This window comes from Genypterus blacodes, unplaced genomic scaffold (genome assembly GCF_046128005.1).
Source record: "Genypterus blacodes isolate CSIRO-AG114 ecotype Tasmania unplaced genomic scaffold, CSIRO-AGI_Gbla_v1 ptg000070l_1, whole genome shotgun sequence".
Lineage (NCBI taxonomy): Eukaryota > Metazoa > Chordata > Actinopteri > Ophidiiformes > Ophidiidae > Genypterus > Genypterus blacodes.
This window is the reverse complement of record NW_027466880.1, coordinates 364,400-465,693: the sequence shown is the minus strand read 5'-3', so window position 1 is coordinate 465,693 and position 101,294 is coordinate 364,400. Positions and strand designations below refer to the sequence as shown.

The 101,294-nt window shown below is 42.9% G+C and overlaps 6 protein-coding genes across 35 annotated transcripts; 2 read left to right on the top strand and 4 right to left on the bottom strand.

Moving 5' to 3' along the window:
• The first annotated feature begins 10,731 nt into the window (after window positions 1–10,731).
• Window positions 10,732–40,257, top strand: LOC143005277 (retinoic acid receptor gamma-B-like). Of its 5 annotated transcripts, none has more exons than XM_076156578.1 (10): window positions 10,732–10,955; window positions 17,993–18,160; window positions 20,096–20,503; window positions 34,239–34,387; window positions 34,957–35,098; window positions 35,230–35,393; window positions 35,552–35,728; window positions 35,931–36,135; window positions 36,628–36,786; window positions 36,928–40,257. In XM_076156578.1, exons 2-10 carry the CDS (start codon window positions 18,136–18,138, stop codon window positions 37,242–37,244), a joined length of 1,746 nt encoding a protein of 581 aa, XP_076012693.1. In that variant the 5' UTR covers window positions 10,732–10,955; window positions 17,993–18,135; the 3' UTR covers window positions 37,245–40,257. The 5 variants fall into 5 exon arrangements, with proteins under 5 accessions (XP_076012693.1, XP_076012694.1, XP_076012697.1 ...); XM_076156579.1 differs by lacking the exon at window positions 10,732–10,955 and adding an exon at window positions 11,179–11,329; XM_076156582.1 differs by lacking the exons at window positions 10,732–10,955; window positions 17,993–18,160; window positions 20,096–20,503 and adding an exon at window positions 21,078–21,094.
• A 1,018-nt stretch (window positions 40,258–41,275) lies between these two features.
• Window positions 41,276–46,739, bottom strand: LOC143005276 (calcium-binding and coiled-coil domain-containing protein 1-like). 2 transcript variants are annotated; one of them, XM_076156576.1, is made up of 14 exons: window positions 46,578–46,739; window positions 45,573–45,721; window positions 45,368–45,470; window positions 45,051–45,253; window positions 44,729–44,941; window positions 44,497–44,645; window positions 44,330–44,399; window positions 43,946–44,200; window positions 43,739–43,864; window positions 43,249–43,344; window positions 42,873–42,936; window positions 42,614–42,783; window positions 41,993–42,075; window positions 41,276–41,830 (listed from the first exon to the last, which is right to left on the bottom strand). In XM_076156576.1, exons 1-14 carry the CDS (start codon window positions 46,624–46,626, stop codon window positions 41,803–41,805), a joined length of 1,758 nt encoding a protein of 585 aa, XP_076012691.1. In that variant the 5' UTR covers window positions 46,627–46,739; the 3' UTR covers window positions 41,276–41,802. The 2 variants fall into 2 exon arrangements, with proteins under 2 accessions (XP_076012691.1, XP_076012692.1); XM_076156577.1 differs by lacking the exon at window positions 43,739–43,864 and having other exon boundaries at window positions 46,578–46,738.
• A 1,127-nt stretch (window positions 46,740–47,866) lies between these two features.
• On the bottom strand, window positions 47,867–50,161 carry LOC143005156 (single-strand selective monofunctional uracil DNA glycosylase-like). Its single transcript, XM_076156371.1, has 2 exons — window positions 49,568–50,161; window positions 47,867–49,200 (listed from the first exon to the last, which is right to left on the bottom strand). The coding sequence occupies exons 1-2, from the start codon at window positions 49,880–49,882 to the stop codon at window positions 48,670–48,672; spliced, it is 846 nt and encodes a 281-aa protein (XP_076012486.1). The 5' UTR covers window positions 49,883–50,161; the 3' UTR covers window positions 47,867–48,669.
• Window positions 50,162–50,437: 276 nt separating this feature from the next.
• Window positions 50,438–72,078, bottom strand: znf740a (zinc finger protein 740a). 24 transcript variants are annotated; one of them, XM_076156706.1, is made up of 21 exons: window positions 71,767–72,078; window positions 69,268–69,436; window positions 68,887–69,069; window positions 68,131–68,277; window positions 67,334–67,445; window positions 66,988–67,071; window positions 65,009–65,092; window positions 63,775–63,858; window positions 63,191–63,274; window positions 62,800–62,883; window positions 62,375–62,458; window positions 61,631–61,714; window positions 58,626–58,709; window positions 58,121–58,303; window positions 57,669–57,845; window positions 57,215–57,298; window positions 56,546–56,629; window positions 56,080–56,163; window positions 54,896–54,979; window positions 54,338–54,456; window positions 50,438–53,928 (listed from the first exon to the last, which is right to left on the bottom strand). In XM_076156706.1, exons 2-21 carry the CDS (start codon window positions 69,310–69,312, stop codon window positions 53,755–53,757), a joined length of 2,148 nt encoding a protein of 715 aa, XP_076012821.1. In that variant the 5' UTR covers window positions 69,313–69,436; window positions 71,767–72,078; the 3' UTR covers window positions 50,438–53,754. The 24 variants fall into 24 exon arrangements, with proteins under 24 accessions (XP_076012821.1, XP_076012820.1, XP_076012828.1 ...); XM_076156705.1 differs by lacking the exon at window positions 71,767–72,078 and adding an exon at window positions 71,424–71,580; XM_076156713.1 differs by lacking the exon at window positions 71,767–72,078 and adding an exon at window positions 71,424–71,580 and having other exon boundaries at window positions 57,762–57,845.
• A 1,700-nt stretch (window positions 72,079–73,778) lies between these two features.
• LOC143005278 (LIM domain and actin-binding protein 1-like) lies at window positions 73,779–87,038 on the top strand. Of its 2 annotated transcripts, XM_076156583.1 has the most exons (10): window positions 73,779–73,886; window positions 77,101–77,248; window positions 77,821–77,866; window positions 81,481–81,834; window positions 84,390–84,444; window positions 84,650–84,738; window positions 85,160–85,238; window positions 85,332–85,363; window positions 85,477–85,610; window positions 85,775–87,038. In XM_076156583.1, the coding sequence occupies exons 2-10, from the start codon at window positions 77,124–77,126 to the stop codon at window positions 86,823–86,825; spliced, it is 1,965 nt and encodes a 654-aa protein (XP_076012698.1). In that variant the 5' UTR covers window positions 73,779–73,886; window positions 77,101–77,123; the 3' UTR covers window positions 86,826–87,038. The 2 variants fall into 2 exon arrangements, with proteins under 2 accessions (XP_076012698.1, XP_076012699.1); XM_076156584.1 differs by lacking the exons at window positions 73,779–73,886; window positions 77,101–77,248; window positions 77,821–77,866 and adding an exon at window positions 80,264–80,427.
• Window positions 87,039–88,785: 1,747 nt separating this feature from the next.
• LOC143005334 (SPRY domain-containing protein 3-like) lies at window positions 88,786–100,552 on the bottom strand. Its single transcript, XM_076156697.1, has 11 exons — window positions 100,402–100,552; window positions 98,414–98,558; window positions 98,233–98,308; window positions 96,467–96,591; window positions 95,976–96,111; window positions 95,704–95,892; window positions 93,743–93,892; window positions 92,287–92,344; window positions 91,372–91,491; window positions 91,157–91,281; window positions 88,786–91,058 (listed from the first exon to the last, which is right to left on the bottom strand). Exons 2-11 carry the CDS (start codon window positions 98,539–98,541, stop codon window positions 90,924–90,926), a joined length of 1,242 nt encoding a protein of 413 aa, XP_076012812.1. The 5' UTR covers window positions 98,542–98,558; window positions 100,402–100,552; the 3' UTR covers window positions 88,786–90,923.
• Window positions 100,553–101,294: the final 742 nt, after the last annotated feature.

The following is a 101,294-nucleotide window of genomic DNA, read 5'->3' as shown; positions in this document are numbered from 1 at the left end:
TACAATGTTTTATTAAGTTTATTTTTACGTATAGCATTTTTTGTGTGGAAAGAATACAAAACTAGCAAGTTCTGAACATGTACGTCAGAGATCACAACCATACATTTTTAAAACTGGACATTCAAAAGTAGTTACAGTGAAAATAAATCTAAAGAAAACTTACCTGTCAGCTTGCTTTTAAAATAAATAAATCAATTTCAGTTATCTTCTCTCTTCCTCTCTACCTCTGACTCTCTCCTGTATGTTGTAATAATAAATAAATAAAGAACAAAAACAAAGATAATTTTGTTGTTTCTGTCCATTTTTAGCATTTTGAGTTAGGTTAGATTTCTTGATTTTAATAGTATTTAAGCTTTATTTTTGATTAATATTCTAAATTATTAAGATATTGATTTTGATTTGGTTGGAGGCTCTGAATTAAATTTTCATTATATCAATAATATACATTTTGTTTTGGTCTTTTCTATGACTTTCCTATCTTAATCTTCTTGTGTGGGTGCCATTTTCTCTCAAACCAAACTGGAAAGGTAACCCAATATGTCACAAGTGGTAAATTATCTTAACACCGCTCCAGCGCAGTATACATTAGAGTCTAAGTACGCACGAGCGCATGTGCACGTGCCCTTCCCTGTTCACTGCATGAACCGTGCGCATGCGCGAAGGTCGACGCCCCATGTTGGCAAACAGATATGATTTACCGAGTGAGTGTCTGTCTGAATATAGACGATCTTTGTCCCAGAGAGCTGGCACGTGTGGAAGGGGCGGCACTCACCGTGACTTCCCCCCACCCCCGTCTCCTCGTCACGTTTCCTTTCTGTTCAGAGGCTGTGTTCTGAAAGCCCAAATACTGACAAGGACGCAGTGAATGTAGGTCAGAAGCTGCATGTGTAAACATGAGCATCACGAAAACAGACAACTGTGCCCAAATGTAGTCTCAAGTATCTAAAAATGTTCAATGTTCTGCCAGACATAGAGGGGGCTGAATTTAGGTCACGTCGCTCACCCGTGGGGGTAGATTAGAATTTATTTATTCACACTGTTTCTCTTTTCTTTATACGTGAGGTGAATGAAAACCACACTGCAGCCTTCTAAACTGCAGGGAAGTAGGGTATGAGGTCGTTCATTCTACAAACCACTGCAATGCTCGTGTCCAAGTTATCTGTTCATAGAAATGACCACCATGGGCTCAATTCAGATTAAACGTGTTCTGTACAAGACAAGCCACCATTTAGCTGCTCTGCAATGTATAATCTACCCCCATTAGGGAAGATTTAAGGTTTAAGTCTCTATGGTGCACATGCATGTAGGACAGGATTGTATAGTATCAGTGTCATTCTTCATTAAGATACCACAGGCAATAATTAATATGTTTAACATTCCCTTTAAAACATATATCTTTTAAATGATCATATACCAATTAAATTGATGTTGAATTTAAAAAATAAAATAAAAATAAAACTCCACTAATGTACAATTTGACTGGTGTTACCTGGAATACCATAAACAATAGATTTCTATAGAATGATATAAACCATAGTTATGTGTTTTTGCAAATTAAATGTACATTTAGATGTTTATTTTTTATTCAATCTGAATGTATGTGCACTTTTGCCACTCAGAAGTTATCTATAAAATGAATGAAATTATAAACTTTCACTATCAATGTCTTTCCTAACCAGGAAAATTAAGAAAAATAACACTTTACATTAGCCACAACAAACAACTTGTGTATCTGATGGTACTGATTTACAACGTCAGTTTCAATTGACTATTCTAGTCAGACTCAGCTGTATTTGTCCTCAGCTCTGTTTTGACATTCATGTTAATCTTTTCATACAAAGTCCAAATGTCTGCTGTGAAAATAGGTCAGTTCATCCCTGTGATCCTGCTTTTGTCAGACTGGATCCAGATGCTCACAGCAAATTCTAACCATTTTGTGGTGATAACATTTTTTTGTGCTATCTTGGTTGTGCTTTGTTATCTCTGAGTGTTTTTGAGTTTACCACACAGTAGATTGCAAGTCTGTGAAAATGTGCAATATCCACGTGTACTCTAGTTTACTATTACATTTTAAAGAAAAACAACAACGACACACACTTTAATCTATTCAAGTAGGTCTTTTGAGTGTAAAGTAAACCAATATCATGCTTTGTAACTTGATTAAATTGTTCCTTTGAAATGCAGATGAATGTATGAATCAATGTAGGTTCATGGAAGACATGGATCATGGATCGAATTCAGCAAAACCCTGTGCCCTTAATAACACATCATTACTTTATTATAAGGTATAATAAGATGTAATAACTATTTTACCATAACTACTTTAATGAAAATGATTTGAGGATAAAAATCTAATGAGAACTTAAAATCATACACAAATATCTATTCTACTCTATAAAATAAACATTTTAATTAGTCTGCCTGAAACCATGCTATCCCATTAATTTGAAACAAAATAGAAAGTATAGTATACATGATTAACACAACATTGATTGACATATGTTTATATAGATAGATAGATAGATAGATAGATAGATAGATAGATAGATAGATAGATAGATAGATAGATAGATAGATAGATAGATAGATAGATAGATAGACTGGGAAATTGTTGACATTGTAAATCATCTACATATTTACATCAGAGTTGGGTGAGGTAAAGCAATTTCAACTATTCTATCCTATGCTTTTCATTTAAATGGCACATTTCATAAGACTGATTCTTGTGGCTTTCGCTTTTACTCCCCCCTTCTTACCCTCTCACGCCACATACTCTACTTGTGATTGTTAAGTCAACAGTGCCCCCCTGTGGATGACAGTAGCTACAGCGCTGCCGCCATTGTGCCCAACTTAGAATCAGGTCATTTGAGGACATTTGAGAGCGCTGTTGCTAATATTGCTAAAGCTAACACTGCATTAAAGCTTCTGTTGTCAATGTGTGTCAGAGAGATTCGCCGTTGGTGTGTGTTTAAGATAAGATCATTCGCTCTGGAAATGTTATACAATTAATCCTGCATTTCCGACAGTCCATCTCTGTGTAAAACTATGTTGTGTGTTTAAACGTGTGTGTTACACACGTGTGTGTGCGTGCGTGTATGTTGTGTGTGTTGTGTGTGTGTCTGTGTCAGGATGTGGGGGTGGGGAGATGTTGTTCATTTCCATCGTTCCATGGAAGTCGATGGAAGAACTCACTGCCCCTCCCCGTGTCCCTCTCACATCTGTGGTCATCAGAACAGACAATAAGATGCAGGCCTCCGTTTTGTCCACAAAGTGGCGCCACAGTACAAGAAAAGGGTTTATGGCGTGAGGGTTTTATATTTTCCTGCAGATATTTTTGGTTGTTTCCATAAGTCTCCATAAGGATTGAATTAAATGGTATATAAACCTCTGCTGTCATGACACTTCTGCATAGGTGTGCTTGTGTGTGTGTGTGTGTGTGTGTGTTTGTGTGAGCGTGCGTGCGTGCGCGCGCGCGCGCGTGCATATGTGTGTGCGCGCGTGTGTGTGCGCGTGTGTATGTATGTATGTGTGTGTGTGTATCAGTGGAAATGCAACGCTGACTAAATTAGATATACAGGACATTAACGGTGATGCTCTAATTAGACTTCTAGGCAAGCCCATAAAAATACTTGCACACAAGCCACCACACAGTGTGACCTACTCTGTGTGTATGCAGGCACGTATGTGTGTGTATGTGTGTGTGTATTTGCTCGAGAGGAGGCCCGGGGTATGAGGTTTGTCAGAACATGCTGTAACAAGGCAGCCTCATACGGTGATTTACACACAAGCACTACAGTTTGTAACACTGCACAAACGTCTTGGTAACACAGGCACCTGCAAAACAAATAACAAGGATGCTGTGAGGCATTCAGTGTGTGTGTGTGTCTGTGTGTGTGTCTGTGTTCTACCCCTGTTATCCCTGTTCAACCTCCCCATGTATTACATTGACATTCATACTATGACTAAAGCATGAGTTAAGTATTATTTTTACCCTCTATGAACAGTGAGGACAGCCCTATTTTTGCAACAATGCAGCAAATTTGTATTGTTGTCAAAATATAACAAAGTTGCTGCCACGCCCATTTATTCATAGTCCCTTTTATATGTTTTAAAGCAGCACTACGTCATTGCTGGAGCCCTCTAGCATTGTGTTATTGTCACAATCCCAACAACTGCGCTTTCACACAAGTAAAATAAAACACTTGAGTTGTAAGATTTTAAGTTATAGGCACAGAAGATGTTATTTACTAGTGGAGTAAGTTTTACTGACCTTTACCAAGTGGGCATGAAATAGATGTGTTGAAGTGTTGGAAAGAGAGAATTTGTGGAAAGTTAGAAAGTTAAATGCCACTGTGTGTGTGTGTGTGTTTGTGTGCAAGAGAGCGTATTATTTTTTAGTTTTATGTTAAATATTCATCTAATATTTCATGGTTCTTATAGGCACGAGTCTGAAGCACGGCAATTCTTTGTGTATGAATACATTTGGTGATTGATAAGTTATGAGCTCAGCATAGAAGGCTCAAACTCACGGGTGTTATTTTCTCCTCCCAAAACGACACCTTTCACCATGATGCTGAAGTCATTTCTTTCACAGAAGTTCGTGCCAAGCAGTCCGATCAATCCTTCGCCGCTGATATGTTGTCATCACCAGATGTAAAAACAGCCAAAGCCCTTCTCACTTCTTTAGGAAGTGGTGAAAGTCCCAATCATGGGGAGCAGCCGTGGTTACCACTGACGTGTGTGCAGGTGCACTGTTTATCCGTCCTGTAGAACTTCCCTCTGATGAATGCAGTTACTGTGCAGCACCCATTGCTCACGTCCTTATGTGTAAAGCTCAGAACTTATCAATCAACACACATATACTGTACACATTTTTACATGAGATCGGGTTATATCTGACATAATAGTGCAGCTATAATATTAGTATCTTGGATTTCATTATATCAGTAAATGTGTGATCTACCTTCAGAGAGGCGCTGGACCAAGCAGATATATAATCTATACAGGTATGTGATGTCATCAAACACAAACAGTATGGATAAAGTGTTGTATTTTATTTCATAAGCTGTCTCAGGGGTAATTTAAGGGGGATGTAGGGAACGTTTAGCTTGTTACAATAAAATGGAAACACATCAACCAACAGCTATAATAGCCAGTAAAGCTTGTACCGCTGGTCCTATTATGGTCTATGGCTCATCGGGGTCCACTAAGCAATATTCAGAAACCACATTGGTCGCCTATAAAACACAAACAAAGCCAATTTAGTACACAAGTGGCAGTAACAAGCTATCAGTGATACATGTGTTTGCCCCCCAGAGGGCATTTACATCCTCAGACAGGCAGGCAGGCAGGCAGGCAGGCAGGCAGACACTGCAGCAGGCCGTCCAGATTTGTTGGGATCTGTTGACAGGCGGAGGACTTGCGAAGAGGTGCCAGATTATCCTGAGGGGCACAACTCCTCCTCCTCCTCCTGTATCCCAGCAGTGTAATGTATTTACAGTACCTTTGTTTGAGGGCAGGAAGGGGATAGAGGGTGAATTTGGTAAGCGAACAGATTAGATTGAAACAAATGGATATTTAAATGTAACTGAAAATGCAAACAACTGCTGTGTATCATTTCATATTTACTGTGCAGTTTTAAGCAACTGAACAGTGGTTCTCAAACATTGCTTCGTGTAATACAGGCAGTACTTGAACCCTCCGCCCCGCCCCCCTGGTGGTACGATGCTTGACCTCCCTAGAGAAGCAAAACAATAGAAATCATGGGAATTCTATAAATTGGATACCATGAGGACAGATGACCCCTGAGTTTATTTTCCCCTCTTAACTGTGGTTGTTTGGTGTTTTGCGATTTTTCACATATTTTGTCTTTGAATTTTTTTCATGTTTTGCTTTTATGTGGTCATGGTGAAGTAAACAGTCTCAGAGGAGCTGTAAAAGCAGGCATATTTGGGGTGAATCATACTCCCCGTCCACCTCATCCGGTGCTAAAAACAAACCCACCCCATCCAACAAAGTTGTGTCCTGAATCCTACACAGCCTATAGGGTAACAGCTCCAAATGATTCATAGTCATTAGAGCAAAGACAGAGATCCACGCTCTGTCCTCTCTGCTGAGATGTTTTCTCCATCTTTTCACCTTCTCCAATCACCTCCATACCTTCATTCTCCCTTAACCAATCATCTCATTTCCCCAGTGCCGCATCTTCCAATCACCCGCTGTCCTCCAGGCAGTAACACTTATCCATATCTTCTGTAATGAGACAATCATTTCCACATGTGGATCAAACTCTTTTCAACCACTCAACCCCTAACTCGCCCTCCTATCCGCCCACTGTCTCCTTTTTCCTCCCTCTGTTTTTCTTATTTCCCTGTCTCACACTCTACTACCCTCTCTGTGCCCCTTTTCGCTTTTCTCTCTCCCCCCCACCCCTCTTTCCCCTCACGTTCTGATTGAATTACCATAAGTGCAGGTCTTGGCCAAAATATGCCAGCTTGTTCTGATTAAAACTGTCCTTGTTGTACCAGAGACTTTTTTCTCTCCAAATGGCTGCGAGGAGTTTGTGTGTTTGGCAGGGTGGGGTAGTTAGGGTGGGGTTTGGATTTGGTTGAGGTTTGGGAGTGTGGAAGGGGGGGGGGGAGATTTGGGCACACAGATTTGTCTCGAAAAGTAAAATGCGGCCAGCAGGCGATATTGTGTGGCGAAAGATAAGGAATGGAAGCCAGGGAGCACGCGCAGGGGACGGAGTGCGATGGACGCCGGTGGAGTTGGGGAGGCGGAATGAGACAGTAATGGCCGTTGACAGAGTTGGGTTCACAACAGGTTCATGGTGACATCATGGTTGAATTTTGGGGAACATTTATATAGGAAAACTATTCACCTCTCATTGGATGCATATGTACCCCCCTTTCCCCCCCTCCCTCTTTTTTTTCTCAACCTCTTCCTTTCTTTTGCCTCTTGCCCACAAAAACAACTCCAACATATTCAGGTTTGTTTTGGAACTGAAATATTGATGTGTAGTTTTCCACTTTTCCTCGCTCTTGTTAGCTGTGTGGTTGAGTTTGTGTTGGATCGCTCCGTTTTTTTTTTTAACCTGAAGTTCGACTGAAAGGGCTCCTTCATCTCACAACATGCGTGTTAAACTTTATAATCCCCATTCTGACAAATGCATCCCAGCGTGTCACTCCTTCCCTCTCGCCCTCTCTGACTCCCTCTCTCTCCCTCTCTGCCTCTCTCCCTTCTCTTCCTCTTTCCTCCTCCCCTTCCTCTCTTTATGCCTCAAGTCTAGCCAACCCTCATCTACTGGTACAGTACAGTATGTTCTTTGTATGTAGGCATGTTTAGCAGTTTGAGAGACAGGAAAGACACAAAGAAACCTTAGGACCTGAAGCGTGTTTATGATGTATGTATGTGTGGGTGTGATTATATTTGTGTGCACGTTGCTGGAAGAAAATTAACAGCAGGGAGTAGTGGTGTATTACTGTAATGGCTCTTTGTATCTGGTGTGTATGTGTGTATTTTGGTTTGTGGGTATTGCTTGCCTCATACAAGTGTAACTTTTCTTCTTCGCCTCTCTTCATGTTTGCTTGTATGTTTGTAAGTGTGTGTGTGTGTGTATGTGAGCTTGTCATGCATGCCTGTCATCCTCTGCATGCCTGTGTGTGCACCACAGGGCTTCACATGACATCAATCTGAGAGCAGTGGGATAGTGATCTCATTACCAACAGCCTGTTGCTGATTAAAACCTGCCGTCTGCACCCTCCTCCTCCTCCTCCTCCCCCTCCTTCAGCCTTTCTTTTCTTCTCTCTCTCTTCTCCACTCTTTTTCCTTGCCCCCCCCCCACCCCTCTCTCCCTCTTTCCTCCTCCACCCCACCCAGCCTCCTCTTCCTCCTCCCCTTAACTCTGGAGTCGCACCATTCTGCGGTTTCTCCAATGCTCGCTTCCAAAAAGGGCCCCATCTCAAGCTCGGCACAAAGTTATAAGCTCCCCTCTTTTTTCCTCCTCAGTTTTTCCACTTTCATTTCTTGCTTCTTCCTTCTTCCCTGTTAGTCGCAGTTTGTTTTTACCAGCAGCAGACACTCTTATAATCTACCTCATCTTATCTTTTCTACTTTTCCTCATTGTTTGTCAATCAAAATCAGTTTAATTTGTCACATTTACATGCATATCGGTACTGTAAGTAAGAGCAAGAATACAACATTACTGCCCCATAGAGTCAAAAGTAAGAAATGCACAAATGCTGCTTTCAGACTGGTCCAGACGTCCATAAATACGCTCCCCTGCTCTTTGCACATTTCACTGACACTGAAACACAAACAGTAATAACCTTCCACCTCCCTCACTGAGCCTGTTTGGCAGTGACACAGTGGTTACAGCAGCGGGCCTGTGGTGGGGAGATGCTGGCTGCTTTTATATTTGTGCCTATAAAGTGATCACAGATTTTGACAATGATTTACTGTTTTGCCATTGGGGGAAACGCCATTGCAGCATCAGTGCCCCATTGAGCAGCCGCAGAGACAGAATTTACCCACAAGCAGTTACAATCTTAAACAATAAAGTGCATATGATAATAATAATAATAATCACATGCTCATTCTTATGACTCATGCCCGCCCCCTGTTTGTTTGCATGTTTTTATTGTTTCAATGTCTGTATATATTGTGATTTTATTAATCTCTTGTGTTCTTGTGTCTGGTTTTATTATTGTGAATTTGTGTTCTGCTGTGAGAAACCAGGCCACCTGTCCTTCATTACCCTGTGTTTTAAAGTGCCTATGACAGCTAACTAACTAAGTAACTAACTCACTAAGTAACTAATATATGTACTGTATATATTTTCAGCTCTTACATGCACAAAATATATTCTACTATCACTATAACACATCACTTTACAGGACTACTTATTCATTCATGTATGTAGTCCTCATTTATTTAATTTAATTTAATTTAATTTAATTTAATTTAATTTAATTTAATTTAATTTAATTTCATTTTATTTCATTTTATTTTATTTTATTTTATTTTATTTTATTTTATTTTATTTTATTTTATTTTATTTTATTTTATTTTATTTTATTTTATTTTATGGCAGAGCGTGTGTGTCACCCAGGAGCAGACCAGTGTGAAGCAGTGCAGGCTTCATGTGTATAATAACATTTGCCTCCACAATGGAAACCATTTGGAACAGTGGTTTGGAAAGCTGAAATATATGGAAATATATATATTTATATAGACATAGAACCAGGCCAGAGATTATTCAGGATATGAAATGCGGGTGTGTTCCAAAAACTGCACAGTCTGTCTGGCTTTTATATGGAATATCAACATAGACTAACAATACTTTCAAGACATTTAATGCCTATTTTCATCAGTTTAGAGGCATTGTTGTGTATATGTTTACATGTTTGGCCTAGTCACACCTAAGAGAGTGGCTGTGTCTTAATAAACTCAAAAACCTGTGCAAAGCGGTGAGATAGTGCTGTTCCTTTGTTTGGCTCAGATGGCGACCTGCACTGTGTGCATTGAGTTCTTAGTGGATACTCGTCACTGTGGCCAGACAGTAGTAGACATTGTATCTCAATCTCTGACAGGTAGAGGCAGGTAGCACCTGGCCCTAAGGGGCCAATGAGTCAGGTCTGATCGCACCACAGATTGAATATATCGCCAATAAATGTTTCCTTACCGCAAAAACCTGTGGGCTGATTTGCTTAGGAAAATCCTGTAGGAGGAAAAGAGTCTGCTTAAACTGATTTAAAGGCATAGAAACTACCAAGAGAATGGCTCTTTGTAAGTCGCAGGCTAGGCAAGATGGAAAATAGCTCAAGTTTGTGTTACAGAGGTTTAATAAAGTCATCTAGCATATATATCAGCAGGCTCTTTGTATGACTTCCAGAGTGGAAGTATAGAATAGAATGACACCCACAGTTATTTTAGATGCATGAGTGAGATGGGAGTATGTGTGTCATTATCACGAGCTGCAGCGTGTTGTCACTGAATCTCACTGATCAGTTCATGGAGTCATGTTTCCATCATTCTGAGGCATACTATTTCTTTACCATTGTGGTTGTTTCATTACAATAGAGCACTGAGTGGCCCTCGATTGGCCCCAGGCCCCTGGACTCCCACACTGGCTGGCTGCAGTCAGAACATTTAGGCATTGTAAACACAGAGCAAAGAGCCAAGAGCTGATACTGATATCCCCAAAGGTGTGCAGCCCTCCGCAGCATGTGAGTTTGTGTATGTCTGCGAGTTAATGACTGTTTCATTAGTGTGGGGGTGTGTACATGCATGCATGCACAGCGCCAGTGTTTAGTGTGGGCCTTTTCCCGAAGTGGCCAGCAAAAGAGTGAAATGCATTTAGACACTCAAACAAACAATTGCAGAGTTAAAACGCAACAAAAGAGAGTTGATTGACAAGCGCAGAGGTAAAAGGGGGGGAGAACGGGAGACAAAGAAAGCCAGAGAGAGAGAGAGAGAGAGAGAGGGAAAGAGAGAAAAAGAGAGAGAAAGAGAGAGAGAGAGAGAGAGGGGTGGGGGGAGGGTGGGGGTGGGCAGCAAGTTGAAACCTAAGCTCTCTGGACCCTATTTTCCCTTCCTTCGGGCATTCTGTGGATGGTGAAAAATGTGCTGTATATTTGAAGTGTTGGATCACGTGACAGAGGCAGGGTTTGTGAATCAAAGTACACGATGATTTCAGAAGGAGAGTGAGAGGGTGCACGTTAGAGAGAGAGAGAGAGAGGCAGAGAGAGAGAGGGAGAGAGAGAGGGAGAGAGAGAGAGAGAGACGGAAAAAAGGAGAGGGAGGTGGATTGCAACAGGCTGTGCTGTATCGTCGCTGTGTGAGGCACTTCTTGACTGACAAACAGAACTACTGCGCTTCTTCTCAGCTCATCTCTCTCACTCACACGCTCACTCTCAGCGCTCTTCGGGCTACGCACTGAACCCATCCTGGCTCTGGTAGGTTTTGGATTTTCAGTCCCTTTTATAAGTGCCTGTCTGGATCTAGTTTTCTACCTTTCTTACTAACTTTTTTGGGGGTTGGTGTGTGAGAAAGGGAAAATACACAAGGAGACATGTCAGAGCATGAGTGAGATGTGTGAGTGTGTGTGTGTGTGTAGTAGTGTGTGTGTGTGTGTGTGTGTGTGTGTGTGTGTGTGTTCCTGTGAGTGTGTTTAGAAGAATGGGACGGCATGAGTGGAGAGATTGAGTTTCCTGAGGACAGCTTTAATTGAGAACAGAGATTTCCAGAGAGGGAGAAAGAACAACAGAAAGAGCTAAAGGAGGGGAATGAAAGCTGATCGACTCTTGCATGTGCTCCGGAGCTGCTCCATGTGAGTAGATGAATGCTTACATGTGTGTATGTCTGTGTGTCTGTGTGTGTGTGTGTGTGTGTGTGTCTGTGTGTGTGTGTGTGTGTGTTTGCCTCTTTGATGGATGTCTGTCTCTGTTTGTTCCTGCCTTCATATAAACCTGAGGCACAGTTGCTGAAAGGTTGTGAGCAGCACCGAGATACAGTGAGCAGGAATGTATAAGGAACATTTTCAAAGCAAAACAGTTGCGGACATTATAATATAATAATATTATATTTTTGTTGCATGTATCAGGCATTTTACAGGTGAGTTCAGTAAGAAACAATTGTATTTTCCAGTAGCAGACGGGGAGGTTGCCTCAGCCTGCAGGCTCTCTGCAGGCCAACAGGCGGGCTGTCAGTGTTGATGGATAGCTTCATCAGCCGCACAAATGGCTAAGTAGGTCTGGTATACCTGAGTGTGTGTGCACACACACAGCCACTTGTCCTCCCGCACGCTTATGTAAACAGGTTACCACCATACAATTGCATAAGAGAGATGGAAACATTGAAATAAGGCTGCTGTGGTTATTAGGGGGAGAATCATCGCTGTTGCCTCTTGACGTTGTGTTAGTGTGTGTGTGTATGTTTGTGGTGCGTTTATGAAGGGACACACTGCCAGATTGATGATTCGTCATGAAGATGCTATTTGTCTGCTAAGTGTTTCTGCGGCGTTAATCCGAGCTGTCTGCGTCCTTCCACTCACACCATCCTGCTGACCGCTCGCACCGTGCCTTTCTATACTCTGCACGGCCGCTCCATGCCCTGCCAGTGACAAATCTACTCCAGATTAATTTTCCTAATGTCTGATTGGAACGTTCGTCATCACATTCTGGAGCGACATTAGTGCTAAGGAGGGAGACGTGGAAGAGCGGGACATAAACATCTGGGTGTAAACAATGCATACTGCATCAGAAATCCCACTCTGGAAAACAATGATGGACTCACAACATCTAAATATAGCTTCTCTTCTCTTCTCTTCTCTTCTCTTCTCTTCTCTTCTCTTCTCTTCTCTTCTCTTCTCTTCTCTTCTCTTCTCTTCTCTTCTCTTCTCTTCTCTTCTCTTCTCTTCTCTTCTCTTCTTCTCTCTTCTCTCTTCTCTTCTTCTCTTCTTCTCTTCTCCTCTCCTCTATAGTGGATGTCTGTAGAACGTCAGTCACTCCTATTCTGCTTCATTTTCTCACTCTTTCGTTTCTCTCTCAGCTTATGGACCTTAACTCTGTGAATGAATTTCTTGCGAGTTTCTTCTTTGGTTTCATCATTCCTAGGCTTTTGTGTTGGATGTAACTCCTTTAACCACATTGCAATCTCATCTTTGTTCTCCACACTTTGTAAGAATGACAGCCCCTAAGGCAGAGAAGGCTGTCTGGCTCCTCTCTCTATCTCTTTCTCTCTCTCCCTCTCTCTCGGTCCCTCTCGCATCTTTCTTTTCTCCTTTATTTCATCAACATTACAGAAATCGTCGTCACCTTCGTTCCTCATATGTGTCGGCTGAGTTAAATTTCGTACGGAGCTGTTGTCTCGGTAGCTCGCTTTCATTGGAAACTTGAGACGTCCATAAACAAAGTACAACATTTGCTGCTTGTTTTCGCGAGTGGCATAATTACAGATGCAGTTATTTACAAGTGTTTTGGTGAGAACCCTGTGCTGGCTGTGGTTTGGATTGTCATGCTCGTTTCATTCGGGAAATTTGTAACAAAGTCAGTTGTTACGATCACTGTTGCATTCACTGCACTTTCTCAAAATTCAAGTCTGAAAGTGTTTCAGTGTGTCTGAAAAAGCTCCTCAGTGTTTTTAATCATGGCCTAAGGCTCCTCTTCAGCACAAGCTACAAGTCCTTTAAACACACTTAAATCCTCTCTGTAAAGAAAGAGCGGAACAGAGATTCTCTGTGTGTGTGTCTGTGTGTCTATGCGGGTGTGAGTGTGTGTGTGTGTGTGTGTGTGTGTGTGTGTGTGTGTGTGTGTGTGTGCCCTGGCAGGACTTTAGACTCACTTTTCACTTTAATACTAAATGAAAAGCTGTCTACCAAATGCCTCAATTAGGCCTGACCCATGACCAGGCTCCTGGGCCTGGAGCGACAGGGGCCGACCCCAGCTTTGACCTGCAGACCCTCAGCAGCCCACAGGGTGACTCCACATAATGACAACATTGTGTGTTTTATTAAACAACACTTTCATCAACATCATCCCCATTAGCAACATTCACACTGTCTCATTGCTTTTACACTGAGTAGCTTAAATGACTGAACTCCAGGAAACACAGTCCAGTGCCATTTACCTGCATAGACCAATAACACGTACGGTATGTGTCAAAGAGCGTAACGCTGTACACGTCTTCAATCAATACTAGACTGAGCTCCCCAGACAGACAAGGAAAAAGTTAAAATAAATCAAGTTAGAAAAAAATAAAGCCGAAAGTTGAGTATGGCCGGTTTGTAGAAGGAATCACATCAGAAACATCAGCGGAAAAGATGGGAGTAAATAGCTGGATATGTAACTGGATCATATTATGACCAATAATAGTGTAGTACGGCGGTTCTCAACATGTGGTGGGTGTACCACAAGTGGGACTTGGAGCTCCTTCTACAGCCAGACTCTGGAAATTTCTGTAGAAAAGCAAATGAAATGAAATCTATGAACATTCTATTATTGTGGCTATGGGCTTCAAGAAATCAGTTTAAAATTGAATTATTAGTGTTCTCTTTAAATCAAGAATTACATGTTTATGTTGAAAATGGTCCAACTTTTCTTACAGATCGGATGAGGTTTTCTTAGATTTTTCTTAGATTTTGGCAGCAAAAAGGCTAAACACAAGCATTTAAGGATTATGGTTGTCAAGCGGGGATGCTTGCTTTTGACCAATCAGCAATGTCCGGGAGCTAAAAACAAAACAAAGGAAAGTTCCTGAGTTCCCGAAAAAGTACCCGTGTTGTGAAAAGCGCTCATATTTCTACCCACACACACACACACACTGAGCCTAAACATAGTAAGGAAAATCTGATCCTGTTTACAGGAAAGCAGCTATTTTAACAAGTTTAATGCCTAGTGATCATTCTCAAAGATGTTTCTGAATTATAACTCTTGGGAAATGGATATCCAAATATTTATTTAGGCCTTACATACACTGTACCCATACAGTATGTATATATTGTTGATTTACTGTACCTAACGTAACAGCTTGCATAAATTAAAATGATGTGTTTACCAAAGACAGAAACGGTTTGTGGTTACTAGATTGCTGTAAGATGCTGATATTTTATGGACTTGGCTGTATTTGCATTCCTCAAAGGAAACTTTTACATGTCACTTTGACGTAAAATAGAGTTTGGTTATTTGCTGGAAAATCTAATTATATTGTTTGTGGCTGATGGTGCCTGTGTTTTTTCTGCAATGGTTTTAGTGTTTATGTGCATTTTCTTACTCCGTCTTGCCAGTACAGCACATCTTTTGGCTCGTTCCTTCAGAATACATTCGATTGTGGTTTTACGGTTTGCAGTTAATTATCCTCATTGAAGTCATACTTTTCCGTCACATCCAAGCAGGCTCCTCAAACCTGATCGGCTCGACTGTGTAATACATGAGACGGTGTGGTTTGTTTCAGGGAGAGAAGACTAAAAACTCCAACCATTAATTTTGAACAATTCATGCATTTTTCCAAATTAAGTCTGACTGACATAAAATACTGTTTTATCTGTCATTAACATCACGTCAACGTCATTAAACAATACGATGAAAACACCACGATAACAAATACCTTTCAAAATAAAAGACAGAAACAGGGAAAATATCATTCCCCCTGAAGAAAAACACAGGACAAGCAAGCCAGCATAAAGAGAAGGCCTGTAGCCCTCAACCACTGAATAACCACCTATTTTCCAGCTGAGTCACAAGGCTCAAGGAACGAAAGCCACACTCTAAGACTTTGGAAATAGAACGATGTAAAAACAGCCGGAATACGAAAAACACTACGTTTTAGTTTCGCCCCTTAGCTTACAGGAAAAAGTGAAGAAAATCGTCATTTCAGGGCCTTTCTGGGGTCCAAGTGAGTCTGTCATCGCACAAACATACATTTGTAATTTCACTGAAGTGTTCACAGTCTCAGTGGGGCGACTGGCAGATGTGGCAGAGTGGGTAAACACACGTTTATAGAAAAATACATCATATTTTCCATTTCACATTCTAATGACGCAGAGTAAGCAATTAAATGATCAAACATAATAAAATACCTCGTTATATGCTGTGGAGCAAAGCACATACGTACACACTCTGCTTCCAATTTGTCCTCACTGTAGTCTTTCCAAGTAAGACTAAGCTATGACACCACTGTGTCCCATAAAAAGTTTCAAAGTGAATGGAAATTTATAGCACTTAACAGACCAAATAAAGAGCATTGGTGAATGACGAGTTGTTTGAGTTGTATACTGTGTACTGTTACAATCCTACTGAAATTCGATATTCCGGCCTAAGTCAATATTCTCCCCTAGCGAGGCGTAAAATACAGCGTTCACCCATCACAGTCAGAAGCAATAAGGCTGGAAAATGATTGTTGATATGTTGTTGTTGTTGACAGCTATGGAAAAGCTGAGGGGAAGGTGAGTTGCGTACGTTTAGCCCCTTAAGGCCTCTGTTTCGCGAAGGCAGCTCAATCCTTTCAGAGAAGAGCTAAGAAAGAAAAAAAGAATGAAAGAAAAGTGCCTTCTTATCTTGATAAATACAGGACTGAAAAATATGTCTGCAGAGACAATTCGTCTTCTATGTCTGATTCATTCTTCATGGTCTCATGGTATTTTTTGACCACTGTCATCATCCGGAGTCTGTTTAAATGTAGTCTGGACTCTCACAGACACTGCTACATTATTCATTACTGGGGAGAATTCTACAATTCCATTCCTCACAGTGATGGTCAAAAACATTCTTTGTGCTATTTCATCTCTACTCACTCATTTTTCAAGCTCTGCTCTTTTCTTATTCCGAAGCGAGTAATAGTCGATGTGCCCGGGAAAGCACAGGGGCAAACGCAGCCCTCAACTGGTCACGAACTGTTACAAGGCTGGCAGAGTCAGACAGGAATCCTTTAGCGAATGTTAAGGAAAATGATGAATGAATGAATGAAGCTTTTCGGATTTTCCTTTATCACGCCAAACACGTACACGAACAAGTACGGCCCGCATCTCGTCCTTAGATGCTCTACCAAATCTCCTACTTGTGACAGCATCAGAATGAAACGATGGATTTGATTGGCTTTTCAATCTCAAGACCAGCCAGTCTGAAAGCATTAGATGTACAAAATTACCGCCCAGTTGTGTCGGTCGTTAGCCAGCCTGAATTGTTTTTATCCAGCCCCTATTTTGACCAATCAGAATCAGGAATGCAATGTGTTTTGTGTCCTTGAGTTGATTGAGTTCAAATCAGAGTTACGGTTATCGGTTGGACAGAAAAACTACATCACTGGATTGCTAGTGTTGCTCTGTGTCTGCTGAGCAAATTATTAGGCAATAAAGACGAGTCATTAGAATAACAGAACAGTACTGTGTGCCATTGAGGATGTTTTTGAACTTCACATGACCAAAAATCAATAAATGTGGCTGTAAACAAGTTACTATGTAGAGCAAATGACAAGTGAATAAGTTTTGAGATGACCTGCTGGAAATTGTTCTAACTCACACTCTTGGGTACAGCTATAATTTTCAGACACTTTAATTGAAGGCACAGCTCACTCACTGACCTGCATTGACTGACACAAGCTACACATTTGTCAACACTTGGCTCGTTATACCATAAAACTCAAGATTGACCGGCAGCCATTGCCCCGAAATCCCCTGCGCTGAATTATCTCCACATGGGCTGTGTGCTCTGAGTGGATGCATTTGTTTACAGGGCCGTCAGGATGATTTACTCAATGACGACAAATCAAACCATTGGAAATCTATCCAAAAGGCCTCCAGAATAAAGGTGTTTACTGCCATAATGTCATGCTAGTTTTTCCATTATACACACGAGCACATAAAAAACGCAGCGCAGTAATAAGAAATGTGTCTGGAGGAGAAATGATTGAGAAAGTAATTATAGAGCAAGAGCTGTCAAAGTCAAAACAAAGTTGTCTGGCCAAAACAAGTTTAATTTGAGCTCATAGTGAAAACCTTGCACAGTAATGACCTTCTCTGCCTTCTGCTCTGTGTGTGTGTGTGTGTGTGTGTGTGTGTGTGTGTGTGTGTGTGTGATTTCATTGCTGTGGCCCTGAGTAGCATTGGGTTGAAAACCATAAAGTCAAGTCACACTTACAGCCAGGATAACCAGATCCAGGTGATCCTCCTAATAAGGCCCTTAAAAAAACACGGTGTTCAAAACCAGTTTAGATCATTTCAGCTGTTCACACATTGGCTCAATGGCACTAAAGCACCCAACACGATGAGGCAACTGTAGTTACTGTGATGGTTTGTAAAAGCATTAACGTGTAGCTGATTGTTTGTTGTGTTGTGTGTGTCTCACCTATTCCTCCCACTCCCTAATCACACACACACACACACACACACACACACACACACACACACACACACTGACAGCTACTTCTCATTCCAATTCAGGTATTCTGATGCTGAACCATGATTCTTTATATATGTGTGTGTGTGTGTGTGTGTCCCCAGGATCAGGCGACCCAGTCTGACCTGACCCAGCCAGGTCTCATAAAGGCAGCATTGAGGCCCGGAGGCCCGGAGACACAGCGCTGCTTTTGTTGCCCCTGCCCAAGGTGTATTCCCCCTGGAGAGAGGGCGAGAGGGAGCGAGGGATGGACAGAGAGAGAGAGAGAGAGAGTGAGTGAGAGAGAGACAGAGAGAGAGAGAGAAGAAGGTGTTACTCATTAGAGAGAAAGAAACTGCTGCTTGGCTTGGGACTGCATTATTTCATAGTTTATAGTGGGAAATAAAACCAACGTCTTTATTTTTATGTATGTTTCCCCCCCCTTCCTCCCTCTCCCCCTCCCTCACTCCCTCCCTCCCTCCCTCACCCTGTGCTGGGTCACCACAGTCCATTCTTTCTTTTTATTAATCCGTTTCTCAGTATGGCTCTAATTAATTGGGCATTGCTCACTTCTTGCATATGGCCTGCCAGATGCTTTGAAACAAACCGTTCCTCTCCTCTCCTTTCCTTTGTTTCCATCTTTTTCCCCTACCGTCAACACATACTCTATTTTCTTCCCCGGTTCCTTTTGTACATCTGGGTTTCATACTCGCATACTCTTTGCGTTGCGACTGGTGGAGAGGCAGAGAGGCAGCATCTGCGGCGGGATGCTCCGTCCCCCGTATTTACTCCTTCATTCTTCAAGGTCAATTGCAGCTTTCAATGGTGCTTCAGCACGTGTGAAAGCTGAGCGGTTCGCACTCATTACTTGCCAGTGAACATGATTAAAGTGGCTGAACATCTGTGTATATTCACTGGCTCGGCTTACATGTCTGTGCTTGTATGTTACTGTGTTCTGCTCTCAGACAGGCATGGCTGCACAGATATTCCGGGACAATTTCACTACTGCACACCACTGTATGTTTGGAATCACTTTTTAAAACTACACAATTTGTTCAACATGTGTTTGGGATTCTTTGATCCTCCAACACAAAAGCTCTTTGTTAGATGTTTGAAGGGGACTATCCCTGCCTGGCCCTCACAGCGAAGAAAAACCGCAGCACAGCCAAGCAGCTACACAAGAAGAAAAAAACGTCAATATGGGAAATATGACTTTAAAAACAATACTGACTGGGCTGACTTTGTGTGTGTGAATGTGAACATGTATGTGCATGCGAGTGTGGGAAAGAAAAGCTGCTGTAATAATAAGTGGATACAGAAGTCTGGTAGCTTAGCAATAGATCTGAGTAGATTTAACAGCATATTACACAACCTTTAAAAGTTGAGAGTAAAACTACTGCTTTTCCAAGTTTCACTGACTTGAAAGTAACCATCGATTTTCACCTGAAACTGTCTGTGGAATTACAAAAAAAAGGATGGAACAGAGGGTGAAGAATAGAAACAGCAAAGGGCACAAGGAAGCAAGAAAGGAAGTGAGAAAGGAAGAAGAGGGAAGGAAATGAAATGAACGAAAGAAAGAAAGAAAGAAAGAAAGAAAGAAAGAAAGAAAGAAAGACATACAAGCAGACTTACTTTCTGAGTGTGTGTGTGTGTCTGTATATATGCGTACATGTGTTTGTGTTTTGAGCAACGAATCAGAGAAAGCAGCCATCTGTCTCTGATTTATCTATTGATTGACTTATTGATTCTTCATGTGAGTGCACAGAGACAGAAGGCGAGCTGATCAGAACGTTGCTCCCTGATCCTTCACTATATACGTCCTGCCCGACACTTGTTGCAAAGGGTTAATTGTACCCATGTTGTGGCTGGCTGTGCTCTGGCAGGCTGGCAGAGGGAACACAGAGAGCCTTTATAACACAGTCCCACTGATTGAAATCATATGGCATCGTCTGAAATCATTGCACTGCTGGGAAGACACAAAGTAAAAGAGAAGTGTCAGACCCCCTCTGCCTCTCCAGCTTCTCTTTGTGTTTGTTGTCTCTGCGTCCTCCCGGCGTTGCCTTGTGTTTGCTTTTGGCCGCTTCCAGCTGCTAATTGCTTTGGTCTTAGAAAGTGAGTGAAATGTTTGTGGCTGTCTTTGATTTGACTTGAGATGATGAAGGAAGCCACTGTGCCCTGTTAGTGGTCAGTAATTGACACCTCCTCCTTCTCCTCCCTCCTTTCAACAGACTCGGGACCTGTGGCCATCTTACCCAGACTTGGCTCCCGGCCTCTCTCTCCAGCTCTTCCTCCGTGGTCAGCACCTCCCTCGTCTTTCCAGAGCCTGCGGCGGAGCAGCCAAGAGCCGCTGAATGGCACTGGGACGTTTCAGACTCGCAGCAGCTCCCTGACAGAGACTCGGGAAAAGGAAACGGCCAGACGTCACCTCATCTCGCCTTTTGCTGAGCCACCAAGAGCACTTTTGACCATGGCAACCAACAGGGAGCAGCAGTTGGGTCACATGACTGGCTTTCCCCGCGCTATGTACCCGTTCACCTTTAACTCCATGCGGAGCCACTCCCCCTTCGACCTGCTGGCCAGCAGCAACCTCTTTGGCCGGTTTGGGGCCGACCTGCCCAAAGAGATGGCTGCTTTATGTGAGTAATACAACTGATTTGGTGTTTCTTACTCACTCACTTCCTTTACTGCAGCAACTAAACAAGGGGGCCATGTATTAATAAACTATAAGCAAAGCAATCCATAATGACGATTAAGTCCCCAATTTTCCATTAAGTTCCTTTTTGTTGAGTTCAAAAGTAAGTGCGTAAGGTTCAGTCATGAGGCACAACAAGAGAAATGAAAGAGAAGAGAAGTGAAATTGAGAAGAGCAGAGAAGAGAAGAGAAGTGAAGAGAAGAGAAGAGCTGTGTTGCCGTGCCTGAGACCTTCCAGGAAAGTTTCCTTATTTTCCGTGTGGTAAACCAGGCTGGTGGCTGAGAGGCCTGCCTGGAAAAAAAACTGGAAACATAGCACGGCCTCTCCTTTGTAGCGTGCCACTCACCATGGAGGAGGATCAAATCATTACATTTCCACACATTAAACATTCTTGGTAGTGTTTGGATCGGGTCGCTTCATTCCAAACTGTAAAAGCCTTGTTTGACAGAAGCGGAGTTCCCGTTTAGACAGATGGGGGGCGATATTGCACTTCACTTAGAATGAGAGACATTAACAGGGAGGAAACGAGTTAGAGTAAGTTCACGTTCTGTCTGCTATACTTCATTTAACAAACATTTCATGTCTTATTCCTACATTTTCCTAATATTAATCCGTTTAACACATCCAGACGGTCCGTGTCTTGTAAACATTTATTGTCTTTACTTGGAACCGTTTCACATTTCCCCCATGTCAGGACAGTTTCACCTTCTAAACACCTATAAACTCAATACCTGCAGCTAAAACACATTAGTGTGTGTATATACTCACAATAACGCTTTCTGCTTCCCTATGTGAGCGATGTGTGTGTGGACAGACACACACATCTGTGAGATTAGCATCAGGGCATCAGGTGTAGCAATACCTGCTGAGTCAATCAATCAGTGTGCGTGTGCGTGTGTACATTTGCGTGTGTGTTTGTGTGTGCGTGTGTGTGTAGTTATTCTGTTCAGTGAGCAACTGTTATCTGTTGCTCTGTAATCTCTGGCTCAGTAGCAGAGACTTTAGCAGACGAGCAGCACTCAACACGTATACATACGGTGTGTCTACAGACAGAGATGGAGCGATAACAGCGGCCATTTTGTGTCAATAATCCTCCCTCATACTGTAATTACAGTGGGTTTATGTGACAAAGCAAAAGATTCCAAGACTCAGAGTCATACAATATTTGTGTCTACTGAGTATCAGTCTGGGAGTCATGTTCCACTTATGTTCATAGCAGTCATACACATATGACTGCTATGAACATCGTATTATTACTAATATAATATTACATGTAATATTATATTAGTAATACTACGAGGAAGGTTTCATTCAGGAATCCAACTGAGGATACACCGGGTCTCATTCTGTGCTTATGTCTCTCTCTGGCTCTCTCTCTCTCTAAAGACAAAGGGAGGAAACATGGAAAGTGCAAAAATAAACATGTATGGTATAATCAGGAAAAATCATTTCAGTGAAACATAGATAAATATCATCTGTAAATAACTGTATTTATATGTCTCAAATATATGAATATAATCAAATAGTAATAATAATTCAAAGCTTTACTTACCATATCTGATTGATTAGAATATTGTCTCAGGACAAGTTGGACAAGTTGGATCTTTGATTACACTCACTGATCTTTATTAGGCACACACATGAGGATGACATCATTTGTGCCATTGTGGTAATAAAGTTATGCCTTATGGACTCCCAACAGGTGCAATTTTGATCATTATTTACTGTCTTAAACCAATTTAACAATGTAGAAGTCCTTTCTCCAATTCACTTGCAACATGTAGAAATAGGTTGAAAAGGTTAACAAGTTCCACTCAGGTCTGATGAGAACGTGTAGAAGATTAGACTGTGTTCACTAATGGCATGACACTCAAACCTTCCATTGACTTAAATCAATCACAGTCACAATCAATCACACAATCAATCGCACAATCAATCACATAATCGTCGTTTGACAGTAGGGGATCATTTAACCAATGCTGGCATTTCCTCTGCTCAAAGGAATCTATCATAAACAAGATTCCATTGTGGTCATTCTGAAGAATTAAATAAATAAATAATTAAATTGGACATTTCTAAAAAATGATTGCATGTTCAACGCATTTTTATTGACTTCTGGATCATTATTACATTACATAAGTACATGGACATCATTGTTAGCTGTGAGAAGAGATGAATTTCCACTCTGTTGGGAAAGAATAGAGTATTTTTCCACAATGAACACAATGTCCTTTTGCAATTTCTCGACTAGTCACATCTTGTCCTTTGTAATGTTTTGAGTATGTGTGTGTGTGTGTGTGTGTGTGTGTGTGTGTGTTTGTGTGTTTGTGTGATATGAGTAACTCGAAACTTAAGGCACAGAGCGGGGCTTGTGTGTTTTTCTTTGTGTCTGTCATCAGAGGCACTCTGTTTAAGCACACACACACACACACACACATAATCGTCTACCCATTGGAACACACACACACACACACACACACACACATTCCGACACTCATGAATATCACAAACCAGCAGTGCGGCGCTCACTGCCTTACATTTGTGACTATATTTATATTTGCGTGCTTGCAGTCGTACTTGTGCAAATATGTGAGGCCGGTCTGGACGAGACACACAGGGAGAGGGAGGACATTGTTCTGCTCTGTGTGTTTGTGTCAGACATGACGACACGATGAATAGCTGAAGAACCTGATTGTGAATAGTTTGTAATGTGACTCGCTCCTCTTACAAGTGTGTGTGTGTGTGAAAAGAGGAGGCAAATGAGACCAGAGGAGCTCTGTGTTTGGAGTTGCAGGGGCAAACACACAATGAGAGCTGCTCGGGGTTTTGTTAGAAGTGAAGGAAAAATTTGACTTTTTTCTTCACATTGCCTTAATTTGTGTGTGTGTGTCTCCTCAAAGCAGGACAGGGGGTTGGGTGGCGCGAGGCGGGGAGTTGTGGGTGGGTAATTGTCTCAAGGTGTGGAGAGAGCACAGCAGGCTGATATTGTGCAGCTCTACTCCCTGCAGTGTGCCATTGGTGTGTGTGTGTGTGTGTGTATGCATATGCATGCTAATGCTGAAAGGCAGGTAAAAGCTCAATTCTGAGACCCAGGGGAGGTGAATTTCCAGAGTACACACACACACACAATATCTATATGGAAAAGTAAAAATAAACTGTGAGGAAGGGTGGATCTGATTATCTCACACTTCATCACAGCACTGCAGCACAGAGAGAAAGGGAGTGTGGGGGGGAACACAAACAAAAGGAACGGAGGGAGAAACAAAGAAAATGAGAAATGAAGTTGGGGAAAACACATAAAAAGAGAATTTAGAAGCCACAGGCAGGACAAGTTTGGAAATCAGTGTGCATGTGTGTGTGTGTGTGTGTGAGAGAGAGAGAGAGAGAAGGGGGTGTTAGAGCCCCAGTGGGGGTTTCTTCCAGAGTTCATCCCTCTCGAACGAGGGAAGGAAAGGGAGGAGGGTGAGGTTGTCTAGTGCGTAGTATACAAACTATCCAGACTGAGCTGCTGTGGTGTGTGTTGTTGTGTTGTGTTGTGTTGCGTTGAGGTTTTTCGGATGAATCTCAGTTCGTTGCCGTATTCAATAACCACCAGGAGAGGAACTGCATCGCTTCGAGTCAAGGTTAAAGAAATTAAATAAGGATTGGCGACACAAAGTTTGAGAGACAAGTAACGTCTGGATGGGGACAGAGAGAAGAAGAGACAGACGGAAGGGGACAGGGAGAGGGACGCGTGGACACAGGGGGCGCTGATGAGCTCACAGGCTAAAGACTGGAATGGACTCTTACTTTTGAAGACATGTCTCATCTGTCTAGTTTATTTACGAGTGTTCAAAGCGTCTTAACAAAGACGCCGAGAAGACAATTAGTTAGAAAATGAAGCACATTCAACTTTTCATTTCTAAGCAGTTGCAATGCAGTGCTACTTCTTTTTTTTTGAAACCGTGGAGATGAACATTAATCAATTTCAGAACTAAACAAACAAACCGGTAAACACTGCAATATTTCATTATAGAAGCAAAAGCATTTCACAATAAATCAAAACAGAAAAACATCATAGAAACATGACTTATTGTTGTGTGGTGTTGTTTTCTTTCTTAATGCGTTCCTGCACCTCGGGCCAATCAGAGCTCCCCGCTGTGCAAACACAAAAAGAAAGTTTCTCCTCCTCACGACTGTATAAATCTAACCAGGATCTCACTTCAGGGTTTGTTTTAATGATGAAACATTAGCATTCTGCGCTCCTCTATTGATCACAAATGAACACACAAACCCACGTTAACTCTCCTTTAACGGCACTGCAACACATTCATAATTTAGACTTACTGGCCCCGGTGATGAATTAGTTTTAAATCAATTGATGTGATCAACGGTTGGATTTCAGGAGTTCTGTTTCGTTTAGAGTTGACTACGGATTGTAACTTTGATGAAGAGGAGGGAGAGCAAAGAGACGAGTGGAGAGAGAGGTCAAGGCAGTGTTTGTTTTCATTTGTAGAATATGAAATGTGAAGAGGCGAGCGGGAGAGCCTGAAGGAGAAAAGAGAGAGAGAGAGAGAGAGAGAGAGAGAGAGAGAGAGGGTTTGATATGAGGCCAATAGGAGACGGCGCACACACATACACACACACCCCACCCCGGCCCTTTTTTTTTTTCTTACGTCAGTCACTCCTCTTCCTCCTGGGCCCCGCCCCCCTCAGAGAGCATGCAGATAGCTGTGTGTTGGAGAGAGAGAGAAAGAGAGAGAGAGAGGCCCAGAGAGCTGCAGAGAGGGGGGAGTGCAGATCAGTTACAGATCAGGCCGGAGCAAAACAGCCAGTGAAGGCAAGAAGTCACCAAGGGGAGGACGAGGAGACAGGCAAGGGTGGAATTTAGGACAGTGAGAAGGTGGCACAGGGACGGGAGGGGACAGTGTCAGGGGGGTAGAGACAGACAGAGACAGACGGGGGGGGACAGACAGAGAACACCTGGAGTCAAAGCAGTCAAGGGCTGTATGCTAAGTGAAGTTTAGAGTCCCGGGCAGTGGCACAGGAGCATGTTTGACTGCATGGAGGCCCTGGGTTTGGCCCCGCGGCCCCTCTTCGATGTGTCCAGCCAAGGCTCCTGCATGCTGGGAAAGAGCACCCCGTACTTCTCGGGCCTGGACCCCTTCGCCTGGGCCGGGACCAGCAGCATTCAGTGTGAGTACTCGCTCCTGGGCTTCTCATCCTGTCCATCAGACTGGAAAAGTGTGTGTGTGAGAGAGAGAGAGAGTGTGTGTGTGTGTGTGTGTGTGTGTGAGTGAGTTCTTATCAGAGTACTGGTTTTGTTATCATAGAGCTCTCCACAGGAAGAGTCAGATTCCTTTCGATTCTGTGTACCCATTCTCACCCTGCAGTTTGTTTGTTTATGTGCTTAGTGTGTGTCAGAGCCTGTGTGTGTGTGTGTGTCAGTCAGTGAGGGAGTGCACATTTAATCGTCGGCGTGTTTGTTTTCTTTATGAATGACTTCACTTGACTGACAGCTCTTTTAAACAATACAGGGACTTGACCCTGCGGTGCGTCCAGAAACAGACATCCAGCGTCCACACACACACACACACACACACACATAGAGAAGACTGACGCTCTGACTGAGACTAAGGGGCCCAAACAAGCCATGAAATCACATGGACCCTGAATGTAAAGACTTGACACTTCAGGTTTTGAGAGAATATCACAGTAATCTACACAAAGATATGAATGGACAGCTGCACTTTGTACGCTCCTCCACATGCACTTTACACTCACACCACTCTCTCCCATGTGCGCGAGCGTTCATGCTGTGATGTGTGTGTAGGAAACGGCCCCCTTTCTCTGTTCACGTACGGCGTAATCTGATGAGGAAAAGATGATTGCGGGAATGAAAAGTCCATTGTTAGAAGATGAGGTATGAATCCCTCCCTCCCTCCCTCCTCCCCTCTTTCCTAACTCCTAACTCGGCGTAACATTCCTCTGACAGCCTCTCAAAAGCGCTGAGCTGAGGAGGGAGTGATTGCATCAGGTATTAAGATACAGTTGTGTTGCAAAACCTAAAAAACTACCAGACAGGAACAATCACCCGCACACGTATCTATACACACACACACACAGGCTGACAAGATAAGTAAGAAACAGCCAGAGCCATTGTTTATGTCATGGAGTTCGTATTCGGACTTCTTTGGAGTCTCAGAGAATCAAACAGCAGCCGCTTCCCAAGATTTTAATTTGAGCGATAAATCATCTAACCTGGCCAAATAATAATCTGGCTTTGCCCTTTGAGCTGATTCTTCTTCTGCAATTATTTGGATGCCGATGTATCGAGGCCACTGTCAGCCCGGCTAATAGAGATGGATGAGCAGTGGGGATGACAAAGACCACAGCAGAGCCTGTTTCCACTCGCTGAGGAACCTCTGCAGATGCCAAACTGAGAGGCTGCAAATGAATCATAATGACTTCTTCTCCTCTATAAAATCAGCAGGTTTTTTCCCCCCGCAAACACCGAAAGCGATTAGGTCGTCCGATCTTTACTCTGTATCAATAACCTGATTCCTAATTCGGGGCTCCGACATGTCAGCACAGCGTCGACTCGGCCAAACCTCAGACTTGCTTGTAGGGACTGATCCATTTGTCTTGTATCTGATTGGAATTGTTGCATTACTGACACCTTTAAACTTAAAGATTATGTAGTTTATTTATTAATAGCTTTCATTTCCAGGCTCTGTTTTGGAGCAAAGACACACTTTTGATTCTCTCCTTTGGGTTTCCATTGTGACAAAGTCAGAAACCCAGCAGCTTCTCTGATAATATTGCATATTTTTAACACTTATTGACATTATTTTTTATTGTCTCCTTTCACACATTTTTCCTTGGTGGGCCTTTGCCAACATCGCATTTTATCAACTGGAAGCGAACAAAAGTGATTTGTTTGCTTTTCAGTATTGCTTTCAGTGAACATGCACCGGTGCACACAGCCGCTCCAAATTCCTGAGCATTTTGGCCTCTGCATCACTGTGTGACACACTCTTCTCTCTCTCTCTCTCTCTCTCTGTGTGAGTGTGTGGTAAAGGGAGGAGGAGGAGGGGGGGGTCATCCTTTCCTGTGTTTTTATGTGAGGCAGTTCAGCACCTCTCTCTCTGCCTTCCTTTGTTTCAACGTCAGGAGGCATTAAAGGAGCGAGGACATGCCAAAGTCTGTCTGCTCCCTCTGTCACTGTCTCCTGTGGGGACAAGCGGGGGGGGGGAGAGTTTCTCCTCCTGTGACATTTTGTTTTCTCCTCTTTTTTTTCTAAGCTTGCCTCTCCCTCTGAGCATGAGTGTGTGTTGCCGCTCATCTTACACGGCTCGTGTTGTGCAATCAAGAGGTTTTAATTATTCTATTACAATTACAAAGGACAATTAAGAGATTAGCCCCAGCGTGTAGTTGAAAGAGAGGAGGGATGAAAGGTGTGTGTGTGTGTGTGTTTGTGAGGTTAGATCTGGGATTAACCCCCCTGCCCCCCCTTCCTGCCGCCCTGTATCTCTTTTGCATTTTGGTGTGTCGGGCCTTCAGGGAGAATGCGCTCCTTCTTATTCAGTGATAATCCTCTTCCTCACATCCTTCATCTCTTCAATGGATCCTGCCTCAGCATTCCGCCAACACCCTCAGATCACAGGGGAGAATAATGTTAAACAGCGCCACCTACACAATGATGTAACGCCGTTACTGTCAATAGCAGGAAGTCAATAGAGGAGTTGTTAAGTAAGTAAGTAAGTAAGTAAGGAAGGAGTGGATTGATCTCTCTCGCTCTCTCTCTCTCTTTCTCTCTCTCTCTCTTGCTATTTCCTCTCTGGATGATGAAACCAGCCACATGGTCACTGTACCTTGAGTGGCACAGACCTCGTTTGGTGTGAAATCCTCGGTTTTCCAACTGGACAGTCAACTTTCCTGCTTAGCCTTCCTGAGCTTCTCTAATCTATCTACTCCACTTGGTTTGGAAACAATGAAAGGAGCCTCCAAGGCCAATTTAGAGTGCGTCTATTGTCTTTAAAGCTTTCAGATCCGTCCCCCAGGCTGTTATTGGCTCAAATATCACATGGCTGATTGTGTCAGTAGGGTTTATTTTGACACAAAGGACTGTAGATCTTTTCGTCTTACATCTTAAATCCTGTGGCCCTTTTTAACACTTTGAGTCTCTCACAAACCTGGTGGTGGATCAGTCCAGATGAAAAACAAAACCAGCATCCGCACAAAGTCTACTAACACACCAGCCTCCAGCCAGCCAGTCTATATGTATGTAAGAGACATAAACAAGACAATCAAACACATTTACATCATGTACAGTTACTGGTGAAATTGGCTTTCCCAGGAAATCTAAATGCAGATCAAAATTAATTTGACTTTTTTAAGCAATACTTGTAGTGTGTATGTAAACAAAGCGAGTTTGACCCTACCAGTTCTCGCTGATCTCAAACATCCTAATATACTCCACATGATGAAGTAGTGGATTCGCTGATTATTAAAGAAAACCATAGCAGCAGAGACGATGTGAGGTCGCTGATGAGTGAGTGTTAGAGGCTGGAAGTGTGTTTGTGTGTATCTTGGCTTCTTGTCCCAGATTCTGTCTCCACCTCCCCGTGTTATCTTCAGATTCGTCTTCTTCGGGCACTCCTCAATTCATTTTTCATTCATTTAAGCCCGAAATAGAAGCGGGATATAAAGAGATTAAACTGAAAAAGAAAAATAGAAGCGGCTTTATAGGGTGTTAAAAGGAAGAAAGGATGTATTGTATGCGTGATGATGAATGGGGGGCAAACCCAGATTTAACAGCCTGTCCCGTAAAAAAAGCACCAACCCCCCCTCACGTCTCACAAAGCTCGACTCCAAGGCCAAGGAAGAAGAAAAAATATCATACGTAACGCCGCTTTCCAGGTTTTGTCTCACTCCAAACCTCGTCCGCCCTGTAGACACAAACGCACACGTGACCGGCGCCGACTTCAAACGTGTGCGAGCCGTGAATCATGTGACGCAATCCATCAGTGTGTGAACCTTACATTGAAGCTTTGGGGATTTGACTAGGGTTTGTCATTTTTCGTTTGTCAGGGTGAGCTCAAGCAAATGTGTGTGAAAAGTGTGTCCACAATGCATCTGGCATTGTGTGTGTGTGTTTGTGTGTGTGTTCCTGTTTGGTGTTGCTGTTTTTATAGAGCCATCTCCTGGACAGTAGCCCATGGTTTTCACAGGCTTTCCTTTAAAAGGCGCCGCCAACGACAGGAAGGGCTCCTCCTCCCCGCCAGGGCAGGAAGGCAGGAGAGGATAGAGGGGGGAGGGGGGAGAGAGAGAGGGGGGGGGGGTTATTGGTGAGGGCTGAGCTGGAGTTGTGCGGGGGCGGGGGGGGGGGGGGGGGGGGGGGGGGTTGCTGGTATTGAACTTAAAACAGCTGATGAAAGGGATTGTCACTGAGATCTCCCCCATCTCCTCCCTGTTCCTGTGGTAATTACTCACTCAGCGTATCTGAGGCTCGGAGCTCAACTCTTTATGTGCCGGTGATTAACACCGTGTTACTGTAACCTCAAAGCTTAACACACGCCGGTCAGGAGAAACTGCAGTGATCACCGCTGCCCAATCAGGGTTTCATTGCTGCGTCTATTTAAAAATGGAGGGAAGAGTTGTTTTCCTGGCCCTGTGTGTTTCTGAGAGTGTTACTGCTGAGACCCATCACAAACACACACACACACACAAACACACACACACACGCAAACACAGCCCCCGTGCGGCAGCCTCACACACATATTCACATGTGCAGGCACATTCCACAGTGTGCTGCAGAACATTTTGTGGGGTAGGAAGTTATGTAAAAACTGAATTTGCCGTCCAAAGGAATCTCAGCAGGGAAACGGGAGGAACTTGTTTACGATAATGAAATAAAATAAGAATATAGATTTAGATGAATAGTTACGGAAATCTTTGTGTTGAGGGTCCGTGTACCTTCAGGCTAAAGTCGAGATCAATGGGACGCACGATGTGACACACCGAGTCGCCATCATCAATATATAGCACCACCTGTGTGTGTGTGTGTGTGTGTGTGTGTGTGTGTGTGTGTGTGTGTGTGTGATTTCATACAATTACATTCCACCATCTTTTCTAAAGGCGTAATGAGCAAGAAAACTATTTTGATACAACTTTATAATAACAAAACCATTCTTTATTGTTTGTATAATAATTGTAACAAATAGTTTTATAAGCAGTAAATAAAGAGAAATAATTTTAATAAAGAAAAGAAAAGTTTTAAAGGGCATTACGTTCTGTTGTTATTAATGTTAGTAAAGCAATTCTATAGGATTCTTCTTATTCTTATCTTAACAATATAGTTTTGGATCATTTCCTGTCCTGATTGAACTCTTCTCTCATTCAACAGCTGCTAAGTCAGGCGCTGGCTGTCGTTGTCTAAACAGAGATGTGTTGACCTGACAACAAACACAAGACTAAAGTGTAAACTGGCAGACAGAGGGGAGGAGGAGTGAGATCCAGCAATACTGTTTACTTCCTGTACTTCACTGATAGAAGCTGAGTCAGCATATTCACACAAGAGGAGCTTAGAGGGGGGGAAATGTCCCGAGTCTCCATTTTGACTTTGGTTCTGTGTTAGAGTGGAACATTTATAGCAGAGATTAGGCACACTTTTCTTCCATCCATATGTGAAACTCAGCGCAGGAGTTTTCTCACACACACACACACACACACACACACACACTGATTTCAAGATGTACCAGGCCAGCTGATAAATGTGGCTTCTGAAAGGTGGGGTTTGTCTCCTGTGTGTTCAGCAGAGGTGTGCTGATTGATGTTGTGACACACGGCGGGGTGAGCTGCAGGTTAAGAAGGGAGAGGTCTTTTTTTTCCTAAAGCCCAGACTCAGAGCACTAAGGCTGAGCTCAGTTCAGGGTGATGACAGATCCTGACAGCTCCTGGCTCCCTCCTCTTCTTCCTCCGAGCCAGGTAAAGGCTCTCTCTCTCTCTCTCTCTCTCTCTCTCTCTTCCCCGCCAACCCCCCCTCCCCACTGTGTTCAGCCCCAACGTCTCTCGCTCTGTCGCCTTCCTCTGAGTCACGTCCGTCCCTCCTCGTCTCTCACCGTCCTCAGACGCCGTCAGTCACCGCGTCTCTCCTGGCGCCAGATGCGGCTTCTCCATTTCAATAGCAGCTATGTTTTCCACTTGTTCTCTCAGGGCCACTTTTACATTGTCAGTGTTTCTATATAAACAGAAAACAGTGCTCGTGTTACAGTGCCACTCAGTCAAACTCCGCCTCCTTCGCTTCCACCTCCCACACCTGGGCTGGAACACTAGCACACGCACAAAACGCACAATAGTCTTCACCACCTGTTCACCATAAAACGTAATGTTACCTACTCTTCAGTCAATCATACGCCGATGTGTCAAACGTGATACTCTCTCAGCATCGTACTTCACGTCGCCAACGTCTCCAATTTTACGAACGAAAGAACGCAAAGGAGAAAGAAAAGAGAAATATTTCGCCGATTTGTGAACTTTGCGAAATGTCTCAAATACAAAGAAATTATTTATTCCCTAATGCAATGGCTGAAGCAACAACAAAGAACGGTTCAGTTTAATGTCTCACATCGGTGAATAAAACACAACCAGACCTCCAGTCGTTCCTTATTTCAGTAAGAGAACAAAGCACAGAGCTCAAACGTCGGCTCCAATAATTGTGACGATGAGGTCGCTGCTGCAGAACTGTATTCTCCACTCACAATGTGTTGACAAGGATTTTCACTGCGCATTAAAATAACAAATAGAGACGTAACAGAGGGGTGCATACCTCCACCAAGGCTGAATAAGCCTTAGGAAAAAATGTGTCTGGTTCAAATAATAAACAGCACCATCTCAGCTACACATCGCCGGCTGCTGCATGTTCCTACCTGCACACAGCGACGCCATCAGAGCTGATGCTTCCTCACTCACATGGATTTATTACTATTAGAGAAATGGGCAATATTGATAAATTGTTTAAAATCCAGGCCTTGTTGCAGATCTACACACACACGAACAAACTGTCATCATCTGGTGAACTCGTGATTGTCTAAGGCTTTATTGTTTAAATTCCTGCTGATGGATTATTTCCTCCCCTGAAACATTTGAACATTTGAACAGTGTTGTAGTAAACTCAGTGAGACCCTGACTGATGGGAGTTGCAGGAGCGCTCGGCCCCGTCAGTCAAGGGCAACATGTTGATCTTTAAGCTGATGGTTTTGTAATTAGCGGGCGTTTTTTTCACTCAAGGTCAAAGTTAAACGGTCAGATTTTATTTAACCTCTGCCGCCACTGGGAAGTCTCTGTCCTCCCTCTCACCTCCCTCTCTCCCCCTTTCTCTCTCTTTTCATTTTCCCCTCTCTGTTTTTATGAGATTATTCCTTTGTGTGCCTGTTCTCTCTTTTTGAAACCTTACCACTCTTGTTAATGACGAGCTGTGGGTTCAGGTTAGGGTTGTTATGGTGGAGCCGGGGGGACCGCGTTCAGGCCCCCGTCCTCAGCTACCCAATGAGGGTGACAGGAGGGGGCTGTGACTTTGAGTTTTTGACCCCCGGATTCTTTATTTTTACTAGGAAAAGGGATCCAAGGATGGAGCTGTTGATCTGAATAGCTGCCCAAGGTGACTGGATCCCAATAAAGAGGCAGTCGGCCTGGCCGGGGGCCTCCTTCCCATCCCCGACACAAACTTTATAGGGCCGCTTATGAGCCTGGGCAACTATTAAACCCCGTCCAGCCTGCACTGAGGAATTTAGGGCCAGGAAACAAGGGAGTGGGGGTGGGAATGGGCTGAGGGAGGTGAAGTTGGGGTGACTGAAGGTGAAAGTTGAAAGGCATGTTTGTCGGAATCTGCCGGCTCTGTTGCTCATTCTACTCATCACTTTGAAATGTATAACAGGCGTCCGACTCCTTTATCTGAACTTTGTCTCTCTTTTTATTTCATTGCAAAACTGCGGTGTTCCTCATCTGGACGTACTTGTTGCCATGTCGGCTTTACATTGTTTGTTTTGCGCGTTTTCATTAGCAGCAGTTGACCGACGTCGCCTTTGCCAAATGGTGTTATACAGTGCGTCATCTTCTTAGCGAGACAGCGAGAAGGAACAGAGGGAGACAGCCCAGTCTCATAAACATCCCTCCTCTGTTTGTTCACATGGGGCTCAGGGTATATGGGCAGGCCTGGGTGGACAGCCTTCCAAATAAAAGTGTGTGTGCGCAAGTGTGCATGTGTGTCACACAAACACAAAATTCAGATGTCAGTCAAAAAGGCAACACCCCTGCTCTCTCTCCCCCCTACCCAGCAGTAAATGGAGAAGCCAATCAAATCTCAGCTGCCAATCAGCATTTTATCAGCAGGGCCATCTGGCCATCAGCTAATTGTGTCTCTTTTAAGTCCCTGTCGATCAGCACCGTCACCCCTCCCTTTTCTCTTAAAATGTCTGCCTTTGAGCTTTGCCTTCTGGCCCGCCAAGCTCAGAGGGGTGGCCGGCCGGCCGGCAGGGGTGGGGGGTTGTTTGTTGACCACTGTTCCTTAATCAGTATTGGCTTTCTCCGTAAGACTTTTAAGAACTTACAACAACAAGTTATTGTGACAGGGTGAAGCCTCCCTAAGGGTTGAAATGCATATCAATCCTCATCTCCTTCTCTTTCTGTCTCCCTGCAGCGGTGGAGACCCAGAGCACGAGCTCAGAGGAGATGGTGCCCAGCTCTCCGTCTCCTCCTCCTCCTCCTCGAGTCTACAAGCCGTGCTTTGTGTGTCAGGACAAGTCGTCTGGCTATCACTATGGAGTCAGCTCCTGTGAGGGCTGCAAGGTAGGCCAAACCAAATGAAACCAGAGACACGTCAAGCCACATGATGGTTCAGGGTTTACAGGAGTGGGGCGGAGGTGGAGGGGGAGAATCTCATGTTAAACTTCAAGATGCACTGCCAGTTGTCAGGTTTGTTGTTGTTAAGCTGCCCTCTAGTGCACCTTAACAAGAAGTGCACGATAAGAATGCAGCAGAGTTGCATTTTAAAATCCAAAAAGTGCAAAGTTCAATGGTACAACTGCAGAAACGGCAAAGAAACAAATAAAAGCTGAGATTTTGGAAACCATACAACAATTTTTGAGTGTTTCAGTTTATTTATAGTGACCAATACATGGGTGTTAACAGTAAAGAAAGAAGCTGCCAAGAAGACTTCTCACCCCTCTGTCAGCCAACAAGCCGTGCACCTCAGCCGGACCGAGAAAAAAAAGAAAGAAAGAAAGAAAGATAGGGGCAAACTGCCAGCAAACTAGGGAGTGTTGTTATGTGTGTCAGTGAGGGAAACATGTGAGCGCTCCCTTGTGCGGCACAAACAATTAGTGCTCAAAGACATTGTGCTTTAATGTTTTTTTCAGGGTTTCTTCCGGCGCAGTATCCAAAAGAACATGGTGTATACCTGCCACAGAGACAAGAACTGTCAGATCAACAAAGTCACCCGCAACCGCTGCCAGTACTGCAGGCTGCAGAAGTGCTTTGAGGTCGGCATGTCCAAAGAAGGTGAGCGCCTGAGACAACAAGGATACAAGGACACGGGAGACCTGCAGGGACGGAACGAGGACGAGCTCGGACTGTTTCTGAAGTGCTTCAACAACTTAAAGAGTGTCGTCTTTCCCTCTGGTTTCCTGTAGCAGTGCGCAACGACAGGAACAAGAAGAAGAAGGATGTTAAGGAAGAGGTGGTGCTGCCGGAGAACTACGAGCTGAGCGGCGAACTGGAAGAGCTGGTGAACAAAGTCAGCAAAGCTCACCAGGAGACCTTTCCTTCTCTCTGCCAACTTGGCAAATACACCACAGTACGTTTTTTTCCAAATTCTTTTTCCCCTTTATGCACAGTCACATCAGAAACCCACACACTCCATTCATCCATAAGCCCACTGCTCTGCCCAGAAGTCAAAACACAGTATGGTCTCAGCTCACACACAAACTGCTGCCTGTGTGTCTCCCCTCGCAGAATTCAAGCGCTGACCACAGAGTGCAGCTGGACTTGGGCCTGTGGGATAAGTTCAGCGAGCTCTCCACTAAGTGCATTATAAAGATTGTGGAGTTTGCCAAGCGTCTGCCAGGCTTCACTACGCTCACCATCGCCGACCAGATCACCCTCCTCAAATCTGCATGCCTGGATATCCTGGTATTAAGCACACGCTCCTGTTCCTGCTCCTCTTTAACCTCCCACCCCCCTCCCCCTCCCCTCCCCACCCTGAGCACTCTCTCATTTGTCATGCAGCTTAACTTCTCAAGTCAAAAATTACATGTTCTCAAAACTTAACCAGCTGGCATGAAAGTACACTTGACTCACTGTCCTTCTTCTGTCTCCCTCCTCTCCTGGTTAGATGCTGAGGATATGCACCCGCTACACACCAGAGCAGGACACCATGACCTTCTCAGACGGTCTAACTCTCAACAGAACCCAGATGCACAACGCTGGCTTCGGTCCGCTCACAGACCTGGTGTTCGCTTTCGCCGGTCAGCTGCTGCCTTTAGAGATGGACGACACGGAGACGGGACTGCTCAGCGCCATCTGCCTCATCTGCGGGGGTGAGTAGGAAACATTGAGGGAAAGACTTTTTACACATCCAGGCGTCTAATAATAATTACCTCTTACATTTACTGAAGTGACAAAAGCCAAAACTGATAATTGTGAAGAAGTGTGTTACGCAATGTTGCTTCGTAAAGGAACACGAGTAAGAAAGGAAAAGAAGGAAAACATAACAAACAGCAGAAGGAAGGAAGGAAGGAAAGAGGGAGGGAATAGAAAAGGAGAGAAGTAAAGAAGAAAAGATGACACTAGTGATGTCATTAGCTTTTTCAGTGTTAAATATATAATCAATATCTGCAAACTATATTAATACCTGAATACCTAACTAATAAGTATTTCCCTCTGAAATATAACTAAAAGTCTAACATCCCAGTGTGAAAACCCAATTTAGGTGCAACTATCTCAAAATTGTCCATTCATTGTATCGCTTTGACAGACTTCTTCTATTTCCTTCCTTCCTAACTTGTGAAACTCTTTCCCTTCTGTCTCAGACCGGATGGACCTGGAGGAGCCCCAGAAGGTGGACAAGCTGCAGGAGCCCCTGTTAGAGGCTCTGAAGATCTACACCCGCCGCCGACGCCCAAACAAGCCTCACATGTTTCCACGCATGCTAATGAAAGTCACAGACCTCAGGGGAATCAGCACCAAGGGTGAGACCTCTCAGGATGTGTGCATGCAAATAGAGAACGATGTCATCTGCATATCTGATAATCTGGTGGTTGATCTCGACTGTCTGGCCGACCTTTTCTATGTAATAATAATGAACCGAATGTGTGTGTTTGGACGTGCAGGTGCAGAGAGAGCCATCACATTGAAAACAGAGATCCCCGGCCCCATGCCTCCGCTGATCAGGGAGATGCTGGAGAACCCCGAAGCCTTCGAGGACAGCAGCGACTCGGCGGACAGCGCCCCGCCCCCTGCGCCCACCATCCAAGCCATTAAGCAAGAGGAGAAGGCCACGGACGAGTCGGCGGTGGAGGAGGAAGACGAGGAGGAAGAGGACGACTACTGGGACGAGGAGAGAGAGAGAGGCGCGGACAGTGACGCCGAGCTCTGGGCCGAGGCCACGGCGGTGCAAAGGAAAGGCGTGACGGGGAAAACACAGTGAGAGAAACGACGACGCTCCTCCTGCGTCGCCCCGGCTCCAAACCCCCCGACAGCATCAACTCCCACAATTCCAAGGCTCTTCTTCAACAACTGAGGGTCCATATTAACCCCTTGTGCCACACACAGATACTTCACCCACTTACACATCTGCCACACTATCAAACACGCTTACTACACACAGCACACACTCATGCATACACACATACTCCGAAAAAAAGGAACGGGAGAAGAAAAAGCACTAAAAGGGTCGGCGGGGTCGAGGAGGGGACCGGGAAAATGACGCTGTGCCAAAATGAAACTGTCTAAAGATAATTTCAAAGGTTTTTTGTCGACACAAAGAGGGAAAAACGTGGGAGCCTGGGAGAGCAGCAGCGGACAGAAGACAATGCACTCCTCTGCTATCTTTAAGGGCTACGCTTTGTATAAAGTTCATGTAAAATACAGTGAAGCAACAGAACTCTATTCTCCAGACACCACAAATGTCTTTTCAGAATTCCTTTGTAGTCCTATTCAGAGATATGCTACTTATTTTTGTTATTGTATGTTTTTTTTTCTTCCTAAGCATGTACACAATTCTATTCTGCCATTATGCCAGTGTGTGTGTGTGGGACTTTAGCATTTGTTTTTTTTGTTTTTTACGTATATTTTTTTACCCAGGCTTGCACACCTTCTTCCATTAGATTAGATTGAACTATTATCATGCATTTCTGCTTTAATGTGAGGCTTCAGCAGCAAAGAGAAGAAGCAGAACGTGACAGAGGACATGAGCAGGACTCAAAGCACATACGGTCTCAAACACCTTCACCAAAAAAACCTCTGATGAGTACAAAACTGCTCCGCGCGCACACAAACTCTCACTTTAACTCCGCTTAGGCTCGTTTTGGAAACAAGTTTTCGACAAAAAATACACACTTACAGTACAAATCTGCACGGGTTTAGATTCGAACGCTATCACGCAAACTCAGGTCGATGGTATCAGGGTCACGTCTCACCAGTCGATTCAGTATTTTTAAGAGATTTTGCTCCAATTTCCAATAAAGCTTTTTGCTACTAAGACGCTGCAATAACGGTAATAAATAAAGTAGCGGAATATTCTGCAGAGCAGCCAGGTACATGAAGCCATAAGCAGCGGTGCAAGTAAAGGAGTATTAACAGAGAAATGCAGTTAATTACTCCAAAGTACTTATTGTGAGAAAAATCCTTTTAGAATTAAATTGCTGATGTAGTTGTACATAAAATTGGGGACACGAGATTTCTCTGTAAATTCAGGAAACTCTTTGTATAATATCTAGAAGCCGTATGTAGTGGGATGAAAACAGCTTTATCTAGAGTGAGAGTAGAAAAGAATTTCCCAAAATACTCAAGTAGAACACCTTAAACATTTACTTAAACATAGACGTTGAGACACTTTACTAAGATACTTTCTATATTAATTTTCAGAGTGAGCAAAGAGTGACACAGCATCATTTAAGAATCATCAAATCAAATCAAATGGAGCAATTTATTTCACAGAAAACCTCAGGTGTGTGTGTGTGTGTGAGTGTGTGAACGTATGCGTGTTTAATATTGTCATCTTGGCCATAAATCAATCAATGCCAAACACTCCAGTAGAAGCTCAGCCGTGTGTGAAGAGACGAAACACGCTGGGTTTGGTCTTTAATAGACTGGAATCAAGATTTTTTTCCTGAAGACGTTATTCACTCTGAGACATCTGCTGGTCAGTGTGACAAAGTACAAATGTGTAAATGGTGCCAAAGCAAGGAAACTAAGCATCAGGTGACAAAGTGAAGTGATGTACAAGATCCATGGACAACATCTGCAGCCATCAGGTAAACAGCTGGTGAAGGACACTAAGAAATAATATTACAACAAAATCAAGGAGAAAAGAGCGTCGCTTTCCGTTTAAGTGGATCCTGTAGTTTAGCTTCAAATGATGTGTTCCTGTACGACTGATGCAAAAACGTGATTTTTGTAAAATAAATGCTTATAATTGATTTTTCATTACGGCTATGTGACTTTTCGTGCAGCATGTGTAGTATTTTTTCATGACGTTTGTGAGGCTCAGTAAAGGAGGATTCCACACACATACACACCAAATTTGGTCATTCTGGGGCGAAAGTTGGGGGAATTAACTTCTGGTGTTTTCATTTTAGCAACACAACGCGACCCCTGTGATGTCATAAGGGTCAGCGCTCCTTCCAGTCATAAATGCCTCCTTAAAGTTATTTTTATAGTCCTCCTTGTGACAATAAACTGAATTTGTTGTATAAAACCAGACACGGTCCCCTATTTGAGAGCTGTAAGTGATCGGATTCTCCGTTAGAATGGAGCCCGGGAGCGTTTCACACGGATATGTCTGTGTGGAAAACACTGCCGCAACATTACTGATGTAGTACGCTGATAAACAGGGACAACAAAGAATCAAAAAGGAGCCATTCAGTCCCAAATCAGGCAGAGAAAGAGAGGAAGTGGAAGTTTAATCACAGCTGGAGACAAGAAAGACACAGCGACAGGGGCAACTCAACACCCTTCACACACACACACACACACACACTGGTGTTTGATCTGGTCCATTCAATATGACCATGTGGGCCTTACGGGAAATGATCAAATATGAGGGTCCAGTCATTTTTGTAACATACAGTTTGTGTACATTGTGGAGGAGGAGGAAGTTTTAATATCTCAAATGACCTTTGAAGCTGGAAAAGACTTATCTGTTATATTTTGTTGTATTTTACATTCGCTCTTAAGCCGTGTTTGTTATTTATAGCTTTTTTATATATATATGTAAACTGTAGATATAAAACGTCTGGGTGCAAGAATCTTCCCCTCACACAGGCCTGCTCATGATGTCATCTCTGTACCATAACGGCCCCTCACACACACCCAGATGAGACCGGACTGATCTGCTCATGTTTTTACCTTTTTATGATAAGCTAATGAACTTCTGCTTGTGTTGATGGTGTTATCTTTTTTTTTTGTATTTTGATATTAAAAAGCTTATTTGCAGGCTTTTTCATTTGTCATCTTTGCTGTTACTTCATGTATCACACACACACACACACACACACACACACACACACACACACGCACACACACACACACACACACACACACACACACACACACACACACACACACACACACACACACACACGCCAGATAGGTGGACTTGTTGGATTGCATGAAACTGATTTAGGAGTGAAATTAAATAAAACAGTGCATAGAGAGAAATGTGCAGCTTTACATCATCAACCACAATTATGTTCAAACTAAACTTTGATAAGAATGTGTGATGATAAGTCATTTGAATATAATTTCAAATTCATGGTTGACATTCTCATAATTAAAACAAGCAACAATAAATGTAACAATTGAACCCAGAGGACCTCAGCACAGATTTAGAATGGACTGGACCACACACACATACACATACACATACACACACACACACACACACACACACACACACACACACACACACACACACACACACACACACACACACACACACACACACACACACACACACACACACACACACACACACACACACACACACACACACACACACACACACAAGTTACTGCTACTGGTGCTGGACTTGAAGGTTTTGCGAGGAATTGGCAGGACTGGAAAGGAGAAGAATGGAACAGATGAACTGATTCCTTATTTCACCTGAAACTATTTATGGCTTCCTCAGTTTGGTACTACTTCATCCAGATGTTTCGTCAAAGGGCGCCTAAGTTGAACACGAAGTGTAAGTAATATAACATATTTACTCGATCCTCCAATTTGAAATCAATTTGCAGCATCGTTCCACTCTCATAAATCTGCAGGTGACTGAGACTTTAGGTCAATGCATCTGAACTTTCATTCCAATGTCATTTCAGTGTCACAGATGGAGAGAGAGCCTTTATTATACCTAAATGTGTCTTTATAGCTTGCGGTGTCATTTGTGTATGTGTGTGTGTAATGGCACATACGTATCTTATCATTTTACACCAAACAACAAACTTCCATCAACACGTATTTATTATAATGAAAGCCTGTAAGACCTCCACATCTCTCAACAATGTCTCAGATAAATAAAGAAAAAACAGTCCTGCTCTTCCATCCTGGCGCGCTCCTCAACAAACATCTCACGCTTGTCTGTGACACACACCCACACATTTGACACAGCTTCAAGATTCACACACACATGCAAAGATTATGGGCTGATCTGCCACCGAAACAAGATGTACAGCCCTAAATTCATCATCCGGCACTTTTCCACCAAACAGAACCAGCGTACGGACAGAAAAACAGCAAATCTGAATCTAGAATGAAATTAGAACAAATCTGAAGAGTTAAAAACGTTCCTTTGCCTCACATGCAGGCACTCGTGAGGTAAAAGCTTCATATCACAATCATTTGCCTTTTTTAAAGACCATTGCATACATAAAGAGCTACAAAACACCCTCAGAATAAATCACAAAACATAAAGATACCCCTGATTTCTCCTCTGAACTTAAAAGTTGTAAACAAGCAACCAGCCCTCCATCCGTCCTTCTGTTGCTTCACCACATGGTGGAGTCAGCGAGCTCACTGCAGAGGGGAAAGAGAGTGGTTAGGGATTTTGAGCATCAAGCCTTCACATAGGTGTTTATCCCTGTTTGGACTTTGTGTTGTGACACAGCAGCCAGCAGGGGGCGTAATGGGTTGTATAAAGTGTGTATTGATTGCGTGGTGACAGATCTGGAGCGTCACCTCAGCATGGGGTCAGTCAGCTTGGGCAGGATCATTGGTTTCATCTCAGCAGCTTGGGGGTCAAAGTGCGGCCTCTTCTCTTCCTGGGTGAGGCAGAAGGCAGATGAACTCAGACTGAAAGTGTTTTCTATCCCATGATGTCCGAGATTTACAAACTTATACAGACTTTATCCACTAGAGAGGAAATAGGGAAATACTACTGATATAAACTCAAAATATGACATGATTGCGCAATACTTCATGTCCATCTACTTAATGTTTTGCTTTATAAAGTTATAAAACAAAACTTAATCATGGCTCAGGCTGAGGATGTGGATCTATCAAGACTTAGATTATAAGTTTATAGTCATGCAACTACACGGCTGTATGTAAGTGTTGAATGAGTTTGATCTCAAATAAAGTAAAATATTGTTATCCTGTCATTTTAATGTTCCCAAACTCACCAGACAGACAAACTTCATGTCTGGGTTTAAACAAAAATGTATCTCCTCCAGACAGTCCAGACTCTGCTGTGTTAGAACTCATGCGTGCAGATGTGTGTGTGTGTGTGTGTGTGTGTGTGTGTGTGTGTGTGTGTGTGTGTGTGTGTGTGTGTGTGTGTGTGCAAATAGACTGACATACCTGTGTGTCAACAGCTGGAGTGTCTTCTTTGCTCTGGATGAAGCGTATCTCAGCTGCGATCTCCCCTCTGCTAGGCAGTTCCAGGTGAGTGGACCCGAAAAGAGGCGAAGTGACAGATCTGAACGATGTCGGGAACGCAGGCTCCTCCTGCTTGGATGGAGAGCCGGGACCTGTGTGGAGGAGCAGAGGGGGGATCTTTACTTTGCTGAGCTTTAACATGCAGAGCAGAGCAAGCGTGTGGAGAGAATTCACTACTCACAGAGAGAAGAGGGAACTTCAACTCCCAGCTTCTGCTCTAACTGATGGATGTAGCTCAGTAAGTCCTGGGGAGGAGGAGGAAGAGGAAGAGGAGGAGGAGGAAATGTCATCAGAGAAAATGTGGAGTTATGACCCTCTAGTGTGCAGATAAGCTTATTCCAAACATCTTGGCAGTTCCTTCTCGAATAAATCTCAAATTGTGTTAAGGTAGTACTTTTTTGGAAAAGACACCATTTTTGGATTTTAATCAGAATATTGTTATTTTCCGGAAGATTTTACTCTGCAGACCATTTAATATCAATCAGGCTGTGTGTTCAATGTTATATTATGTTATATTTCCATCATAAAGTGTTGTTGTTGTTGTTTGGTGGTCTTGCCTCCTTTTCCAGCTGCTGCTCCTCTTGCTCCTTCTGCACCTTCCTCACAATGGCTCTCATCTCCTGCGCCTCCCTGTTCGCCTCACTCAGCAACACCTGCAGGGGGCAGCAACATTACATTCAGACCATTTCGGACACACACACACACACACACACACACACACACACACACACACACACACACACACACACACACACACACACACACACACCCCACAGCCCTCCTCCCACACACACGCACACAGTCTGACCTGGTATAACTTGTCCTCCTCTTCCCCTGCAGCTGATCACGTGACAGTGAGCCTGAATGTTTACTCTTTCTATTTGTGCACGTATGTATAAATGCAGAGCGGAGCTGAACTCTGACATGGTAACCTGGAGTTTCTCCTGTTTCCAAAATCTAATCCGAGCCCCCCATAGTGGCTCATGAGTCGCTATATTTAGAGCTGAATGTGTTTGCGTGCTAAATAATGGCGATGGATTTACTTACTCTATTGCAATCTCTGTCCCTCCCGAGCTCTACTTCTATCTTCTCCCTCTCCATCCTCTCCTCCTGAAGCCATTCCTGTTTCCTCTGCACCTCACAGCTCAAATCTTGTAATTTCTTCTTATCAGTCTGCGTGAAAAAAAGTTGAATATTAAAAACTCTGACAGGGATCTGTGCTGTGCTGTGTCTGTTTCGGGGTTCTCTGCTCACTTCTGCCGCATGTTTGTTGGCTTCTCTCTCCAAGGCCAAGGCGGCTCTCTCCTCCCTGAGCAGCAGGTTCTCCTCAGAGAGCTGCAGGGTGAGCTGGGCCACGTGGAGCCGGGCTTGGTGCAGCTCGGCGTGGACGTGGGTCTGGTGTCCGCCCAGATCCCTCAGCTCCCTGCGCAGGCTCTCGGTGACGTGCTCGCTGGCCTCCAGACGCTCCTGCAGCCCTCGCACCTCAGACACGGCCGCCTCGTTCTCCACCTGGAGGGACAGAAAGGGGGACAGAGAGGGAAAGGTGTCTCGGCTTTTAGAGAGTAAGAGGGAATGGGTAGATTTTGCTGTAGGAGTTGTTTCTGTTGAGACAGGTTTGGAGTTAAACGTCATTATTACCTGCAGAGCTTTTCTCTTTTCCTCGTCGTGAGTCATCTGATTGGACATCTTCTTCAGTCTCTCTTTCAGCCTGCAGGAGAGTAAATAAGGGGAGTTGAAAGGACCCATCAGGGGACAAACCTCCCCCTCCTCAAAGCAAATGTCTGCGTCCTCTGAACCACGCTCACCTCTCCACCTCGCCGTTCTCCTCCTTCGCCCTGTCAGTCAGGATCTTGACTGCATCTTCCAGGTCTTTGATTCGCTGCTGATTCTCGTCTTTCTCAGACAGCAGCTTGCTCAGTTCAGAGGTCAGATTCACCTGACTGTACTTCACATCCTGTCAGTGTCGGAGGGGGAAAACATCATTTCAGATTCGTTTCGACTTCCTATGGCATTCATCTGGTGATGATTTGTCCTCACCTTGTGTTTTCCCTCCATCCTCTTCATCATCTCACAGTTGTGGTCCAGGTTTTGTGTGATCTCTGCTATCTCCTCCTTCAGCGCCTCTCTCTCTATCTCCCATTCCATCTTTGCTTTATCGCTCTTCTCCTTCTCCGTCTCCGCCTCCTTTTTCACCGTCTCCAGAGCCTGCTGGAGATCCGCCTGTGTTTTCAAGGATTCCTCCAACTGACTCTGCTCACAAATGTAAAGAAAAGAAGGAAAACCCTGAATAGAAGCTCTTGGTTTTCTCATATTGGACCAAATCAACAGAGCAAAGTGCTTTAAGTAAAACTCTCCCCACCTGCAGGAGCTGAGCCTTGGAGACGACCAGGAGCAGCTCCTCCTCTCCGTCCTCCGCGTCTTTGTCCTCCTTCAGCGTCTCCAGCTCATCCAGTGGTTTGGGGGCACAGAAAGTGAAGGGGCGACTCCGAGCACAAACCTCCCCCAGCTTGTCCACGTAGACAAACTGGTACTCCTCAGGACTGGGACGGGGCAGGTACGACGCTGTGTCAGGGGAGGAAACACACAGTTTGGTTTATGTTCCAGCTGATCCTTAGATTAGCTAGTTTTATTGATGTATTTGTTTGCTGATTTGCTTCTAGATGGTGAGATGCTCACAGTAGAAAAGTACACAGCAGTTCACATTGTTTGGCTCAGTGTAGCCTTCAGGGACCAGGACCCATGTGTAGGTGTGATACTGCTTGAGGGAAGACCAGTCGACCTTTGACATGACAGCAAACACAGAAGAGCTTTAGGAAACATTTATTTTTGGTGTGTGCGTGGGGGCGGGGGGTGGAATCGTACTACAGTCAGTAAGATCTACCGGAAATATTCCTATCCAGTCATGGCTGCTCCACTGATGCTCGGGGGTCAGACTGTAGTGACACTCCACTCTGGTCTGGGGGAAATAAAGCTGCCCCACATTTCGAAACACCACGGCTGCTTGTTGATCCATGGTAACGGGAAGCGGTGCTGTTTAAGAAGAAAACATGGATCCAGTGAAACGTGCTGCTCCAGGCTCAGCTTGCAGGAGCAGCAGCTGATGAAAGGCGATAGCTGAGTCAGCTCAGGAATGCAGCATGCAGCTCATAACACCAGACACTTATGGATCTATTATACATCTATAAACATCATCATCTACTCAACACTGAGGTTATGGCTCTTAAACTGCTAAACTACGGCAATATGGCCAAAATGGTATCATTATTTGTTAGTTATTACTGTTATTCATAGGAATTTGTACAGGAAATCCTATAAAAACTTAAAATAAATATGAGAATTGGACAGATTTTTGTTGACCAAAAAAGTATTTGCATGTAAGTTTAGTTTAGTGAACATGAAACATAATAAATCATTTTCACATTAAATATTCATTATATCACTCTTTTAGTTAAAGGCAGTTCCCTACATTTCAGACTGCATCACTATAATGCAAATATTATACAGCCACACACACACACACACACACACAGGCTCTATTATTACTTATTATTAATTTATGTTCAGCATCTGGACCTGGAATCAGAACTGTGTTCATAAATAGATGTGTTTTAAAAGAAAATTAGGAAAAATCTGTAGTAAACTTGCTTTAATTTGGAAAAGATAATATGGAGTTATATTCACTTCCATAAATGATAGAAAAATGATATGTTTCCTGTAATTCTTATTAATTATGGGTCACCACTCTTGTATATTAACACACAACATTCTACCCACAAAGGAATAAATCCAATACACATCAATAAATAAGTAATCAATTAGCCAACAAACTAAATAATAATGAATAAATCCCTAAACACTGAGTTGTAAGTGTGTTGTTGAATCTTACCGGCTGCAGTCAGATCTGTTTGCTTGTGTTTCTGGTCTGAGTTGTCCATCTGCTCTTGGCTCTGTATTAGTAGAAAGTGACACACAGTCCGGTCAGGTGCAAGACTTTCACAACAGCAGCAGCAGCATGTGGACGCTCTGTGGAAACTGATGCTGATGCTGGAGGATTATGGGGGATGTAGTTTGTGGATGTTTGTCACCGAGCAAACACTCCAGCTCCCATCTGAGAGCCACAGGTGCACGGATACAGGATCTGTAAGGGCTCTTCCATGCAGCTTGTTGGAGTTCTTGGTACTGGGTGTTGATGGGTGGGGGGGTGGTTGAGGTGTGTGTGTGTGTGTGTGTGTGTGCGGGGGGGGGCGGTATGCACTATACTAAGACTAGACATTTATGAGTGAACCCAGTGACCCTAAATGAGTGGAGAAGACAAACACAGGAGACTTCCCCAGTACGGCACGGACTTCACTTCAATCACGACGTGGGAATGTAAAGAGCGATGTTATTCTCCATTCTTGTTTCTTTCAATCTGATTGTGAAACAGCCACTAATTTGTGCAACATATCAACATCATCAGCCGTGTGTGTGTGTGTGATTGCTTAATACACATGTTCTCACTCCTCAGCATATGCTGGAGTTGCAGTTTTGGCATAGATCTTCATTTCATAGCGTCAGTTTCAGGACCCGCACTGCCAAAGGGAGATCAGAATACAAACAACTTAGAGAACTCATTCAGCACAGCGATCACATGCTTGTGACCCACTGACACCATTAACAGCAGACTTTCATTAGGGACCAAGCTGATGCCTGATGAAGTTTTGTGTAGAAAACGCTATTTTGGTTGATTTAAGCCATTTCAACCATACAGAAAGGCTATGAATAGAAATGAAAACAAAGTAAGAGTGAAAGTGAAAAGTACAGTCCGTGTTACACCAACTGGTCTGTTCAGTTTAGAGATTAAAGTTTCCTCAAAGTAAGATGTGGGTTGGAGTTCATTTCAGCACTGTCCAGTTAAACTAGTGTAGCAGCATTGGTGGCGCTGGTTGATCACGGCCATAAGTACACGTGAATGCAATGAGCCTCATCGCTCTATGAGGATCAAGTTTCTATCCGTGAATGTACTGCTGCACCTTTTCAGCACCATCAGCAAACCAGCCTGGTACGACTGCACTGTGAATACATGAAGAGCTGTTGATTCACCGTGTTGATTACTGTGAGGAGTACACACACACACACACAGCTGTGAAACCATTCTTTGGAGGCTTAATCTGGAAGACAATAAGAACATTGATATATTAATATCATACTCTGTTTATTTAAACAAAGGCCATATAAAGAACAAAGCAAACCAAGTGAGTGCTTGCAGAAACTGAAACAGTGTAAATTAATAAAACACATGATCAAAATATATAAAGAAAAGGTAAATACAAAGGCTACAAAAGCACCTTAAATGCGTTTAAGACAAAATCCTGGTCGTTTTCTTCCTGAGTTGAACAGAGAACTTCACACTGTTTCTTAATGTTGACTTTATATTGGAATGTTGCCCAACTTTATACAGCTTATACATCAAAGTAAACTAATGCCTTTTAAATTACTACTAGCAAATGTCATTGTTTTATATAACCTAAAGAGGTGTCATCTATATCCAATATTACAATGTAATAATGCAATAAAATGCTGCACTTAGATTGCAGACGACATGTTACACCTCTGCAATAACGTGATCTTTTCCTCAGAGAATATTTAGTGTGGCCAGCCAGTCTGATTACCCAGCAAAACCTTTGATTATTAATAATTCATGACACGTGCATCCAAAGGCCTGTGGAGGTCAGCTGAGGTCCTCATGAGGGGCATTAGGGTCCTTACAGCCAAGTGATGCTGTCCTGTCCAGATGGGTATCATGCTCTCTCACACACACTCATTCACTCTCACTCTCACTCTCACTCTCTCACACACACACACACACACACACACACACACACACACACACACACACTGAGCAGCCAGAGGGAATGTGAACGTTTCAGCTGCTCACCGACTCATGAATAGAATGTATATATATAATCTGTGTGTGTCATAGAGAAATACACTCGGGGTCACGTGCTCAGCAGCGCCAGGACGCCGAGCTCGGCCAGTTTGTCTCTGGCTATGGCCTCCCAGCCTTTATTGGCCTTTGGGTTCCGGGGTGAAGGATGCATGATGCCCTCCACCCGCACGTCCACGACCCCCGCCGCGGACAGAGCCCGACGCGCCCGCTGCTCCGCCACCTTGCCGACGCCGATCACCATGTTGATGCCGAGCGCCCGCACCGCCTGGCACAGCGCGGTGTCGCAGAGATTCAGCAGGGCCTCTCGCTCGGCCACAGGCAGCTCGGGGGGCGTTAGGTTCTTGCCGGTGGCGCTCATGAAGAGGAGCGGGCACAGGTTGTGAACAAAACAGTGGCGGAAGAACAACGTCGGGTCCTCGCACAGCTTCCGGAAGAAGCCCCAGAAGCGCGAGCCGCTCACCTCGCGCTGGGTGCTCGACAGTCCCTTGATCCGCCGCTTGGGGTGCTCGTCAGCAGGGTGACCCACCTCACCCGTGATCTGAAGCCAATCAACCACTGACCTGACATCACCAAAGGGGACCTGCAGAGAGAGGAGGAGAGCTTTAAAACTATTCAACCCAATCACAGCGATACAAACAAAAATTCAGTAACATAACAAAGTAATTAGCGGAGTACTTACTTTGCATGTTGTACAGTAAACTCATAGAAAACTAGTCTTGGCAATTTAGTGCGGATTTGTTGATGTATTTATATTCTGAATCCCTTTATACTGTGTTTTTTAAAAATGCTTTAGGACAATATGAAGATATCCAATAATTTCTGTGACCTTTTATTGACAATCTAAATAAGTCAGGACAATAGGTGATACGTTTATAATGGGAAAATTATGCGTTATTACTCCATCCTCCACACCCAAACTAACACCCTTCCTCTCCGTCTTTGCTTACCCCGGTCTGCGCCATGCCAAAGGGTCCGGGATTCATCCCCAAAAACAGGACGCTTTGTCCGCCGCGGCAGTACTTCTCCACGTAGCAGCGGTGCGGCTCCCACGCGTACTCCAGTGGGTTGTAGATGTACCGCACAGGCTCGCTGAAGGAGAGGCGGCGGAGGTGAAGGTTCAACTCCAGCTCAACCTGCAAGAACCTGGAGGAGGCAGTCAGGCCGGGCTCCGGGGTCTGGACGGTCCCGATCCCGGACAAAGGCAGCGCTTCCTCCCCTCCAGCGGCTCCGGACGACTTCCCTGTTTCATTGTCGTAAAACATGTCTGCTTGTAAGTATAATAGAGGGACAACAATCCGTTAAGTTACAGTTCGACCGCTTGTGTTAGGTTTGAAGTTGACAGTGTGCTAAACGAGTTAATTTGGATCCATTGTTTTGATCAGTGATTACGTTCGTATCGACCGTCTTCTTCTTCTTCTGCGTTTTCAAAGAGTGAACTCAAAGCCTCTGCTGCCCCCTACAGGCAGGGTGGAGGTGCGCCACTTTATGAATTAAGAAATCTGCTCCAGACCTGAAACGTCACTTTATACACAACAAGCAATACCAACATTTGTTTCAATACCTTATGAACTATGACCTAGTTCTGGTAGATTGAATAGCTCTGTCTTCTCTGCTTATTAATGCAATTGTATATCATATCACATAGACCATATCAGGGATATAAAAGTCTAAAAGGACATGGTCATGTAGCCCAGTGACCTCATCTTTCTGACTGACCCCAAACCTGTTATTTGTGTTATCTAGTTCAATCACTATATTATAAGTGAAGTATAAGATGGTGAAGAGGATTGTCACAATAAAACAGGGAAAAGCACATGTCCTTTACAAATTCCTTTATTTCAGCATAATAGTAAGAAGCCTCTCCTCTCGATTCATACAGTTGAAACTAATTGGATCACAAGGGTACATATTAGTTAGCCCATTTTACAATAATCATTGTAACATTTTTTTTAGGAAGTTATTCTTATGCACTCATTTTCCTACACAAAATAATCAATATCAAGATCCTATCTTAACTGAGGACCATAACTCTGCATGCAAGACTAATAAAGAAAACAACTAATCTGTGATAGCTACTGTTATGCTGTTGTTCATCTAATACCATTATCAATATAATTTACTACAAATACCAGGGACTCTGTATAAGAAAGAAAACATTTTCTCGTGGTACAACTGCCACCAATGTCAAAATTACTGAACATACTGGGCTCTCAACTGTACTGATCCAAATTGTTCTGTCCACTGTCTTGTGTCACGTTGAGGAGAAATAGGCTCTGTCTAAAACCTAAATTCTAGTACAGTCTGAAGGGAAAAAAATAGCCATATTTTCTTTTTTGTCTTTTTCCTTTCACTCCAGTGTTTACAATTATTAGCAGAATAAAAAAAGGTCCTTGAAACAATCATCAAAATGCGACGCGAGACAACTCCTCAGACAATTCAATCGCTCGACCCGTCTGAAAAACTCTACCTCACTCTTAACAAATGATCTGAGACTCAAGGATTCTATTGCGTTTTAACAATGAGATTGATAATACCAAAACAATAAAAACGACAAAAAGCTATTAAACAAGTGAAGTCAACTATATATTGTATTGCCCTTTAGTCACTTTAGAATGCGATCGTGCCAGCAGTATCCCTTCTACAGACTTGGAATTGTGTTTCCACATCGATATGGGAATTTCTCAAACGAGGCCCTTCACTCCTCCCCCCCCCCAAGTTTTACTTCATCCTGTCCATCAGAGCTGAATCCCAGCATGACATTTCTTCAACATTGAGTTTTGATAACGGACCACTAAACACATTCCGACCTTTCAGTAAAAATATCACTACACTGAATGTGCTAATTCATAAAGACCAGTACAAAAGAACCACTGAGAACATTAACTCCGTCTCATCTACCAACTGAAGAGCGCATGACACACCCCGGGGGTTCAACATAGGGTCCAAGGTGGGGTTGTTTGAGTGTGAGAACAGTTTTCCCGTGGAGCGCACACACTCGTTCCAGAGACATCAAAAAACAAACAGGGGGACACGAACATCATCTGCAAAGTTGCGAGGCGTTAATATTCACAAGTAACTGTAAATCAATATAAAGAATGAAAATTCCATATAGCAGTTCATCAACACAACTGTGCACGTTCAAACCGTCAGTTGTTTGTGGTTTAGCAGACTAACCGCTCCCACCCAGCACTGACGTTTCTGCGCGGTTAATACAATGTAACCAAAAGCTCGCCAAACACAGAAGGATCAAGTTTGAGAAATTCTAAAACAGGCGGCAGAGTGATCCTAATAAAGTGGCACTCTGCCGCCTGACCATCAAAGACCGTTACACAGTATGATCAAAGTTCGTCATATGTAAAAAGAAATCATTTAGTACAATATCATTTAGCACTACAATGATTATGTATCTGCACTCACTTAAGGCTAAACCCAATAACATGACAGACATCCATTATACACACCAACCACGTAACATCTGGATGAAAAGGCATTAGTTAGTGTGTAGCAGAGCCAAGTGTCCAGTCTGCTGTAGCCTCCCACTCACCAAACCACTGCAGTGGCAAACAATTTAGCACTACTGACTTCTCACAATGACCGTCACACTCCCAGGGGCTCCTTAGCGATTATGCGTCGTGTTACACAGTAAATCCGTTACTATGACCCAAAATATTATCATAAGACAACCTGTCAGCCGGAGAGAACCTTTGTGTTGAGCCTGCCGAAGACATAAACGTACTGTAACCATGAGAGCTTTGTGGGGGGGGGGGGGGGGGGGGGGGGGGTTGTCTGTTTTAGTAAATACATCTGATCCACGATAATAAACGGTTAAGAAAAAGGCAAATTAAAAAAAAGCACACTAAGGCCACATGATTTTGTTTACCTCCACTAATCTCACAATGTGAGCCTCTGTACAAACAACATAAGTGGACTTGTTCAAGTGGCCAGCCAGAATCTATGGACAGAGTTGGGAGTGACGGTTGTCTGCTGTGGTACTGGAGATCTCTTCATATATACACAGCTCAAAGTACAACAGCACAGCTCCTGGTAAGAGTGTGGGAGGACTTGCTATAAGGCTCTCATCCTGTGCCATTTCCTGAGTCGTCAGCATGTCACACACACACACACGCGCTCGCACACAGAACATGAGAACCACAGGGCATAGACCTGTGAGCCGTCACGTCTGAGACAACCATTGAACTGCAGGTCGCCCACCTCATCATCCACCGTTTGGAAGTCCTGTTTACAGTTATGTAGCACTGTCTGATATTGCCCCCTCCTTTTTTGTTTTCTTTTTTTACAAAATAATTTTCTCTTTTCCAAATTACAGTGGCAAGGAACATTATTAGAACAAGTATTGGACTTTTCACTGTTGTTTTTTGTTTGTATTTTGTGCCCCGAAAAAGAAGGTCACAGGTCGTATAGCGAAATAATGATTTGTTTCAGTTATTTACAAAAACAATCAGCAAAACTGTCCTTCCTATTCGATTAGGTCATGCAACTCCACGTGACTCCGCCGTGACGAGCCGTCAGCCCCACGCGTCTGCTCAAGCCTCAGCTGCAATGACAAACTTGATCCGGTCTACATGAACGTAAACCATTTAGTTTCCCGGTCTTATCTGACAGAAAGTACAGTTTTACTGATTCTGAGTGATGTGACGATCCTTCTGGGGAAATGAGATTAACTCAACTTAGGAAAGGAATCCAAAATTCCTCACCACTGTAATCAGTAACACACACACCATTTAGTTGTTAAGCTGTCAGGATAAACTGATACCCACTGTCCGTCCCTAAGTACCACCAAAAGCAGATACATTTCAACAACAAAACAAAAAAAAGTCTGCAAAAAAAATTAAAAAAATTAAAAATGAAATAGCTTAGTACAAAACAGGACCACTGTTCATCACAGAAAAGTCTCGTCTTTCCAAATAAAAGGGGGGGAGAGGGGTAGGGGGATAAAACACAGTAAAAAGTCATCAAAACAAAAACACCAATGTCCCCCTGTCACATCTCAAGACTGGAGCTGCGACATCAGTGTGTGCTCGAGTGTGGCGCCCCCCAGCACAGCGCTGACGAGGAAAAACCCTGTGGCTTGTCCGGTCTCTGGCGACGTTGTGGATGGAGGCAGGGCGGAATGTCAGACGGCCAGCCGACCCGGAGGGGGATGCAGGGGACTCCAAGTCGGGGGCGCGGGCGGGGGCTCCTGGGGGTACGGGCGCGGCTCGCAGCACGGCTGGTTCTCTACTTTGGCGACGCCGCGGCCCTGGCACAGCCGCCGATGCCGCAACAGTCGGTCTGTCCGCGAAAAGTTCTTTGGGGGAAAAGACACAGATGGGACTGGGGTTAAAGGCCAGGGAACATTCCAGGACGTAACAACTGAATGGCCCTAAGGCACCGAGGGCATGAACGTGACAGACCGAGCCACTGCCTCAATTCTCTTTAACACCAAAGCAAAACCACACTTGCCTGTGAGAAGCTGGGTGAAGAAATGGGCGACAGACCGTGTCACAACGCAACAGCACATTCACACACTTTCTACAGATTGCAATAACAGGCCTAGTAAAGCGGCAACATTATGGATGGTTGCTCTTTGTGTCAGTCGCACTCAACCATTGCCTTTGTCTGTCCCCTACCTGGGACATTAGGCTTATAAACGGTGGAAGTGGACATCGATACTTAAGGACATTAGAATCAAGCGGGTTGTTGACTTTCATACATACCTGCTGGCACCGTTCACACTGATAAGGCTTCTCCCCACTATGGACACGCTTGTGTCTTTCAAGGTGGTAGCGCTGGATAAACCTCATATCACACATGTCACAAGCAAATGGCTTCTCTCCTAAAACAGCACACAAATACAGAGTCAATGGATCAGTTGTAGGTTCTCGGCCCAGTGAGCTGCGTGCAATTGTCACTTACTAATTGTTGTTTGCTGACTAAATTTCCAACACCTAAGGAAAGGATGGAGAAGCTTGCCCTATCCGTACATTTCAAAAACATTTCCAACTGTAGTGTCAGCAGGTGAGAGTGTATATTTTAAAAATTCCTCGTCATCAACTCATTATGTGTAGATCAGAGTGGAAATTCTGTTTTGTTTTTTTGTCGTGTCCCAGATCTACCAAACAAAGCGGCCGCAAAAACTGGGCCGAGTAGTGTGAGGCTGGTTCAACATCCCATCAAATGACGTCGTCAATCCAAACTGGGGAGTTTGTGGTGATCTGTTAAGCAAGCGCCAGGGCCGCTCTCAGTGTTAAGGGGACGGGTAGATGAACGCATACCCGTATGAGTGAGGCTGTGTCTCTCCAGGTGGTTACGCTGAATAAACCTCATGTCACACATGGAACAAGCATACGGCTTCACCCCTACACACACAGAGCAACATATTAGCCCAAGCTCCCTACGTGCAAAATGTCACAACTTGCAGTGATACTGAAATAAGCCCAAATGTATTTATGCTGTTGAGAGAAAAAGAGATCATGTTCAACCTATTCCAATGTGCAAGTCAGTCAGCTTCACTGCAATACATGTCAATAAATGTCAACCTAAACATGTCTGGCTTAAAAAAGGATTTGGATCTTGTGTGTAAGATGTATTCCCTGTAACGTGCCTGAATAAACACCATTAACATATTCATTAGTATAAATAAAGTAAAAATTAAGAATGATCACTTATATTCAAGTATCTATTTTGATTGTTTGATTTTTAAAGAAACCCTAGTTGTTAATATTGAATATCTAAAGCTTATTAAGGATTTAGAGCTAGTGGTCTTTATCTGAGGTACGGGTTGCGCAAAACGATATTTAGACCTTTTTCATGTGATGTGTAGAATTTGATCGAAACGGTTTACGGCAGATTTTGATGCTATTTGGGAGTTGCGTCTTGTTCTATCCAAACTGTTTCGTGATTTTACGGATTGACTGGTGTGCGACACGGCGGCGTCACTTACAGCTCTTTGGAAATGTGATAAATACTGCACCTTTATATCGTTATGAATGAACTGCCCTCCAGTGTTATTGGTTAAAAGCACAAACTAACTCAAAAGGCGGTAAAGGATGCATTCTCATGCATATAGCAATGAACTACGGTATAGCTCAAAAACAAATATCTGGATATCAAAACACATCGACACATTTCCAGTAATGATTCTGACCTCACTCCTACTATGAATTAAAACAAATAACAGAATACATTTTAAAACATCTGTTTTTACAGCTTTTTGAGTTCATATTCATGAAACAATGCCAACAAGGCTGGAGGGCAACATTCATTTAGGGGCCAATACCTTCATGTTGCAGTAGAGGACATATAAAGACAATAAATTGACAAGAACTGGATTGTGCACCTACACAAACATCTGTCTTCAGACGCCAGTGTCCATTTGAGCACAATCAACAGTGAATGAAGCATATATATAAATATACTGTACATAAGATGTGAGGGGGGCATGTGCACAGACGCATACCCGTATGAGTGAGGCTGTGTCTTGTCAGGTGGTAACGTTGAACAAACCTCATGTCACACATGGTACAAGCAAAAGGTTTCACACCTAAACACAGAGCATCAATGTATGAGGATTCTTTACTTTCCTGCGTCACAATCCACAGAGTAATGTACGCCTTGTCTTCATTATTGATGGGCTGTTAATCTGTTTTTTTTTTACATTTTCTACTTAAAGCTCATGTTCCTTTCAGTCTAAACAAGAACACTAGAAAACACTTGTTAACCAAATTTCAAATCCACAACTACAAACACATCACATGAGCTGATGATGTCACAATCATGCATTTTCTTTACACCTAGGACTTGCTTGGATATGACATTTAAACACATACTGTAGTCTTGGTTACTTGACTTGCTGACCCTGTGTCTGGTATAGAGTGATATACAGTCTGATCTCAGTGACATGGGTAAGGTGGGCGGACGCATACCCATATGAGTGAGGCTGTGTCTCGCCAGGTGGTAGCGTTGAAAAAACCTCTTGTCACACATGGTGCAAGCATAAGGTTTCACACCTAAATGCAAAGTAGCAATATGACATTACTTTACCTCACGTTTCACGTTTAGAAGTCAATGTCTAAGCTATTTGGTTATGAAGCACACACTGGCCAATTCATGCAAAGAGAAATGTGTGTATTCTAGCTGAGGGTGCCTGTGTCCTTGTGGTTAGCGACAAATTCAAAGTTAAACATTAGTTATTGTGATCGATTGATGAAGGCTAACACCAACACTGCCGCCGCCAAACTTTCCATTTGATCCACGTATCCAATCAGTGAGGACTTTACTTTTTAATGAACTAAATGGAAACACAAATTTCAATAAGCCTGATCTATTCGCTATCAAAAACGATAACATAGTTGGTGTGTGTACGCACTGCCAAATTGATATGCAGCCTTTTGTTAATCATTAACCATTCTGGAGGGCAACGTTCAATCTAAGGCAAAACATCTTTAATCCTGCATGACATGTAACGCATTCTAGATTAACTGTTATGTGCGATTCCTGTGCAAAATTTGGGAGTGTGACTTCACATTAGCGAATGAATGCTAATTAATAAGGACGTGGAAAATATGAAAAGGGGCTGGAGCACTGACGCATACCCGTATGAGTGAGGCTGTGTCTCGCCAGGTGGTAACGCTGAACAAACCTCATGTCACACATGGTACAAGCAAAAGGTTTCACACCTAAACGCAGAGCATCAATGCATTATTTTCAGACGTCGTGACTTTAATTTCAATTTATTTTTGGTGTTCACAATCCATCAATGTATTTCCTAAATGCATTTACAAATTGATGGGTTGTTAACTGCTTCATCAATTTTCCAAAATGAAATTCATGCTTAATACTTAAGGTCTTTTTTTCTTTCTTTTCTACCAAATCAATTGAACAAAGGCGTCAAAGTGTATTACTAAATTTTTTCAATCCACAGCTTAACACATCACATGAGCTGATGATGTCGCAAACGTGCAATTTCTTTAAAACCTAGGACTTGGCTTTAATGTTATATGTACACACATACTGTATATAGATTTGACAAAGGAAAAAATGCTTTACTGGTTATTTGTTGAGGATGGCTGACCCTGTGTCTGGTATAGAGTGATATACAGTCTGATCTCAGTGACATGGGTAAGGTGGGCGGACGCATACCCATATGAGTGAGGCTGTGTCTCGCCAGGTGGTAGCGTTGAAAAAACCTCTTGTCACACATGGTGCAAGCATAAGGTTTCACACCTAAATGCAAAGTAGCAATATGATATTACTTTGCCTGGCCTCCCTTCTTTACTCCAGCAATATCTAAGCTATTGGTTATTAACCACACATTTGCCAATTCATGCAAAAACAAAATGGACTTTATGTCAGATATCTCCCTCAGCTCATTTCTGGATTACGTACTGTACTAACCAAAAACATCAGAACAACAAAGATGATTTGATGTCACCATTCTGATTAGGAAGTGATGAGAAATAACACCAACAGTAGCAAAACAAAAAAGTGTCATGTCTTACTTCTATTGACTTTCCCCTGCTCTACAGTGACATAACTGAGTAGATGTACACATCCATGCCTGACACTGTATGTGATGGGCACGGTGCACGGACCCATACCCGTATGAGTGAGGCTGTGTCTTGCCAGGTGGTAACGCTGAAAAAACTTCATGTCACACATGGTGCAAGCGTACGGCTTCACACCTAAACGCAGAGCATCGAAGGCATTACTTTTGTGTCTCTGCCACAAACAAATAAAAAAATCTGAAAGGCTACATAAACTGATGTAAATTGATACTGGTGGTTAATAACCAATGTCAGACCCTAAAAACACAACAGTGAATAAGAAGCTTAGAGGGGGCTCAGTTACATAACACATGGCATGATGATGTCATCTATTAATTAATAAATTAAGTAAGTCCATCCATCATCACTTGCATATGAATACTGATATATCAAAGAATAGATGAAGCATACATAGAAGCATCCTAATCTTGTGTCTGGGTTAAGATAGGCAGACGCATACCCATATGAGTGAGGCTGTGTCTCGCCAGGTGGTAGCGCTGAAAAAACCTCTTGTCACACATGGTGCAAGCGTACGGCTTCACCCCTAATGCACACAAAGTACCAACTTTAGCAGGAAATAAACCTCAACTGCCAAAAATGATCCAAACTTTACTAATTGCTTAGTAAAGTTTGCTTGCTCTGATCAGCGCTTCGTCCGTCTGTGGACGTTCCACGTTCCGCTTTCCCAATTGGAACAGATATTTTCACATCTGACTGGAGGGAATTGGAATAGATCTAAGCCCAATGTCCAAATTAGGAAAATTTGGAGTTGTAACGTACGGATAACAAATGACGTTTATCGTCAACAAGCCCAGCCGGACAATTGAGCTAAATCAAAGTCCAATGACAACATTCCAACTGGCCTCAAGCCCAACAGAATTTAAGTTTCTCAGACTACACCTCAAGTTGCCTGTGTTCACATAACTCCTACATTTGTACTAACGTACTAAATGGATTTTTTTTTTTAAATGCGAGATTCGTTATTTTCATCACGCTGATGACAAGAGATGAGACAATTTTAGGCAGTTGGTGAACATTATATTAACATTAAATGTGACAGTGAATCAACCTGAACATTCAATAGAAAAAGCTCTGCAGTACATCATAGACAACCTAGCATGAGATAGTAAATATATTAGAATATAATTAACATATAATTCTCCTCTTAGATAAGATTAACCTTAAGCATTTTATTTCTTCACCATACTTGAAATGACACAATGACTGAACTTGCATCAACCCAGACCGCATACAGTGTTTATACACAGGTTGAAGGCTGCAGTAATTTCCATCCCACACGCCTGCGAGTCAGAAGGTGGTGGAATGGGGCTGGGTCTCTAAGACTCAACACACTTTCCAACAACATTAAAATGTTAATGTTATAATGTACATTTTGTGGTAACAGATAATTCCTGTTTCCCTCCCCAACAGTGAGAGTGTGAGCCGTTTCCCTCCTTTATAGTGTTTACCATGATGTGTTAACCTTTTGACTAGAGTCGGATGAAGCGTACTGCAACCTTAAAGCTGGCGTGCTGACAACCCAACAACATTTATTCCCAATTTGATGATTATCTCATAGAAGATTTCAGGTGTGCCCCCAAACAAATGCACTTAGAAACCATCTGAAACTAACTCCAGTGCTCATTTTGTCAGTGGACGTGATCCCAAATTAGTTCGGAACCAATGATGAGACAATGTATTGATTGATCAAGAACCAGAGGGGGTTAGATGATTACAAGTAAAGTAAGAACAGCAGCGGAACAGTAGCAGTAAGAACAACTTTGCTTACACATAAACGGTTGCTGTGACAACGTAGCGGAGCAAGCTTGCCCAACATGTCTCCAGTTAAGACACTGAAGGTTAGTGTGTGATACATGCTCAATATGTGCTTCATGCTCCTGTTCAGCCGTCCGAAGGCAGCACATATTCTTGGAATAGTGTGAAGCAATATGCTGTTTTGGATACATCTTAGTTTGCCTGGTATACGGCCAGAAAAAACATTTCTGAATAAATAACTGAGCAAGCATCGTCATGAGGACTTTGCTGAGGGATTTTGTTAAGCTTGAACCAAGTTTAAAGGCAAAACAGTAATAATTCTGTCACTTGCAAACCCTTTGAGCCCATCTGGCCCCTTCATCAGTTTTATATACCATTTAAGCTGCTGCTTTCAACGCAGTTAGTGAGAGCAGGCCTGTCTTTACTTCAGCACATCTATACTTTCCTCTTCCGCGCAAGGATCCACCAGACAGATATTTCATCAGCTAGTTAAGCCAGTCGATGTCACCCAATATTTTGAGTCAGTGAGAGGTCCGGTCAGGTCTGCGCAAGCACCGACTACACATGCACGAGACAAGAGATGAGTGGGAGCAGATGGAAACGCGTGCAAGCAGGAAGGCAGAGAAAACGGCAATGGCGATATTGGGCGGCGGTGTCCACACTATGTTACTCTCTGGCTACATTAAACATCGGGACATGTTTTGTTTCTTCCACCGAAGCACAAGAGGTTCCCACCGTCCAAACACATGCAGGTTAAGCGAACTGGAAACTCAAAATTGAACAAATGTGAATGAGTTGTGTGTGTGTGTGTGTGTGTGTGTGTGTCTGTGTGGAATAAACAATTGGTTCCTGCTTTCCATGACCCCTGAAACGTCGAGTGCACAGATTCAGTGGCCCACTACTGTGCATGTCTGCAACCATTTTTGAAGTACAATTTGGCCTACATGCCTGACCAGGTCTGCACCTTGGTCAGCACTTTGCACAGAGCAGCAAGACGGGCTGCAAGTTTGGGTTTTCTTAACTCCGAATACACAAAAATGGAACACCTCAACAGGTGAAGGCAGCCTTAATTTGGTCACAGATTAAAGAACAAGCATATACATTACTATACAGGTCAATTAATATCTAGAATTCTAGCACCAAAACCTAAATATTGATGATCTTACCTTCTGTGCAACAATAAATGTTCATTCAAATTTTAACAATTCTTGCAGAAACATACACATTCAAAATTGATTTTGATAAACACAATCCGAATTAAAATGCAGATCATGCAGGTGAAATTTGGCCAAATATGTACTTCATCTGAGTCAAGTGTATCTACTATGGGCTGAAAGTGTGCTGTTAAGAGAGTATGGTGAGGTCAATGGCATGAAGATTTTAAGCCAAAACATTACTTGTGACCCTTTCAAGGCTCCCCAACCAAGTAGTTAGGATAACCAACACTTCTACCATTTCACTCTGACATTCCTAAACAGTTTTGCAACACAGTCATTATGTCATTTCATATAAAAAGTGTGTTGCTATGTAAGTACTTGTGCTGCTTCTTCTCTACATCTGAAACACTTGTACTAAGTACTTGTCGTTGTATTAACTAAAATGAACACAAACTTGAATGGAATGCAGTCATGTGAGATTACATGTGTGACCAAAATGAAGGAGGTTCAGGGTTCAAATAAGAGGACATACCCGTATGAGTGAGACTGTGTCTCTCCAGTTGGTAACGCTGTATAAACCTCATATCACACATGGTACAAGCATACGGCTTCACTCCTAAACAGAACACAAGAATGTTAGATGTAATATAAATTAAGTTCATGGACAAGATGAAAAAGCATTGTGAAATGGTTACAACTCATTTGTAATCGCATGCGGGATTACAGACACAATTCACTGAGGGACATTACACTAAAAAGTCAATAGTCAAGAGATAATTAGTTCTATCATAAAGAGTCAAACATTATCGTTTAGCCACTCAGCACTAAGGGCTTACAAAAGTGCCCAGACAGATGAAAAGACCAATTTAATGTCACATTAAGCCTTTTCCATTTTGCATTGCATTTTGCTCAGGATGGAACTTTTCAGTCAGCTGGAACAAAACACTTTGAGCGATTCTGAATATTTTACCAGAAATAAAAGCTCATTTCCATAACTACAGATGTCTGCAATACTTTTTAGTGTAATGTACCTCACATAATACTGAACACACATGCAGTACACAATACACAGTAAATGACAGAAAGCTAGAGTCACTTGTTCAGTGGACAGTTTTTCCAACAAAGCCTAAAAATTCAATTTAACTTATTTTGTAATTCAGCAGGGGAACTTAAGAACTTTACTGTATGATATATACAGACTTATCAATAAAGACATGTGCAAGTTGTTGGTATTAAAGGTTTCACAGTGAGAGGGGAACAATTAATACGAGCATACCAGTATGAGTGAGGCTGTGTCTTGCCAAATGGTAACGCTGGAAGAACCTCATGTCACACATGGAGCAAGCGTATGGCTTCACCCCTAAATGCATACAGTACCACACTTTAGAAAGGGTTGTCATGGTGAACCAAGTAAACAAAATATGGCATGTTACAAACACTGATTACCCAAAAACTAGTCCTGCTATCATGACAAACTAGTCTTCATATACATTTAAACAAACAGTAAGGCCTGAAAGCAGTGAGTAAATACCACAAAACAGATTTCACATGAAAATAACATAAAGTAACCTACTGGTGTTAAAGATTTATGTATTACAGAATGCAGTATATTCTCCTGTGTACTCTCACACCTAATCTTTGCCTACAAATCTCTACAACCCCTGGTGCTGTCAGGTGAGAGAGTTAAGGTAAGAGTTATACCCGTATGGGTGAGAGTGTGTCTTGCCAGGTGGTATCTCTGGAAAAACCTCATGTCACACATGGAGCAAGCATATGGCTTCACCCCTGCACACACAAAGCAAAGACTTTGGTAAAAACGCAACACAATGAAGTGAACAGGACACTCATTTATGTATCCAGACATTCCAACAGCAGTGGCGGCAATCAGTCACCCTGAAAATGATTGCACAACGTCTTTACGACCTATGAACTCTCTGTCAACAGAAAGGCACTCCTGCATACACCACAATAACAATAGAAGCTGCTTGATGCTTTAGAAGCCAGACTCCAGAATTGTACAAACAGGAAACAGCTCAGTTCAAGGAACCTGGGCACTTGGGCTCTAATGTAGTAAAAAGGAGTGAACCCATACCCGTGTGAGTGAGGCTGTGTCTTGCCAAGTGGTAGCGTTGGAAAAATCTCATGTCACACATGGAACAAGCGTATGGCTTCACCCCTACACACATAAGAGTATAAAAAAATATATTAGCTAGACACAGGTAAAAAATATGTTTTAACACAAAGCCTTCCTTAGGATTCCTATTCCGATGCTCCAACACATGGTTCTGTAGTTACAAAAGCTGTTGCTGTACATCTCCATAAGCAAAGAAGTCTTGAGGAATTGTCACACTTCAGGTGTGTGAGATCACAAATATGTTTTAGTTCAACAAATCAGCATTAACAATACCTCTAATTATACATTAAAAGATCATTTCAGACTATCTAATTAATCCTTCAGATTCAAGTGTAATGAAATGGAGGTAAGAATAAGTACAGTAAGAGCATCACTACTTTTACAACCATAATACATGTCTGGGTACATCTTTTTGCTTTGTAAATGTATCAAGTCTACACATTTTAGACAACACCAATCTTCATTAGGCTGCCATCACTGCAATAGCTAAGGCACCTTGTAAAATATGATTGCCTATTGAGCTAAGGTAAACAGACGCATACCAGTATGAGTGAGACTGTGTCTTGCCAAATGGTAACGCTGGAAGAACCTCATGTCACACATGGAGCAAGCGTATGGCTTCACCCCTACATACACAAAGTATCAACATATTAGCTAAGACCTTCATTTTGCATCAAGGGGAAGCAGAATTCACAAGGGAATAAATTACTAGAATCTGGCAGACATTTCACATTCTATTGAAAGAGTCATGCGAAGGGCTGATTTGTTTTACTTCTAATGAGTAAAAACACCCATTATTGGGATCATTGTTTTTTCAAAAGAAAACCATGTGCATAGGACAAAACAGCAACAGGATAAGAGCCAAGCTTTTTAAAAACAAGACATACAAGCCAGCAGCCAAGTAGCAAAGAAAGGCTTAGACGGTGATCATACTGGCAAGCTGAAGCAGAAATATTGGTGCTGTTTGCTTTTTCAAATATAAACAAAAGGTTTTTAATGAGTATCAGTGCCGCAGCTACAGTTGAATTTGCTTCAACTTCAATGTATCACAGTGCCAACTTTCTAGGATGCTGGAAAGTGTACTGTCTGTCTTAAACGTTAACGATCTGCCTTTTTTTTTTATTAAGCTCCCAATTTGATCGCCGCCATAAATTTGAAGCCCCTATATAAAGAAGCTGTGCAACTACACCATAACAACAACAACACAAATCTGAATTCAAACAAGTCTGACAATGACATCATGGAAGCATGAGCTGTGCAGGCATAATTCTGCATAAACAGATGTGGACATCAAAGGACTATTCCCATAGTAAACTGTGGCCTATGTGAAGCAGCTACTTTTATATGACTAGACAAGGAACAGAGGAATTAAATAACAAATAGTAAGCATTTCATTTAAGTCATGCAAAGCCACGTATTCAGAACACAAAACCGTCACCAAATCTCCTGAGATTTATTGCGACATTTTGCATGTTTAACCCTTACTAAGTGGCAGTGAAACATGTGACTAAATAGGAAAGAAAATAGGCCACAATAAGTTGTAGTTAAGCTGGTTGGGATTTCATAGTTGGGTTTTTTCTTCTTTGATGTGTCCATGGGAGTAGTTACAGATTGCTGATAAACTATAATATCTATATGGCATTCTCTTAAGACCAGGTTCAAAATCCTGTGTTTAAGGTTCTGGGAAGAATTTTGCTAACAGACACCTGAACAAGTTTTTCTACTAAGCTTGCATGTTGCTTTAACTTGAAATGGGTACGGTAAATGGACGCATACCCGTATGTGTGAGCCTGTGTCTCTCCAAGTGGTAACGCTGGAAAAACCTCATGTCACACATGGAACAAGCGTATGGCTTCACCCCTACACACAGAGCATAGAATTAATTAACTATTCAGTCTATACAATGAGTAAAACTTGACTTAAAAAAAAAAAAAAGAAATAATTTTACTGATTTCACTGAGTGGAGGACAGAGAGAACAGATGCATTGACGCCAAAGAAGAGAAACTGGTTACTCCAGCTCCTGGGATATTGGAATAAATAGCTTACAAAAAAACATGAGTAGGGTAAACAATACTATTTATGCATTTTTGTTAATTCTGGAAGCAGAAGGTCACCTTTTTAAGAACTATTATATTGGAAGTTGACTTACCCACATTGCATACTTCTTAAACAATGAAAAAGAAAGAATGTTGTGTGAAACGGTGCAACAAAATATTGACAACTGTGCAAATGGTTTAAGATAAAGGCCTCAAATTCAAACCTAAATGACTATAGTCCTTTGATGTCCATGCAATTACTTTCACTACAAAGTAATTATCACACCCAAAACAACTTAAAATTGGCCTGTGCAATGAGGCTTTAACAGATACAGTGAGGTCCACAAACTTAAGTCCACTAACAAGAAGTCTTGTTTATAGAACAAGAATTGTTTTCACCATTTAGCAAAACTAACACGTGGTTTGACATACATGTTTGACATCTGTTTACCTTAACTGAAGAGACAAATAGAACTCAAATTAAGACAGACTTGAAAAAAGGTCTTAATCTTTCCTGTCTGTTTTATACGTGTATCATAAAAAAAGATTTCTCATTTGAATGTTTGATTTGCTGTTAAAAAGCAAATTCAATGCTTACACCAAACTCAATGCTTACATGTAGAAGCCGTCCACTTGTTCAGGTGGCATAATTCCTTCCATTAGCTAGTTAATGGTGGTGTTATACAAGACAGCATTGTATTGAAAGGTGTTTTCCAAAATTCTGCCCCAACTTGTGTTTGACAACTGGTTAGAAAAACCTCTCAGTACAGATCAGTCTTACATAACAGCACCAATAACTATGGCCATAACAATTACCACTGAGTTTAAGCAACACATCTCTGACACAATGTTACAGGAATGTAACTTTATCAGCTCCGCAGAGCTCCACAGACTTAGTATTCATAACGTATAGAGTTACTGTATATATATTGGATTGTACAGGAATATCTAATAAGTGTCCACAGAGTGTGTTCTCACAAATCGAATCATCCAAAGATAGAGCAAACAGAGCACACCATGCAGAGACCAGTGTATGAAATTATGGTCTCACGAGACAGCATCTCCATCAACAACACAGAGCCAAAGGGAGAGCAAATATAGGATTGGCAGACTTTGACGTATTGAGTACCAGTCCAACCTATTTCACTGAAGGTGAAGGAACCATAGTTTGAACCTGGAATAAAAAAAAGGGCACGACTGCCACATAGGAGGCTACTTCGGTGGGTTTAAATCTCTAATCAATCTTGGTGGTGGAAACATTCAGATATGTGAATGTTATGTCTGTCCTTGGTTGGTGCGATGCAGACGATTAGGTCAGAGCATTTAATTTTTTGAGTGTCGACTCAAACTCATCCAAGAACGTCGTCAAGAATAGATGTGCGTTTCACACCACACTCCCCGAGTTTCTCCAAAATTCCACCAAGAAAAGAAAATCAACAAGAGTTTTAGTAGTGGACTCGAGACTCCTGGACTGCACTGTAGTACCTCACCCTCTAGAACCTTTTTTCTGGTGTTGGGGGACCAATACATCTGAGAAAACTGCTGTGCTTTACATTTTTTTTTCCTTTGTTTTGGGGGGGGGGGGTTGGGCTTTGTTGGAAATCACCGTCCACTGACAAAATGAACCCTGAGCATATTTTGCTGTCCCATTACTTAAGGTGAAAGACCACAGGGGTAGTCTGCACTGTGCAATATGGGTACGGTTAGAGGACGCATACCCGTGTGAATGAGGCTGTGTCTCTCCAGGTGGTAACGCTGAATAAACCTCATGTCACATACGGCACAAGCATACGGCTTCTCCCCTAAACCAAGAGCACCAGTTTTAGTCAAAGGTCCCCACAGATACCACCAATTAACTGTGAGGCAAAAGCTAACACCAAACAAGGATTTTAAGCAGGCCATTGCAAAAACCTTATAGCTGTTGCACATTCCTAGTTTCTAGTTTCAATCCAACTTAATCAAGATTTCAGGCCCTCTTTCAAAAAATGATTTATGCAATTGAGCAATACATGTTTTTTCCTGGCTTCACTGTGAATGAGAGATTGTTCCGGGCGTGATCCATACCTGTATGAATGAGGATGTGTCTCTTCAGGTGGTATCCACTTCGAAACGCTCCGTAACAGTGATCGCAGATAAAGTTTTTCTGAACTTTGGACGATGGGCCATTTTCATCTCCCTAAATGCGACAGCAAAGAGTCCAGGTTTACATCAGTATTCCACATGAATAATAGACCAGTTACATTGTCTTAAATGCTGTGTATTACATTACAAAACATTGGCATTATGCGTCACAAACAACCTCAAATACCATTTTTCCAAATCCCCAAATGGAATACTCTATAAGATTTTAGTCAACCATGTGTAATTTTGTATTTTACTTTATTTAAAAAAAGGAGGGGGGTCATTTTAACCCTAGAGGTGATCATGCAAACGTATTAAATTGACAAAAAGGGCTGAAGGAAATTGAAAACAAAAAGACTCAAACACTGAACATCAACAAACCCCAATTTTTAACAAAAACCACAATCCCTTCCAAAGGCCTATGCCCTCATGTTCCTGCTCCCCCTGTTATGCACACAACTGCAGTTATTGTGCTCCTCTTCGCTCCATTCCCCTCCCCCTCTTTCCTCTCCAGAGATCCTCCACCCCCTCCACATCTTCCATGAACTCCTCCCCCCACCCCCACACAAACAAAACGAGCTCACATGAAAGCTCCATGGCAGACGCACACTAGCACAAAGTTAAATGCCTTCTCCAAAACCTGTGTGGGCAAGAAAATCTGCATTTTTCGGTATTGATGAAAAATAAAACGGCTGAGCAGACATCAGAGACTATTCCTTTTAGCATTCATAGCCACTGACCTTCCCTCCCCTTCCTTCTTGTTCTCTCACTTTACAGGGCGTTACTGACTTCCTGTTCTTTTTTTTCAGCTGCATGTCCTCGTTGGCCCTCATCTCCTTCTCATCCAACAGGCGGGGAGCTTGGTATTCACCTTCCTTGCGAATGAGCTAGAGATCACACACACAGAAAGCTGCTTGACACAATGAAATTAAAGACCATGCATGTCTACAAGTATTCCATTGCCTAAAAATGGCTTCCTTCAAGAAACAGAATAGAACATCTGAGAAAGAACTTAAAGCGAGTGCTGAATGTGAACCTCTTGTATATTTTTATTTTGTCACTACTGAACTAAGAAGCCTGTGTTGAATAATTGGTTGGTTTTGCATCTTTGATCGAGTAAAAACAGGTCCATCATTCAAGTATTAGATCTCTATGCAAGCCATAATTAGTGTCAGATTTTGTGACCTGATACAACATTTCTGGATTGGTTGAAGATTGTGGAGCCATGTGGAAATATTTGCCCTCTTGCAAAGCCATTTAGTGGTTGTGTAAATCTAATATTTTGCTGGTGAATTCTTATTTTAGATGTAAAGACCCCCCAAGTCATGAAGTAAAGGTTAGGTTGTTTCAAATTGGAGCCACTCGTTTGAACCTGTGGCAAAGTCCTCCAATAATGGAGTTTCCCTCCTATGATTGTGGTCGTGTTGACAATCTTAACAATATCAAAACAGAAAACAGCCCCAGTGCCATGCCACATGTCGCTTATGTGTCCTAACCAGGGGTGGACAGCTCATGCCAGATGGAAGGATCATATGGCTCTGAGGACCGCGGTCAGGTCCGTCTCTCTGTGGAGGTCCGTGGCCAAGTGGAGCCATCATTTTCTTGGGTGGAGCGGCCATGGAGCTGGCCTGCATCAGGGCCATACTGGATAGGACAGCTTCACAGCCAAGCAACCCGGCCTGGAATGTAAAAAGCAGATTGTGATAATTAACTGATTAAACCACGCATTTTCAAAAAATGGGCTGCAATGTAGAATAATCTGCATTTCAGGACAGTATTACCAGTCACACAGCATTGGACTAGCTACATCAACGACAACATCCTGAGTGACTGCAAGTAAAGGCATTTGTAACGTCTTTGGTGTTCTCAAAACAAACCCATTTCATATGGTCGCGGACTGAGCTGCTGGGCAGGTGTGACATTGCAGTGGGTACGGTGTATGTGAGCGCAGGGACAGGGGTGGGGACAAGGTCATCCAGAGATCCGTCAGTCAGGATGGTCGGGCTGGTGGGAAGCCGCACCCACCTCACTCATCTAGCATTAAAACTGAAGAAGAGGAGGACGTGGATGAAATCAAACAGACAAAGATTAAGTCATCGCCAATCATTTAGTTAGACATGCCATTATCGCCAATTCATAATAACACTTTAGACTGACTTAAGAGAGACTTATAGAGTTAACTGATAACTGGTGGTCATCATGACTACGTAACTTTATTTTCAATCAGTTTACTGGCTGATGAATCAGAAACCAGCCATGTAACTGAGCTTACTTTTACAGTAACCTTTGGTGAAAAGGGGGAGGCGATTGTTGGACCCTTATGAGGGTTTGATTTGCAAATAATTTTTTGAAACTATACCTCCACCAGGCAATCATATTGAAGAGGCCATTACTTTTGCCAAACAAAATGTTACAAATACAAATGGAAACAACAGAATGTGATATGAAAACAAAAATACAAACATTGCCATTTTGCCAAGCTGCAGGTTACACTATGCTCTAATATTCCGGCTCTTACCACTTTGCATGGCATTAAACTAGATGTTAACAGTGTTACCCTGATCACCATGGATACCCAAATGTTCTGTGAGCAAACACACACAGACACAAGAGTGCACACAACTTGCAGGTTAATTTGCGCAGCATGGCAGACTGATCAATGCACAATAAATGAATATGTTTTGGCATCCAGTACGATTTGAGGGAAACAAGCTAAAATCTATATAGAAGAATGTATTGCACAGAAATGGCAAAAGGACGGGAGCAGGCACGCTAAAACCTTCTCAGCCAGTCCAATCACAGAACTGAGTATGCTGAATGAAACACAGTAATAGAGGCATTCCGTTATAGATTAAGCATTAAGTATGTGTCTAATAAACGTACAAGTAATTATGTAGATTACTTAAATGTACCTATACATTTTACAGTCTGTACATGGCTTTTTCTAACAACTAATAGTTCCATAGCATGTTACTATATGTGACTTACTGGGTCTACATACTACATCCTCTGCTTTACTTGCTTTAAGTCTGAACATAAGCAGGTATAGCCTCACTGGGAAACTTATCAGCAATTTTTTTCGGCTAAAACTATGCAAAAATGGTTGGATCGATAGGGTTTTCCATATTCTGAGTTTGCTTGTGTTCCATGTGTGCTGGTGGGAATCCAGCCTACAAGAAGCAACCACTCAGCATTCATTCTATACGGTTGAATTGTAAATGTAAAACATTGAGCATACGGTACATCCCCTCTCTGCAATGTTTATACTTTGATGGAAAAAGATTCTATATCATTTGCCTACCAATGCCGTTATAGTACACGTATACATGTAGGACAAATACCGCTTATAATCGAACTAATTATCCATCGGATTGTCGAGTGGATAAGTATATGTAAGAAATAAAAGTTCCGAGTGTGCATTTTGAACCACCCGGTGCACTTCTGAGGGTTTTCCTTCATCTTGAGCGGTGTGTGGAGGCCATTATTTTACTGATGGAAAGAAAGATTACCTAGTCTGGAGGCACTGAAACGCTTCTTCCAACCTTATGTTTAGGGCGTAAATTGCGTCGTCGTGTGGTGTTTTTCTCCACCCAAAGAACCACAAGTTGCACATGTTTGCTAACACAAACCACACCGAGAACCAACTGGTGGCTGAGATTTGGGAAAACGTTGCACTGTTTTCGTCGTTAGCATCCGTTAGCTAGTGTTGCTAAGAAAACAGACAGCTAAAGCTAACGCTAGCGAAAGCTAACCAGATTTTTTTGTTAACGCTACAATTGTTATGCTCTATATGAATATCTCACCAGTAATCGTTGCAGCAGACGAAGTGTGCAAACAGCAATGCAGTGTATCATTAATACTCAAATGTGTGCGGTTTATTTAGCTTCTCTGGCTCGGGTGGCCTTCGCATTTCAACCCAGCCGAGCTTTACGGATGGTGAACAAGCTGGCTAACGTTAGCAGCTAGCTACTCGCTGGCGCCCTCGCCCAGTGTGTGGCGTTGGTTACCAAGCAATTAAACTACATATCCTCACCTGTTCATATGCTCCTATAGTAGCCCCACGAACGCGTCGAACCACAGTTGCACTTTAATCCCTAACCATTAATATCGCAAATTATAAACAAGCCAAGCTCGACTCGAGTGCAGACTGGGAGAGAAAGACAGTCGTGATGGCCGTCTTCGCAAGCGCCCCTCCCCTCCGAGGATAAAGCTAACATTTGTTAGCCACTTAGCACAGGCCAACTGTCGCTGGAATAACGTCTACGTCGCTTTGCTGCTATATCAGAGCGAAATTTCTACACACGACTCGCCAAAACATCGCATGCATAATCGAAAAATCACAGAGCATTTGTTGGAAAAAGAAAACATTAACGTACCTTTTTTTTGTTTTTGCTTCAATCGCCCGACGTTTTTCGATAGCGTCTAGTTTACAAACACAGGAAACAGCACAGGATGTAACCCGCTCCTCCACACAGCTGCACCGCTCTCCGCCAGGAGGAAAGGAGCATCGTAAGCACGAAGCTTCATCAGCTCCCACGTTTACGCACAGTGCTGCAAGCAAGACAAGAACGCCGATATACCCGCGCTAATCCATGCTGGTGTGTGTGTGTACAGTCTTGATCTGTTTCGCTATGATGGGCTGCTCTGCTCCTGTGAGTATGCAGCAGATTGAAACGAACCTACTACCGGAGAGAAAGAGAGAGGGAGAGAGAAAAGGAAGGAGAGCTGCGAACCCCTGAAATTACACAAAACTGCCCACGCGGTTGCATTGTATTCAAATTGTGTTAAAAACATTGGAATGAAATGTTTCTTGCTCAAAAGGAGCACCCAAGCGCCAGATAAATAAAAAACCACGAAAACAGAACGATAACATCAATCCAATCATGCATCTGCTGTTTTATGATGCCGAAGGGCTCTGTATGTAGTTATCACTTGTATCAAATGTATCATTTTGTGATTACCCACTCAGTTTAAAATATAGCCAAAAAATATGACAAAAATGTTCATCACAAATTCACCATCTAAAGCGAAGTGTGTATTTCAACAGTAAATCCCCAAATCCCCATTATTTTCAAGAAGATAGAGGCAGCGCATATAACGTATAGATTGTTTCTCCACTACCATATACAATAAACTTTCTATCATTTTTGAGTCCTACCTCACTAGAAACTTATCGTCATGCATCAGGAATTGTCCCCTCTTAAATGAGAGGTCATTGCTGATAATGCCAAACTTCAAAGGGTTGAAAGTATGCAGGTTCACTTGGCTTAATTATCATGAACAGTCCAGTAATAGCATTTCCCAACGTCTGGATTTGCTATTAGTTTCTTGATATTTTGAGAAATTAAATGAGACCACAAACAGTACAGGATTTTAAGTACTTCTCAATATGAATCTCAATATGATGCTGCAAAGAGGTTGTAACATTTTTGTGTAAACTACATAATGAAGTGTTTCTCATTTTAATATTATGTATCGTACACAAACGTTGTTCATACAACACACAAAGCCTTCTTTATTAGTGATCTGGCGTGGCTCGTGTCTCTCTTGGGGAGAGGATACATTACCTTGCTCATGGACACTTAAGCAGATTCAATTGTTGTCAACATCAGCACATGGTTCAAATTTAAGAGACGATCTTCCTTCTAGATCAGTTATCCAGCTGAGTCATTCACAGGGCAACTGTAACGCAGTCAGCGAGGAGTTGTGTCAAACACAGCCACACCATATTCCTGTCATAATTATAGTCATTATACACTAAGTCATACATTAATTAGCAGCTATTAGATATAGTATATAATATTCTAAATGTACTTGTAAATGTGTGTAAGTAGTTATTGTTATGACACCTTTTTGAACAAGGAGGTAGATATTTATTGTTTCAAGTCAGTTTTGATTTCACTGCTTGGGAAAAATTAAATGAGAGAATAATGTGGATGAAGCACATCAAGTAAGATTTTAATTTCACATAAATAAACATAAACAGCATTACACCACAGATAACCCACAGTGCAGTACCAGTCTCTTGGGGATGGTTGCTGCTGTGCCACATGAAACCTGAGCGCCCTTTTCTTTTAGCTTCCTTTAAACTTTTTCCATACTTCTTTTTCATTTCTGGTCAGCTGTCTTTCCACTAAGCTCTCCGCCTCCTCAGTGACTAGTAAAATGAAATACAAGATTTTCCATGTTGTCTTTCAATGTCAGCTCTTAAGGAGACCAATGGTTTCCTCCAGATTTACTGCTACTACTCAGGAATTTCGGTTGGAGGCGCGCGAGCACACCCACGCATTCACTCACGCACACACTGCACCAGCCAGGTAGGGGAAATGCAAAACCAAAGGTCATTGGTGCGTGAAGATCACGTGACCGCCATCCTCCACTCCCGTGACACCTTTGCGTTCACTCCACCTCGGTGAGCGGCGGGCGGTGACACTCGCGAAAAAGTGTCAGGTGTCGTGAGGTTGTACAAAGAGTTACTCACCAGAAGTTCGCACAGGTAAGACAGAACCGAAACCGAGGATTCGAAACATTTAACCTCTGTTAAAGAGCCCGTTTCCCTCCCAAAAAGGCTACGATTAGACACTTTGGAATTTGACTGATTACATAACGTACTGATTTGGTTGTTTTGCAATTACGCACCGTGCTCATCGCTGTCTGACGGTATAATCGATATTTTTCTTTACCTGAAAAGATAATTACACTTGGAGTAAATTCTGCTCAGGTTTATAATTTGCTGTTTCTATATTTTCAACTTACAAATAACAAATCGGCACAAATCACAGAGTTATTTACATTAGAAAACCAAAGATATGTGCTCTCTTTTAATTTAAAATTACAAAACAATCTTTTAAATCCTTCTTTCCAAACACGTATCTGCTTCTCTAACAGGACCACAAAGTGCTGACATTGTAATGACATCTGCTGTTCTTGAAATAAGGTGTAGGCACTGAGCAGGGCAGCAGTCCTCACAATGAGTCATGTATTCACGCCTGCTTGTTTCTCTGCCACAGTGCTAATTTTTCAGTTGTTTAAATCATATTATTATCCTACAAACAGCTGATTTGGGGTTTAACAAAATAACATCAGCCGACTCCTCACTTATGAGTCATATCTGGATTTGTTGCGGTTCTATGTTGTATGTGTAAGCAAACTTGGCTAAAATGGCGGGTCAAAGGTCAACCATATCCACCTTTCACTGAAATCCAGCGATGGGGACGGAGCTAAACATTTGCTTATCAGATTTCAAAAACTGGTATCAGATGGCCTGTGAGGGCTTTCAAGCTCCATTTGCTATGCACCCCCTGTCGAAACACAGACACCTGAACAGCAGCTTTACCTTTAGGGCTCAGTAAACTTTCACTTTCTGATTTTTGTTCCTAATGCTTAGATGCAGCGACAAAGCAGTAGGCAGCTGTATGTCATGTATGTACTGTATATAGTGTCTGATGGCTTGAGTACATTTCTTCAAGATACTGTATTTCTTATCACCACAGTGGAAAAAAATGGGATTAGATTTGTTTGTATTAAAAAAAGGATAAATTCATATCAAAGCATAAAGCAAAGAATATGTACTAAAATGAGAAAGGAAACTGAATAACAACCGCACTAAAAGAAGAAATGGCAGGTATCAGTTTGGTGTCATACCTGCTTCTTGGCCCTGTGGTTGTTCTCTCCGTCCATTTTGGGAAAAGTGCATCCAAGCTCAAGTAAAGCAGTCGTAGAAACATTCACAGTGCAGCATTATCTGATAAAAGTGGATGAATTATCTTGCTTTATATTTAAACACACAAAGGGTGGCTAATGTAGTTTAAACATCCGGCCTTTGAGTAGATTACAGCCAACCAGTCATGAATTCATTCATCGGTGGGGGAGGTCTGCTGGGATTATTTACCAATATCATAAAACTGGGGACGTTTGTTGTTTTGCTCTTTCAGCTTTTCAAACCCGAATATACAGAGTACAAGATATGTAAAGCAATGAAGCCATTAGAACAGAGAACAAACAAAACAAACATTCAGAAGCCTAAACACTCTGTTCTTTATTTATACCTTTGGATAAATTAAATCTTAAGTCTTTTTCTTTTTGATTGGCGGCCTCACAGCTACAGTTGAATTGTGAATATTGCGACAGATGTGAGTTGATGGTAGATAGAAACCTCCTTGTTCATTTGACGATAACAGAGTGAAGGTTAGTTGATTTTGGTAGAAGTTATCTTTCTAAGGCTGTAGGCATTATGTATTGATAGTGTTAGAACAATGGAAGCTGTTGAGAGTTACTGTAGCTGAGTCCAAAGTCTTCCCACCACTTGTGTCCCTAGTATGTCTCGGCTGTGCTCCATTTAGTGTTTCATGTATTGCGTAGCAGAAAGGGTGCGGAATGTCTCTTTAACAAGTGCAGGCGCCACAGCGGTATGACAGATGCTGTGAGGAAAATGACTGAAATATAAACAAACAACTTTTAGAGACTTTAACATCATTGTTTCGCTGAACTCTTCTCATTGAAGGTTTGAAGTGTGTTGCTCCTCACACAGCGTGGGTGTAGCTAGAAATGTAGAAATGCTCTGCTCCACCTGTAACCCCGCCCAGCCGCGATCTCAGGGTGTATTTGTACATCACGGCAGGAAACGTCTAAGTGATGATGTAATCCAGTAGGTGCACCATAATATGGCTCAGATAGTGAAGTGATTGTCAATAATCAGCTGAGCAAATCAGTGATTCATCTGTAAACCACATTATCACAACTCTGCAGAGGATTTCTCTCCTGACATCAGAATGCTCTCTGCCAGATACTAAAGCCTTATTTTATGTCTGCGGTATTCATATAAGTATAGGTTGTGTGTATGTGAGTGTGTGTGTCCTCTGTGAATGTTGCCCTTGGTGAGTTTTCTGTTTAGACTGATGATATGCTCAGAAAATAACAGCCTAGGCATTTGTATTTTGTCTCTCCATCTTGCAGTCATGCGGCACAAAGCTGTGGTGCGAGTTTGAACGTGTCTGCCCGACCGCAGGATGACACTTTTCTGTGTAATGCTTGTATGCTGAACTGCTGTACGTGTCGAGAGCGCGTGTGTATTCCTGCATGCTTTTCTTGTAATGCATGCAGGTCAGATGCTTGGGTCTGATATGTATGAGGCAACATCAGCGAATAGTTGGCACACACTTGAACTCTGCCTACAGCCCTCTGATGAGTGTACAGTCATAAATCAGTCATAAGCCCGCTTGTGAAGGTCGATCTCAGTCTAGGAATGATTTGTGAAGCCTTGTTTCTGTTTTGATTACTGTTTTTACTGGAACCTGGTGAGGTAAACATCTGTGATTGAGCTAATCAGGTGTGGGCAGAGCAGGGGGGAGATGTGATATCTGAGGACCAGGATTGAGAATCATAGTTCTGTGTGTGTCAGTAATAAACCTTGTTTGATGCCGCGCACTATAATCAGTCAGTGCAGTGTCCATTTCCTAAAACACAACACGTAAATGTCCCGTCAGTGAAAGCGTCAGGAAACGTGGACTGCCAACAAATGTAACCAAATAGAGGGATAGACATTTGATCCATGTAAAGCATTCTATTGAAATCCTTCCTATTCCTGAATGAGTGTACCTACAGATGGGCTGGGTGTGACTGGAGCTTAGGCAGCCAGTGCAGGATGACGTATCCACTGGATAAGAAACTGTTTAAACCTTTGAACTAACTTACGTCTCCTCTTTCTGCAGGAGCTGTTAACCTAAACAGAGAGATGGAGACGGAGAGAGGTCCATTCGGTCGCAAGTCATGGGCGTCAAGGTCCTTGCGAGTCACTGCAAAGGAGTTGTCGCTCACGGGCCGAGGGAAAAACAACGCCCTCGCTGAACGCTTCTCCAAGTCAGTAACACCGGCTCAGCATACACCTTCATCTTCATCAGAGCATGTACACTACATCGGAAAACAAAATCAATAAGTGGAAAACATTCATATCATGGCAACCCTATAAATCTACTCACTACTGTTTGAGCTCACTGATTATAGAATGATATTATGGTGATATTGTTAGAATGGTGATCAGTCCATGTTAAGTCATTAAATAAGAAACGTGGGATATGTTGCGTTAAAATCTACAATGAGATGAAATCAGAGTTGTTGCCGTTATTTGTCTGTTGCTGTGTTTGATCAAACACACGTTGCCATGTGGATATCAGTGCTCCTCAATCCTCACAGCAGAATAAAGCAAATCTGAACGTGCTTAAAGTTGGCAGTCTGACAGAAGTTCAGTGTGAGAGCTGAACTGAAAACTCCAATGAATATTAAATAAAAAGTGTAGTGAAGGTTTTTCATTTCCACTTAAACCTTTGGCTGCATGGTGGACTAGACGTGAACCGGACAACAGTGTCTCAGGTGTCAACATGGAAGATTACTACATTTGTGTTCAGTCAAAACAATGAGTCCATCTCTTGCAGGTACCAGAAGGCTGCGGAGGAGTCGAGCACCGAGAGGAAAAAAAACGTAAGTCTGTTAAACTTTGAATGTCGTTTATATATCTCCTCTGTTACAGCTTTATTCTGCTCAAACTTCTCCCCTTTTTTCTCTCAAAGCTCTTTCAACCTCTTCTGTATTTGTGTGGCGAGGGGACTGATTACTTATGAATCACCTCAGGACACCACAGAGATAAACTGCACATTATTTTGGTTATATTAGTGCAAATCTACGTTGGGGTTTGTGGCATTGGCAACTGTTTAGTCAATGATCAGTGGAGGTTGTTGGCTGATATTGATGCACTTCACCCCACCACACACACACACACACACACACACACACACACACACACACACACACACTCAAAAGGCACAGATGCCTCGGACGGCTCTCCTCTCATTGGCTGTTTGTTGTGATGGGGAGGCGTTCAACCCCATAATCCTAATCCCCCTGCCCCCGCCCCCCCCACCCACGCTCTCAATGTCCCAACAGCTAAATTTGTTGCTTTCCTCAGTGTGAGAGATCAGTCTGGATTGAGATTGAATGGATAAGTAAACAACTAATATGAAGACGTTAAAGGTAATGATGCTGTAGGCGTCTATAGCTGACAATGTACCTGTGTGTGTGTGTGTGTGTGTGTGTGTCTGTGTGTGTGTGTCTGTGTGTGTGTGTGTGTGAGCGAGCTGGTTGAAAATGTACTAAATTATATTGTGTTTGGTTTTTATTATATTATATTTTATATTTGAGTAGGATTCATCATCATGCTTAATTTTCAGAAACCGATAAGGAATACAGAAGTCTAGTTAAACATTAAATATCAGACTCTGTATATGTACAGTAACTATGTCAGACTGGTGTCCTCATGTGTCTGTCTGAGCCGAGTTCCAACGATCAGTTACAGACCATCTGTCTGTCTCTGTGTGTGTGTGTGTGTGTGTGTGTGTGTGTGTGTGTGTGTTATTATAATTTGAGTGGACTCAAGTAAGTAATCATTAGCTTTAATATATTCATTTCATATCAGAATTGATTATACAGGTTTCTTTGCTCTTATTTTCTTGTCTAGTTTGAAACTTTAATGCTTTAGTGAGCAAAAACACAAACATTTGCTAGCTTGGACTATTCCAAAATCAAACCCATGAACCTGATGTTATGCAACCCTGGCAATGTTCATCCCATGCTCCAGACTACATTAGGCCACAAACATGAGGAGTAATAACACAGTTTGAAATCTTAAATGTCTTTAAACATATTTTTGCTGTTTGTGCATTTCCCCTGCCACAGGTTCTCACATGACTACATAAACATAATTGTGATATTTCATGAAAAACCACAGTTACAACGCAGCACTACGCAGCAACATGAGCCACGATAATGTCTGCTTATTTATTTAACTTCCCTTATGTTCAGAGCCGCCCGTCACACGGCTTTCTCTGGTGTAGAAGCAACATGAAAATGTCAAATCAACAAAGGAAGCCTTCATTCTCCGCTGTAGAGCTACAGTATATATACAGTATTTCCTGCCATACACACTGTGGGGTGTGTTTTACACGCTGAGTGACATTCAATTGTGAATGTGTCAGCTCCACCTAAATGTGTGAGAGATCAGATCAAAACATTCTATTTCAAGAAAATGACTAATCAACTGATTGGCATTGTTACTGACTGAACACGTGTGAACCAAAACATCACCCAGGTTTCACCTCTGTTTGACATTGTAATCAAAACTGGCTACACACCACCACAACAAACACGGTGTGTGTGTGTGTGTAGGTGCCGTGTGGAGACTCGATGAGATCATTGAGCTTCAGGAGCAGCAGCCAACGTGCCAGTATGCTCCAAATGTGTTTCCTTAATTCCTCACACATGATTTCGATCATCTTGGCAAATGATGCTGTAATTATGGAGTAAACTGTGAAATAACGTCGCATTGCTGATAATTACGCCAGTTCGTTGAGTTTGAATTTGCATAAACCCCTGAGTTGTGTAAAGCTGGAAGGACTGGTTTTATGACACATGCAAATGAAGAAATACTGTAGTTGTCTTTCATGGCAAACTTTAAAACAATAGGCCTTTATGGATGAAGGAACGACCCAGTTTTCATGTAACAACACATACACACACAAACAATTATCGGACTGATATGTAATCTTTAAAATATGTAAATAAAGAGCCGTAACAGCCACGCAAGTGAAGAAAGGAAAAGTGGAAAAAGCAACACAGTGAACAAAGAGTTAACTTTTCCCTCTATGTATCATATCCTGCTCTGGTTTCCTGGGTTTTCTCTCTCTCCTCTCTCTCTCTCTCTCTCTCTCTCTCTCTCTCTCTCTCTCTCTCTCTCTCTCTCTCTCTCTCTCTCTCTCTCTCTCTCTCTCTCTCTCTCTCTCTCTCTCTCTCTCTCTCTCTCTCTCTCTCTTCCCCCTCTGCTTCTCTGTTGGTGTTAAAGGGGTCGGGCGTGCTGCTGCGAGCAGAGTGTGTGTGTTGCTGTTAACATCTGGAGAACTTTACCTCTCTGTAGAAAAACAGGACCAACCAAAGGATCCTCACCTTCCTTGCTGTGTTGTTGTGGTTACACTCCCATCGCATTCATACAGGTTTTTGGCTTCTTTTGTTCATTTTTTTTACGCTTAAAAAAAATGGAGGACAATCTTGTCACTGTCCATTCATTCTAGGCTTCCATCACAAAGGCAGTGATTGTTCTTCTGTTTTCTGTCCACTTTTGGGTTCCGCTCCTCTTCTTCTGTCCCTTTTACGTGTCTTAATATTTCTTCCTTTCTTCCCCATTCTCTTCTTTCTTTGCGTCTGATCGTGTTCGTCTTTGTGTTCGTGTTAATGTGACCTTTTAGAAGATGTACCAAGTCTCTGTTTTGCGTTGGTGTGGTTTAAGAGGATTGATCATGGTAGGAAGTCGCCACACAGCCATCTCTAATGCTGTGTGAGAAGCATTGCAATGTGTGTTTCTCTGGTGAGGTCATTGACAGCATATTTGTGTTCAAGTGTTTCACGCTGACTTCAGCTCAGCCAGGAAGTTTGCCTGTTCAAGTTCCCATTGTTTGCGATGATTGATTACTTGATTAGTTTTCTTATTTCAGATCGCCTCCCTTCAACTTGCCGTCCCTTAGTAGAATTAGGGAAGCTTCTATAGGCCACTCAGCAGTAATGTGCCTCCTGATGTGCTGCAGCGCTGTTCGCGGCTCAGCGTGTGTTGTTGTCACGAATGTCTGAGCGGTGAACGCGGCTCTCCTCGGTGATTCTGGCAAAGGTGAAGCTGTCGTACGGAATGTGATGCGGCTGAACATTCTATCTGCATGCTCAGCCTTGCTTCCTCCATCTTGAAGCAATCCTTGACTTTACCAGCCACAGTAAAATGCCTATTTCCTGGACCAGCTTTGAACAGCTGTTCATAGAATCTGTGAGGGAGGCCAAGTTTGGAATCCGGCATTTCCTTTTTATCATTATGCTGCGGTTAAGACTTGGCTGTATGAACTTAAAAAGGCAGAGTACACAGTAAGAACAGACTGTATAGCTTTGCTTTTGACCAGCAGCGGTTGGTAAATGATTTCCTCTTACAAAATGCTTGTTAGTTATCATGCTGTTCATACGATACACTTAAGTCATTCACACTCTTCAATTGTTTTTGTCTTTAGTTGACTGAGGGTACAACACCGACCCTGCGTTCTGGAAATCTAAACTCTCTGAAGAAACGCTGGGAGCAGGCAGCACCTCTGACCGTGGCCAAGATCTCTCCCGTCAGCGAGCACTGTGCTCCATTAAAGAGCGCCGTACCACCGACCGCTCAGCCGGCCTCAGCAGCTCCAGAAGAACCGAAAGGTGGTGAGCACGGAGGGATGGACAGGGATGAGCTCAAACACAGCAGCGAAAGACCTGAAAAGCTGGACGAGCAAGTTCCAACCAGCCCCCGGTCCCCTCTGGAGAAAGCCCGTGTGCCTCTAACCAACCTGAAGATGAAGTTTGAGATGGGAGAGGCGACTGTGAGCAAGGTAAAAGATCTGATCCTGTCAATCCTCTCTTCTCCAATCACGTCAAAGATGTACATTATAAACTTTATTTCTATCAGTTATATGTCTATAAAATCCAGATAACGGTTGGATTGTCAAAAATATATCAAAGAAAACACTTTGGGCCTCTTACATAAAGGTTTTACATTCTTGCTTTTGCTCAGAAAAATGTAAAGACATAAAATAAGAGTGATTCATGTTATTGAGTAATGGTCGATCATGAACTGGATGAGCAGACTCAGATATTCATATGTAATGGCCGCAGTCTGCACACCGCACACAAACCAGCTGGAGACTAACACGTGAGAAACCCAGAACCAGTTTTGTGTCTGTCTGTCTGTGTGTCTGTGTGTGTGTGTGTGTTTTAGAGATCACACTTGTGAAAAGAGGTTTCATTTCTGAAGCCCTGTGCTTGGCCTCCACAGCGTTGACAGCTGGGCATCTATGGCTACATTTCTCAGACATTAACTATGACCTCACAGATTGATGGTGGGATTCACAGCGTTGATGTTACTCAGCTGTAGAAAATGTTCTTATAAATCCTCATAACCCTCTTTGAGCGTGACTGAGTGCTTTCCATCTGTGTTGCAAACCCCCACAGTGGCCTTCGGCGAACAAATGAGCAAATCTGAACAACGCAAACCTGAATTTACGAGCCGGTCATTACACACCCTAACCCTAACACCTTGAAGTCAGGCATTATCATGACACAACAGAAACTAATGAATGGAGCGAAGCAGTGTTGTTACTGATGATAAGCCGCGCTTATGTTAGTTTACAAAAATGAAGTTCAGTCACCTGCTAATGAGCATGATAACAACTTGCTCATCCAGCTTTTCTTGCTCAACACACAGCTGTGCTTCTTTCTCAGACCCTCACCTCTGCGTACAGCCGTGTGTTTGTAGTATTCCTTCCCACACTGTTTCCTCCCAGTGTCCCATCTTCCACATATCTGTTGTATTTTCCTTAAACACTTCATCTCCCTCTCTCTCTCTCTCTCTCTCACTCTCACTCTCTCTCACACACTTTCCCTTTCACTCAGTCGTCTCTGCCTGTCTCTGTTTCCCTCCTCCTCTCCCTCCACTCATCTCCTCACCTCCGATAACAGCCCTAGGTCAGGAATGTTCCTGCATTCCTCCGTTTCATTCTTTAAAGACCGACCTCAGAGCAACAACTGCTCTTTGGATTTTGACAACAGGCTTCTCTTCTGGTTTGAATTTTAGGTTTTGGCCTTTTCTGTTTTAGTACCTACTCTGATTTTGCACCGCCCCCATACGCGCTGGCTGTGTGAAAGCTTTCACACCACTGTTGCGCAATCCAAATGACGTCATTCGTGTAATTACAACATAACAGATTTTTAAATTAAAATACATGCATGTAATCAGTATTATTGTTAGTTTTTGATCTTTGGAAAGGGGCACAGTAGAGATTCACGCATCCATCTGTATACATCCGTCTTTCTTTTTACTATCACTGCAACCAAGGCTGTGCACACACACACCATTATGTAAGCTGCAGGATTTAATACGGAATTTAGTGCGAAGCAGAAGTAAAAAACCTTTTGTTGCTTTACATTGACGCTTGCACTCTCTGCTAAAGACTGAACACCTTTCTGCTCTATTAGCAGGCAGTTAGAATTCAGTTGTTTGGCTCTATATGCAGACAGGCTGGAGGAGGGAACAGCACATCAGGACTCCACAGGTCCAAAGATCAGCCTGAGGGAGCGGAAGAAGCTGTTATATTTGGCCAAATCTCTTTTCCACTCCGCAAGTGTGCACAGGATTACAGCAAAGCTCAACTGTCTGGTTTACTCATTAGTGTTGGTGACACATGAAGCACGAAGGAGGGGACACACACACACACACACACACACAGAGGCATAGTCCTGGTCAGAGGCGTGATATAGGATAAGGAGGTAGATGTTTAGTGTTCAGCTATTAGCAGGCACTAAACGGAAGATGGGAAACATGATATCCACTTTGCCTCGCTTCCATTTCATTTCCATTTCATTTCCATTTTGTTTCTTAGATGCACCTGAACTCGAGCACAGATTCTGCTCGTCGGTTGCAAAGAATAGCGTCCTAATGTCCTTTATGTGCCTTGATTTCACAGTCGGGGCTGTAAGTTCATTTAGATATGAAAAAGAAGGCAGAGAAGGCGATGGAACATTCTTCCTGTACATAAGAGGAGGAGAGAAAATGGAGATATATACAGTCTGTTCTTACTGAAAGTTATTTAAGACAAAATCATGTTGGAGGCCCTGAACAAAGAACACCAAAGAACATCTTGAGCTTTGCTGGATGTCTTCCAGAGTCGCTCTCTAGGAACTCCTGGTTTTGCAGGTCATGCAGGTTGTGTGAAGTGGAAACTCTGAATTGTTAAAGGGTGTGAGGGATTTTAAGTGTGTTAGGACATGCGACACACAACTAACGTGTTCAAGGTGTTTCCTCACAAGTGCATGCTGGGATGTAGAGTCAACTCGCAATCCCTAACAGAGAAATGGACAAATGGATTCATGTCACGCATTGATCTTTTAGGGTGGAAGGACAACCCTACGCAGTTCTTCATCAGAGGACATGGACCAGCCCAGGGGTAAACATAAACACACACACACACACACACACACACACACACACACACACACACACACACACACACACACACACACACTCACACTCACACTCACACTCACACTCACACTCACACTCACACTCACACACACACACACACATTGATTAAACTCTTAACTAAGGGCAATAAATCATGGTGTGTAAAATTGAAAATGTGTGTGTGTTAGGTGTGTCTGACCGGGTGCTGGAGAAGATGTCTCTCAGGGAGAAGATGGCCAAATATCAGGCTGCTGTTTCCAAACAAGCCCCCCCCCCTGTGAGTCCACACAGCTTAAGAAGACAATGCTCAATTAAATGAAATATGAAGAAACATATTAAACAACTATTTCAAGTGTTTTGTGAAAGAGTTTTTAAAATCTTTTAGTTTATTTTACTTCTGCCAGTCCCATTTCGATTTTGTATAAGTTGCGGAAATGTTTGCAAGTTCAATGGGTTGTTCTTATCAATTATATATATTTTTCCCAAATTACCAAATAACCATTTTATTATTCAGAATATTTAAATTACAAGAATGACCTTTTTTGTACTATTTTAGCCGTTTTAAAAAAGCTGAAACTTACAGGCCCGGATTGTAAATGTGATACCTATTCTATTAACAACTTAATATTCTGCGAAGCTTTAATAGTAATGAACATTTCTATTGTTTTCCTGTTCCTCTCACGTTGCCTTTTTCTCAGGGCCTGACAGCAGAGACGTCTGCACCCAAAACATCTGCAGCGCTGCCTCAGAGACGAACATCTGAACCGGACTGCAACGGTGAGTTTTTATGGACGATTCATTTTAGGGTAATCGAGCATGAGCTCCACAAGTATTTGGATATTAGCGTAAGATTTGTGTGTTTGGTTTCAGGAGAGAGCAGCGAGGCTCCCAAAGCATCCAGGGTGAGTCAGAGCTCACAACAAGCACGACACATGCATGACCTTGAGTTAATATCACATCTAATACATTTCAACCCCTGGTAATTATGGATAAATGTGTGTGACTGTGACTTCAGAAGTTCCAGAGGCCTGTGAGGGAGACGTGCGTTGCTTGTCAGAAGACGGTGTATCCACTGGAGCGACTGGTGGCTGATCAGCAGGTCTACCACAACAGCTGCTTCCGCTGTGGTCACTGCAACACAAAGCTCAGGTTCGGCTCTGGTCATTTTGCACTTCATGTGAAGCTTAAACAGTACAAGTGTTGACACCAGCTAAAGGTTTTCAGCTTCCTTACTGAACTCTGTATGGCTTTTCCTCTAAAAGCTAAACTGTTCTACTTAATTCAAATATGTAACTGGTGTGCTCTGTTTCTAGTCTTGGGAGCTATGCATCACTGCATGGTAATGTCTACTGCAAGCCTCATTTCAGCCAGCTGTTTAAGGCCAAAGGCAATTATGATGAGGGCTTTGGCCATCGGCCCCACAAGGAGCTGTGGGAGCCTCGCGCTGATGGAGATGAAGGTGATGAAGTGATGAAGCCAAAGGAACAAGAGAGCCCAGAAACAATAACAAGTCCATCTGAGACCGTCTCAGACAGTCAAACGGCCCCAGCTGTGGAATCGTCTCCACTGGCCAAGGTTACAGACATAACTGCCTTACTGGAGACGCAAGCACAGACACACACTGCTGACAAAGCTCAGTCTACGGAGAAGCTGGCTGAGACACGCAGGCTCAGGGTTGCCTGGCCCCCTCCTGCTGGTGAGGACCCATCTGGCCCGGGGGGCCCACGGTCTCCACCCGTGGAGGAATTACCTTCAAACCGTCCCTGGAAGGCGGCCAAGTGGCCCCCAGAGGATGAGATACCGTCTTCTTTCAAGAGCTCAGACAGAGCTGAACTGAAGAGCCTCAGGAGGAGCTCCTCCATGAAGGAGCGCAGTCGGCCCTTCACACTCGCAGTAAGCTCCAGCTCCAAAACCAATTCAGGACCGTTGGAACCTCGACGCCCTCGCAAGGCCCTCCTGGAATGGAGGACATCAATGGATGAAACACACCCACCTGAGGAAGCAGGCGGAAGAGGAAGAGAAGAAAAGAAAAAGCAACGGATGCCCCAAAGGAAAGACGCAGCACCAAAAAGTGAGACAGAGAATGTGGAGCCTCAGAGTCAGGAGCAGAAGGAAGTAGGAGACGAGCAAACGCAAAGTGGAACTGCAGCCGCAGAAAAGATGGCGACGGAGGAGCGTTCTCACAGTAGCATCTCTCCAGATATCGCAGCCTCCCCCTCTCCACCTTTGCAGTCAAAACATAACCGCACCTCCCAGGATGTGGGTTTCTGGGAGGAGGACAAAGAAGGAAGTGATGCTGGGGAGGAGCTGACTGCAGAGGATATAATCAAGAGGAACCGCTACTATGAGGAGGAAGATGCCTGAATCACAGGAAACACCCCCAGACCTCTGCAACGCCTAACAACTGCATCATATTTTCAGTCAGTAGGTAGATTTTACAGTAGCACGAGAAGAATTAAGCATATGTGCAAATGCATGTATATTATTATAACTGCCTTTAATTTTTATATATGTTTTTGAAGTTGAATTATATTGGATAATAAACTTTTTTATACAGTGTAATAGGAGACAGGGTATTGGGCCTGATGCTCAATTGATACATCTCTGGACAAAATGGAAAATGCATTACAAAGCGTAAATCTGGATCTTTACCCTACATTGTGTATAATTTATCATATTATGTGATACCAAAAACTGGAATGTTCAAATGTTTGTGAAATTAAATGCCCAGCTGATTGATAAAGAAATCTCTGTGTCTCTTACTGTTCATATTTAAATTGTTTATTCAGTTAAAGTGGAAAATAAGAGAAACCATCAGAAACTGCATCTCGGTACAAAGGAAGGAGTTAATTTATGAAACTGATTTTTACGAGATTTTTACTCATCTGTTTTGGCAAAATGGACTTGTTTAGTCGTGAAGATGTTTCACCACTCAGCCAAATGATCGAACGTTGAGTTACTGCCCAGCCCTGACTCAGACCTGAAGAAACTGCCGGGATGTGTGTGGAAACATATTCAAGACTTAACAAGAGCAGTTGCCTTCAAATACGCCTGTAGAGATGTTACGTAACCCTGAGAGAATCTTTACAGCGCCATACTGTGGATAAAGCTTCAGCAAACATCTAAAGCAGCATAAACCAGGCCCAGAGGTGAAGTCGTCTCGTCCTTCATCAGTGTTATTACTCCTGCTGCCTTTGTAGCTTCTCTTCAATGGGCTCAGGTTTCTACCAAGACTATCGGCTACAGATGAAGAATGTTGTGGATTTCACAGCTTCAGCCCTCACCACTCACCTCAGCATGCAGGATTACAATCAATGGAGATCTTTAATTAAACAAATACAACTCGTTAACACAACAAAAGCTGATACAACCCTGGCATTCAGTCAGAACTCCTCCACCCTGGCTGATGTCAGATTTTACATGTATGTAAAATTTTCCAATGTAACTAACAATGTTTCAAACTCTAAAGAATCTAACTGTAATCCGTCATCTCATTGTTAAATCATTTCAGTGTAGTATGTCAACATGTAACACCTCTGGGTTTTCTTAAGCATCTTCAATTGTGGATGATACTCTATATTGTATGTAAAACATTATTAATGCAGTAGCTTATTCACACACACACACACACACACACGTTTCAACAGGGCCTTGGTTATCAGGTCTGACTGAAATGTTCTGAGATGTTGAAATACATATGTCAGCTTATTCTAAAATGACATGCAAGGTCTTTAGAGTCTAAGCTGTTGCTGGAAATTACACAATACAAAGCATCAATAAAGACATTCAGCATTTGCACAAAGCCAACAGCCAAATGTGTTTCATTATGTCATTATCTGTGAGGCTCACATAGGCCAGGCTCGCTGATGAGCAAAATGTGGATGTGATGCATATAATAAATTAAAATGAACACTTATGGCCCATCAACTCTTTTGCATGATTCCTCCATGTAATCTGGGTAACTACCAGCTGTGTGGTTTGTGTCTATAGACAGTTTTCTCATGCCATGTAATGGCCTCCACCACCAGCTCACAGTCAGCACATTATCAGATATGATCATAAAGTCATTCATGTGGCAAAAGCAAACATTACTTCCTCCTCAGTATCATGCAGCTATTGCAGGGAGCCTGAGGGATCCTCGCATAAGAGTGAAAACAAATCTGACATGCAATAAAAATACATCCAGGCAGCACATGGGAGGGAGGCTGGGATTTGTTGCCCTTTCATCTCATGGTCAGACCACCAACCAGAGGACCGGGCCAATCCTCCAACAAAAACAGGAAGATCACAGACTCACTGCTAAAATCAATACAAATACTCAGTATTTATATTTGATTATTTTTGGCATGTTTGCTTTATTGGGTAGTTTACAGTGAGAAAAGACATGAGACAGAGAGGACTCAAGAGGACAGACAGGAGTGTACAGGATTCACTTGGGGACTGTTTGAGAAACTAAAAGGCATCTGATCAGGGTGAGGATACTTCAGAAGCAAAGTCAATTCTATCATGAGATGCAGTTAGAGGGGCCACAAGCAAAACATGTTCCACTCCTGTCAACTAATAAAATGATGAACATATGGCAGGCGTGTGATCACCAACAAAGATGATGGACATGAAACAAAAAAAACAACAACCTTTCATACAGATGTCAGGGTCAAATACCAGAGCATGAACAAGCATCCATGACTGCAGCTTGACCCAACACCCACATGTTGTTGTTGAACAGTTGCGACTACAATACTTTTCAACAAACACCTCCTTCAAAAAAAAGACTCCATTAATCTCCACACAGCCACAACAAGGTGTTTATCTCACTCCAGCGACCTGCACACTCCCTAAACAATACTACAGTTAGCAGCATGAGGTGTTTAGTTAGAATGTGATGGAGATAACTGGCTATCTTAATGATGGTAGAGTTTATGATGATGTTGTTGTTGTTGTTGTTAACTATTTAATTTAAGACCCTAGAGACGTTATCGCCAGCGATTAAAAAACTTCTTGCATATGCGTCGCAGCTTCTAAAACAGATATGCTGAGGTGGCAGTTCAAAGTGTGGCTTAATCAATATCAACTGATCCGGCTCGTTTGTGAAACTTTGGTAAGAGGTTCATGCAGACAGAATGAAGAAACACAAACATTTTGCTGTTGAACTCAGTTTTAGCACAAAAAGGAGTTGGAAGGGAAAAAAATTAAAAAACTAACAAATAAAAGAAATCACAGGCAAAAAGTGAGAATCACAACATTGGCCTCAGACTTTCACGTGATTGTCAAATGTACCTGAGAGAATCACTGGAGTTTCATTATGGCTTCAGGTTCATGGTTCAAACCTTTAATAAAACATTTCTGTCCCGAGTCCTACACGTCCTTGTTTAGTCCTCTCCTAATAGAGTTTAACCCTTCGAGTACTCGTACACTTTTCCCTTTTTGACAGATTTGGATCAGATCAATCTCATCCCATGTAAAATAATACCAAAAATACTTTTTTCTATTCGCCAACATCCAAGGCACCTTTTTTATTTTACTGCAGAGCTCAATCTTTTCACATTGGCTCTGTTCATTTAACCTTTATATGCATTAGTGTTTGTTTTTTGGATTTTTTTTCACCACGGAAACAGCCGGATGCAGCGTTTTGGAAACACACTTGGCTATCAAACACGTCTGTATACTTTACTCATGCAATGCCTGTTTGATTAAGCCGATTAGTAACCCGTGTACCTTACCTTAAACAATTACGACGCGATGACATAAGATTATTTCCGTTTCTGACTCTGCTTGGTTTGGCCAAAACAAATTAAAATGAGGGTTTTCGGATTTCATTCATTCCCACAATCGATCACTTTTTATTCTAATTAAAACACAGGGACTGAATTCACCACCATGACTCTTTAAGGCCTGACTGACTTTGCTGGGTCTTTCTCCAATTTATCTCTCTGGCCACTGTGTGTCAGTAACGTTCCATCGATCACTCAGTGCGCTCAGCAGCAAACAGAGACTGATGAGCAGGACGAGGATGAAGGCCTGGAGATCCGGTGATGGGCGATTCTGCCCCTGAGCCCCGGCCGTGACCGCGGCGTCCCATGCAAACAGGTTCCATCTGCTATCTCCAGTCTGATCTGTTTTACACTTCTGCATTCCTCAACTCTCCTGAGCCCTTATGTTGATATTTATCTTATTGTTTTGTGTGATTCAACCGTCAAAAATTGTGTTTTAACTCCTACAGTCTCTGATAAGGCATGACGTCATTTCATTGTGGTCATTCTTTCATGGTCATGGTTTCTGCCCGCATGTTTAGATTTTTAGTCGTAGTAATCTGCACTGCGGTGACTTTTGAAGACAACAGTACATCGACGAGGTAATTTTAGTGTCACATGTATTTTTTTTTTGCTGTGCTAGTTCTAAGCTGAGCGTGTTCTTTCCTCCTCTCTTCCTCCCTCTGATGTCACCGCACCGTTCACTCCCTGCTCACCCGCTGAGGGGGTGCAGTTCGACTCGGACCTTCTCGCCGGTGCTCATCATGCCGATGGTTGGGAAGAAACCTCCTGCCGGTATGGCTACGTCCCTGCGGCCCACCACCTTTCCATTCCGGGTGAAGAACACCTGTTTAAGACACACAGCGAAGAGAGATAATACTCATGTTGACACTGTGGGTTTAGACGTTTGTCAGTTTCCATTTCTGGATTTATTCCGCGTCTCACCGTGACCTTCCTGCCCTCTGAATATTCTCCGTCGTCCTCCTCTTCTTCTTCATTGTTTGCATAGAGGTCGTTCTGGACCGCGCTGGGCTTGGGCAACACGTCGACGTCCCAATCATCTGTGTCATCTGATGAATAAAGAACATGAGGAAGACGATTAGAAGACAAACCGGTGAAGCGCATTCTGAAGTCAAGAACGTGTTATAATGAACGCTCACCTCCACTGTCGACGGTGTAGTCCCGTGGAAACATGATCCCACATCCCATAATGTCTCCCTCAAAACAGCGTGGACCGAAGGGGTCCCCGACCCCGCTGCCCTGGAACATCTTACCATCATCTACAAGGACAGAGAGGTTAGCTGGCCACTTCTTTGTCTTAAAGGGATTTTATGTCACAAAGTTCAGGTAGTTTGCATCTGAGACACAGTGTTCCATGAAGGTCAATCGAGGTCAGACAGACCTCCTGTAAACCAGACTGAAGATCTAAAGTAGTGGTTCCCAAACTTTGTCTGAAGGGCCCCCCTATAGCTCAGAATGTTTTTGAGGATGATAGTGTTATCTGGACACTCATTCTCCTGCAGCGAGACGAAGAAAGTATCTAGTATATATATATATATAGTATAGGTACTTATTCATACCGCTCCTCTTCCCATCCCGCGCTGTGCGGGCTCTGCCCACTTTGGGAATCACTGATCTAAAGTGATAGTTGGATGAAAGCCTGAGTAGTTTTCGACCACTAGTGGTGCTGAAGAGCGATGTTTTGATGGGTGGAAAAACCCTGAGGTTAGAATGTTGTGCTCACATGCTGTGTGTGTGAAAACCTCAAAACAAGTTCAATAGTTTTACAAAACACTAACAGGGATAACTTATCTCCTATGATGCTTTCAGATTAGAAGCGTCTGATCAGCTCCAAATTTTAGCAGTGCAGTTTTTCTTTACTAACGGGCACAAAAGGACACCTACTCTATAAATACACCGCAAGCACTAATGTGTCACTCTTCCTCATGTGAATATTCAATTAGAGAAATGAGTCACATGTTCCTGGCAATGACACATTAACCTCTGTGTCACCAGGATGCCATGGGCTTCCTTACCACACCGACAGCGCTTATTATGGGATGGAGCACACTCACCTGCATGGTAAGCTATGGACCCTCTGCTCCAGCCTGGGTGTCTGTTTTTGGGGTACGCCTATGAGGAGACAAGATGACAAACTCCTGTAAGCGACCAGTAGGTGGCAGCACGACGGTCTGACACAGCAACAGGTAGAAACACCGGGGGGCAGTCAAGAGATGAAGGAGAACTTAAAGCTGTGGAATACTACGGAAGATGTTTGGTGTCTAGAATGAATGATGACGGTAAGAGTCATTAACGATCACTCATTCATTTAATATCGCAGGCAAAACAATTGAGCAACTGCAAACTGCATCTGTTGCCCCGAGAAACAGACACCTTTGTTTTGATGACTTTTCATTTAATCGGCGGGCGGGCGTGCGGATAAAGAGGCAGCTTGCCGCGTCTTGTAGGAGATGACAGGGGCTGGGAAGAAACCTGAGGAATGGCCGCTGTTACAACGCCCCGCCAAAACCACAGACACATCAGGAAAAACAATTCCGGGAAAACAATCAGTCAAATGACAGAGCTGCGTTCTCCTCACCGTCCCACCCGAGGGCACGACATGCCCACACACAGGGACGGGTGAGGAGCAGCGATTCCACAGCTCACCAGACCGGCCCGCGTGAACACAGCAACCAATCAGTGAGTGAGCCCAGCAATCATTTCATACATGTCACACAACAGGATGTTCAACAAATCCTCTCTCTTAGACCCAAGTTGTTACTCAGTCTTTCCAAAATATGAGTCACGAGTTGTTACCACCCAAAAAAACACAGAATTTGCATGAATTGCTTTGTCTGAAGAGCTTGTGCCTACTTTCATATTTTCCGTCTTCCTGTTTCGTGTAACGCCAGTATCAGTGTGTAGGCAGAAACAAAGAGAACGAGTAAACCTGAAACAAACCGTCTGTGCTGTGTCACAAAGGTAAACTACACACCTGTGCTGTGGCGTGCATAGAAATGTACTCCTTACTTTCTACTCACTGAAAATAAGATTGTGCCATCTGCCATTGTTCAAACATCTTCATCCTTCATCAATGACCGGCTTCTCCCTTTGCGCTCTGTGTTGCATTATGGGACCAAACAGTGGAGGGACTTTTAACAACGTTGGCCACAATTCATACTATTCATTAAGAAGGCCTTTAGAAGCGCTATGTAGTGGACAAACACTTGTGTGGTATGACTTGTGCCATACTTGCCCGCAGTAGGATATCAAGTGAACGCGGTAGATCGACATGTACACGGAACAAACCTGCTTTCTATGGAAAACCAGATGAGGGGGTAAAATGAGACAATATTTATTCTGTTGTTAGCTTTTCCTCTTCAGGTCATCCATCACTGCGACTGGAAACAGTGAGAGCAGCCGTGCATACGAGGGAGGGATGACGAGGTGTGACGGATAACCATAGAAGCCCAGCATACATACAATAACACAGCGCGTGACAAGAGATTGACAGCGTCCGGAGGCTCTCACCCTGCGCGCCAGGCCCAGGGCGATGTAACACTTCTCTCCGGGATCGGCGATCTCCAGCTCGTAGTAGTGGAAACGCGTGTCCAGAGCTCGGCGGGCCTGAGCCAAGCCCACGTCCACGATGCTCTTCCCTTTCCCCATGTACTCCAACAACTGCGGACACAGTACAGAACAGCGGTCATCAACGTTAAAGCGCACAGGAGCTGGGAAATTAAAGAAGTGTGGTTTCATGGAAGAATTAAGTCTTCACAACAAATAAGACATTTCTGTGCACAGAGACGTCTTGTGAGGGCGAAGACTTAGTGAGTCTGCTAGTTTCGGCACTTTGGTCTTTTCTACTTTGGTCTTTTCTACGCCTGGTAATACTATGAGCAGGGAGGCAAAAGACAGGTATGAGCATTGGGTCCATTGTCTTACTTTTGAAGTACGTGTTGCGTCTCTTTTGAAGCACACTGAAGCTTTGATTCCAGTGAAGGAGTCCCTGTGTCGATGAACGAAGTCATAACAAAATGATCTGGAAAAAATGTAATATTGTGATACCGGAGATAAAACTGTTATTCCCTTTTGAAAAAAGAAAATTCCCTTCCCATATTGATGAATTGACTAAAATGCTGCTGACAGCTGCTGAGTCGACTTATTTTCAAAGACTGATCGGCCCTGAAGAGAACACGGAGTACAAACGTCCAACAGAGAGATGACTTAAAAAATCGCATGAGGGCCCAAACTGAAGCAACGAGGGCTGTTTGTCAAAGTGCAAGCAGACTATAACTCTACTTACTTTACTGATAAATGTTATCAACAGCTACCTGGCTTTCCTTTTGTATCCTTAAATGAAATCAGCATTCAAACTTTGGCATGCCAGGTACAGTGAACTGGAGAGCGGGGAGCTGAAACTCGACTAAAAAGGGAAGTACCATTACCTCACAATTGTATCAAAGTGCAGCACCTTTCAGTATTACTTAAGAGTCTGGTTAGTATCGTGATAGTTTCTAAGTTACTACACTACAAAGCGTCCAAGCACTCCGGGGGTGTTTTTCCATCCCCCGAAGCCTTTCAGACTCCAAGCAAAAGCACGAGAGCTGCTCTCTCGCTGATGGCCTGACAGCTCTGGGGTACTATTACAGAGTACGTGTGAAAGCGATGCGTCCCACAGAGTTCACGCTGCGGTTTTTGGAAGTCGCGGGGATGCATGACAGGGCCAAATTCGGAGAAGAAAAGGGTAATTAAACGTGCGAGAGACACGCAGGGTTATCTGCTTCTGCCCAAAGGCTGTTCAGCTGCCGTCCCCTCCCATCCTCCTTTCAATTCAGAGCGGAGGTTCGTGTGCGGATCGCCTGCTGAGTCAGACACGCAGACGGCGTTGCAGGGGTGAGATGGATCGAGACAAACAGATCCGCTGCGCCCACGCCGACACTTGACTTCAGAGGGGCGAGGTGGAGTGAGAGATGGAGAGACAAAGCGAGACGGAACGAGCAGCAACGTGGGAAAATATTATGATTATATTTGTTGTAACGTCGTGTTGAGTACTTAGCAACGGCTGTGATTAACGACTCAATCTCTCTATTAGCGATCTAACCACAATCTACCAGCTTAATCTCTGCTTTTACTCTTACATAATACACGTGTTCCTATTTCTCAGGTGGATACAAAGTTCCAAGTTACACATCCACAGTTGTTTTGTTGAATCTTACACTTTTAAACACGGGGGTGGCATTTTCAGATTCTCAGAGATTCACATGTTCAGACTATTGCAAACTCAAACAAGCAACCAATGATAACAAAGTATTCCCGACCAGGAATCTTCCATGGATCTCTGTGCTGTTTCTCCTGTTGCTTTATAAACTCACACCACCGCACCATCCCTTTTCTGCAGCAGACAGATTTATACGTGTGCATTAATGCCTCTGACCATTATTTCCTCTAACTTGTCTTTCAGCGAAGCCTCTCCGCAAAACGCCGCTCACCGTGCCAGTCACTTTCACGTCATGGAGGCGGGCCCAGTCGTCTTCGTGGCTGTCCACTATCATCTGCCCGTCGTCCTCCTCCATCGCCCACTCGGCCTGCAGGTCCAGCAGCACCTCTTCGCCCAAAGAGTGCATCCCTACAGCCGGGTAGAAAGCGTCGGGAGATCCCGGAACCTCCACGCTGCCGACCTGAGGAAAGATTCAGACACAGTATTGTTTAGCGTAAAGGGAGGGAGTGAATAACAGCGATAAGATGGGAACGGAGAACTTACTTCTTTGCCGTTTTTGGTAAAAAACACAGTTATCTGTCCCTCTTCGAAGGAGTCCAGGTACATTCCACAGCCTATTCTATCACCTCGGACGCATTTTGGACCAAACTGTTGTCCCACAGTTTTTCCATTGTACAGCCTGTCAAAGAGAGAAAGAGGATGAGCTTCCATGGCAGCACCTAAAGGCCTGTTCACTCTGCCAGCTGTCGCCACATCAGATGATATAACCACCTCCAACTTGCTGTCTTCTCTATAATTTAGTGATCAGTTCGAATCTGAACTCCACTACAGCTGTTTGTTCTTCCACCATCGTCTATCGTAGCTCCTTTACGTAATGTGAAGTTAAGTAAAACACACAGCGACACAGCTCATTGGTAAATGGAGAAAATACTGCCAAAAAACGTGAAGGTCGACAGAAACACCAATAACATTCAGAAAGTCAATATCAGCTTTGTTGGAGATAAACGTAATGTGTGTCACGACTTCTCACATACTTGCCGTCATCAGCATGATACGCCACAGAGTGCGGGAGCCAGCCCGGCTGGTGGTCCAGCTTGTAGAGCTGAGGCACCAGGCCAACAGCAATCATTCCCCTCACTCCAGTATCAATGACTGTCACCTGCAAGACACACAAACCCCGGTAACTGAAAGGATTTGACTTATTTCTGTCATTTGGACTGAGCCACAAACCGACTTTCTCTAAAAACAAATTACAGCACCCATCCCTAAATACATGTTATATTTGGTAGGGACTTACAACATTCTTTAACTAATCTGATATTTCAGTATTTTGGCGGGTGACAATATGAGGTGTCTTTTATTTAGTGCTATTTCCAAAACTCACTCCGTGTTCTTGTTTTTGTATCACATGATCTTTTAAAGTTAAATCCCAACAGTGACAAGCTGCTCTGCACCATTGTTACCATAAGTGAATGCTGACCATATGACATCATCCCCAAGAAGCCTTATATGGACACGGTGCAATCGGAGCGGCGCTGACAAATCCGGGGCAGAGAGAAAAGGAAACTTTAAGTACTTTCCCATGACCTCAACTCTTGTCTCCTGCGTGATCCAAGTATTAAATCTCTCTTTGTGTCGGCGCATAACACACAGGTGACCTCAGCAATCTAACGTCAGATCAGCGTCCACTGATGTATCATTTGTTAGTGCAGATCCCCATTTACGCAGGCGACTTCCTCCCTCCTTCTACATGACTCACTTTGACGCATGAATACAGCCCATCGAGGCTGAAAGGTTTGGTTTCTGTTTCACTGCAAGCCACGGCGGGTAGGACGTGACACTGAGGCAAGTTTAAACATGCTACGTTTACTGTCCCCCAGTACGTGTTAAGAGCACTGGATTGCGAAATAAAGAAAGAAGGACGTGATTTGTGATGATCTGGGACTTATTTGGCAACGTGACACCGATTACACTCTGAAATTTCCCTGTGTGGGACTCAAAGGTTGATCTTATCTTAACTTGTCTCATTAGTCAAGTCCATCATCCAAATCCGTAGTGGTTTAGAATATTCTGCATTTCTTTATCTGGTATCCTTATTGAAATTTAAATTAATCAACAGTTGACAGGTTCAGGACAGAGATGGACAACATGGACAGTTACTACTCTGCAGTGACAGCATTGTTGTGCTGGTACTGGATTAGATTAACTGCTTCTGACTCTGTGCTGTAAATGATTTTGGCTTCTGCGACTGGAAAATTTGAAGAATCAGCAGTTAAGTTCAATTAGGCCCCCCGCCCCCCCATTCTTCACACAATGTAACAAGCACTGCCAAGTCATTCCACACATCTAATCTTTCAAGTTGAAAGGTCTTCAGATTCCATTTCTAAGAATGAGGCAGAGCAGCATTTTTAAGTGTTAATCCTAACGGCGTTAAGGTTTTCCCTTTGTTTTGGCTCCAGAATACAGAGCGTTTATTGAACTATTTCATGACTGTTGATTTTTGTCAGTAGTCTCACAAGCCTTCGACTGTTCCTGCTGCATGCAAATGGAATTAAAAGGATTATAAATATGTGACTGTTTTATCACACACGGTAATAAATCATCAAAAGTGAGAGGAAGACAAAGAAACCCTAACCTGCTGTGCAGTTCAATGAGCACAGAAACTGGAGGGAAAGATGGAATCTGAAGCTGATCGTGCTACAGATACGTGTGGGTGAGTTGAGTAGCAGTTAAGACTCAAACGCTGACATTCAACAGAAACTGATACAAACTGCAATGCACCAAAGCAGTTGACTCTTACTTCAAAGTAGCGGTTTCTTCTTGATAGCGGCCTGGGTGCCACATAACAGCCCACTTCATCTGAGTTCCCTTGATACCTACAAAGACAAAAAACTCAATCAAATAAAGAAAATGTATCTAAATGGACTCAAACATCTGCGCTCCTGTCTAAGCGGATGGTTGGCGTTGCTCTTCCATGTTACCTGAGTATGTCTCCTTCCCTGAGCATTCTTTTTAATCGCTCCCGGTAACGCACTGCTCGCACTTCACGTATTTCTCGGATTCGCCTCCTCCAGTTCATAAAGCGATAATGAAGGTTTATGTCGTCCATGTCCCACAGTCATACGTCTAGGATGCAAGGGAGGAAAAAAGGCTTGATCAATGAAGTTGAGAATAAAGGCACCTTTGACCCAACACTGAACTCCAACCATAGGATTGGAACCTGCTTTCATTCTCAAAATGGATGAGGTTTTGTTTTTTTTTCTCTCTTTTTCTGACACCACAGCCTATGATGCCAACTGTAGCTGCCCGCACTGCTGTATGACATCATTCTGCAGAAAGCTGTACCTACAAAATCATCAAAACAACAACACTGAACTCCAGGACTCAAGCCTCCACACTACTGTGTCATCTCTACACAACCTTTGGCGGCCGTGGCTTTCTGCTGTTGCCCTGTTTGTCACCCTACTGTCTTATTTAACTTGAACATTACGTCGCCTAGTTCTCTTCTGGTTCTCTCTCTCTCTCTAACTCTCTGCCTGTCTTCCCTCCTGTATGTTTATAAAAAAAGTAAAATAATAAACAAATAGCCTGGATATGGAAATGTGCTACACACACACGGACCAGAGTAGCAGTAGTGGGATAAGGTGGCCTCACTACCTTTACTTTGAGACTGAACACAAGTATTTCCAACAACGCTGTTATAAACAACCTGACTGTACAGGCCCTCAGCCCAGGTCACCGTCCCCTCGTCTCCTTATACATTTTGTCCATGTGTGTATCACATACCACAGGTCCCAGTCAACAACAAACTCCAGAATGTCCTGTAACTGTACTCTTATTCTCACGTCAAATGCTTTCTTCAATAATAATATACAACCGGATAAAACTGGATGAGGCTTTATTGCAACACGAGGAGAGTTGCTAAAAAATAACAATGTTATTCTGATTTTGCCTGTAGGACATATTGTTGTAATTTAATATCCACTATAAACTGAGAGTCTCAATATGATGTATCATGACAAACTTCTATTTCACTGCACACTGATACATCAACAACTCAGTTTGAGTGTGAGATGTGAAACATTTCAGTTTAGTGTAGCAGATATGTCTGTCTGTCTGTTGACTTTGTGATTGAGATACTGTAATAAAGCTCCACCATCATACAAAGATAAAGCCTGAGAGGTACTTTGGACTAGTTGTGCCAGGTTTGATACTGATTTTTATGACAGACGAAGAGAACAAGAACTTCTGTCATGGCTGTCAGTATAGTTTAAGGTTTTGATTCAAATAAGACATTTTAGATTACAAGAAATCCAAAGTCTTCTTATCAAAACTGGCCTGGAGGTCAGCAGGTATTAATGTGTACATTTGTGTGTGTGTGTGGTGCCAATGAAGCACACAGTATGACAGTACATTCAGTCGTGTATTGTTTCCTTGATATACGTCACTGTTGAGCTACACCTCCGCTCTGTCCTACTGTGTTAGTTAAGGTACACAGGTGAGCAGACACACCTTAGTCCGGTTTATGTTTGGTCGAATAATATTTATTTATCAGTAAGAACCATCTCAGAATTAATTTGTAGATCACCTTGTTAATGGGTTGTTATTATATCACCCAGATATGTGAAACGTATCATAATTGACAGAAAAGAACACAGATACATTATCTAATCTCTTAAATATGAGCAGTTAACGGAGGTAGTGGTAAATTTGATAACTTTAAGTAACCAATGTCAATACAAATGAATAGTTTGTTAAGCCATATCTAACTGGTAGCTAGTTTTTAACACTTCCGACAATCTTCAGTCATGTTTTGTCACGTATTTTCCTCAAACAATTTCCGAGCGCACCATGAACGCGGCATCGCAGTTCCACATTGTAGCTAGACTCGGTTGGTCGTGAGCGTGTGTCCACCGTTAGAAAACCGTCTGGCTGCCTGACAAACAATACAATGTAAACGTGAATATACCTGAAGTCATCCACACACTATTCACGGCCCCCCGCGGGTCACATTCACTCCTTAGTGCGTAACGACGGCTCAGGCGTCGTCCTTCCTTCTCTCTTCCACTTTTTAGGAGGTAAAGCTCTGCTACTTTGTGGACAACCTGCGCCGTCGGAAGTCCCGCCCACCAGCCAATCACATCAGAGGCTACATGCTGCGTGCGGTCTTTAACCTGTGCCGTGCCGTACCGTGTGCGTGTATATGTTTGTGTGATGAGTGTGTAAATGATACTGATGTACAGTATAGTGTGTGGTACTGAAGTATTCCCCACTTTCCGTAGTAACGTTTCTAGTTTTTCCATGTTCAATGTGCCTGTTTTGGTAATTATGACTTGTAAGTGTTTTGTTTGTATTTTCTTTTTTTTAAAGATTTATCAAAAAGTTAATCTAACGAGTGCATGGCAAAATGTAGTGATTCCTAGCGATTGTACACAATGTTACGAGTACTTTTGGTTGAATGACTAACTAAAAGTTATTGGTAAAAAGGTGAACGTGGACATTACAGCACCACCATCAGGCCGAGCGGTACACAACTCAGTGTTTGAATTTTGTCAGTAGTCTTCTTCTGATGTCCAAATGATCAAATCCTCGACCCCAATACATGAAATAAAAACACGTTTTTATGATATTTAGTTTTGCTGCATTCCAATGCTGCAATGTTGCTATAACACTGGATGAAGCGTATAAAGTAAAACAACACAATAACTTTTATCTTAAACTTCATTTGGAAATAGCCACAACAACAACAGTGTGTATAAAAGTGCGGATTTAGTAAATTAAACAAGGTGTAAACAAAACAAGTTTTTTGTTGTGCAGCATTCCAAACCTGCTGCAACCATGCCCATTGTAGTGCCATGAAAA

Excerpts from the sequence above, each read along its gene's own strand:
- LOC143005276 (XM_076156576.1), bottom strand. The coding sequence starts at position 46,626 with ATGGACAACTCAGACCAGAAACACAAGCAAACAGATCTGACTGCAGCC. Across the intron at positions 44,942-45,050 it reads CCAAGGCTCAGCTCCTGCAG|AGTCAGTTGGAGGAATCCTT; the intron begins GTGGGGAGAGTT and ends ATTTGTGAGCAG. Across the intron at positions 42,784-42,872 it reads TGAAGTTCCCTCTTCTCTCT|GTCCCGGCTCTCCATCCAAG; the intron begins GTGAGTAGTGAA and ends TCCTCCACACAG.
- LOC143005277 (XM_076156578.1), top strand. The coding sequence starts at position 18,136 with ATGGACAGAGAGAGAGAGAGAGAGA. Across the intron at positions 18,161-20,095 it reads CAGAGAGAGAGAGAGAGAGA|ACTCGGGACCTGTGGCCATC; the intron begins GTGAGTGAGAGA and ends TCCTTTCAACAG. Across the intron at positions 35,729-35,930 it reads CTGCATGCCTGGATATCCTG|ATGCTGAGGATATGCACCCG; the intron begins GTATTAAGCACA and ends TCTCCTGGTTAG.
- LOC143005156 (XM_076156371.1), bottom strand. The coding sequence starts at position 49,882 with ATGTTTTACGACAATGAAACAGGGAAGTCGTCCGGAGCCGCTGGAGGG. Across the intron at positions 49,201-49,567 it reads TTGGCATGGCGCAGACCGGG|GTCCCCTTTGGTGATGTCAG; the intron begins GTAAGCAAAGAC and ends CTCTCTCTGCAG.
- LOC143005278 (XM_076156583.1), top strand. The coding sequence starts at position 77,124 with ATGGAGACGGAGAGAGGTCCATTCGGTCGCAAGTCATGGGCGTCAAGG. Across the intron at positions 81,835-84,389 it reads GAGAGGCGACTGTGAGCAAG|GGTGGAAGGACAACCCTACG; the intron begins GTAAAAGATCTG and ends TTGATCTTTTAG. Across the intron at positions 85,611-85,774 it reads CACTGCAACACAAAGCTCAG|TCTTGGGAGCTATGCATCAC; the intron begins GTTCGGCTCTGG and ends CTCTGTTTCTAG.
- znf740a (XM_076156706.1), bottom strand. The coding sequence starts at position 69,312 with ATGTCACACCTGCCCAGCAGCTCAGTCCGCGACCATATGAAATGG. Across the intron at positions 57,846-58,120 it reads GCAGGGGAAAGTCAATAGAA|GTGTGAAACCTTATGCTTGC; the intron begins GTAAGACATGAC and ends CTTTGCATTTAG. Across the intron at positions 57,299-57,668 it reads CCATCCTCAACAAATAACCA|GTGTGAAACCTTTTGCTTGT; the intron begins GTAAAGCATTTT and ends CTCTGCGTTTAG.
- LOC143005334 (XM_076156697.1), bottom strand. The coding sequence starts at position 98,541 with ATGGACGACATAAACCTTCATTATCGCTTTATGAACTGGAGGAGGCGA. Across the intron at positions 92,345-93,742 it reads CCCTGGGCCTGGCGCGCAGG|GCGTACCCCAAAAACAGACA; the intron begins GTGAGAGCCTCC and ends GTCTCCTCATAG. Across the intron at positions 91,492-92,286 it reads GTCCATAGCTTACCATGCAG|ATGATGGTAAGATGTTCCAG; the intron begins GTGAGTGTGCTC and ends CTGTCCTTGTAG.